Source organism: Camellia sinensis, chromosome 14 (genome assembly GCF_055761805.1).
Source record: "Camellia sinensis isolate YWXY chromosome 14, ASM5576180v1, whole genome shotgun sequence".
NCBI lineage: Eukaryota > Viridiplantae > Streptophyta > Magnoliopsida > Ericales > Theaceae > Camellia > Camellia sinensis.
In genome coordinates, this window is record NC_138974.1 from 67,754,028 (window position 1) to 67,875,923 (window position 121,896).

The following is a 121,896-nucleotide window of genomic DNA, read 5'->3' on the forward strand; positions in this document are numbered from 1 at the left end:
AAGTGACTGCGGCGCCAACCTCTCACTTACTGCCACTTGTTTTGACTCTGCCTTGCTCATCACCATTTGGGCATTTGGGCCCATGACTTCTTCTCCCTCCATCCTTGTTTCCCCCATCTCTACTTCTTGGGCTCCCTCCGCCCTCTCCTCTTTCGTCTTCTTTAAAACATGGCCACTCTTACTCCCTTTTGCCGCAGCTCTTTTTCTCTTCGTTTTCTTCAACACTGTCTCCACCTCCTATTTGCCCTTCTCCTTCAATGGATCCACTAGAGGCTGCAGCGGTGTAAAATCAGTCAGACCTTTCTCCCTCAACAGCTTGGGGCGCGGTCGGACTTGCTCTCTCATGACCAACTTAGGCGTAGGGCCTAACTGTGATTCTTTATACTTGTCCGCCTTGGCAAAAGTTTTCCGCTCTTCTGCGTCCTGTGCCTTTCTCAGAGCCTCTAACTCCTCCAGTGCAGGATCCTCCTCAGTCGGCTGCAGCCCAGATTTAAGGCAAACAAGGTCGACGGGTGGATGAGGTCATCCCATTTCACACCTTTCTTCTCCCTCCACTCTTTCACCCGCTTCATCTTATTCTCAGCCTCTACCTCCAGCCTTGGCTCCATCGACTTCGTGGGCACTTTCTACATTGTGCGCACACCACTCCCGCCATTCGCTAATACGTAGAACCATCTTGGTCTCTACTCCTTCACTGACGATGGCAAACCCTGCACTAACCCTCTGCCCGCCACCGCCTGCAAGGTCACCCATGTTTCTTGTTGACCGGAGGTCTTAGAACATGAAAAAAACTCCTCCACTGTCATTTCTGCCCCAGTCGCTCGTGGCCATGCGATTGCACAGGCTAGTAATATCTTTCATGCATTGGGCATCAACTGCCTTGGCACCACCTCCAAATGGTTTAGCATATCCACAACTATTTGTGGGAGTGGTAACCTCAAACCCCTTCGCAACGCTTCCTCGTACAACGTAAATTCCATCAGACGTGCATCCGATGCCTTCTCCTTAGACGTGGGCAATTTCAACTCTATCTTCGCCGGGATCTGGTACTTCCTACGTACCTCATCCAATTCCACTGCCGTAAACGTCGACTTATCGGCCTTGGTATTGTAGACGTCCTCGAACGTCCCGGGAGGGAATCCCGTTTTGTTCATTTGAGGCTCACTACAGTTTGGACTCAAAGTCACGGTCTTGTATCTAATCTCGCAGAGTGCAATACAAGACCGATGAATCATCAAAGAGTCCAAATCTAGCAAATCGTTTTGAAAAACAGATTTTTAGAAAGAAGTGCCAAACATGGACTGCTTTTCCAGATACAAAGTCGCCACCTAAATATTTTATTTTGGAGAATTTAGGAAACCCTGACTCGTTTGCCTAAGGCCACATGTCTGTCATCACCAAAGTTGCCTCGGTTCGGGAACTTGGGTACGATTGGAGAAGGTCAATTCGTGAGCACCCCCGCTCGCCCGGTCAAAGATCGGCCTCTACTAACCATAATATCAAGTTTTGAAAACATTATGTATTCTTATTCCGGTTATTAGCCTGGATTTATTACGTGATGCACACAGCATACAAGTATAGACTAGATCGCCTGAATTGGAACAACACATCTCATGTTTGTTTATTTTAAAAATGGTTTGATGGTGCTACCCGCAAGTAGGCTAAGACGTGGATTTTCCACCCTCAGGTGGGCTTAGAAAACATGATTTTGCCACTCTCAAGTGAGCTTAAAACTCGCAGTCGATGAGTTGTTCCAATCCAAATAACCCAACCTTCACCCATAGGCATTCAGGCAGTTATATCACATAAGCACATAGCCTCATGGTAAGAATGCTATCATGGCAGTCACTCACATGCATGCAAGGATGCTAAAGCATAAACACTTACCGAGTATTCCGAGCCAAAGAAAGAAGCTAATTAGAAAACATGCATGAATCCTAACTATGCTGAAACGCCTAATGCAACACATGCAAAAATGCAACTAGAAATAGGCTCGGCTATCCTAAGAATGGCATATGAGATGCTATAGCTAACACGTATTCAACTTGGAATTGAAATACAATGCAGTTAGTATGATGCGCCGAGCCCGATACATGCAGGACAAATGAATGAATACAAACATGCGAGCATAAGTATGCTAATTGAAACATGCCCTAATCTAACCATCATAAGCTGATAAATAAAAGGGAGAAAGACGTGGGGTTGGAAGACATACATCACACACACGCACACTTATTACAAAATTGCCCTTCTCGGAGGGTCCGAATAAATAATACAATCCGAATAAATAACAGGTACAGTTAATTATTACACAACATTAACTAATTAACAAACTAGCTAAGTAAGCATGTAAACTACGTGAATGTGACTGCCTTGGCTCTGTTTTGGGTGATGATGGATGCATGCATGCTCGAGTCGCCTCGTCAGGAAATTCCATCGCGATGCCTCGTCTCGCCTTTGTTTGCAATTGATCTCAGAAACTTGCACAAAGCTCCAGAAGGCTGAAACTCCACCTTGGGAAGGCTGCCGACCAGATATTGGCTTGGGAAACACCTGCCGACCACCCTTTGTGGTGGAAACCAAAAAAGGTGGTCGGCCTGCCAGGAAACCTGGTCGGCCGACCACTTTCTGCCCCTGGATTCTGGTTTTTCTGCAACAAAGGCAAGAGGGAGAGAAAGCAAGGTATTTTCAACATATGTGTGCAAGACCACTCTCCCCGTCCTTGCACAAGCTCAAGGGAGTGTAGACCTCGATCATTGTGCCACCAATCACGTATCTCGATGCATGATGGCCGAGAAGTTGAATTGCACGACTCAATGGGACATGAATGCACATATAAGCAAGTAAAGCCAACAACTCTATCATGGATAGTCAAGAGTGTCGGCGACTAGAAATTGAGGCACGTTTCGTCACTTTGAGTACGAAACGTCCCTCGTTTCCCATGTTTGGACTAACTCCTACTCCAAACACAATGTAATATGCATGACATGCACAAATGCAACTAGCATGCAATCCTAATGCAATGCGACCTAACCATGCAAACATGCAAGGATGAGATGCAAACATGCTACTAGCATACACAATGCTATAAACTGTATGGCATACACAATGCAACTAACAACCTAGCATACGCAATGCACACACGAAGATGGACATACACAGAGGCATAATCAAAGCATACACAATGCGATGGTCAAACATGCAACAATATGAACCAAATGGCATACACAATGTAAGGTGGACTTAAACCAATATGAGTGGACCTCAGCCACACTCAAATCAGTGGCCATGTGAGGAAAATGAGACAACCGAAATACATGCAAACATGCACGAATGCAATGGACCGAACCTAAGGCATCAAATGCCACTCTACCTGTCACGACCCAAACCCGGCCCTATGGGTTTAGCACCGTAACCGGCCAGTAATCCGAGATTACCGAAGGCCTGCCTAACAGTAAACCAGTAAAACAGAGTACAGGGCCTGGCGGAAGCCAATATAGTAAATGAACAATGTCCAATGAGCTGTGACAGTCTACACATACATGCACAATCATTCAGAACAGGGATCTAATCCCTATTAAACGGTACAGTAACAGTCTATACAGTCTATACAGTAAACAAAATAGTTACAGGGACGGACAGGGAATATTAAAACACCCCAAAGCCGAAGCTTGAACGGCTTGGAACCTCACAGTGAGGCACAGTGGTTGGCTGACAAAACAAAAGCTTGCCTGACGCTCCTAGCAGCGGTCCGGTGCCTGAACACCTACATATATATATGAGCAGTGAGCTAAAGCCCAGTGAATAACATAATACGTAAAGAGGTTTAGGATGAATGTCTTTTCAATATTTAAATAGTTCATTGATTCAGTATATCGGCCAGTCAGTTTATGGCTCATATTGATGCCGTAACAGTCATTTAGAAATCATAGTAATCGTACGTGGCACATCCGTTAGCAGTACTAGTAGCAGTGTCAGTACAGTAGCAGTAACGGTAACAATATAGTAACAGTACAGTAGCAGTACAGTAACATTACAGTAACAGTGACAGTAACAGTACAGTAGCCGTACAGTAGCAGTACAGTAACAGTAACAGTAGCAGTAACAGTAACAGTACAGTAGCAGTACAGTAGCAGTAACAGTAACAGTAACAGTAGCAGTAACAGTAACAGTACAGTTCTTATGGATTCAAGAGGTGTCTCGCACAGATTCTAGAGGTGGCTCACTTTGTAGCACTTAGTTCCGTGCAGCACTTTGCTCCAAGTTTCACAAATTATAACAGTCATATGTGGTACATCCAGTAGCTAAACAGTACAGTAGGTCTTAATAGACCGGGTCTTAATAGACCAAACAGTGAATGATGGCCATCATATCAGTAAACAGTAGTGGTTCCAACATGGGAACCGACAGAGATCTCTGTAACAGTAACAGTAACAGTAGGTGCTAAGGATGCCACAATACAGTTCAGAATATAGGACATACATTCATTCAGTAAACAGTATCAGTTCAGTAAACAGTTCAGTTCAGTATTCAGAAGATAATCATTTTGAACATATCTTTACACAAATGTTACTCACAGAGTTCTGGGCTATAGTAAGCTAGAGCGTCTCCTCGGAAGTCAACCCTACACAATCAACAGATCGAACACACACTAAGCTACACAGTTGGGAAAGATAATAACTTAACCCCTAATGCCTCGGTGTGTTCTACATCTATATCCTCATTAAGATGTCTTAAACTAGGCCTAAGAATGCCTAGAATGGGATGAGGATACAAAGATGCGCTCAAAAAACATTTTCAGAAAATTAGAGGTCCCGCTCGAGCGTGTGCTTCCCCGCTCGAGCGGACATGCTGACAAAGGTCTCCGCTCGAGCGTACATTACTCCGCTCGAGCGGACTGTAAAACGGTGCAAGATGCTGGGAGCTCGATTTTCCCGCTCGAGCGGCACTTCCCCCGCTCGAGCGGACGACTGAAATCTGGAAATCCCAGATTCGAGCTCCAGGTTCAAAACCAAGCTTAGATGCATAAACTTCGATCCTCTTGGGCCAATTTTTTTGGAAAACTCTTTTAAACACATAGAATGCGATGTTTCAAAACTCAATTTAGAAAATCAAAGCCCAAGGGTGTTTAATTCAAACCCAATTTCAAACCAATTTCAAGAACAACATTCAAACATGGCATGCATGATCTTAAATCATTTTCAAATCTTTAATGCTGTTTCAAAAGAGCTCAAACCTTCAAAAACAAGATGAACTCATGGAGTATGACCAAAAGATGGACATGCATGTGAGGTATTATGAACTACAACCTCAAAACTTCAATATATGTACATGCATGCAACAATCAAGCTTCAATTCAACATCTAATCCATGATTGGCTCTAAACTCCATCAACATGACATGAACCAAGCAAGAATCCACTCAAAACATGAATAAGAAGACAATGGAGCTACCTTAAGTCTTGTATTTAGGATAGGGAAGCTCAATTGTACAAAACTCCTTCAATTCTTCAAGATTCTCAAGCTAAATCAACAAGAACAATTCTCTCTCTCTCTAACTCTCTTCTTGGTCGGTTATGGCAAGGAGAAAGCTGATGAAATGTTCTTCCAGTGTGTACAAGGCTCACATATGCTATATTGAGTGGGCCACTAAGGGTGGCAAATTGGTAATTACGGCAAACTTTGCAATTAACTCGTTTTAATCTAATTTAATCATACCTAATCAGTTTTCAGATAAATATACCATAAAATCATATTAATTATGAGGGTCATAAAACACTAACCAATTCCCGATTCGGCCGCCGATAAGGCCTTCAATTAGCAGTTTAAACACATAAGCATGAACAGATAATCATACAGTCAAACAGATAGAATGCAATTTAACTAACATACACTCAATCAATTCGGTTTCCAATGTCAGTCAGTCGGTTCAGTACTTTTAATCAGTCCAATTATCAGTCATAATCAATTCAGTTTAACAGTAATCAGTCAGTCATTAGTCGATAAACAGTGTTTAGTCGGTAAACAGTGTGAGGGTTGTTACAGTCTCCCCTCCTTATAAAGAGTTTAGTCCTCTAAACTCGAGTTAACATACGGCAACAGAGATAACGCCTAACATAACAGTAGCTTTCACTCTTTAACAGGAGCATAATCATATTCATAACAGTTTCATGACCCAATCTCAATCTTAGCAGTGCATAGAAATAGAATCATAAATCGCATACAGAGATTAGGGTCCGAATTATAATGGAGTCTTAGACCTAGTCAGGTTTTAGAGTCAGGAACAGATTCGGATACAGAGCAGAAGCTGAGCCCTCGTAACGAGGCCTCCAGTACGGGTAACAGAGTGCAGACAAATATAAGTTCCATAAGGAACCTCCAATACCGGGCAGCTAACATATACCGCATAATATTAAGAGTCACGAATACATATCAGAGGTTGACCCCTTAATCAGTATACAACATATAGCATTACAGAAAATAAGACTTATTTCGTGACACAGAACATGAATACGGTTGCACACAACTTTACTGTAGTGGTAATCACACTACTTATATCAAGTACTTATCGGGGTTATAGATTGCATTGGCCTCATTTCATAAGTAGTTTCCCCCGTTAAGTTACAGAGATTCGATTCGTTCACTTCTGAGTCATTCATCTGGTCTTTGTTCAATTTGTCCTTAATTCGGTAATCCCTCACAGTCAGTCCAGTTCATTTGGGAGTTATTGGAAACATAAGGTGAATTTGTACATTACTCCCATTACAGTAGGCAGGGTTCTGAAGTAATCATTCACATACTATTCATCAGTTTCAGTTCTCACAGATTCGATCATACTATGTGTCAATACGGAAACAGTCATACTGATTTCATATACTTCCAGATAGTGAGGGTTTATAATCAAAACTAGTTTGCTGTCAACAAATCCCATCAGTTCTGAAGTACGGTAATCGCCAAAACAATCATTCCCTAATCAAACAAGTTCATAGTTATACGGTAATACCGGGTGATTAATCACATGGCATGCACCCAGTTTTCCCATATTGGAAGCAAATCAGGTAATAGCTCTCAATCAGAGTTTTCTCAAGTCGATGAAAGTTCGACTAGGTCATTTCAGATGCAAGTTCTGTCCAATCATAATAAGTAAGGCTTCGAAGCACAAGCATCAAACAGAAGTTCTATTAGTTACACAAAGGGTTTCATCAACCCACGGTTCTATCAGATCAGATCAGGTAGCAGTTCCATTCTTATCATTTCCAGATGAGGTACAGAAGTTCATACTCCAGTCATTTCAGTACATAGTCAGTAGTTTCGCAATTAGTCTGAGTCCATTTATTGTCAATCTTACATCAGGGTCTGGTATCATTATAATTCATATCGAAGCAGTACCAGTCATATACAACGTGTTCCTCCCATTAAGTTTACAGGCAATGCAGTTAGTCACATCGAGAGGCAAACATCACAGTCAGTATAGCAACTTCCAAATAAATCCTTCTTATAGGCATATGGCATACAGTAATACATTACGCGAGATTCTCGGACACATAATAGGGAGTTGCCCTACGAGGGTTCCAAATCAGTCATACAGTCACTAGAGCATAGGCTCGCAGGTCTATTCAAACAGTCATGTCAGTTTTCCACAATCACGATTCACAGTCAAGAGTTCATTAGTCGGGGTCTTTATTCAATCACACAATTCTGGAGTCATGGTCCCAACGGTTAAGTTATCAACAAATTATATACCAATCAGTCCGAGCAAAGGTACAGTCATATATGTGCACTCTCAGAGTCTACTAATATTCCCAATACGGATTCACAAGTTCAATGTACAATACAAAATAGTTTTTCCCCAGATACAATAGTTAAGGTAGCAAGTCATAAGTTTACCCAGTCTAGCAATATCCTTAAGCAAAGGTATGCGAACATGTACATGAGTCCAAACAGTTTTCATAGCATAGGTAATTGTTAACATAAGGCGTTACAGTGTTGTACATAGTCCGCATCAAATAGTAAATCTCGAAAGATTCATTAACCACTGTCCATACCTGACAGTCCTAATAGTATCACAAGCATGGGAACATGTGTATAGGTGTGAGTCTAAAATCAATTAGCATGTGAGCAATCGTTCGCAAATTCACACGCAGTAGTTCATCTTAACAAGCTAATATGGGTTCTTAATTTCAGAAGTCCCACACACAAACAGTTCACGTATATAATTCGAGTTCAAGGGTCTGATCATTTAATGATGTCTGTCAATATATAACAGTTCAGTCCGAATCATAGCTGTACAGATTTCTCGAATTACAGTCAGTCATAAGGTTTTCCCACGTTCAACAGTTCTAGCACAGTTCAAAAGATCATGCTTAATAGTTCACATTCAGTTATTGCCATATGATACAAGGACCTAACTCAGTAAACTCTCGTTGGTCACAAGTCCTGACAATTCTCATAGTATAGGGTTCATAATTTCAGTAATTCAGTTGGTTCAGTCAGTATGTTCACAGTCTTTATCGGATTAAGGAATGTACGATTCCCACACAAATGTTCGTATAGGCAATTACACATAATTAAGGTAATACCCGCGTCAGTCATTTCAGTGTTCCGAGCATTCTCTGGAACTAGGGTCTAGATTTAGACTCAATGTCGTTCGGTTGAGTTCGTGGGCAAGATTTAGGCAAGTGTCCTCCCTGTCCACGTCTAAAGCGAGTTTCAGACAGGCGGTGGCAACGCCCCAATGTTATTTCCCACAATCGGTACAGATAGGTATATCATTGGTCAGGGCTATTGCCCGAGGTTTTCCATTCACAGTGGTCATTTTCACTTTCTGTTACTTCCGTTTCATTCTTTCTGATTCGGTTGACGATGTTGATTTGGATATTTCAATGCTGCTACATTGTCTCAGGCATTAATACTCTATCTAGGACATCTACATGCTTTGTTGGGTTTTAGCACGTCAAGTCAGTCAAACACATCTAGGTCACGCCCACCTTCAATTCTTTTCTATTCTTTGGTAGACAGTATCTAACATGAGGGGTGCCTATCGAAGTAACGGGGTAAATTTTACCTCGTATTCGACCACAGTCTTATCACCTTACTCAAGTTGTTCAAACTCGGATACTTTCCTATCTTGGACGCATTGGGGGAAAGTATTTTTCGAAGAACACTTCACCTATTTTCTCAGTTTCTGAACTCAAGCCTCAGTTTTCAGTGGTTCGGTACTTCCCAGAAGTTTCGGTGGTTTCAGTTTGTTGGGTTTCTGTATCAGTGTCATCAGTTCATATTCAGTCGGTTTAGGCACGTATGTCTGCCTTTATTATCTCAGATTTTCGATTAAGGCTTCAATCATTCATTCTAGCCTATTAATCCTCAGATCAGAAGATTCAGTTTCGTTCACAATCCTCGCCCTTTCCCTTGTTTACACGCAACAGGGTGATTATCAATTCAGGAGAGGTTCTTACTGATTTCACGTTTTATTTCATATCAGACGCGTGTATGCTTTCAATTCAACTCAGGTACGGTCACATGACCCTTTACTACCACACGTCCATAATCACATAGACTCCATATTCGGCATTAGCATTCACATTACATGTTATACCACTTTACTTCTTTAAGTATGCATATAGGTTGCGTTCATTTCACCATAGACAATACGGTAATCATAAGCATAGACAGTTGCATACTTAAACACATTAACACATTTATTCAAATCATGGTCACACACACTTCTCATTTTCATGCAATGCCCTAATTACTTTTCTAGGACATCCTATAGCTCACTTGGACACGTGTGTGCAGTATAACTCGTGGTTAAATATCGCTCTGATACCACTCTGTCACGACCCAAACCCGGCCCTATGGGTTTAGCACCGTAACCGGCCAGTAATCCGAGATTACCGAAGGCCTGCCTAACAGTAAACCAGTAAAACAGAGTACAGGGCCTGGCGGAAGCCAATATAGTAAATGAACAATGTCCAATGAGCTGTGACAGTCTACACATACATGCACAATCATTCAGAACAGGGATCTAATCCCTATTAAACGGTACAGTAACAGTCTATACAGTCTATACAGTAAACAAAATAGTTACAGGGACGGACAGGGAATATTAAAACACCCCAAAGCCGAAGCTTGAACGGCTTGGAACCTCACAGTGAGGCACAGTGGTTGGCTGACAAAACAAAAGCTTGCCTGACGCTCCTAGCAGCGGTCCGGTGCCTGAACACCTACATATATATATGAGCAGTGAGCTAAAGCCCAGTGAATAACATAATACGTAAAGAGGTTTAGGATGAATGTCTTTTCAATATTTAAATAGTTCATTGATTCAGTATATCGGCCAGTCAGTTTATGGCTCATATTGATGCCGTAACAGTCATTTAGAAATCATAGTAATCGTACGTGGCACATCCGTTAGCAGTACTAGTAGCAGTGTCAGTACAGTAGCAGTAACGGTAACAATATAGTAACAGTACAGTAGCAGTACAGTAACATTACAGTAACAGTGACAGTAACAGTACAGTAGCCGTACAGTAGCAGTACAGTAACAGTAACAGTAGCAGTAACAGTAACAGTACAGTAGCAGTACAGTAGCAGTAACAGTAACAGTAACAGTAGCAGTAACAGTAACAGTACAGTTCTTATGGATTCAAGAGGTGTCTCGCACAGATTCTAGAGGTGGCTCACTTTGTAGCACTTAGTTCCGTGCAGCACTTTGCTCCAAGTTTCACAAATTATAACAGTCATATGTGGTACATCCAGTAGCTAAACAGTACAGTAGGTCTTAATAGACCGGGTCTTAATAGACCAAACAGTGAATGATGGCCATCATATCAGTAAACAGTAGTGGTTCCAACATGGGAACCGACAGAGATCTCTGTAACAGTAACAGTAACAGTAGGTGCTAAGGATGCCACAATACAGTTCAGAATATAGGACATACATTCATTCAGTAAACAGTATCAGTTCAGTAAACAGTTCAGTTCAGTATTCAGAAGATAATCATTTTGAACATATCTTTACACAAATGTTACTCACAGAGTTCTGGGCTATAGTAAGCTAGAGCGTCTCCTCGGAAGTCAACCCTACACAATCAACAGATCGAACACACACTAAGCTACACAGTTGGGAAAGATAATAACTTAACCCCTAATGCCTCGGTGTGTTCTACATCTATATCCTCATTAAGATGTCTTAAACTAGGCCTAAGAATGCCTAGAATGGGATGAGGATACAAAGATGCGCTCAAAAAACATTTTCAGAAAATTAGAGGTCCCGCTCGAGCGTGTGCTTCCCCGCTCGAGCGGACATGCTGACAAAGGTCTCCGCTCGAGCGTACATTACTCCGCTCGAGCGGACTGTAAAACGGTGCAAGATGCTGGGAGCTCTATTTTCCCGCTCGAGCGGCACTTCCCCCGCTCGAGCGGACGACTGAAATCTGGAAATCCCAGATTCGAGCTCCAGGTTCAAAACCAAGCTTAGATGCATAAACTTCGATCCTCTTGGGCCAATTTTTTTGGAAAACTCTTTTAAACACATAGAATGCGATGTTTCAAAACTCAATTTAGAAAATCAAAGCCCAAGGGTGTTTAATTCAAACCCAATTTCAAACCAATTTCAAGAACAACATTCAAACATGGCATGCATGATCTTAAATCATTTTCAAAGCTTTAATGCTGTTTCAAAAGAGCTCAAACCTTCAAAAACAAGATGAACTCATGGAGTATGACCAAAAGATGGACATGCATGTGAGGTATTATGAACTACAACCTCAAAACTTCAATATATGTACATGCATGCAACAATCAAGCTTCAATTCAACATCTAATCCATGATTGGCTCTAAACTCCATCAACATGACATGAACCAAGCAAGAATCCACTCAAAACATGAATAAGAAGACAATGGAGCTACCTTAAGTCTTGTATTTAGGATAGGGAAGCTCAATTGTACAAAACTCCTTCAATTCTTCAAGATTCTCAAGCTAAATCAACAAGAACAATTCTCTCTCTCTCTAACTCTCTTCTTGGTCGGTTATGGCAAGGAGAAAGCTGATGAAATGTTCTTCCAGTGTGTACAAGGCTCACATATGCTATATTGAGTGGGCCACTAAGGGTGGCAAATTGGTAATTACGGCAAACTTTGCAATTAACTCGTTTTAATCTAATTTAATCATACCTAATCAGTTTTCAGATAAATATACCATAAAATCATATTAATTATGAGGGTCATAAAACACTAACCAATTCCCGATTCGGCCGCCGATAAGGCCTTCAATTAGCAGTTTAAACACATAAGCATGAACAGATAATCATACAGTCAAACAGATAGAATGCAATTTAACTAACATACACTCAATCAATTCGGTTTCCAATGTCAGTCAGTCGGTTCAGTACTTTTAATCAGTCCAATTATCAGTCATAATCAATTCAGTTTAACAGTAATCAGTCAGTCATTAGTCGATAAACAGTGTTTAGTCGGTAAACAGTGTGAGGGTTGTTACAGTCTCCCCTCCTTATAAAGAGTTTAGTCCTCTAAACTCGAGTTAACATACGGCAACAGAGATAACGCCTAACATAACAGTAGCTTTCACTCTTTAACAGGAGCATAATCATATTCATAACAGTTTCATGACCCAATCTCAATCTTAGCAGTGCATAGAAATAGAATCATAAATCGCATACAGAGATTAGGGTCCGAATTATAATGGAGTCTTAGACCTAGTCAGGTTTTAGAGTCAGGAACAGATTCGGATACAGAGCAGAAGCTGAGCCCTCGTAACGAGGCCTCCAGTACGGGTAACAGAGTGCAGACAAATATAAGTTCCATAAGGAACCTCCAATACCGGGCAGCTAACATATACCGCATAATATTAAGAGTCACGAATACATATCAGAGGTTGACCCCTTAATCAGTATACAACATATAGCATTACAGAAAATAAGACTTATTTCGTGACACAGAACATGAATACGGTTGCACACAACTTTACTGTAGTGGTAATCACACTACTTATATCAAGTACTTATCGGGGTTATAGATTGCATTGGCCTCATTTCATAAGTAGTTTCCCCCGTTAAGTTACAGAGATTCGATTCGTTCACTTCTGAGTCATTCATCTGGTCTTTGTTCAATTTGTCCTTAATTCGGTAATCCCTCACAGTCAGTCCAGTTCATTTGGGAGTTATTGGAAACATAAGGTGAATTTGTACATTACTCCCATTACAGTAGGCAGGGTTCTGAAGTAATCATTCACATACTATTCATCAGTTTCAGTTCTCACAGATTCGATCATACTATGTGTCAATACGGAAACAGTCATACTGATTTCATATACTTCCAGATAGTGAGGGTTTATAATCAAAACTAGTTTGCTGTCAACAAATCCCATCAGTTCTGAAGTACGGTAATCGCCAAAACAATCATTCCCTAATCAAACAAGTTCATAGTTATACGGTAATACCGGGTGATTAATCACATGGCATGCACCCAGTTTTCCCATATTGGAAGCAAATCAGGTAATAGCTCTCAATCAGAGTTTTCTCAAGTCGATGAAAGTTCGACTAGGTCATTTCAGATGCAAGTTCTGTCCAATCATAATAAGTAAGGCTTCGAAGCACAAGCATCAAACAGAAGTTCTATTAGTTACACAAAGGGTTTCATCAACCCACGGTTCTATCAGATCAGATCAGGTAGCAGTTCCATTCTTATCATTTCCAGATGAGGTACAGAAGTTCATACTCCAGTCATTTCAGTACATAGTCAGTAGTTTCGCAATTAGTCTGAGTCCATTTATTGTCAATCTTACATCAGGGTCTGGTATCATTATAATTCATATCGAAGCAGTACCAGTCATATACAACGTGTTCCTCCCATTAAGTTTACAGGCAATGCAGTTAGTCACATCGAGAGGCAAACATCACAGTCAGTATAGCAACTTCCAAATAAATCCTTCTTATAGGCATATGGCATACAGTAATACATTACGCGAGATTCTCGGACACATAATAGGGAGTTGCCCTACGAGGGTTCCAAATCAGTCATACAGTCACTAGAGCATAGGCTCGCAGGTCTATTCAAACAGTCATGTCAGTTTTCCACAATCACGATTCACAGTCAAGAGTTCATTAGTCGGGGTCTTTATTCAATCACACAATTCTGGAGTCATGGTCCCAACGGTTAAGTTATCAACAAATTATATACCAATCAGTCCGAGCAAAGGTACAGTCATATATGTGCACTCTCAGAGTCTACTAATATTCCCAATACGGATTCACAAGTTCAATGTACAATACAAAATAGTTTTTCCCCAGATACAATAGTTAAGGTAGCAAGTCATAAGTTTACCCAGTCTAGCAATATCCTTAAGCAAAGGTATGCGAACATGTACATGAGTCCAAACAGTTTTCATAGCATAGGTAATTGTTAACATAAGGCGTTACAGTGTTGTACATAGTCCGCATCAAATAGTAAATCTCGAAAGATTCATTAACCACTGTCCATACCTGACAGTCCTAATAGTATCACAAGCATGGGAACATGTGTATAGGTGTGAGTCTAAAATCAATTAGCATGTGAGCAATCGTTCGCAAATTCACACGCAGTAGTTCATCTTAACAAGCTAATATGGGTTCTTAATTTCAGAAGTCCCACACACAAACAGTTCACGTATATAATTCGAGTTCAAGGGTCTGATCATTTAATGATGTCTGTCAATATATAACAGTTCAGTCCGAATCATAGCTGTACAGATTTCTCGAATTACAGTCAGTCATAAGGTTTTCCCACGTTCAACAGTTCTAGCACAGTTCAAAAGATCATGCTTAATAGTTCACATTCAGTTATTGCCATATGATACAAGGACCTAACTCAGTAAACTCTCGTTGGTCACAAGTCCTGACAATTCTCATAGTATAGGGTTCATAATTTCAGTAATTCAGTTGGTTCAGTCAGTATGTTCACAGTCTTTATCGGATTAAGGAATGTACGATTCCCACACAAATGTTCGTATAGGCAATTACACATAATTAAGGTAATACCCGCGTCAGTCATTTCAGTGTTCCGAGCATTCTCTGGAACTAGGGTCTAGATTTAGACTCAATGTCGTTCGGTTGAGTTCGTGGGCAAGATTTAGGCAAGTGTCCTCCCTGTCCACGTCTAAAGCGAGTTTCAGACAGGCGGTGGCAACGCCCCAATGTTATTTCCCACAATCGGTACAGATAGGTATATCATTGGTCAGGGCTATTGCCCGAGGTTTTCCATTCACAGTGGTCATTTTCACTTTCTGTTACTTCCGTTTCATTCTTTCTGATTCGGTTGACGATGTTGATTTGGATATTTCAATGCTGCTACATTGTCTCAGGCATTAATACTCTATCTAGGACATCTACATGCTTTGTTGGGTTTTAGCACGTCAAGTCAGTCAAACACATCTAGGTCACGCCCACCTTCAATTCTTTTCTATTCTTTGGTAGACAGTATCTAACATGAGGGGTGCCTATCGAAGTAACGGGGTAAATTTTACCTCGTATTCGACCACAGTCTTATCACCTTACTCAAGTTGTTCAAACTCGGATACTTTCCTATCTTGGACGCATTGGGGGAAAGTATTTTTCGAAGAACACTTCACCTATTTTCTCAGTTTCTGAACTCAAGCCTCAGTTTTCAGTGGTTCGGTACTTCCCAGAAGTTTCGGTGGTTTCAGTTTGTTGGGTTTCTGTATCAGTGTCATCAGTTCATATTCAGTCGGTTTAGGCACGTATGTCTGCCTTTATTATCTCAGATTTTCGATTAAGGCTTCAATCATTCATTCTAGCCTATTAATCCTCAGATCAGAAGATTCAGTTTCGTTCACAATCCTCGCCCTTTCCCTTGTTTACACGCAACAGGGTGATTATCAATTCAGGAGAGGTTCTTACTGATTTCACGTTTTATTTCATATCAGACGCGTGTATGCTTTCAATTCAACTCAGGTACGGTCACATGACCCTTTACTACCACACGTCCATAATCACATAGACTCCATATTCGGCATTAGCATTCACATTACATGTTATACCACTTTACTTCTTTAAGTATGCATATAGGTTGCGTTCATTTCACCATAGACAATACGGTAATCATAAGCATAGACAGTTGCATACTTAAACACATTAACACATTTATTCAAATCATGGTCACACACACTTCTCATTTTCATGCAATGCCCTAATTACTTTTCTAGGACATCCTATAGCTCACTTGGACACGTGTGTGCAGTATAACTCGTGGTTAAATATCGCTCTGATACCACTCTGTCACGACCCAAACCCGGCCCTATGGGTTTAGCACCGTAACCGGCCAGTAATCCGAGATTACCGAAGGCCTGCCTAACAGTAAACCAGTAAAACAGAGTACAGGGCCTGGCGGAAGCCAATATAGTAAATGAACAATGTCCAATGAGCTGTGACAGTCTACACATACATGCACAATCATTCAGAACAGGGATCTAATCCCTATTAAACGGTACAGTAACAGTCTATACAGTCTATACAGTAAACAAAATAGTTACAGGGACGGACAGGGAATATTAAAACACCCCAAAGCCGAAGCTTGAACGGCTTGGAACCTCACAGTGAGGCACAGTGGTTGGCTGACAAAACAAAAGCTTGCCTGACGCTCCTAGCAGCGGTCCGGTGCCTGAACACCTACATATATATATGAGCAGTGAGCTAAAGCCCAGTGAATAACATAATACGTAAAGAGGTTTAGGATGAATGTCTTTTCAATATTTAAATAGTTCATTGATTCAGTATATCGGCCAGTCAGTTTATGGCTCATATTGATGCCGTAACAGTCATTTAGAAATCATAGTAATCGTACGTGGCACATCCGTTAGCAGTACTAGTAGCAGTGTCAGTACAGTAGCAGTAACGGTAACAATATAGTAACAGTACAGTAGCAGTACAGTAACATTACAGTAACAGTGACAGTAACAGTACAGTAGCCGTACAGTAGCAGTACAGTAACAGTAACAGTAGCAGTAACAGTAACAGTACAGTAGCAGTACAGTAGCAGTAACAGTAACAGTAACAGTAGCAGTAACAGTAACAGTACAGTTCTTATGGATTCAAGAGGTGTCTCGCACAGATTCTAGAGGTGGCTCACTTTGTAGCACTTAGTTCCGTGCAGCACTTTGCTCCAAGTTTCACAAATTATAACAGTCATATGTGGTACATCCAGTAGCTAAACAGTACAGTAGGTCTTAATAGACCGGGTCTTAATAGACCAAACAGTGAATGATGGCCATCATATCAGTAAACAGTAGTGGTTCCAACATGGGAACCGACAGAGATCTCTGTAACAGTAACAGTAACAGTAGGTGCTAAGGATGCCACAATACAGTTCAGAATATAGGACATACATTCATTCAGTAAACAGTATCAGTTCAGTAAACAGTTCAGTTCAGTATTCAGAAGATAATCATTTTGAACATATCTTTACACAAATGTTACTCACAGAGTTCTGGGCTATAGTAAGCTAGAGCGTCTCCTCGGAAGTCAACCCTACACAATCAACAGATCGAACACACACTAAGCTACACAGTTGGGAAAGATAATAACTTAACCCCTAATGCCTCGGTGTGTTCTACATCTATATCCTCATTAAGATGTCTTAAACTAGGCCTAAGAATGCCTAGAATGGGATGAGGATACAAAGATGCGCTCAAAAAACATTTTCAGAAAATTAGAGGTCCCGCTCGAGCGTGTGCTTCCCCGCTCGAGCGGACATGCTGACAAAGGTCTCCGCTCGAGCGTACATTACTCCGCTCGAGCGGACTGTAAAACGGTGCAAGATGCTGGGAGCTCGATTTTCCCGCTCGAGCGGCACTTCCCCCGCTCGAGCGGACGACTGAAATCTGGAAATCCCAGATTCGAGCTCCAGGTTCAAAACCAAGCTTAGATGCATAAACTTCGATCCTCTTGGGCCAATTTTTTTGGAAAACTCTTTTAAACACATAGAATGCGATGTTTCAAAACTCAATTTAGAAAATCAAAGCCCAAGGGTGTTTAATTCAAACCCAATTTCAAACCAATTTCAAGAACAACATTCAAACATGGCATGCATGATCTTAAATCATTTTCAAATCTTTAATGCTGTTTCAAAAGAGCTCAAACCTTCAAAAACAAGATGAACTCATGGAGTATGACCAAAAGATGGACATGCATGTGAGGTATTATGAACTACAACCTCAAAACTTCAATATATGTACATGCATGCAACAATCAAGCTTCAATTCAACATCTAATCCATGATTGGCTCTAAACTCCATCAACATGACATGAACCAAGCAAGAATCCACTCAAAACATGAATAAGAAGACAATGGAGCTACCTTAAGTCTTGTATTTAGGATAGGGAAGCTCAATTGTACAAAACTCCTTCAATTCTTCAAGATTCTCAAGCTAAATCAACAAGAACAATTCTCTCTCTCTCTAACTCTCTTCTTGGTCGGTTATGGCAAGGAGAAAGCTGATGAAATGTTCTTCCAGTGTGTACAAGGCTCACATATGCTATATTGAGTGGGCCACTAAGGGTGGCAAATTGGTAATTACGGCAAACTTTGCAATTAACTCGTTTTAATCTAATTTAATCATACCTAATCAGTTTTCAGATAAATATACCATAAAATCATATTAATTATGAGGGTCATAAAACACTAACCAATTCCCGATTCGGCCGCCGATAAGGCCTTCAATTAGCAGTTTAAACACATAAGCATGAACAGATAATCATACAGTCAAACAGATAGAATGCAATTTAACTAACATACACTCAATCAATTCGGTTTCCAATGTCAGTCAGTCGGTTCAGTACTTTTAATCAGTCCAATTATCAGTCATAATCAATTCAGTTTAACAGTAATCAGTCAGTCATTAGTCGATAAACAGTGTTTAGTCGGTAAACAGTGTGAGGGTTGTTACACTACCAAAACATGGCAAGGGATGAAAGATGGCCTACAAACATGCAATTTCCAGCTCTGAAATATAATGTGCAATGGTTTCGAATCATGAAAATATGTCACACAATGCAAGCTAGATAGTCCGAATACCGAAACTAGTGAAGCGGATTACACTAGAGGTACATAAAGCAATGCATGAATGGAAAAACCAACCCCAAAAAGACCTTAGGCAGGTCTGAAACAGTGGGAAAATGACCTAAAATGATGGCTCGGAATGCAAAGAAATGGAGCTCATTCAACGGTCGGTAAATGAGGCATACAAGCCCGACTCTCAAACCTATTTAAAGAGTATGAAACATGGGAATATGGCATTCACATAAGCTCTGAAATATGATGTATAATGGCCCCAAAACAAGAAAATGCCTCAGCATATACATGTAATGGACCTCGAAACTCAAAGCTAGGCAAGTGTATTGAACTACAAGCATGCAAAACAAACATCATTCGATCATGAAACCCAAAAACAGAGCTAGGGCAGTCCAAAATATGCATAAAATCAGTTTAAGGCAAGGCCAAAAAGAGCTAAAATCAAGGGTCAACAAAGCATGCGAAGTAAGCTAGTGAACCATGATTTGCACTACAACTATATGAAGCACATGAGAGCTTATCAAACCAGCCAAAAATAGAAGTATGCCATGCCAAATAATGCCCAAAAACCCACTGAAACTCAGTCAATGCATGCAAGAATGATGTGCTCCTTTAGAAGGCCATGCAAGGGGTTGTTCCACACATATAAGATAGACATACAAAATGGCAAACCACCTCTAGAAAGAGGTTATGAGACCCTAAAACTCACCAAAAGGGTCCTGAAATTAGTCTAGGAAGCATGCAAGTAAAAGCCCCTTTGAAAGGCCTTGAATAGGATTGCTCTATACATGCATAATAGACACTTTATATGAAAAAATGGGCTCTGGACAGAGTTCATGCAGACCTTAAAACTCACCAAATAGGGCCTGAAACATGACTTCAAAACATGCAAAGTGGAGCTCCTTTGTAAGGCCAAAAGGGCTAACAAATAAGGCAAGGAGAGAGGGGGTCACCCCCCTCTGATTTTGGCTCTCAAAGTAGTATGCTAGCCACTGAAAATCCACTAGATTTCAGTGGCTAGAAGGCCAAACAAAGCACAAAACCAAAGCCTAGATGCAAGGCTCAAAATAAGATGCAAACAAGCATGCAAGGGGGTAGATGACCCCCAACAAAAAAATGACCTTAAACAATCTTCAAGAGGAGCTCAAAATAAGACTTTTTCAGTTTATGTCAAGGCTCAAAAATGCTTGCAAGTAAGGCTAAGATATGAAGTAAAATAAGCCTTAAAAGAGGGATGGAGCATGCAAAGGGGTAGATGACCTCTAGCAGAAAAATATCCTTAAACAAACTTTAAGAGGGACTCAAAATAAGACTCTTTTCAGTTTATGTCAAAGCTCAAAAATGCTTGCAAGTATAGCTAAAATATGGATCAAAATAATGCTCAAAAAGGTGAAAAATGGTTACCCTTGAAGACCAGCAGAAACCAGTAGCCTCTGGACCCAAAAAACCCAACCTTGAACCTCTGAAAATACCCTCCAAGGACCTTAGGTTGATGATGGAAGTGTTAGGCTATGAGAGGTGGTGCAAAGGGGCCAAGAACCAAGCAATTTAGAGCTCAAAAGAGAGAGATATAATGAGAGAGATATTGTTTAGCCCTAGCAATTTTCTGAACCCTTTCAAGTGAGGGATATGGTTTCTCTTATAGAACAAAAGGTCTAAAGCTTCTCAAAGAAGCTTCAAACCAAGGGCCAAGATCCTCTATACAGCCAATGCCTCCCAGCTGGCACAGCTGGAACACACTCACTGAGACAAACAGGATAGGAGCTGGCCGACTAGTTCAAGTGGTCGGCCGACCACTTGACCTGGTCGGCCGACCAGGTCAAAAGGGTCAAGGTGGTTTGCCATCCCTTAGGATGAAGCCCCAGAAGTTAGCTTTCCAATGGCGCAAACCTTGCATTAAAATTCCATCTGTGCAAAAAGTTATGCCTGTTTTGGTGAAGCCGCGCAGATTCGATTCAACCGGATTTATGCCCTACTTCAACCAACCATATCTCCCCCGTCCGGACTTGGTTTTAGGAGATTCTTGAGTGAAAAATGAAGCCCCGGAAGTCTTATTTCCAATGGTGGTGGCCTCATATCTTAAATCCAAGTGTATAGACAGATAAGCCTGATTTAGCGAGGACTGCTCGACTCTCTCTTAGCGATTCATGCCCATCCTCTTCCTCAACTAGGTTTTTTCTCTCCACTCTTCTTTTCTTCAACTCCAAACCCCCGAACAAGGTGTTTTGAAAGATTTTTCAAAGATCTCATCTCTCTTTCGTTCATTTCCACTTTGTCCTTGCTTGGTTTATCGAAAAGCGCGACATTTAACAAAATGCGAGCGTCGGAACATCGTAGAACTTTATTTTCAAAATGTTTTGAAAGAGAGGGTTTCAAGTCTAAAATCTTTTGATCAATATTGTTTTGGTCCAAAAAATGGGGTATGAAGTTGAGATTTGACTCTCTCCTTGTCGAAGAAACTGAACCTTTGCCCTGCACACCTTTCTCCATCAAGTAAATCATCAATAGTGCCCAAGTCTTAAGGGCGGTCAAAAATGGGGTGTCTACAGGTATGCCAATGGTCCGATTGCACTTCACTAATCAGCTTTGCAGCCACGATCATGGTAGACGGTCGAACTCGGACCGATTGCTCCCCCCCTCTTTTCCTCATGCCTCCGTCCTGTATTGCTCTGCCACCTTCACCGCATCGTTTTCACCCAATGCTTTTAGCCTCATGGCTGGCGTTTCACTTCGAGCCATCCCTTCTACGTTTCTGTGTACTGCTTCGGATGTTAGTGCAAGGAAGTTCACGAAATGTTGGAGGGGCGTGTCACACGAAACAAACAAGTTCAACTCTGAGACGTGTTGGTTTTTTGAAAAGAGATATGTAAACCGAATAACCCCAAATGCCCATGGTTTGCCTATATTCCAAGGATCGAAGTTAAATTTTGCCAGTTTGAAAATCTCAAAAGTTTCCAACCCTGCTTTATGCACTCCTGCCTTTTGCACGTCTCATCTTAGTTCTAACCCTTTACCTCCTGCTAACGCATCACTTCCCTCACCGCTAGATCATGCCACGTGTACAACCATGATTCACCATCCTTCCCCATCTATTCCATTTCACATTATCACGTGCTCCGTCACTCCTTGAGCCTCGCATGCCGTCACCACTTCTCGCTCGGCCCTCCTCGGGATCTCCTCTCAGTCGGTCATCTCACTCGATCCCCCCTTTACGGTCAGCTCTCTTCTTGGTCGGTCCTCTTGGTCGACCCCTCATTTGCGGTCGGCTCTCCTCTCTGTCGGTCCTCTCGCTCAACCCTCCCTTCACGGTCTGCTCTCCTCTCGGTCGATCCTCTCGCTTAGCCCCCCCTTTGCGATCAACTCTCCTCTCAGTCGGTCCTCTCTCTCGGTCCCCCTTAGCGGTTGGCTCTCCACCCAGTCGACTCTCCCATTCGGCCTTGCACCCTCCTCATCCTCCTTCTTATTCTCTTCGTTGGACTGAAGCTGTACTTAGGAATGGCGGACTACTGGCATCGGTTGGCCCACAAATGGTTTTGGTCCACCACTTAGAGCCCAATTCACAGCTCAAGCACTTAAAGCCCAATATCCTCAAGAACCCAGAGTTGAACTACCCACCAATGGAATCCAAACACGTGTCAAGCAAGGAACCAGCCACATAAGCAGACAAAGATCCTGCAGAATTGTTGCACCACACATTAATCATTAATGAGGCTCCTGCAGCATTAAATGCGATAAACCCTTCACGTCAGAACGGGCAGCCTCACCATGAGTAAGGCAAGCTAGATCATAGACTTTCGGACAACATGACAGGTTAGAATGGACAAGGAAATGATGAATAAAGGATATAAGGAGGCTTCCAAGACACACAAAAGGTTCGGTTCTCAATTTTTACTTTTCCTTTCTCTCTCTACACAACTTCACTCACTTCTAACTTGATCGTCGAAGGGTCCGCTGAGGGACTTCCGTTTCCCCGTTGGACACTTTTGCAGATGCCCAGTGAACTCCGTGACCGGTAATCGGTATAGGAAGCGTGGGTCAACTCGGCTCGCCCTCCAGGAATCTGTAATATCATCATATGTACTGTAAAGTGCCTCTCGATAAAAATAAAAAATGATTTTTGGGTCAAAAAATGAAGATTGACTTTTTCCAAAAATCCAATTAATTAAGCCAAAATGAAGTGGGTACTTTGTGTTTGACCTAAAATTATTGAAGTTAAGAATTGTAAATTATTATAGCATTTGATAAATTTACACATTGATGGGGCATGGTTAAGGTCCTGGTCAACAAAAAGCCAATCAAAACAATTTGTTTTTATTACTTTTTAAAAATTTTATGTGCTGAGATCATAGTGCATTTTGATCCCTTCAATTGTGACTAGTCCATACAATATGAGTGCAAGAGAATATTGACCCGGACAACCTTAGAATGTTTGTTGTTACGTAGAAATAGTGCACAACTTTCATTTCATTAAGTTAATTGGACGGTACATTTGGACTTATTTTAATAATTAGATTAATAATAAAAAATTAATAATTTATAAAATTAAGATATCATTGGTTATCTAGCTGGATTAGTGAGAGACATAATTTTCTCTTGTCCACACTTATTTTGTAATAGATATAAAAATATATAGTCCCAATTATATATATGTTTTGCATTATTAGTTATAAGATTAAAAAATTCGTCAATTTTATAAGATATAATGGACATTGAAATCTAATCTAAATAATAAAATTTGTAATCAAATAATGGAATATGAGTCCCATGGAATAATCTTAATTCTATGCTATAATATGCTCAATCAAACAAGCCCTTTGAATCTATAATTCATCATAAATCTTATTCTAATAATATGATTTGTTCATTTTATAAATTCTTACGTAAAGATTATTTGTTTAAAATATATTATATTGATTTAATTGCCGTAATTACATAATTTTGATACATTTGCCTTCAAAAACACATATAATAAGAATGATTTTGAAAAGATGTCGTTTATTTGTTTAAAGACAAATATAATAAAATTGTGTGATTATTATTATTGAATCAATTTAATTTTTTCAATAAATTATTTATAAAATCAACTGATCAAATCATCAAATACAAACTGCATCCCCTCCACACTTTCCATACCATCTTCTTTTCAAATCTCTATTTTATTTTTAAAAAATAGGAAAGACCTAACCAACAAAGACTTTTTGTTCACTAATAATGACTTACATAGTTTGCTCTTTTAAATTTGGATTTTGTTAATTGGCTAACTTATAATAATAAGTCTAAGCTTGATGCCACCTTTTAAATTTAAATTTGAGTTGATTAATTCCATTAATTTTATTCTTATTTCCCATCCAAACCAAACCAAACCAAACAAAAGCAGCAAATTAGTCTCCTTATCATTTTTCCCCCCTTCCTTTTATGCAACTAAAACTAGCCTCTCTCTCATTTTAATTTTCTTTTATCTACTTCTCTGTTAAAAAATCAATGCAGTTATTAAAAGACCTTTGCAGTTTAAAATCAATGCAGTTATAAAAAGATCTCTTTAAAGTACTTTTAAATTATAAAACAATGAAAAATTTAGCATAAAAAAGCATTATTTTTAAATATCCATTTTCCGTACCAAACAAATAATTTGGGATTAAGGAAGTACGTGGAAGAAGACAAAAAAGTCTATAAATGTTTTTTTTGAATTGGTGCTGTGATTTAGGCGCTGTTTGGGAAGAGCAATTGGAGGTTATTATAGCCTCAAATGAAAAATAAGTCAAAAAGTCCCACTATTCATCCATTTTTATTAAAAAAAATAATAATAATCTCAGCTGCTGTGACAGTGCAGGCACAGCCTACACTGTCAAAGTGTCAAATTGTTACATCACTTGAGAAATTACAATTTTGTCCCTTTACATCAATTTAAAAAATAATAATATTAAGGCCTCGTTTGGGAACAGGCTAATTTAGTAACTTTTTGGCTATTTGGCTAAAAAAATAGGTTAAAAAAGCTTATATGTTTGTGATGACTTTTTGGCTAATTACGAAAAAATGTGCAAAAAGTAGAGAGAAAAGAGAATCTTTGACTTTTTTGTATGAGTTGTTGGCTTTTTGGCTAATTTAGTAACTTTTTGACTAATTGGCTAAAAAAATAAGTCCCCAAACGGGGCCTAAGGACAAATTAATCATTTTAAATTCAAATATCATTTCAATACACTTTTCAATACAATAACTCAAATAAAAATCAATCTCATCTTCCCAAACACAAAAACTAAAATACCCTACTAAAATAGCTAAAAAATCAAAAAATTTCTAAAATAGCCACTTCCCAAACGAGACCTTAATCCAAAATCACCCGTGAATTCTTTACCTATATTTGAACCATAAAAAAAATAAAGCGATTCGGCCCTCAATGGTGAATGTGAATTTTGCCGAAAATTAATTGAGGGAAAAAAAATAGATCACTTCACTTATGTTTGGGAAGTTAGATTTGAGATTTTTTTTTGTTAAAATAATCACAAAAAATAAAATAAATTTTTTAACTCAATAAGACAAAACATTACATCTAATCCATAATCATTACGTTCTTTTTTCTAAAAAAAAAAAAGAGTTAAAAAGCTAAAAAAAAAGTCAAAAGCCCTTTCTAAATCAGACTTTTTAATCTCAGATTAAAATAGTTAAAAAAATTAAAAAGTCAAAAAATCAATCTACTTTCCAAACGAAGCCGATCCAAATCCAAACAAGAGGGGCTGTTAGGAAAGTGAGTTTTTTTTCCCAACTTTAGGCTAAAATCTTAAAAAAATAAAAAAATAAAATAAAATAAAATAAAATAAAATAAGCTAAAATAGTTAATGATCAGATATCACATTAAATCCATACTCATTTCACTTTTTCTCTCACAAACATTACATCCAACTACAAAAAAATTTAATCATCTTCGCAAATACAAAAATTTTAACCTACCAAAACAACCATAAACTAAAATAGCAACTTTCAAAACACCCACTAAAGCTTCGTTTGGTTTTATTAAAAAAGCACAAAAAGACAAAATTGGCTACATAAATCAATAAGACAATATCGCATCCAAATCATAATCATTACACTTTTTTTCTCACAAAAATTAAAAATTTAAAAAAAAAAACCAAAAATGTCATAAAAGCCAAACTAAACGGAGCTAAAAAAGCAAAATTAAAAAAATTTCAACACAAAAAAGTCAGCTAAAAAAATCAATACTAAACGAGGACTAAAAGATGGTTTGAAATGATCTAAATAAGTACACTTTTTAACTTTTTATGAAATATGAGTTGAGTATGGATTGGATTTGAAGCGATGTGATAGAAAGATAATGTGACTTAAATAAGATGATATGACTTGGCCCCGTTTGGAGGCTTACTTTTTTAGTCAATTAGTCAAAAAGTTACTTCAATTAGCTAAAAAGCCAACAACTCATATCAAAAAGTCAAAGATTCTCTTTTGTCTCTACTTTTTACACATCTTTTCGTAACTAGTTAAAAAATCATCCCAAGCATACAAGTTTTTTTTACCTACCTTTTTAACTAAATAGTCAAAAAAATTACTAAATTAACTTGTTTCCAAATGAGACCTTAAATAAGATAATGACTTTTTAACTTTTTAAAATTATAATAAACCAGATGTAAATGTAGTTAGGCTTAGACCTGAAGTATCCAAACTGTTAGCCTATACAGTTATTGTTTCGTCTTTTAATAATTTTTTGAGCGGTTGTCTTTTAGTAATTTGATATGACAAGTTAGGTTTGAGTGTTTTTTTTTTTTTTTTTTGTTAAAATTTATAAAAAAGATAAATATGTCAAAATAATTAATAAAATAAAATATCACATCAAATTTGTAATAATTTTATTTTTTCTCTCATAAATATCATATCTAATTATAAAAAAAATTTAATTATCATCTCAAACACAAAAATTTTAACTTAAATTTTAACTTAGCCTCCGTTTGGGAAGTGGGTTAGTTTTTTGACTTTTTGGTTATTTTAACCTGGGGCTAAAATGCCTGATTTGGAAAGAACTTTTTGACTTTTTTGTGAGAGAGAAGTGTAATGATTATAGATTAGATTTGATATTTTATTTTTTGTGATTAAAATAACTTATTTTATTTTTTGTGACTATTTTAACCCCTAACTCACCCAAACCAACTTTCCAAACTATGCCTTAATAACCTACTAAAGTAGCGAACCTCTCAAACACCCACATTATTGCCAGAGAAGACAAGGTGTTCCGTGTTCCAATAATAGACATGAGAGTGGGCATTATAATGAAAATCTCATTTCAGTAGCCAAAGAAAGAAGAAAGAAAGATCCCCACATCTAAATAGTAAAAAGCTCTTTGAAAAAAATGTTCTTTTCGTCAATCAACAGTGTTGAAGGACTAGAAAGTAAAATATTTGCTCCTGCCACGGTGAAGAAGGATCAGACTTTGAAACTAGGTAACAGTACAGAGCCATGTTCATATCTTCCTCCTAGGAAGTTTTTTTGACACAAACTTGAGTAATAATGTTATGATTGTTCCTGGAATAAACATCTAGCCATGTACAATGAATCAGAGATATTCTCTAATCTAAATTACAAAACAAAAATGGAAATGAATTTTTTATTATTTTTATTCTGGAATTGATATCAGAGTTTTGTGAAAATTTTTTGAAAATAAGATTAAGGCTTAGTTTGGGAAGACTAAATAAGTGCACTTTTTGACTTTTTTTGTATTATGTGTAGAAAAAGTAGAGAGGAGATGTTGATTGATGTGACCCAAAAAAGATAAAAAGATGAAATAAGTACACTTTTTTCTTTGTAGCCAAACTTGGCCTAAGTTATGTAAATATTTCTATCTATGTATAAATTTTTAATATATATATATATAAGTTTGTATGGTGTGTTTTATGTAAAAAAAATAAATAAAAAAAAATTATTTTAAAAATTCCGTCTAAGTTTTTTGTGTATTCTTTATATTTTATATCTTTATAATTATTTGTTTCATTTATAGTTGTTATAAAACCTATATACTTAGTGCATGTCAAAGCCCATGTACTCATTAAGATCTTTTGACTATTGGCCATAATTAAGTCTTTAAGATCATAAAGAGAGATTTTAGGCACCAGATAATACATTAGGAGGGTCTTAAGTACCAACAACAATCTAAAATGACAAATGACAATTAATTCTGATGATATACTATGCTTTGGAAATACAAAAAATAATATTAATAATAAATATGATCATAGTTTGCATATTACTAAAGAGTCTGCAAATATAAATAGTGTGTGTTCTAGTTTAAATAATATTACTGATATTATGTGTTCTTGGTTTTCCAAATTAAATAAAAATTAAAAAAATAAATCAAAATTATCTAGAGACTAAAGTTGAGTCTATAGAATCTAAATAGACAATTTGGGTTCTATAATAAATATTGACTTAAATAAAGAAGCAAAAAATCAAATAAACAATTTGGTGACAAAATTAGAAATTATATCCTTCATAAACAATGATGGAATGAATAATACAGGAGATAGTGACATCCCTAGGCTATTTTATGGTACAGAAGATATTATGGTACTTCAAATCAATACCTATAATATAACTGAATATGAAAATGTTGTTGAAATATTAGATTATTGGAGAAAATTATATAAAGACCCAGATTTAGGTATTGATGAAAGAAATAGGTTACTAGATCAGATAAGAAAAACTTATCTAGAAAATGAAACTCTTTTACAACACTTTAATTATGATATTAATATGTCAACTAATGATGATGACAGCCAATCATCCTCATCTGAAGAGACAATAGATCAAGATATTTCATCAGAAATAAATAAAGGGAAAAGAAAGGTAAAAGAGCCAATTGATCCCGAATTATTTGGCACATGGGGAGATGGAGAAAATTTTGACTTTATTCAAACAAATGAAGTTAAAAATGATACTAACATTGGAAGTACCTCCAATCCTATACCTGAGCCAGTAATATCTAGAAAAGATAATAATCATAAATATCCAATAGCTCAAAATGGTACTTATTTAGACTTGTCTCATGTTCCATTTAAGAATCAACCACAAGCAATAGATGATTGGGCACAATCATTGTCCATCATTATTACCAATTATAAAAATAGTTGGTCAAAGGAAAAATTTCTTGATTACATTGCAACAACTCTCCGGAGAGATGTGCTGCAATAGTTAAGACAGTGAGAAAAATTTTAAATTGGAAAAAGTCAAAAAACGGCTTTGTTAACAAATTTTCTCACACTTGACACAATTTTAGCTGAATTTGCAAAAATCATAAAAGAAAATTTATATGATTTTGCAGGAGATACTAATTTACAAGCAGATGCAAATTATATTTTGACTAAATTAGATTTATGTAATATTTGTCTTTTTGAAGACTATGTTCAAACTTTTAAAAAATATTATTATCTTATTGATCCATCAGCAAATCAACCTTGGTAAAATCAATTTTTTCATAAACTCCCTAATCCATGAGATGAGTTATGTGTTAAAACATATTCTGATTTTCTCAAAAAAATAGGGAAGGAAGAATATGATAATCTTGATTTTCGCATAAATTATGTTCTAAGACTGATAGCAGATCGGTGTCTAAAAGCAAAGGTGAAAAAACAAATAAAAAATCAAATTTCTAACTCACAATACGGTCAAAAATGTTGTGATCAAATTTTAAAAGAAAATTAGAAAATTGGTTGTAATACATTTCTTAAAAGAAAAGGATTTTCCAAAAAACATAGAAAATATAAATGGAAACCTTAGAAAAAGAACAAAACTTTTTCAAAAAAGAAAAAGTATATTCGAAAAAAGAAACCAACAAGTGTTTCAAAAAAAAAAACTTGTAAATGTTACATTTATAACGAAGAAAGTCACTATGCACCCGAATACCCAAAAAGGAAAAAAAGTGCAAAGAAAATGATCAAAACCCTTAAAGAACAAGATTTTGAAATAACATATGGAGAAGAAATTTCTGATGAAAAAGAAATCTTATATGAAATTTCTAGTGATAAAGAAAGTTCAGATGAAGAACTAATCTTTATGATGACTAATAATAGTCAAGAAATATCTCAAGAAGCAAATAGCATATCTCAAGAAGAATTACAGGCAATTCGACTTGGAGATGTAATCGGAGAAGAAAAAACTTTTACCGACGAAGAATTAGCAAAATTTGAAAAAATGCAAGAAGTTGCTATTCCAGAAATTTATAAACTTTCAAAATTTAACTTCTTTTTAACAAGAGTGTTTGAACAATACAGTGGTAACACTCAAGCAAAATAGTCAGAAGAAGGAAATATTGATATTCCTTTTTTTGATAAGAAAAATGTTGCAAGATGGAAAAAAAAAATCCTGAAATTCAATATATTCATATTGGATTAATTCAAATAACCATAATAACAGCCTTATTTCGCCATGGGATAGATACTCCTATTTTGGCAGTAATTTTTGACAAAAAATTTTCTGACTCAATGAAAGCAATCATTGGAGGAATTCAGTCTAATTTGACTAATGGAGTAGTTTGGTTTAATGTTAGACCAAATTTCTTTATTTCCATAAATGATCCTAATCTTAAAGATACAGTTAGAATAAGAATTAAAGCACAAGGATTAGGAATGCAAGCAAATTCTCATGATTTGGCTATTCGTTGGAAAACAATTCACGAATTAACCAAATTTCCTGAAACAAAAACAAAATCAAACGATAATAAAATCGTTGAAATCTTTGAACCAAGACTATTTGACACGGAAATACAACCTCATTTAATGAATTGGAGCGATTTAAAAGTCCTTCGACAATGGTTAATCCAAGACCTAGTGGGACAAGGAGAATCTTCTAAAACAAAAAAACCTGCACAATTACAAATGCAGGTATCAGGAAAAAATTTATATATTGAAAATACAGTTCCAAAAATTAAAAGATCAACTTCTGTATTTGAAAAGGATTTTCCTAACAAATAATTTTCAAAGTTAAGCATTGAAGAATCAAGTAATAATTCTAATCAAGAATCTATTACTTCAAACAATGTTCAAATTCCTATTTTTCCAAGAACAAGAAAACTTGAACATATTAAGTCTGCATATATGTATCATTTTCAAACAAAAAATGATGATATTATTTTTTCTCCTAACCAAGGAAAAAGAAGGTACACGTATGTATTGGGAACATTTAGGCCTTGTTTGGTTTGTATTTGAGAAACATGTTTTGAGATAAAAAGTACGAAAATTTATTTGGTTTAACTTTTTTTCAAAAGATGTTTTGAAAAATTGTTTTGAGATAGAGTTTTGAAAAAATTGATTGATTTGATGTGTATGAGAGAGATTTGTTTGGAAAATTTGTAAACCAAACAAGTTTTGGAAAAAAAATTTAGAAAAATTTGTTTGATTTGATTACTTTTGAAAACTTATTTGTAGAGAATTTTTTCCAAATTTTTTTAAGAAACACAAACCAAACAAGGCCTTAATTTTGCAGGTTATAAACCCTATACCCTCAGTGTTCTCATAGATACAGGAGCTACAGTCAGCTCATGTAAATGGAATGCTATACCAAAAGGAAAATGGTCACTAATGAAGCATCCAATTTTGGTTACTAGAATTGATGGCAACCATACTTCCATACAATTCAAGGCTAAAAATATAGCTATTTGGTTAAATGATAGCAAGTCCATTATACCAAAAATTTTATGTTTTCCGTATATGCATGGAGATTTCCTTCTTGGCAATAATTTTATATGTAAATATCTTCTAATACAAATACAGAAAAAAACTATTTCATTAAGTATAAATAACTTCATATTCCCTTGTTAATGTCAATGAACTCGGGCTGATTTGGTCGAAGAAGAGGTGAGAAAAGGATCAGCACCAAATTAAAAATAGAAACAACCAAATAGAAATAAGTAATAATGACTTCAGAAATGAGAAAAGCTCCACCAACCAAGAATCCATCCACATCTGGCTGTGCAGCAAGTTCCTTGCAATTTGCTCCATTCACGGAACCTGAACATTAACATGATTAACACGAGAGAGAGAGAGAGAGAGAGACCACTTTCTTCGTTTTTTGAATTGTGGAGGGCAGTGGAATTAGCCAACTTATTATTGCATACATACTGCCCGCTGAACCCTAATGTCTGGGATCCTTAATTTATGGATGGGAACTTCCATCACTTAGCTGACACCCAATAAACCAAACCCGATTCAACCTGGATGAGTACTGTTATCACAGGACCATAGTCCAGGCTTCAACTATCAATATCAAAAACCAACTAAACTCAACTCAATTTTAAGCATGTTCCAGAGTGAACCATCCTAACCCCAAGAATCAAACCATTGTTAGTGCACACACGAAAGGGTTTCTTTCAGGCTGAGCAACATGTTTATGAAGACTACACATTCGAAAAGCAAATCTAATCCTAATCAACTCAATTTACATTGACTAGATTTGTATTGGTTTCTTAGGACCATTAATTTAGCCATGAAAAAAAGAAGAAAAAAGAAGTGTGCCTTCATGAACAAGTTAAAGGAGTTGCACCCCACCAAATTAGTTTTCTGCATGTTTGACTCAATAACAAGAGCATAAACCCATATATAAACAACCACCCACTGAGGGATGGTTCCTCAAACAATATAAATGAATAAGGAAATAAATGAAAGACAATAAATTCCTCTGAATGTTTTTGCCACCTAGTAGAGCTGCAAATGAACCGAGTTGTTCATGAACAAGTTTGACTCGGCTCATTTAGTAAACGAGCCGAGCTCGAGCTCGAATAATCTCAACCCGTTTATCTTTATTTAAATTATATAATAAATATATTATTTATATATTAAATAAGATATAAATATATAAAAATAATATTTTTTATTTAAATAATATAAATAATGTTAAAAAAAATCTTATCGAGCAGAACAGAGCTCAACTCAAGTTTCATTAATATTAACGAGCCGAGCCAAGCCGAGCCGAGCTCGAGCCCAGTTACTTATCAACCCAACTCAAGCTCAATAAACAAGCTCGAGCTCAATAAAAATCGGCTCGACTCGGCTCGTTTGTAGCACTACCACCAAGGCAGGATGGTTTGGCTCTAAGTTGCATCATTATGGTAAAACAACAGTTACTACCAATTCATAAGGCAGTTATGAACTTCTACCATGAATCATGCCAACAGATGGAAGAGCATCTCCAACACTGCTAGCTACAAAAGTACACTATAAAATAGAGAGCCACTTTTTCATGTAGGGGTGAGCATGGTTCGGATTGGACCGGATTGGGGTAAAACCAGGACCATTCCGTTATCTACGGTTCCTGAAAAATTAGAACCAATCCAATCCGTTTAAATCATGGAACCAATCCGAACCAATCCATTAAATACGGATTGGATCGGTTTAGGACCACGGATTCACATAATTAAATAACAAAAATATATATATAATACTTTAATTTCATAAAAATATAAACATAGCGCTATATTAGTTCCACAATAGCAACATCTATTTCTATAATAGCGACATATTGTGCTAGAATTTAAACAACCATAAGAAAACTGGTTTCACCATAAGTATTTAGACCATTACAAATTAAAACTAAAAACTAACAAACAAAAGTAATAAAAGAAGATATTATACGGTTTTAGGTTTGAGTTTAGATTTTATATAGAATAAGAGAAGATACTATGGGGGAGGATGTATAATAAAAATATATACTATTTGTATACGGTCCGGATCGGTTCCAATCCGGAACCGTGAGGTTCAATCCGGAACCAATCCGTGTACTACGGATTTTTAATTTTTCAATCCGAAACCGAACCACGGATTCAAAAAACCAATCCAAACCTATCGGATTGGACTGGACTGGATCGGATTACGGATTTCACGGATTTCTTGCTCAGCCCTATTTTCATGTAGGTACTCCAACAGATCTCTAAGCTAGCTATTGGAACTAACAACTAGATTTTAAAAAAGATAAATGCTACTTGGCAAAAAATCAAAATTTGGTATTTGTGCACAAATTAACATGAATATTGATGTGTGTGGCGATGCCACACCAACATCCTGACATGGCATGCCATATCCTAAAAAAGTAGGTAAACTAATATGGCATGATGGTGTGGCGAAGTGATAGGAAACGAGAGTGGGATTTAGTGAGCAATAAAAGAATTCTTGAGAAGATAGTGGTGAAGCGCAAGTTTAATATTGCCATTGGCAAATTCTGTACATTTTAGAGAGCCTTAAAAAACCTTAGTAAATGTAGCGAGCGAGAATGGGGTGAGGTAAAATGGCTACCTTGATGGAAAGCTGAATCAGACGGAGGTTAGCCCAGCCTAGCTTAGCCTGTTGGAGGTGCTTTAACATATTTCCGTGATTGGTGGAAGACTTATGCAACCTTATTTCCTAACATCTTGATATTGAAAAAGGCCTTCCATTAGTAAATTAACTTGCTCCAAAATAGACGATATAAAATTGCTAGTTTACATTTAGTATATACTAGAAGTGCCCCCAGACACTAGTGTGTGCATTTTACTATAACTAAATTATCCCTATTCTCCCACTAACTCCCTCATTCTACAGTTATTCACTATTTAAATTCTTCTAAAACTAAAATGCTATACAATTTTACCAACAAAATAGAGAGAAAAAATGAGAGTTTCATAACCTAATCAATAGTTGTGTACTGTTCCGATTGTGTGTGAATTGGTTTTTTTCAAAAAGACATTTTACTGCTTTACATTTATCATAAAAAGAAGAGAAGGAACAACACGTTATTCCTGTGAGTAGTTTAGGCATGTAAAACATGTGACAAAGCTTAAAAAAAATGTTCACCCCTAATTGGGGTGTTGACATTATATAATAGCATAGATAAAAAAGCAAAAGAACAGAAACAAGCATTGGATAAACAAATTGATGGCAAAAATGGAGAAATACCCCCATAGATAATTCGGGTTGATGCAGCAACTTCAGCACCAACATTTTCTTGAAGCCAATTCCTCAATTCAAAATGGACCTGGCACAAACATACACCGTTTGCTATGAATAGATTATATCAAAGAATTACCTGATGCATCACAATACTAATAAAATGAACTAACAAGAATCCAATAACGGATAAATGAAACAGTATATATAAGTATTTAATATGGATGCAATAAAATAGGATTGCTTAGCAACAAGAATGGAGAAGTGGATGAGCACATTCAAGAGGGGATCACTTCCATTTGATGGAGGACATAAAGCTGCTATTAAGCTGTCAAAATGGTCAGGAAGGTTACCTCAGTACATTGGTAAACAGTATAGAGGAAGGTTCCTTGTTCCAAGCCTGAAGTTTTTTTACTTGTAGGTGTCAAATTGCACAAGCAAAGCTAGGTAATGGCCCATCTAGTAGCCTAGTTGACACTTGCCATGGTGAAACGTGATGTATAACAGATTCAGACACACATCTGTTGCTATGTACTCATTCGAAGCAAGTTGGTGATAGAACTCTTTCGCTATGGATAATAAATCAAAGAATCAATTTCAGTCCAGTCATAAATTGGTGGAAAACCCAAAAAAGAAGAAACAACTATAATCAACATATGACAAGAATAAATATCAAAAGCAACAAGTCCTTTTAACCATTTCTATCTGGAAGCCCAAAAATAATCTCAATTGACCTAAATCAAGTTATATCAATGTGCACATCGCCCACATTGTAATAGCAGCAGCCAATAACACTGATCCATCACAAATATTTACAGATAACTTCAAATTGATAAGATAGAAACCACTTCAAATTCAGGATTGAATTTTCACTTCACTGTTGAAGAAAAGGAGTTCCCTTAACCATAAAGCAAAAATTCTGACATTGTTACTGCTCTCTAAACTAACTCCAAAATGGCATCTCATGGTTTACTAAACGTGCTAAACTAGAAAGTGCTTGCTTTGCTTGTTTAAGGATCCCTGTTTATAAAACACTGAACTTGTGAAGGTGTATGGAGTTTTGTTTATTTTGTTTTTTGGTTCTCTTTCGTACACAGGTGGGTGACAGTCCCCTTAATAAAACATTGAACTCAACAACCACGACAAGAGGGAACTTAATTCCTGAGCCTGAGCAGGGGTTGCAACCTTTCCGGTTCCAATGGCCCAGACCGGTTCGTAAGCAATAACAACATTAGACCAGTGTGATGTTTATCTGCAAGAGAACAGTTGAAAACTATTAATACATTGTAAAATAATATAAAACTGCAATATCTTGAACCAGCATAACTAAAAAAACTTCTAGTTCTCAGTGTATAATGGTCAAATAATGGTTGTGATTGCTATAACGGCAACAGTGGCATTAATGCGGTCACAGAGTGTAACAAGTGTAGTGTAACGGTTGTAGCAATCAAAGCCGTGAAATTTTAAATTTTCCACACAACTTTGTCAAACATAACGATAGACATTTTTTTAAATTTCTAAATCACATTTGTTGTGGCTTAAAATGGTTTTTTTTTGGAGAATTTATTATAATTTTTTAAACATGATTCAATAGATGTACTAGATTTTAGATTCCTTTTAAGTCACAAAGAGAATTTGACATATTTTTATTTCAATATGTAATAATTTCATGTGTCATAACTTCATAATGCACCAATTTGCTGTCATTTATTTTGTTATTAATAATTATAGAAAATTTTGCAATAAATGGATTTGAGTATCATTGTTTTATTTTATTAAACAAATAATTTTTATCTTCAAGTTATACAAGAAACACAATTTACAAGTTACAACTACATATAAAAATTAGGTTCGATCTTCAATGTCAAGTGAATAAATAAAAACAGAAGCTCAAAGAGGAGAAAACAAGCAAAAAATTGACTTTTAAATGTAGCAGACATCATTGCCAGCCACTGTTACGTAACAGCCATAACAGTTTTGTAATGGCACATTAGGGGCATTATGTAACAGTGATGGCTGTTACATCTGTGAAATTCAATTCCATCACTATAGCAGCCGTCAGGTGGCATGGCAGTGACAACCCATACGGTTATGTAAAGGTTGTGGCACATTTTTACAACTATGATAATGGTATAGAATAGATAATGGCAGTGGTAGGAACAGCTCTAGAACCTAAATTAAGAAAGGCACCAGACTACTAGATAAATGTGCCATTTGCTTTCTGGACAATAGAGAACTAGAACTATGTACCTGCGATTGCATTTGTTTGCGCAGCAACTACAGACATTGTAGACCCTGATTCCCGCTGCTCAATGGTCTCCCCAACACAAGCAATTACTTTCAAGCCTTTTGAAAGTGCATATGCAACTTTATCTCCAACGAACTGCATTGAAATCCCCAAAGAACAGATTGTAAGAAATAGATGGTACATGACATGATATATATGTAAGCTATAGTCATGTGATAGTACACTTGGCTCTACAACAAAGGTTACCTCATTCGATTCATTTAATATAAGTCGTCTCTCAGAATGGCCAAGAATGACCCAAGGAATGCCCAAATTGACAAGCATATCAGCACTGCCCAACAAGAGAAATCAGATAAAACAAGGAAAAATAATTAAAACTGACGAACTTCCTATAGAAGAAAGCTTAAACTTCAACTCAAAATTAAAGGAAATACTGCTACATGAATCTTCTAGTAATTAACAAAGATGACAATGACCACATGGGCGGAATAAGAATGGTTCTCCTCAGTAACCATTTCAATATTTATCACAAAGAATATCAATCTATACAGTGGAAAAACAATGATTCCAATGAACTAGATAAAATGATCAGATCATAACATACCTAACCTCACCAGTAAAAGCACCCCCATTCTGAACCCAACAGTTTTGTGCGGCAATCAGGAAATCAGACCGCAATAAACTCTTTACAATAGGAAGAAACACAAATGGAGGGCTAATCACAACCTCTGCAAGCAAAGCACGTCCAAACCATATCAACATCTTGAAGATATATAACAACAAACTGCAATAAATATATAGCTACACGACGGATACAGTGTGCACAAGACCATTCCACTAGAACTTTAAAGAATTTTTTTCAGATAAATAACAAATCTTTAACGAATAAATGTTATCACTGAATCAATGCAAGCTTACAAAAGTACAAGGAAGCTCCCATTATTAAGTTTATACAATAATTAAGAGCTAATATAGAAGCATGCTACAGGAGATAAGATATGCAGGCATAGAAAACTTGCAATAAAGAGATCGCACCCCAGTTTATATCCATTGATTAGTTTATAGCCTTTATTGTATGTTTTATACATTCAAAATGAAGATTTAATATGAGTACACACTACACAATTACTAGTATGCATAAATGGGTGCTGGTTAGGTCAGGCTGCTGATGCCTCAAGGGAAACCAAAACCAACTTTTAGCTTTAGACAATGGTGGCAGAATTCATACCAAGTGCAACCATATTTTTAAAAACAATACAACAAGCTTAATCTGGTCAGGTTTGTTCCAGCTCAACCTCCAGAAATTTGACCCCAGATGAACTTTTAAGTTTACCATCAAGAACTACAATAAAAAATACAAAAACGCTTGCCCAGTATACAGAAATTGACATGATGAATTTAAGAATATTGTATATATTTCACGATACAATGCAATGCATGTATGCATGATCAACTGAACATGGCATTGTACAATGCACACATTATTCACATGCTCACTGGGATCACAAGAGGTTATTTGGTGGTCTTGGATCATTGCTCCACACCATTCATTGCATGACACTTGTCATGTTGTCTCCCAAACCCAAACACAAAAGTATTGGGTCCCACTGTTTTAACCAATAAAACTCAAGTTGGGGCACCATGTGGATTTTCCCCAAGACCACCATATAATTTTCCTTGGGATCACTGACACTCACGGAAGTTTTTCAGTACAAGAATTATTTCTACTACTTGTATGGGCTCAACTTTGTGTCTGATCCCACAATTTAAATTCAGAATTCTCTGGCTGGACTTGTAACTTAATAGGAGCAGTCCATTATAAACTTTCAAGGGAAGTTGGGGAACTCCATGCTGTCACCCTGTCGTTACTAAATTACAATCTTTCAAGATTAGATCTCCTTCTAAACTTTGAAAAATCCAGAGATTGCATATCTTACACCCGCCAATGATGAGCCACATAGGGTGCATGTGAAACTTCTATTAAAACAATTCCTTAAAAATTTATTTGGAAAGCTTCCATAATTTATGTTTTCTTATTTTCTTTTCTTTTTCTGATAAGTTAATCCATAATTTATGTATTCCAACCAGTTGTGATTGCTTTGTAAAATTCCCAAAATAAACTATAGTAAAGATAACAGCACAAGCAAGTTAAACACGTAGCTAAGTAGTTTCAGGAAAAAATAATGGGAGTGTTATTCACACTCCTCTTTTATCTTCCCTCACTCCATTTTTTGTTTTTATTATCCAAATTTCCAATTTTACCCTTCAATCATATCTTGTGCCAAGTCAAAATCGATAAAGAGGAGCGTGAAATGATTGAAGAGCAAAATTGTCCTTTTTTTTGTTTATTAATTTATAAAGAACGGAACTGCACTTAATATTGATTGCAAACTTACCCACAACATCTTCAGAAGGAACTTCAGCTTCATTTAAAATGGTAACAATCTTCTTCACTTCCTCAATCGTTCCATTCTACATCAATTGCAAACTGTAGGTGAATTTATACTATATGAAAAACTAAATAATTCAATTGTCTTGTAAATGAGCAATACCACCTAGTATAAAGCACGTATTAAGCTGTGCAAAATCCACACTAATGTGAACTTCTGAGTGTGCCCAATAAGTTCCATTTTTAAGATTGTATTGGGTGGTGAGACCCAGAAGGTCAGAACCACAATCTACTACATGCTAAAAAGGTTGTGGCTCTATTGTATTGTGTTGGGTTCTATTATTCAGTGTTGTATCCTACAAATTCAATCTAAGTCTTCATTGTCACCCCTTAGATAAATTAAGTCACCAACTCTTCTTTACATAGTAAACTGGCATTATTAATAAACCCAAAACTAAGTACATTAATCAGTGTTCAAGCCTCCAAATCCTTAAAAGTTAAAACATAAATGAATAAGAAAACCTAATCCAAAGTAACAATGGCAAAATCCAAAAAAATAATAATAATTATAAGAGATGAAATCAGAGGCATACGCATTTCCAGTTGCCGCCGACGAAGAACTTTCTACCCATTTTCGTTTGAATAATCAAAGCTACGAGAATAGATCGCCAACAAACACCAGTCTAAGATTGACTTCAAAAAGGGAACTTTCTAGCGCGAAAGAGAGAGAAAGCGAGGCGGCAACGGTTTCCGTATAAAATGTCCATATTACCCCTGTGTTCTTGCAAGACAAGAAAATAGTAGGGTAAATTACAAGCATCTCTCTCGGTTTAGTTAAAATATAAATCACCTCTTATTATTTGAAAAATTATAAATACTCTCTTGTCAGAACTTTTTATTTAATAGAATTAATTTTAATTATTCATATATACAATAATAAAACTATTTAAATTATTAATTGAAATAAAATTTCAATATTATTAAAAACTATTAATTAACTTGATAATTTATTAATAAAAAGACCTATTTGTTGTGAAATTATAAACTTTAAGGGACATAATATAATTTATAGAACCACATGAATAATTTGTAATTTAAATAAATCTCAAAGAATGTGTTTATAATTTATCCAAAATAGTAATAAGGCCAAGGTTGTCTTTTTATTTACTTACACTTTGTTGCTTTAAATAATGCTTGTTTCGCATATTACATTTGGATTAAAATAGACCAAAAAATTAATAAAATAAAATTCCACATCCAAATTATAATCATTTTATTTTTTCTCATACAAAAATTAAAAAAATCAAAAAGTCTATCTCAAACGAGGTCTTTTAGCCCCAAGTTAAAATAGCTAAAAAGTTAAAAAGTCAACCCATATCTCAAACGAACCCATAAGTAAATGGGGGTTTTTAGTAAGAAACCCTATGAGAGTTTTAATATCTCATACTAATTTTTTTAATTTTCTTAATTTTAAATAATTAAAAAATCTCTATTAGTTAGGTTAGATTTAACTTTTTTACAGTCTCACATTCAATAAATAAATAAATAAATTGTTTATATACTCTTATTTAACATTTTAAAAAATTAGTCTAAAGTCACAGTCTAATTTTTAGTAATAGAAAAAATCGACAATATTATTTTGTGATGTCTAAGGTCTCTTAACCCAACACCCATATATCACAGAGAAATTTGACATACCAGATAGCTGCTCTCCCCCCACGCCTCTTTTTTTTTTTCTCTCTCTCTCTCTCTCTCTCTACAACACTTTCTATCTCTCTACACAGACTATGTTGATCCTCTCTTCCTCGCCTCACACATATGTCTTCTCTACTACAACTAGCGTTTCTTCGTCATCTTCAATCTTCTCGTCTTCCAAGCTTAGCTTGATCTCTGCCTCTTCGATCGAGTGTTCACAAGGTTTCGTGCTTCATGCTTTGCTACTCTTCAAAGGCTAAAGGAATGGTGGAGATGGTGCATGACAAGGAATCTGCGGTGGCTATCGCCTCATCCAGCTCTGCGGCGGACCTCGACCAAAAATAATTGATAGGTATGTGAAGAATCGTTGTTAAAGTTGCACAGATTGTTACGGGTGAGTTTAAGATAGATTGTTATAAGTGAGTTTAATTGTTACATGTAAGATAGATTCGTAATGGGTAAAGAATAAATTGAGCTAAGAGGCTTGGAAAAGAAAACAAAAGGTATGATTGGACTTTTGAAGCTATAGACTCATCTTGACTACAGAAAAATAAAATTGTCTTCATTAGTTTTTTTGGATTTAATTATATGGATGATTCTTTGTTCTTTCATCTCACATTTCTCTATAATTAATTAGGTTCCTTTTATCCCTCTGTTTTTCCCCATCCAAACTATTATTTTGATTTTTCTTGTTCTTGGCAGAGAAATTTTCTGGTTTGAACCTAGAAAAATTCTTGCGAAAATCAAAGAAATTCTTCTTTCAGTGAGTCTCTCTCTCTCTCTCTCTCTATATATATATACACACATATATGTATATTGGTTGTTGTTGTTACTTATTTGGGTGATCGATTTGTGTATTGCAAATCGTGATTGGGAAGACAATTCAAAGAAAATCTCTAGACTATAATCCAAAGAATTTCTCTTGTCTTCTTAGAATTTCTCTGAAGAGAAATTTTCTGGACGATTCATAGAAATTCTCTAGATATATATTTATATTAGTTATTGTTGTTGCTTATTTGGGTGATCCATTTGTGTATTGTACATCGTGATTAGGAAGGTAAAGAAATTTTCTGGTTAAAACCCAGATAAATTCTTGCAAAAACCAAAGAAATTATTTGGAAATTCAAAGAAAATCTGTAGACTATAATCTAAAGAAATCAGAGAAAATTATGTACTAAATGAAGTACTTTTCTTTGGCTGGTGATGATAAGGTATTGGAATTCAAGATTGTGAAGAATTTTGAGAAAGAGGTGATTTTTTTGGGAATGAATTCTCTAGGAAGAAATTCCCAGAATTTCTCTAGAGAATGGGAAGTCCAGAGAAAATTTCTCTGAAGAGAATTTTTCTGGGAAGTTCAGAAAAATTCTCTAGATCAAATTTTTTCTGGATCGATATTGAGGGACCTTAGACATTATGAAAATATTGAGTGTCCTTTATGTTATAAAATCTTAACACTAAGGACCTTAAAAAAAAAATCTCCTTAATATTGTGCATATTTTAGTTCAAAACAGTTTAAATTTTAATAAAATAAAATTAAAAATTTTAATTAATTAATTTTTGTGTAAGTTAGTTGGTCTTTTGACCTAATTGATTAAGTTGAACCATTTTCAATTTGAATGATTCGTTGGTATAATTTTGATTTTAGCGTTTTATCGAAATATATTGGTTAGATTTGTTTGATTCAAAATAAATTGATCTAATTAAAGATTGAAAGGCTGAGATTGCTTGATTAGAAATTAACTTCTCGCCCAAGCAATTATTAACTTTTATTTTACAATCTCACATATGAAAAAGAAAAGAAATGTGAGTTGTTTCACTTATATGTGTAAATTAACAATCAGTGTAGAACATTACTTCAAAAATACCTAATAGTTTTTTCTTTAATATTTTTATCTGTAGTTGATTTTGTTTAAAAATATCAATTCAAAAAATATTTACATAAACAAATGTCTATTTAATTTTGTTTGAATTGATTTTTGTTTAAAAAATATTATAAAAATATCTACAGTTATAAAAAAATATTACATTTAATCTATCTTTTCAAAATTATTAAAAATGCATAAATATTTATATTTTATTATGAAAAAAAATTACTAATGATTATCAAAATATATTGGTTAGATTTGTTTGATTCAAAATAAACTTAAGATTAACCTAATTAAAAATTAAACGGTTAAGATTGCTTGATTTGAAATAAACTTCCCGCTCAAACAATTGTTAGCTTTTATTTTACATAATTAAACATCGGAAAAAGAAGGAAAAAGTGAGTTATTTCATTTATATAAAGTAAATCCTATGCTCATATTTAATATTATAACATTGTGCATGTTTCAGCTGAAGACAGTTTAAATTTTAAAATAAAATAAAATTTAAAAATTTTAATTAATTAATTTGTGTAAGTTGGTTGGCTTTTTGACCGATTTTAGCGTTTTATCAATATATATTGTTTTATTTCTAAAATGTATGTTTAAATTTTATAACAAACTTTAATATAGAATAAACAAAAACCAAAAAAATTATAAAACGAAATGTATGTTCATTTCATCCTAAATATAATTTTTTAAATTTATTCTATATATACATATTTATCTTTACCAATTAAATTATGATATCTATTTCTTATTGTGAACTTAGAATATACAATTAATGACATAACAACTGCAATATATATTCTAATAAAATGGTTAAAATTTAATTTATTTTAAATTATTTTCTATACTTTTTAAATAAATTTTATGTTGTTATTTGATTTTTTTTTTTTTTAGTTTGTTTAGCTTGTGCGTAGCATGGGTTCATATGCTAGTCCAAATAAATAAGAATAGGGACATTTATTCATAAAACTTTCTTCACTTATTTATATTTCACTTTAGTTTGGAAATTATTTCTTTATGTTCTAATAAGTCTTATAGGTGACATAGTTACTAAAATACCTTAATAATAATATTTACATTGACATTGTAAATGTTCACACTATTAATGTGAACATTCATACGTCAATATGAACATTCACACTATCAAATATGAATGTTTATATTACCAAATTGCTAAACATTCAAAAAATATTTACAAGGGTAAAACTATCCATAAAATACCTTAAATATGAGAATTAAGATTTGGTAGATCAAAAGTCTAAATAATAGGACTTATGGATTAATTGGGGTACAAATGCTTGAAAAAATGATTATTTAATAAAGAGACTTATGTGTAAAGCCCTAAGGCCCCGTTTGTTTGGGGTTATAGAGAGGGGATTGGGTTTGGTAGTGAGGAGGAGATTGAGAATAGGGTGTTTGTTTTAAAAGATAGGGAGGGGATTAGTAATCCCTTGATATTAGTAAGGAGGAGGAAGGGGGATTGGTAAGGAGGAGGTAGAGATGGTATTAGAAAAATAGTGAGGGGATTAGAAATTTTTTTATTTTTTATATATTGGGAATTTTTTTTTTAAATATAATGTTTAACTTTTTATATTTTTTTATTTGTTTTATTATTTTATATAAAAATAATTTAACAATTCTTCACTATTAATCCCCTCACTATCAATCTCCTCACTATTAATCCCCACACTAACAATCCCCTCACTATGAATCCCCTCCATTCTATCTCTGAAACCAAACCGGGCCAGAGCATCCCTATCAGTTCCCTTATAATAGCAAAAAGCTATTATAAGGGTTAATTATTCAGAAATTCTTTCCTAACAGATCCTTTATACCATCCCTTAAATTTAGGATTGCTACAGTGGCTCCTTATTTGTAGGGTGACACTGTAGCTCCTTTTATATCTGATAAATTCTTATTTTATTTCGTTGAAGGTGTGAAGGAGAAGTCCCCTAGATGTCCCCCTAGACGTCCCCTTGGACATCCGTGCCAGATGTCTGTGAGTGCCGTGTAGCTGAAGAAGAAAAAATGCTAAAAAATGATTGAACCGGTCGTCCACCCGAATGTCCGACCGGTCAACCTCCTAGACGTTCAGCCCCTGCCTTTGCTTTTGCTGCTTTCTTCTATAATTAATTGACTTCAAAGGCAGTGCTATAAAGCCTCCATTTTTGACTTCAAAGGATGTTGTTTAATTATTTTATTATTAAAAAATATTCAAATTTAAAAATAATTAAAATGATTATTTTAATAGAATAAAAAAAGAATAGGGAGTTTGTTGGAGAATGTAGATAAAAAAAGTAATTCCTATAATAGGGAATAAATTTTTTAATAATATTTTAGAGTAAAATTTAGGTAAGCTAATAGTGATGCTCTAATAGGTAGATTTATTGTCCAATAGGTCTTATGATAATTAATGGCGATTTTCATCAAACACTATTAAAAAAAATCACTAATTATTAATTTTCAGTGACAGTTTAAAAATTTTAATCTTAATAGTTGGATTTAATTCTCATTAAGTGCTATTGAAAACAACTCCTAGTAAAATCATTACTAACAATATTTTTTTGTGACGACTTTTTACATATGTTGTTAAAAATTGACAATTAGCAATTTTTTTATCACGATTTTTATAAATTGTCGTTAAAACTTACAATTAGTGACGTTTTTCTATGACAATTTTTTAATTTTCATTGAAAGTTAAAAATTAATGACGTTTCGTTGTAACATTTTTTTTTAAATTGCCGCTAAATTTTATAATTTGTGACATTTTTTGTGATAATTTTTAAACTGTCATTGAAAATTAACAACTAGTGACATTTTTTTAATGAACAATGCTAGGGACCCCAAATGTTTTATCAATATTTTTACCAAATGTTTCATATGGGTGTGGGACCTACATGGGATCCACATGGTGTGGGTTTCAGACTCATGTGGGACATTTGGTAAAAATGTCAGTAAAACATTTGGGGCCCCTGGTATTTTTCTTTTTTAATAGTGCTTGATGACAATTGCCATTAATTATCATAGGACCTATTAGATAATAAGTCTACCTATTAGGACTTACACGTATGTCTCCCAAATTTTTTATTCAAAATTGAATGAAAATTGGTTTTGAGGATAAATTGGACAATATTAGAGGACAAATTAGAACAAAAATACTTCAAGGTCTAAGTGAAACTTAAAGGAAAAAATTGTAACTATACGAGCGCAGAATAATCTTCTCATATAATCCTGTTGATCAAGTTTGAGCTCCTCTAAACGTCGTCTCTTTACTCCTTGAAAACACAAATGTGAGCTAGCCAGCGGGTGTGTGCTGGATACCTCTCCGATGCCTAAGTCAGCAGAATAGACAAAATGCTCTGTGTATTCAAGAATCAAAGTTGTGTTACATCTACATAGGTTATGTTATGAGTTTTTATAGTTTTTGCCTGGCACAATCCTAGTAGGACTCTTATCCCTCCATGTAGAGTCCTCCTAGGAATCACACTCCTGAAAGATATTGTTTATCCTTCAACACCTCCCTCACTGCTTAAACCAAGTGAGATGGTTTTACCTCGGTTGGATGACAGTATGACTGAGCTAACACTAGCCCTTTGTCATTCTTAATCTAGCGCCTTCATATGCAACACATAGCTCGGCTCTTTGTTCACTTGTATCTCGGTTTTGTCTGTTGAGACCGAGCTAACTACAGCAAGCTTTGACCAAGCTAACAAGAGCAAGGTTCACTATAAGAAGCCCCAATACCTCAGCTCCGAATACTATGACCGAGCTAATTATCACCACTCCGACTGTGGTGACTATAACCATATTTGGACCGAGCTAACGTTAAGGTTCACTCGCTAAGCCCTTTCTACTATGGCCTATAGAACAGCCTATTACTACGCCTGGGCCTAGCTCAACCCTAATGCTCATAAAAACTCCCTCTCAATTGCCCCTTAATTTCATTTGTGTAGTATGATTGGGATTACCTTTTTACCAGCTGAGCTAAAAGTTGGCCTTCACCGAGCTAAATTGATACCGGGCTACTAATTTGTCTGGTCAAAAAACGTCTTTTCAGTCGCTGCATAACTGAATCGCTTACGATTCTTTTGGACACGTGGCAAGCCCTTATTGGTCAAATACAGTTGCCATCGGCGCCTTCGTACCTCGCAAAATTTGAACAGTCCCGCCCAAATTCACGCTTTACACAAAAAACCCCACTCTTTGAACAAAACATACCACTATTCATCTTCTCTCTCTTTTCCCTCTGAGCCGCCATTTTCCAAAACACTACATCTGCAAAGCTTGTGCTCTTGCCTGGCATCTTCATCATTTGGAACTTCATCCTCTTCTTTTAGGACTGTAAGTGACTCAAATCCTCACTTTTTTCGTTTATTTCGTGAATATGTATAGTATAGATGTACATACTCTTATGTTTTACAAAACACACTCTGTAGTGTAGACGTTCCCGAACGCCCCGGGAGGACGAGTCCCGTGCTGTTCATATTGGGTTCACTACAGTTCGGACTCTCAAATTGTCACGGTCCTAAATCTGAACCAAAGAGTCCAAATCTGGCAAATCGTTTTGGAAAACAGATTTTTAGAAAAGAAGTGCCAAACATGGACTGCTTTGCCAGATACAGAGTCGCCACCAAAATATTTTTTATGGGGGAATTTAGGAAACCCTAACTCGGTGCCAAAGGCCACGTGTCCGTCATCACCAAAGTTGCCTTGGCTCGGGAGCTTGGGTACGATTGGGGAAGGTCAGCTATGAGCACCTTCTCTCGCCCGATCTAAAGATCGGCCTCTACTAACCGTGATATCCGTTTTTGAAAACGTTATGTGTTCTTATTCCGGTTATTAGCCTAGAATTACTATGTTATGCGCACAGCAAACAAGTATAGACCAAATTGGAACAAAACATTTCATGCTTGTTTTGAAAATGGTTTGCTACTCGCAAGTAGGCTAAAAATGTAGATTTCGCCACCCTCAAGTGGGCTTTAGAAAAGATGATTTTGCCACTATCTAGTGGGCTTAAAACTCACAGTTTTAATGCGATATCCCAATTTAGTTAATTTAACCTCCATCCACAGGCATTCAAGCAGTTATATCACATAAGCAAGTAGCCTCATGGTAAGCATGCTGTCATGGCAACACTCACACGCATGCAAGGACACTAAAACATAAATGCTCACCGAGTACTCCAAGCCAAAACAGAAATTAGTTAGTAATCATATGCATGATCCTAGTTCATGTTAAGATGGCTAATGCAACACATGCAAGATGCAGCTACAATAGGCTCGGCTAATCTATGGATGACATATGATAATGCTATAACTAACACGTATTCAACTTGGAATTGAAATACAATGCAGTTAGTATGATACACCGAGCCCGGTGCATGCAAGACAAATGTATGGATGCACGCATGCATAGCATAAGGTATGCTAAATCAAATATGACCTAATACTAACCATCAAAAGCAGATAAGTAAAAGAGAAAAAGAAGTGGGGGTTGGAAGACATGCACACGCGCACCCACACTTATTACAAGTTAGCCCTCACTTGGAGAGACCGAAAGAATAATACAATTTAACTAACAAACAAGCTAATTAAATATTACAGACCACCTAATTAATTAAGAAAATTAATTAATCTAATTTAAGCAATAAACAGCCTCGGGAAGAGGGTCCAATGCGATGTCTGCTCGATTCCGCTCGGATGTCACTGCCATGCACAAGCTGCCTCTGCTTTGACTGATTTGCTTCTCTGAAGACTGCACAAGTCCCAGGGTTGCTTCTCTGAGTGCTGTGGAGCACCACCGGCCGTGAGGAATAGTCACCGGCCATGGGGAATGGTCATCGACCATAAATCAATCCATCGGCCACTTATGGATGGCCGGTCGGCACTTAAGATGGCCGGCCGGCCAAATCTTCCTGCAAAAACTGGTTTGACAGCAGTAGAGGACAGAACTTGGCATGGCAATGCATTTCAAGCAATGTATGCACCAACCACACTCCTTATCATATTTATGACTCAAAGGAGGATGGGCCTCGATTCTCGGGCCACCAATCACGCATTTCTATGCATGATGGCCAAAGAATCAAGTGTGCATGTTGATATGGAATGCAATGCACATAATCAAGCAAATTGAACTCAACCTCTATCACAAGCAATTCAAGAGGCGAAGCATGCATGCCAATGCAATGCAATCCTAAGCATGTCGACTAGTATGTAACATGGACAATGCTAAGAAGCATACAAGGCATACAATGGTCATGCAAGACATAGGGCATGAGACAATGCAACTAACAAGTATGCAAGGCACAATGTGGGCGTTCGAGCATGCAAGCAAGCATGTGACTTCATTCAATCATGCAACTCCAATCATGCAACAACACATAAATATGCAACAACATACAAGGTGGGCATACAACAACATGCAAAGGGGTGGGCTTAAACTAACATGGGTAGCTTGCAAGCTTGCCAAAATCAGTGGCCAATACTATGGAAGTGAGGTCCAACACACACACACGCATGCATGCAAATATGGTCCAACACTTAAGCATATGAAGACAACTTGTAAGCACAAAAACATGGACTAATGACATGCAACATAAGCTCTGAAAATCATGTTAAAATGGTGCCAAACCAAGCCAACAAGACAAGCATAAGCATGCAATTAGAGGTCCAAAACTCAAGGCAAGCTAAGGAGGTATTGAACTACCCTTAGCAAAACCAAACATGGCATGAATTAAATGACCAAAAACAGAGTTTTAGCATATTAAAACAAAGCCTAAAGACCACTTAGATGGCATCTAAATGACTTAAATTCAAGGGCATGCACAATGACCAAACATGGAGCATAAGGCACAACCTCATAAGGCATCAAAGGCAAGCATGCAAGCATGTCATGAGGACTGAAATGATGCTATAAGTGGTGTCAAACCACTGAAATAAATCAAACAATGCATGCTCAACACTTCACACATTTAAAGCCTACAAGCTAAACAATGTAAAGGGGCTATGCAATGCATGCCATGGTCGACCAAAACAACTAAAGGCAGGCCTTAAGCATGGAAAAACAAGTACAAAAGCTTCACAAAGCAGGGCCTAAAACATGCTTGAACAAGGGTCAAAGCCTAGATGCATGTTAAGGCTAAATGATGGCATTACAAGACATGTATGCAAAGCATGCAAGGTGTGTCCAAACCAACTCAACACAATGCTATTTCATGGCAAAATAAGCATAAATATCAGTCAAGGCATGGTCAACATACACTTAAACTAGATGCTCCCTCAAGAGGCAAAAATAGCCCTTTTCAAGGACAACAAGGAGAGGGGGTGACCCTCTCCTTCCTAGGACCTCAAGGCACCATCCTCACCTCTAAAATCCCTCAAGACTTCAGTGGTGAGGAGGCCCAAACACAATGGTCCCGGAGCTCAACCAAAATGGCACAAAACAAAGGCCAAACAAGCCTTAAGAGGGGTCAAACAATCCCAAAGCTTAAAACACCCTTAAAAAACTATTTAGGGCAGATAAAAACAAGACTTTTCTATGTTATATGCAAAGTCTAAAACAGCAAGCAAGGTAGGCAAAAATCTAGTGCAAGATTGGGGAATCTAAAGTAAGAATATTACCCTTGAAGAACCCTTGAGGAACAGCAAGATCAGCCACCTTCCTATAATCAAAACCAGTCCAAAAACTCAAGAACAAACCCTCTAAGCCTCTCAAGGTCGAAGTGTGGTATAATGGTGTGTGTTTTAGTGCAAAACTAAGGTCAAAACACACTTTTAGGCCACAAAACACACACAAAAGAGGAGAGAGAGGGAAATATATAGAGAGAGAGATGTATATCAGAATATATGTATAAGCTCTGGTTTTTTTCGTTCAACCCCCAATAATAGAGGAGGGGGGCTCTATATATAGACAAAACAAAGGTTTGAAGCTTCTCAAAGAAGCTAAACAAAAAAAGGGGGCAAAGGGGGCAAGGCTTCTTGAGGAAGCTAGGACAGATGGCAAGCTTCTTGAGGAAGCTTTGACAAAGGGTCAAGCTTCCTCAAGAAGCTTTGACCAAAAGGGTGCAAAAAGGGCAAAACAACCACATGTATGCCCCGGGGCAGGTTTGGTGCATTCCAGCTGGCACAGTTGGCATGCACCATGCCTGAAAAAAGTAAAAAGGTGCTACCGGCCAGAAAAGGAGGTCACCGGCCAAACAGATGGCCGGCCAGCCAAACAGATGGCCGGCCAGCCAAACAGATGGCCGGCCGGCCATACTGAGTGCCGACCGGCCAATGGTATAATTCACCAATGGCCGGTAGCCTCAAAACATGGTCGGTGGCCTCAAACCATGGCCGGTAGGTGTCAGGGGTAGCTAACAAGCTACTTTCTACCCTCAGAAGCAAAAACACAAGTGTTTGGTGCAAAATCAATCACAGAACAGTCGAGTTGAGAGATCCTGAGGCAAGACGCGTAGCCGAGACCTCTGGGAACTCAAAACGAAACACAAACATGAGTAATCACCGAGTGTTCGAGCGGTGACGTCCAAGTCTTGAGGACGGTCAAAAATGGGGTGTCTACATGTAGTTTTGCTGAAATGGATTAGAACAGTTAGTACCTAAAACCAGACCCCCAAACCATAGGCTCGTGCTTAAGAACACACCGTCTGGATTCAGAAAACATGAAGTTGAATCTAGAATTGTGCTGTAACCGAGCTAAAAACCTGTTAAGACAACTCTAGGCTTAAACACAACCGAACTAAAGAACTCCACCCAATAACCGAGCTAAAATTTTTACACTTCGCCTTAAGTTATAGCCAGACTAAGAACCTTTCATTTTATTTAGCTGAGCTAAAGTTCTTCACTCCAACCGAACTAAGAACGGATAGTATCCCACGTAACTGAGCTAGGCTTACATTTATTTTTGCCTTTATACTTAGCACGGTCCAACGATCTGGGCTTAACACTTTTCATCTCCACTTTGCAGACTCTGACTAGGTTGGCCAGGCACTCCCTTGAACGCTCAACCGAGATACTCAACGTCATCTCCGCACCGAGCTAATACTCCGAGCTAATTTATACATAACTGAAGTCCACATGGGAAAATATTGATTCTTAGTAAACTCACCCGGGGCCATAGCTGAGTTCCAAAAGGATTACCAAATTCCAGATGACGTCCATCTTTCCCTAGTCGAACTAGATACCACACCCTGGGGAAAACAAGGTTTTGTTCCATTTACCGTGCTATCCATTGTTGAAGTCGGCCTCTGATTCCCAGTTCAACCACTCCTATGCGAATTCCTTAGGCAAACTAGAATATGCCCAACCCAACTTAGCACCAATTCATATAGAATAATAAACGGCATCGCTGAGCTAAATCACCGGCTTGGCCTCAACCTCGATTTAGCCGAGCTTTTTCACCAATATTCACTTAGCCAGAATGAAGATGGTTGGGTATACCATTTAAGAATAAGAAGACGCCGAGAGAAAATAATAAAAAATACACCGGACAAAGATGTAAATGACGATGACTTTTTCTGGGTCTCGGGCTACTTCGAAGACTAGGAAGCCCAGATACGGGGCGACCGAATTAACTGGAATAAGGGAGTAGTCGATATGAATACATCGGCTTAGCTTTGTGCGCTCTTTACTCTGTTTATAAGTTTTGCGCCGTACTAATCGTTGCCTTTTTCCTTTATGCAGACTTGAACTATCTAAAGTCACAGTACCAATACCCCAATATAGACACACTCTGCGCCGCGCTCTGATACCGTGATAGAGGTTGGGCTGAGCTACTCAATTTTGAACCGACATACAGATATAGCAGTAGGAGGAAGACCAGGGTAACAGACTTCCACCTGGAACTTTCCCCAGAACCTAATCCATCTTTTCCCCAAATCAACATTGTTCCTTTAACTGAAGAACAAGAAATGGCAAAGCGCCACACTGTCCGAGCTTTGATCACCGAAACAGCTACTCAGGCCGAGGTACCACAAGCCGGCCAAACAAATGAGGCAGTGGTGGCCCTTTCAATAGTCCGTGCCTCGTCATCTCGGTCGAGCAAGCGTGCTCGAACATCTGCAACCGAGCTACAACAACTTATTGGTGAAGATGGTATCGTGCTTCCTCAATCCACCTGACCGAGCCCAGAACCAGTGTGTTCTGACTAGGCTAGCCCTTCAAAATGGGTACCAAGAGATCGCATACAAGAACCGAGCTATTACCAACACTGACTCAGTGGTCGCAGAGAAAGACCATTCGCTGGCTTTTAACCTCGCCAAGAGCGTATGCCTGCCAGCCGATATGGAGCACCACGACCATTTCACCGAGATGAAGGCCATTCGCTTGGCAACAAAATCGATGGTGCTGGTAAGTTCTCTCTTTGCTTGTCTTTCTAATTTGTACATCTGTTTGCGCGGTTTTAACTATAATTGTTATCTCTCATTTTGCAGGCCATGCAGAAGAATCATGTCGCTCACAAGCGTGTGTTGGAACTACGTAAAACCACACGGCAGGCCGTGGTAAAGACCAATGCTAAGTCGGCCAAGCTAGAAGAGTCCAAGCAGAAAATGGCCGAGCTACATACCGAAATAGCCCGACTCACCGGACTAGTCAACTCGGCCGAAGCAGATAAGCAGAAGGCTTCGGCCGAGTTGAAAGATAAATATCTGCGCGAGCTGGCCAAGCTCGAGAAAAAGAAGGATGCAGAGATCGCCGGGCTGAAGAAGAGTGTGGAAAATGCTGAAGACCGGGTTATAAGGAATGGGAAGCCACCTACATCCTGCAGTGTAAAGCTTCCAATGATATATTTTTCAAATGTGGGTGGAAGGCAACTGTGGCGAAGCTCGGTCATGGCCAGGAGACCGAGGTTTTTCAGAACCCTTCTCCTCACTTTATCCCGAGCTACATGGCGGAGTACGCCAATGCTATTCAGCAAAAATTTCTTCAGGTTGAGGAAGAAGAAGAGGCATCCCCAGAGCCCAACAACACCCCGGCTGCTACCAATGATCCTGGTGTTCAAGTTGCTCAGTCAGCTCGGGTGGAGCCCCCGGTGCCCAGTATAGTTGGAGATGCGACCAACCTTCCTATTGAGACCAGGCTTCGGAGTGATGAAACTCGAGTTGACCTTGATGCAGACCTTGATGATCTTTTTGCTTGATTTTGTACTTTTTTCTTCTTTTGATATTAATAAAGTTTGTAACCGGGTTATAGCCCATCCTTTTGTAATGCACTTTGGAATGAAATCTTCAATTTGAAATGAAGTCTTCAATTTCTTCGTCTTTTTGTTCGGTTATGCTCTGTCTTGTAATTTGTTTTCTTTTTGTTGCCGAGATAACCATCTTCGTAAGAGTTTTGACAACTGTTTGCTGTGTTGGTTATACCTGCTTATTTTCTCCAGCCAACCACTCTTCCAGCTAGATCCTTACCTCGGCTGAAGAGTACCCAAAGTTGGTTATTTCAGCCAACCACTCTTCAGCCTAGATCCTTATCTTAGCCGAAGAGTACCCAAAGTTGGTTATTCCAGCCAACCACTCTTCAGCCAAGATCCTTATCTCGGCTGAAGAGTACCCAAAGTTGGTTATTCCTGCCAACCTCTCTTCAGCCTAGATCCTTATCCTAGTTGAAGAGTACTCAAGGTTGGTTATTCCAGCCAACCACTCTTCAGCCTAGATCCTCATCTCGGCTGAAGAGTACCCAAAGTTGGTTATTCCTGCCAACCTCTCTTCAGCCTAGATCCTTATCTCGACTGAAGAGAAATAAATGTTGGTTATTCCTGCCAACCTCTTCAGCCTATATCCTTGTCTCGGCTGAAGAGAAATAAATAGCCTAGATCCTTATCTTGGCTGAAAAGAGCTCAAAGTTGGTTATTCCTGCCAACCTAAAACCAAGTGTTTGGTTATTCCTGCCAAATTTTTTCAGCCTAGATCCTGATCTAGGTTGAAGAAAGCTCAAAGTTGGTTATTCCTGCCAACCTAAAGCGAAGTGTTAGTTATTCTGGCCAACCTCTTCAGCCTAGATCCTTATCTCGGCTAAAGAGAGCTCAAAGTTGGTTATTCCTATCAACTTAGAGCCAAGTGTTTGGTTATTCCTGCCAAACTTCTTCAGCCTAGATCCTGATCTCGGCTGAAGAGAGCTCAAAGTTGGTTATTTCTGCCAACTTAGAACGAAGTGTTGGTTATTCCGGCCAACTATGCTTTCATTGCCCCTAGCTCACTAACTTTTACAGTAGAAAAAAATTATGTTGAAAAGGGATCTACTTGTTTTATTGAAAAAAGAAAAATTACAAGTACTTTAATGAAAAGCTAAAAGTAAAATAGTTTGAGATTGACAGTGTTCTATGGCCTGGGAATGGCCTTGCTGTCTCCACCTTCTAAGTGATATGCCAATTTTCCTGCTAAGCCAACCACTTTGTATGGTCCTTTCCAATTAGGCCCTAACTTGCCATCTCCAGGTACCAGAGTGTTTCCCATTACTTTGCGCAGCACCCAATCTCCGATCTTGAATTGCCTTGGATGTACTGTCTTGTTATATTTTCTAGATAACTCTTGCTGGTATGAGGCGAAGTGAACCAGTGCTCTTTCTCTTCTTTTTTTTGCAAGGTCGAGTTCCAAGGCTATGGCTTCTCTATTCAAATCTGGGTCAAAATTTTCACTTTTAATAGTGGGGAGGCCTACTTCCAGTGGGATTACTACTTCCATACCATAGGCCAAGAAAAAAGGTGTTTCTCCAGTTGACCGCCAAGGTGTGGTACAGTAAGCCCATAAAACATGAGGAAGCTCCTTAGCCCACTTGCCTTTTACTTTTTCCAGCCTTTTCTTCAATCCATCTAAGACGACTTTGTTTGATGCTTCCGCCTGGCCATTTGCTTGGGGGTACGCTGGTGTAGAATTGTAGAATTCTATCTTGTACTCTTCACAAAAGCCTCTAAAAATTTTGCCATCGAACTAAGTGCCGTTGTCAGATATTAGAGCCTTGGGTATACCGAATTGAGTGATGATATTCTGCTCGACGAACTTCTTCACATCTTTCTCCTTTATTGATGCGAGTGCTTTTGCTTCCACCCACTTTGTGAAGTAGTCTGTTGTTGCAAGAAAGAACTTTCTATTGCCGGATGCTGTTGGAAGTGGTCCCACTATGTCCAATCCCCACATTGCAAAGGACCATGGGCTAGTTAATGGTAGAAGCTCTCTGACTAGTTGATGTATTTGGTGTGCGAACTTTTGGCATTTCTCGCACCTCTTGACATACTTTTCTGAATCTGCTTGCATGTATGGCCACCAATATCCTTGTGAAATTGCTCTATAGGCCAATGATCTTCCCCCTTGGTGGCTTCCTCATACGCCTTTGTGTATCTCAAACAAGAATGCCTCGACCTTGCTGGGATGAACACATTTTAGGTTAGGTCCTGTGAAAGATTTTTTGTACAAGGCCAGTAATGGAGAGAGCCAAAATCGCTGTGACTTTACTCTGATCTTGTTAGCCTCTTTCTTCTCTTCAGGTAAGACGCCGTCTTTTAAGAATACTATAATGGGATCCATCCATGAAGGGCCTAGTTCAGCACAACATACCTCAGCTACTTCGGGTTCTTCAATGCTTGGTCTTGGTAGGAAGTCGATCAGTAATGGATGTGGGATGGATGTATCTACCATCGAAACAATGCCTGCTAGTTTGTCTGCTCTACTGTTTTCTTCTCGGCTGATCTGCTCTATCCGCACTACGTCGAATTTCATGATTTCTTTTCTGACTAACTCTTGGTACTTAGCCATCCTCTCATCTTTTACCTCGTAGTCGCCTGAAATCTGGTTTACTACCAGCTGGGAGTCACTGTAAACCATTAGTTCGGTGGCCTTCATGAAGAGTGTTGATTTTAGGCCTGCTAAAAGCACTTCATACTCCGCTTCATTGTTTAATGCTGGGAAGCCAAGGTTGACTGCTTGTTCCACTATTAGGTCATCTGGTGAGATGAGGACTATGCCAAGTCATGCACCATGCCTGTTGGATGCTCCATCCACAAAGAGGTTCCACATCTCTCTAATGAATAGTTTCCAGCAAGTGGATGGGTCGGATGATGTCTTGGGGTCATGCGTGTTACTGATGTTTTCTTCCAAGTCCATGCCTGCTGTTGGGGTTTGCTCTTCACTATCTGACTACCCCAAGTTTTTACTTGTTGAGGAGTCCTCACTGGGAATGGCATGGTTTATTCCTTCATTCTGATCCTCAAGCCTGTGTGGCTTGCAATGTGGCTGGGTGTCTTGTATTAGGGGTTGCGCATTTCCTGCGGCACTTTCCGTCCCCATTTTGGTTGTACCAGTCAAGTCAATTGGGCAGATGTGATGACTTGCTAGTGTGAACTCTGCCACAAAGTCTGCCAAAGCTTGGGCTTTTATTGCAATTCTGGGTTGAAACTTGATATCAAACTGTCCCAATTCCACTGCCCACTTCAAGATTCGCCTAGAAAAGTCCACTCTCTCAAATAAGGCTTTTAAGGGTAAAGCTATCAGGATGATTATGGTGTGGGCGTGGAAGTAATGGGATAACTTCCTTCAGGCCATCATCAAAGCTAAGGCCAGCTTTTCCAATGGTAGGTACCTGGTCTCTACCCTTAGCAAGGTCTTACTAACATAAAAGATAGGCAGGTGTTGGATTTCTTCCGCTCTGACCAACACTGCGCTGATTGCATGCTGTGATACTGCCGAGTACAAAAATAGTTCCTCTCCAGGTACTGGGGTTATGTCACAACCCAAACCCGCCCCTATAGGTTTAGCACCATAACCGGCCAGTAATCCGTGGATTACCAAAGGCCTCTGAATAGATTATCAAGTAATAAGGGGCTGCGGAAGCAATAAAACAAAATAGACAAGGTCCAATGAGCTGTGATAACGTACATGGGATAGAACATTTTAAAACTTATTTATATAGACTTAAACATGCCAGTCAAGGACACTAATATTTACAAAATAATTACATCCCAAGACCTGTCCTTACAACACATACAGAGACTAGCATGAATACAAAACATCCATGGCATTAAACTTCGATCGGAACCTCCTCAGAGGCATAACAGTTGGCTGACAAAAACGGTACAGAAGGCCGTCAGCTCTGGCCCTGGTCAAGTGCTGGCTCACCTACATACATAATATAAACTGTGAGCGAAAGCCTAGTGAATAATAACAGAGTAAAGGGGTTATATGAATGATGTCCAGCACAAGTTAGAATCCATCATTTAAATTAGAACATAATCAGACTTCAAAACAAAAATAGATTCATATACATTTTCATATTCAGATTTTGCATAAGATCATACGTGGTACACCCATTAGCTATCAGATTAGATTGGTCCAGAGACCCACATATATAGTTGGTACCAACGACTACAAAGGTCCATATCTTGCGTTCAAGTAGCCATGGTATTGTTACCCCAAGGCAAGGGCCACGTGCAGATTGGCTACAGTATTGTTACCCCCGGGTGAGGGCCACATGCAGATTGGCCGCGGTATTGTTACCCCCGGGCGAGGGCCACGTGAACTAAGGGTGCCACAAATACTTTTTAGAAAATTGGGCATTCATTCATCATTCACAAGATAGCATTTCAGAAAACAAATTATACCATACCAGTCAGAAAATACATAGGTTAAACATAACTTTACAGAGTTATTACTCACAGTGGGCCTTGAGATAGACAGACGGAGTAAACTTGGTCAAACGGTACGTGGCACGTGACCTACATAACACATAACAGATGCACACTTGAAACACACGTTCTAATTGTACAAAACTTATTTCGTTGGCTCTTAGTGTGTTTCTAATCTCTTATCCTCGTTATGGGGTCTAAAACATGGCCTAGGAATGCCTAGGATGGAACGAAGATGCAAAGATGCCTTGGAAAACATTTTTCAAAACTTGCTGAAAACAGGGGTCTTGCTCGAGCGTGGCTTTCTTCGCTCGAGCGAGCTTGCCAAAACAAAGGGGTCGCTTGAGGGTAGACTCCTTCGCTCGAGCGGTCTGTAAAATGAAAAAGTACTGGTTGTTGAAATTTTACGCTCGATACCCGCTCGATGCTCCCTCAAGCGTGAGACACAGCTCTTTGCTCGAGCGTAGATCTCGTCGCTTGAGCGTGCGTCTGCGTGCACTAAAAACCCGAGAGCTTGAAATTTACGCTCGAGCCACCATTCCTTCGCTCGAGCGTAGCTCTGAACAAACGATGGTCACTCAAGCGTGGAATCCTTCGCTCGAGCCAGGAAGCCAAATTCTGGAATTTCCAGATTTGCCTCCCAAGCTCAAACCAAGTATTTAACACCTCAAAACTCGACCTCTTGGGCCCATTTTCTGCAAAACACTTGTAAACTCATAGTATAAGATGTTTCAAAGATCAATTTGTAAAATCAAAGCCCAAGGGTGAGTCAATTGAACACAATTTCAAATAAAATCTCAAGAACAAAACTAGAGCTTACATGCAAGTGTTCATTTTAAATCCAATGCTCTAAAACATGACCAAATGTAAGTTTGAACTCAAAATCATGATGAACTCATGGACTATAACTAGAATATGGTCTTGCATGCAAGAATTTCCATGAAAACACTTCAAAATGCTAAGACATGAACATGCATGCATGATACAAGCTTCAATTCAACATTTTCAACCAATTCTTGACTTCAACTACCAATTTCACCAAGAACCTAGCAAGAACAACCCCCATTCATAAATAAAAGGATGAATTCACTACCTTTAGGTCTTCAATTTCAAGTGTGGGAGCTTAAACATGCAATCCTCCTTCAATTCTCCTATGTTCCAAGCCCAATCTCTAGATGGATTCAAGTTTCTCTCACTCTCTCTCTATCCCACGGTTTGGACAAGAAAAATGGCTAAGGAGAGTTTAATGAAGTTGGTCTCAAATAAGTCACTAAGTGGCATTTGTGTAATAACTCAAACAAGTATACATTAACATGATTTAATCTAATTTAATTGCTCCGAATTGAATTTTAATTAAACTTACCATAAAATTCTATAAATCCTAACTAGCACATAAATCAAGTCAATTTCTGATTCAGACGCCGATAAGGCTTTCAATTCGCAATTTAAAGTCAAAGACATAAACAGATCATTTTATGGCAAACAGATAGAAACACATAAATAATGCAATACACATGCAAATAAATCCCAAATCCTTCCTAAATTACTGTTAAGCATAATTAATCATGAATTAGCATTAATCGGAGGTCGGGGTTATTACAGGTTACTAGCAATGGAGGATAAGTCATGTAGTCTTTCAGGCTCTCTAGGGCGCGATCGCATTCTTCATCCCACTCAAATTTGGCCTTCAATGCTTGGAAGAATGGTCGACATCTGTTTGATGATCGACTTATGAACCGGTTGAGCGTGGCTGCCAGGCCAGTGAGATGTTGTACCTTTTTGACTGTGTTAGGCCTCTTAAGTTCTTAGATTGCTTTGATCTGAGATGGGTCTGCTTCTATGCCTCGGTTGGTCACCAGGAAGCCTAGGAATTTGCCTGATCCTACGCCGAACGCACACTTAGATGCATTTAGACGAACCTTGTTCTTCTTTAGTATTTGGAACATTTCGTCTAGGTCCCTGAGATGGTCATTCTCATCCTTGCTTTTGACCACCATGTCGTCTATGTAAGCTTCCATTGTTCTTCCTACCAATGGTTCAAACATCTTGGTGATCATCCGTTGGAATGTAGCCCCTGCGTTCTTTAGGCTAAAGGGCATGACCTTGTAACAGTATAGTCCTCTCGGTGTCGTAAATGATGTGACCTCCTGGTCTGGTTCATACATAGCGATCTGATGGTAACCTCTATACGTATCAAGAAAGCTAAGTCGATTGTGTCCTGCCATCAGGTCTACCAGTTGGTCTATCCGTGGTAGGGGAAAGCTGTCCTTTGGGCATGCCTTGTTGACTGTTTTGTAGTCCACGCAGACACGCCATTTTATGTTCTTCTTTGGTACTACTACGGTATTGGAGATCCACCTGGGATAGTGCACTTCTCTGATAGCTCCTACCTCCAGCAAATTTCCCACTTCTTCCGCTACTATCCTGGCATGATGGAGTGCTGATCTGTGAGTGCGTTGTATAATTGGTCTGACAGTTGGGTGGACGTTCAGTTGGTGACAGATGAAGCTTGGATCAATGCTAGGCATGTCATACAGCGTCCAGGCAAACACTTCGATGCTAGAGGTTAAGAATTCCATGACCTCTATTCTGTCAGTGCTGGACAAAGACGAGCAGAGCAAAAAGAACTTTTCTGGGTTCTTTTCATCTATCCTTACTTGTACCAAGTCTTCCACTGCCTTCTGTTCAGCTGCTTTGCCAACATCTGCAAATAGTTCATTGTTCTCAGGCTCTTCTACCATCTGTACATACCCTTTTGCAGCGCGGCTGCCATTTACAGCGACGAAGCATTGTTTTGACATAATTTGGTCTCCAAAGACCTCTTCAATTACTCCGACTTCGTTGGGGAACCGCAATACTTTATGGTAGATTGACGCTATCGATCGCATGGCGTGTAACCATGTCCTCCCCAAGATTATGTTGTAAGTGGAAGGGACTTTCAATACCCATAATTCCACCTGTTTCGTCATGGTTCCTGCCTTGACTAGGAGGATTATCTTACCCACTGGCCACTTTGACATTGAGTTGAATCCGATTAGGGGAGATGTTGCAGGTGCCAGGTCTTTGTCCTCCAGTTTCAGTTGTTTGAAGGTTTTGTAATACATTATCTTACATAAGCTTCCTTGGTTAATCAAAATCCGCTTGATGTCGAAATTCTTGACGTGTAGAGTGACAACCAACGCATGATTGTGAGGGCAGTATATCCTTGCTAAATCTTTGTCTGAAAAAGATATGACATTTGTGGCCTCTGTTCTCCCCTTTTTGATGACAGGTTGTGCACTTAATACCTCCCTTAAGTGCTTAGCCTTTTTGATTATCCCCCTGAGCTCACATACCCACTCAGGTTTGAATATCCCATGTATCATGTTGATTACGCCTTGAGGTGAAGCGTCGACCGGTATCCCGTTTGGGTTGTTGTGGTTTTGGGAGGCTGGCTGTGTCCCTCCTTCTATGTGCTGGTCCAGGTGCCCAGCTGCCACTAACTCCTCCAAATGTTGCCTCAACGACGTGCAATTTTCAGTGCGGTGCCCCTTTTGTATCATGGAAGGTGCACCGGGACCTCTTGTCATAGTCTTTTTGTGCTTCTACCAACTTAGCTGGCCATTGGACGAAAGGTTCATTGCGTATCTCACTGAGAATTCAGTAGATTGGTTTTTTGAACACCGTGGTAATGGTAGTGCAAACTCTTAACCTTCTTTTGTCTGGGACCTCTCTGTTGGACCGCCTGCCTCGCCCATCCCTGTTTGGTTGTTCTACCGTGTTGACTTTTGCTGTATTCTTTTTATCTGGTATTGCCGTTGTGTCGGATTTTGCCTTAGCACGGGCGCTATCTTCTTGCACGCGAATATGTTGGTGCACTCTCTCCATTAAGGTCTCCATCGTAAGGGGTGACGTCATAGTAATTGAGTCCCTCAATTTGTTACTGACTGGCAGGCCTCGTTTGTATTGCGCGATGGCGAGATTTGTGGAGCAATCTCCTATCTGGTTGAAAGTCTCCTAATATCGACTATTGTAGGATCCCAACGTCTCATTGTCGCCTATGTCAACGGAGAGTAGCTGATCGATCTCCACTGGTGTCTTGGTGTTTGTTCGGAACCTAGTCATGAACGCCTCTGGCAATTGTGCCCATGAGGCGATGTTGTCTTCTGGTAGCCTTTCGAACCAGGTTAAACCTAGGTCGCCAAGGCTGGATGGGAACAAGATACACATCAAGGCCTTATTCTGCCGATACACTGCCATAACCTAGCTCAAGTGGCTCAAGTGCATGTAGGGGTCCGTCTTCCCCTCATAAGTAGTAAATTTGGGTTGGTAGAAGCCTGAAGGTAGTGATGCGTTCTCTATTTCCGGAATGAACGGCAAGCTCTGTAGCCTTGCTAATACCTTATTCGTTGGTTCGTAAGCAAGACGAGGTATTGGCATCCCTACTTCGACACTCCCATGTGTCTTGGGGGCCAGTCGCTGTAGTGCTGAAACTCTGCGTGGGTCGCGAGCCCTGGTGTCCTCCTTCCATCGGGCCCTTTCGTCAAGTACTGTCCGCAAGTCAGATAATCTAGGCAACTCCGTGTGCCTAGATGTCATCTGGTGCATGTGCGAGGGCCGATAGGTGTTTCCCTCAGTAACCGACCTCTCAGTTTTTGTTCTCTCAGACCTGGAGTGACGAGTCCTGGAGGTCCTCGACTAAGTGTTGCCTGTTCTAAGGCTTTTACTCTCTGCTTGGACTTGCTGCCTGTTACAATCCTCTAAGTGGCGAGATGGCGTGTTGCCTTTGCGCCCTTCTCCTGTCGCTACCCCTTTTCCTTTTATCTGGCGCTTCATTGACTCTATGTCCGCCACCATCCTCCTTATGAACTCGTCTTGTTCCCTAACGCGATCCTTCAGAACCTGGGGGTCCAACCTCCGCCTTTGTCTTTCAGGACTTTGAAAGCGACAGGGGCTGCTGCCCCGTCTTCCCCTTGCATCCCTCCGGGGGTTCTGTCGCTGGGGTTCTAAATCCGCCATGGGTGGGATAGAAGGTAAACCTTCGCGCCTCCCACCCCCCTTTGGGGTTTGTCCGTCGATAGCAGATTGCGACAAATTCTCATTATGCGCCATTGGTTTCAGCTGGAGAGGAAAACTTGATCAACAGGTTTTGTTCTTCCCTGTCTTTTTCATAGACGCGCCAATTGTACGAGCGCAGAATAATCTTCTCGTATAATCTTGTTGATCAAGTTTGAGCTCCTCCAAACGTCGTCGCTTTATTTCCTGAAAACACAAACGTGAGTTAGCCGGCGGGTGTGTGCCGGATACCTTTCCGATGCCTAAGTCAGCAGAATAGACAAAAAACTCTGTGTATTCAAAAATCAAAGTTGTGTTACCTCTACATAGGTTATGTTGTGAGCTTTTATAATTTTTGCTTGACACAATCCTAGTAGGACTCTTATCCCTCAATGTAGAGTCTTCCTAGGAATCACACTCTTGAAAGATAATATTTATCCTTCAACACCTCCTTCACTGCTTAAACCAAGTGAGATGGTTTTACCTCGGTTGGATGACAGTATGACCGAGCTAACACTAGCCCTTTGTCATACTTAATCCAGCACCTTCACATGCAACACATAGCTCGGCTCTTTGTTCACTTGTACCTTAGTTTTGTCTGTTGAGACCGAGCTAACTACAGCAAGCTTTGACCGAGCTAACAAGAGCAAGGTTCACCATAAGAAGCCCAAATACCTTGGCTTCGAATACTATGACCGAGCTAATTATCACCACTCCGATCGTGGTGACTGTAACCATATTTGGACCGAGCTAACACTAAGGTCCACTCGCTAAGCCCTTTCTACCATGGCCCATAGAACGGTCTATTACTACGCTTGGGCCTAGCTCGGCCCTAATGCTCATAAAAACTCCCTCTCAGTAATTTATATAAAATTTTAATTCAATATATATATTTTTTATATTTACGTGTTGCCAAAGTGACATTTTCAATTTTAAATTAGACGGAAATTCATTTTGAGAGTAAATTTGAAAAAATTATGATGTCAAGGACTAAAGTGTAAAAAAAATTCTTAATAGTAGGGTTGTCTGGTTCTTAAGCTGGATAAGTTTTTTTTTTTTTTTTTTTTTTTGTTAATTTTTGATTTTCTACCTGTGTTCTATCGATTTTGTAAAATTTCAAACTAAAATCCAATAAAAGAACTAAAAAATCCAATTTCAGTTTTAAAAAAAAAATCAGTATAATCAAACAGGACAAAAAAGAAAAGAAATTAAGTGATTTATCAAAAAAGGAAAATGAAATAAATAATAATATCCTATGGTTTACTAGTTAATGAAAGAAAAATTATTAAATCAACACATTTGACCTAGTGGTTGTGCAGCGTCATTTGTGGTGTGAGGTATCGAGTTCAAATTTTTTTGGTTAGAGAGGTAAGAAAAACCGATCAAATCGATTGAATTGGACCAAACCAACTATATTTGGTCTATTTTTTAATAAGAATCGGTCTATACGGTTTTTAAATTTAATTTTTTTTTGGTTTTCGATTTTCGGTTCAGTATCAGTTCAAGCCTCTTATGCATAGAACTAAACCGAAACTAACCACTTCAACATATATTGTATTTATCATATATTCTTGATTAATTAACCTTATCATCGTTACAATCTAAGTTTGTAAACTCTTATTATATATAATCTTAACTCTAACTCATTATTTTTAAAACTTTAGTATTTTTTAACATTTTTTATTTTTATTTTTAATTTCGTTCATCTAGAAATTGAAAAGTATTTATTAAGTAAATGAATTGAATATGTTTAAAATGATAGACAAATAATTAAATTAATATTTTTATATAGATTAGTGATTATATTTAAAAGTGACTTAAGTTTGAAAGGTCCTAAACTAATAAAATTGCATCGAACCAAACTGTTTCAATCGGTTCAGTTCAGTATAGTTTGATGGGAAAAGCTATTTGTATTAGTGTTCAAAATAATAAAATCAACATTATTGATTTGGTAAAATTTTTTACCTAAATACTGACCGTACCAAACGGATTACATCTCTATTTACGGTGATGTTTATTTCTTCCCCATTTTGAGGGTTATTTGTGATTAGTAGTTGTTAGATTTGGGCTTGGGCTTGGGCTTGGTGGACTTAGTTTATTGTTAACATAAACTAAATTAATCCTACTGATTAGAAATAATCAAGAATATGAAAAAAGTAAACAAGGACATCATTTATTTCGAAACCCTCATGAGCAAGATTGTGATTAATTTCTCAATATACATTTTTAATAGCTGTGAGGCTGAATTGGTTTAAGAGATAACTGTAATCACAAATGAGATTACTATGCAGTGCTGTAAAAGTAATCTAGTGAAACTGTTACGGTTACATATACTTAATAATAGATTTGGCCATGTAAATATAAACTTGGCCAGCCCCCAAGCACAAATTTAGTATCATAGGTTAATATACTTTAAATACTTGATCATACGTCAAAACAGACAAATGAGTGAAACCGTCATAGAGTGAAAATCTATCATTTGATCAGTGTCGATGAAGATATTTAGACCATAGTTCTACCAAAGGTCTGTGTCATAAACCTTCAATACTCTTCACAAGGGACATACAGACCACTTAAAAATAAGAAGCAAATATATGTATTAAAACCAGTTAAAAATCATTGTGTACATGCACAAAAATAGAATGGGTAATGAATGTGAACGAAATAATTTACTCGAGGTCTTAGACCTCAAGATAAGAAGGAAAGATATATAAAAACCACTTAAACTCCATTGTTCAAAGTACAAAAATAGATTTGGAAATGAAGGCTATAGTCATAATGCAAAGCACATGCAATCTCTAGACGGATATTGAATTGCAAGGAGACGACAAAAGGGGGGGGAAAAATAATTAGAGAGTTCCCCACAAAAATGCAACATTGCGCTTCGCCATTCCATGTTGAATATTTGAACTTCACCTCTCTAGATCAATCCTCCGAAGTGCTCACCTGGAGACAAATATTCAGAACACAAATCAGAAAAATACACAGCATGAACTACTAACAATTGTTGAATCCATGTATAGATTAGATTATATGGCATCTGAGCCGAACCTATGTGTATAATTAATTAGATGCTACAGTCTAGTAATGTGTCCCAGCATAAAAAGTACTTGCGATGTCATTTACAAGGAAGTAACATTAATACTTTGATGTTTCTTAGTATACAGCAACCAAGCTCAAATTGTTCTAGCTAGACAAGCTACAAATGAAGGTAACTTGAATTGCACCAGGTTGTGCATTACAACAGCTGCCACTACAAGAAATAGCATTTTTACACGACAGTTTTCGCAACTTTTTGGCTTTTGGCAATGATTTTTTCCTTCGCTAAAAGTGCAGTTTCTTGTAGTGTCTCACGTACTGTTTGTTATTATAATCCTATGAAGCACCGACACGTTCCCAGGCTCTGTGTACGAGTGTCAGACATGCGTTGGACACGGACACGCGGTAGACACGTGTCCGACACTCTCTCTAACGTGTCTCCTTTTTTTTTTTGAAATCTTCCAGTCGGACACGCCATGGACACGGCGGGACACTTTTCGGACACTCGTGAGGTGGATCGAAGAAGCCCTAACTGTTTTCCTTGATCGACAGAGAAAGAGAGAAAGGGATCAAGGGAGACAGAGAAAGAGAGAGATCAAAGGAGGAGAAAAGACAGAAAAAGAGAGAGAGAGAAAGAGATCGAGGGAGAGGAGAAGCCTAACCTGTTCAGATCAATCCAAGAAGCTGAAGCTGAGGTATTCTTCTTCTTCTTCTCTTCTTCTCCTTCTTCTCTTCGTTTTCGTCTTCTCTGTCTCCATCATCTCTGTTCTTCTTATCCTCTTCACATTCTTCCTTTCCTCCTCCCTTTCGTCTCTCCCTTTTCTGACTCTCTCTCCCTTTGTTTTTTGACTTCACTCTCTCTCCTCTATCGTTTCTTTTTTATATTTTTTTTCTTCTCTTTTTTCTTGATTCAATGTTTCTCTCTCCCCCTCTTTTTTTTTTCTTTTTTCTTTATCCTTATTTTTATGTTAAACTTAAAATTCATAAAATAAATTATTTTTATTTAAAAAAACTCATTTTTTATTAATTTTTTAAAAAATATATATTTATTAATTTTATTATTATTTTGATTATATAAGAATTAATGATTTTATTTTTATTTTAGATATATAATAAATAAATAAAATTATATATATTAAACGTGTCCCCAGTGTGTTGTGTCCCCTATTTTTTGAAAAATTGCGTTTTCACGTGTCCGTGTCGTGTCCCGTGTCCGTATCCGTGCTACATAGTTATAATCCCATTTACCAGCTTTGAATAAAGCATTCTTGAACTATGCTGCTAATCATCTGTTCAATTATTTAATATACTAATGGAAGTTCCATGTTCTATGTTACATCTATGTGTGTCTGAGCAAGATAAGTTGTCATGGAACTTAAACTTTTGCATACCTCGGCAGCTCTGTTCATTTGATTAATATATAGTAGGACTTCCTTCTTTGACCTACAGCATCGGTCTCCTGGTCCCAAATAATACTGCAAAACAAATTAAACAATTGGCAGAATAGCTGCTAAGTATTACTAGCCATAAACAATCCATATGGTATGAAAATTTAAATTCCAAGATAGAACTGATCAAAGAATTGAATAAATGACTAACAAAAAGTAACAGATATCCTTCGTGTATGGTAGTACCACTTGAAAGGAAGTCCTACTACCTTCCAAGGAGCATAAAGTTATATCGACTTTCAATATGACCATAAATTCTTATCCATGTAGAATTATATCAATAATAGTTAGAAATCTTTCAGAGTCTCTACAATAAAACTAGAGTTTAGTGTAATTTCGTGAGACATGCTTTACCATTCACAAATAAAAAGATTTTTTCTTCTTTCTCTGATTTCATTTGTTAGTTAATGAATTTCATGATAATTGGTTCAGTTTTTAGAAAATGAAAGTCATGATTAATGATAAACTACCAGTTGTGCTCTTGTGCGCATGGGTATATTCACTAACAAATGTAGCTTAATACATTTCACTAGGAAAAAAGGAGGTTAAGTACATTCAATTTTGTAGTCAAATTGGAATCCATTAGTGGCGAACGCCAATCCATTGGGAAAAAGTCACCTCCAAGTATGCTACGGTGCAAAGTTAATCACACCACCACCATTTTGCGGTAAAATTATATCTCACCCACATTATCAATACAAGCAAAGAGTAAACTGAGATTTAGGGTTATGACATTATGGCAGAAGCAGTCTCTCTAAATTTTTTTTTTAGGTCAAAGTCTCTCTAAGTCCATGTGGCTATTGCATACAACATATTGCAGATGCTTTCTACTAAGAGCAAAAGGACCGCAATCATTCACCAAACTCTAAATTAAGACAAAAAAGACATACAACTAAATGAAGACACCAGAAAAAATGAACTTACAGAACAGAGGAAAAGAACAAGAAAATAAGAACTTTTGAATCCCACCAGGGACACTATATGGACAGACGTTGCTTCTTTTACATAGCTGAAGTCTTTTCATAGATATACTTGTTGACATCAACAATCCAACACAAACTATTTCATTTTGTATTCATTAGCAGTCTTTGTTTTGATAGTATCTATTAATTAATTGGATTCTCTTGGGGTGTCAGTTAGCGTTAGGTTAATTTGTGTCAATTAGGGTTAGGTTAATTTGCAGGTTTCTTGGCGCCACGAGAGATGAGCATGATTGTCATAAGCCTACCCTGCCTGTTTACATGTATATAATTATAATTACATATCATAAAGACATTCTTTTACACTCAGTTTGGATGGAGAGATGAGAAAAGAAAAGAAATGATTGTAATTTCTCACTTAAGTGAGAAAATAAATGAAATGATTGTGGTTTCTCACTTTTTTGTTTGGATGAACAATGAATAAAAGAAGATACATGTATCTTTTTATTTTATTTGCTTTGTATTTAGAGGGGTAGTTTAGGTGTTATCATTTTTTTGTAAAGAGTAAACTTGGTTTTTCACCAAATCACACCACTTTTGGTGAGAAACAAAACGTAAGTTCTAAGGGGTTTGTCTTTCTCACCATTTTTCACCTCATTAATCATCCAAACAAGTGATGAGAAATCTCATTCTCTCTTTTTCTTTTATTTTCTCACCAAACCTCTCAATCCAAACAGAGTGTTAGATACCAGCTCTCCATCTCTAATTTATTTATTTATTTATTTATTTTCACACCCTTTCTTTCCGTTTTTGCTATAATCTATATAATCCAATGACAAAGGATTTCCAGAGAAGTCAGAAAGAAACTTCCATTCCCAATATATATAGTACTGCATAAGTAAACCTAGATCTACCTATACTCAAAAGAATTGGTAAAGTAGCTCACATCATTAACTTTTTATTCTGATTCCATTTTGGAACCTATTAACCTAAGAGCAGAATGTTTCAAGGAAATAGAAAATTTAAGAATAAACAGAAAATACTATTCAGGTATAACAGAACAGTAAATCAGTTTAAATACTTAAGAAATATTGCAAGGTCAAGTGAACCCTACCCTAACCACTAAAGGTACTGCAGGCAGAAGATGTGAAGATCATTGAAAAACAGAGACTTTAATAGAACAGATAAAATGAAATAGAATCACTTTTTCTTAAACAAAAGAATGGAAAGATTTTGTGGCTTTGCTTAAATTCATGTACATCCCATAAGCACTTAAAGATTAGGGTTACCTTATCTACATTTCCAGCGGATCTGCCATATTTCCGCACTTTTGTGATCATTTTCCAGCCATGTGGCAGCCAATCTTCGGCATCGATTCCCAGCTGCCTCCGGTGTCTCCCACATCGTGTTGGGCCTGAAGGTTCTTGGGCTGGCGATCTCGCAGTAGGTGTCTGGTCAGGCACTTGCAGATTTCCAGTACCTGAATTATCAACCTCATTGCTATCTTCAGGACCTAGATTCAGAGCAGATTGAGCCTCGTTAGGGTCATCTTGTGCTTCAGTTTGCTTTTCATTTTTTCCCTGCTTCAACTTAGCTCTCAAGGCTTCGAGCCTTGGGTCATCTGATATGTCAGGGCAAATAGGTGTGCAGACAATAAAATCAGATAGATTATATTCGTCAGCCATTGTTGGAGAGAGAGGGTGGGGTGCACACGTTTTCTCTGTCTTTATACAATCCATATTGAGAGACAAGTGATATATATAACTCAGGATAATCTAGCTGTTGGATTATGCTATCAAAGAGAAGGTTTAATTTTGATGTCCGAATTAGGAAAACCCTCTACAAACGGACATGATGTAAATATTTGAACAAGTTCCCTAAGAAAGATTTTATCATCACTGAATATTGCAAATGTAAATGACTTACCAATCATAACAAAGTAAAATTCAAAAAAGACTTAAAAATGCAGAGATAATCCTTGAAGCATGATTTTGTTTTTTAATGAAATTCAAATTGCAGGGCCACACAATGGGCCGGGTTCTAGGATTTACAGTATGTGGTATTCTTAGTTGTCATCATTTATTATATGTGCTAAGCTGTATTAATTGCACAACTAAATAATGTAGCATAGTTGTAACTCTTAAGAAAATTGCCGACGCATTTCACCGTAACGGCCAGCCATCACATTTCCAGCGTGAAGGCACTAATCAAAGAATGTGATGCTTTGGGGATTAGCTGGTATTCCTGGGCAAAGGAAGAAGTCACAAGAAGGATATATTTCATCTTTTTCAATGCAACTATGCATATATTAACCTCTACATGGAGAAATACATGTGTGTGTGCGTATATATATTCGGTGATTATAATTTGAATGTTTTAGTAGCTACAAGAAAGAAATATCGTTAAGGAATCCATGCTTTATCTTTTTGTATTCAAAATTGTAGTGTTAAGTTCTAGTTGTCATTACATGCACCGTCAAGTAAGAAACTTTAACTTGTCGGATTTTAGTCATTATTAATTTGTCTTGACTCGAATAATATTAAGAGATCGAGTTATTGAGTTCTCAAATTCAATATCCCAAGTTTAGTTATCTACTAATTTTAGCACCGACATAAATTCATCCATAAATTTTTAGTTATTCCAAACATCAATGTAGATATTAGTAAATGAGCTCTATTTGAGGTGGCGCTGTGATTTTAAAGGCTAGCAAAATTTTGAATCCCATAAGACCATAACAATTCGGCCATTTTAAGAAACAAAGTTACATTAGTATGAGTGTTAATTTCTTAAGTTCTTTACCCACACACATAGAATATATTCTAATTTTAAAGTGAAATATGTATTAAAAAATTTAGCCAAATAAACCATTTACATGCTAAGATGAGTTCATAATCTTCTTATCAGTGAAATAAAAATGTCACACCAAAAATAGAGTCCTAATTCCTAAAGCTTGTTCATGAATAAACAGAAACCATAGATTAGAGCTCATTAAAGCTCGATTCTTGTCCCCATCGTGCAATGTGAAATTCATGTTTGCTTTCTAAAATATTGTGTTTTTGTCATCACAATTATGTAAACCATCTCAACTGGAAAATTAATGTCCAGTTGTGCTAAGGTAAATATTGCCATGATCTTATCTTTAGATTTTAGAAAACCTTTAATATTTTAGCCAAATTTTTACTTTTGAGATGTACTTAATCTATATAGATCTAAAAAGAAAATTATATGCGAAGAAATCTCAAAAGAATCACAAAATCCAAAAAAATTTCAAAACAGTCAACACAGTCTCATGTTTTTCTCTTTAATGTACTTTTTTTTTCAGATTTTTCCCATATATTTTACTTTTCAAGTGTATTTAAAAAGTACAGAAAAATTGATTTAAAGAAAGACAACACAATGGGGGAAAAAAATAAAAAAAATGTTTTTAAAAACCAAACCAAACAAAGTGAGTGTTTTACAATTTTCAGTCACCATTTCAAGATTCCATTTTAAATTTGCTCTAAAATGTTTCTTTTAGTGCCATTTGCTAATCCTAATGAAAAGCACAAGTGAACATGACTTCTTCGAAATAAAGCTCTTAACAAGTATTTGGCAGTCAGCTTCATGTAAAAGGATAACACTGTTGACACTCCATTTTAGTTACTGGAATTTTTGAGAGCTCGAAAGTTTCAGCAAACAATGGAAGTCAGCAACACAAGTGTTAAAAGCCTATTGCTTTGTCTATTGAATTAAAGCCAGATCTAATTCAAAATTAGCACTAGATAGCATATCATATTTATCAAGACTCACATGGATTTTGCTTATTTATTGGATTTTCTTCATTTCCATAATGCAATGGGTCAGGCCCTACCAGGTCATGGATCTTTTGGGCTATTGGAATTATTGTGGCACTAGGAGATTTGAGCAAGCATGGACAATAGACCCTCTTAGCCCTACATAGTGTAAACTGAGGGAGAGAAATAGAACCTTTGAGAATGTTGAGTTGCAATACTACACGAGTCCCTCATGCTCAATTCCTTTTAATTTTGGTTGTTATGAAACACTCCTGGGTTGTTATTCTCTTTTGCAGATTTCATAGAAGATTAATCTTTGAGTAGCTCCTGCACATAACAAGTCCATATGTGTCATTTTTGAGGTTTAGATGTATATATATTTTCACCTCTTTCAAAAAATAAAAGAATCATATTAGTCAAATTCAAGATAGCAGCTATTAACATAATTTATTTTCAAGTAGACACATCTCTAGTAACTGCTGTTGGTACTTTGTTTATATTGTATAGAAAAGTAGCAAACTAAAAATAATGATTGAAGTTAACAAAGCAGTGCATGAGGGGTATCTATGAAGCATGGGTATGGGTATGATACGGGTATATTGATACGGTAAAATTCAAAAAAAATAGGGTATGGGTACGGCTTGGTACGTTTGTAAGGAAATTATTTTTAATTTGAAATAATGCAAAAATTGAATAAATTGTATAATTTGTTAAGATCCAATCTACAATTAACATTTAGTGCCAAAAGTAAAGGTATAAACTAAAATTAAATGTTATTATATTAAATAACTTACAAACTATAGCTTAATTTTAAAATCATGCTAAATATAAAACTAAAAATAAAAAAGAAAAAAGAAGTGTAGTGAAAAGATTTTTATCTTTGTAACAGAAGAAAATATTATTTCGACTAAGGTACGGTACGGCTTGAGTATATGCTAGGTACGTTTGGGTACCCCAAAAATTAAGAAGAAAATTTTTGAGTACGTGTTTCGTATACGCCAGTACGTATATAGAAGTACCATATGAAGTATCATACGCCAGTAAGTACCTGGTACGGGTACGACATGTTTTTCGAAATTCTCATGCTTCATAGAGGGGTACATAAAGCTTACTGAGAAATGGAGCAGTTCTAACCACTTTCAAGTGTATCCATGCTAAGACAGCCGCTAATATCATCTGTCTTGCTGATCAAAAAAAATATCATCTATGTCTCTAACTTTCTTCTGTGTTTCTTATATATACAATTCTACTTAAAAAGTGTTTCCAAAACATCTATTTATCAATAAATTTAGTTTTAGAAATCAGATTATAGATAGAATCTGATGGTTTTAAACCCGACTCTATCATATCATTTACAAGAATTTCAGCCTCTTTCCACTTCCCATCCTTGCAAAGAACTTTAGTCAAACTGTAGCTTGCTACATTTGGAACCATTCCATTCTCACCCATTTCTTTGAGCAGTCATAGGGCCCTATAGGAGTTACCCTCTTTGTAGTACCCATAAGTCATCATGTTGTATATTACATGGGTTTGGCTCTAAACGCATCTCACTCATTGATCTGAAAAGTCTTGACGCTTCTTTCATTTTACCTTTTCTACACCACCCACTTATCAAGACACCATAGGTGCAAACATTTGCCTCCAAACCAGCCTTCTGCATGGAGTGATATATTTCGAATGCCTTTTCCATGTCATCCCATCCAATAAAAGCATCAATTAGAATTGTACATGTTGTCTTTGTTGGAGAAATTCCTCTCCGCTCCATCTCCAAAATTAAGCTTGAAGCTCATGCTAGATTTCCCGCTCTAGAGAAACCTTCAATTAGAACATTATAGGTGGTCAAAGATGGTGACAAACCACTGGACTTCATTTCATTGAACAAATTTGCCGCCTTGTCTAGCTTGCCAACCTATGTTACTTGGAACGCAGATCATTCCGGTACGTGAAACGGGAACGGAAACGTGGTATGCCACATGCTCTAAAATGTGGTACAATAGGGGTAGCCTTGTATATATTATATTTGATTTTTTTTCCTCCTAAAGTAACATTTAAGGACATTTATTGAAAAAAACTTTTGGGATCGCTTTGGATCACTAAATTTACGGTTTTGGAATGGAAGTGTACCATGTTTCGGAACGTGCGCAATAATACGTAATTCATTAGGGTATTAGTGTTTTCTGGTAACATAGTTGCCAACACTACAAAACCCGTCTATTAGAGTGTTGTAAGTGATCACATTTGGACTCAAACCAGCCCTCTCCATCTGACCCACCAAATTCTCAGCCTCCAACACCATCTCTTGACACAACCCACCTACTAAAGTGTTACACTTCACTATATTACACACAATCCCTCTTTCTTTTAGGTACATTGGAAATTCAACGAACAACATAGGCCTAAGCCCTTTCCCTAGATCTGCTTATGATGTCTACTACAAGCAGACTCCTAATTTCCGCTAGTGTTCATTAACCACCAGGATATCCTCTGGTTGTTCAGCTCCAAGCTTTGCCAGTGCACCTGCACAAAGATTTCCTTCCTTCAAAACAAGTTGCACAGTGTATTCGCATCTTGGCATAATGATCTTGGCATCTTCTATTAGGCCTTTGTATGGTGAGTTTGTCTCTGTCTCCTCTTCCAAAAGCTTCACAGCTTGAATGGCATCAGTCTCGATGATTACTTTGTTCATACCCCTTTGTAGTAGCACGGTTAAACCTTGCATATTGCCCATAACTCATTTTCAAGGCTTGTTCCGTCCTGGAGTCTTCCATAATATCCAAACACCCATGCTCCAGCTACATCTACGAATAATCCACCAAATCCTCCTTCTCCTCCTAGCTTTCTGCAACCATCTGTATTCTGTAACGTCCCCAGCACCAAGTGATATTGTCTGCTTTAGGCCGGGTTATTGCTGAAGCATCACCTCGGCTCCTCACGGTTTTGTTTTCCCCTAGAAAAGGCCTCACTTGGGGGAGGGAGGTTCGTAGGCTTATAAGGCACTACCTCTCCTCCAACCTAATCGATGTGGGATTCGCCTTAAGGAGCAGTATGCCAGGGCGCACTCTCCCCCTTATGGACTCAGCGTCCTCGCTGAGGAACGCCGAGGTTTGCCCCTCCACCGACACTGGCTCTGATACCACTGTAACGTCCCCAGCACCAAGTGATATTGTCCGCTTTAGGCCAGGTTATTGCCGAAGCATCACCTCGGCTCCTCACGGTTTTGTTTTCCCCTGGAAAAGGCCTCACTTGGGGGAGGGAGGTTCGTAGGCTTATAAGGCACTACCTCTCCTCCAACCTAATCGATGTGGGATTCGCCTTAAGAAGCAGTACGCCAGGGCGCACTCTCCCCCTTATGGACTCAGTGTCCTTGCTGAGGAACGCCGAGGTTTGCCTCACCACCGACACTGGCTCTGATACCACTGTAACGTCCCCAACACCAAGTGATATTGTCCACTTTAGGCCGGGTTATTGCCGAAGCATCACCTCGGCTCCTCACGATTTTGTTTTCCCCTGGAAAAGGCCTCACTTGGGGGAAGGAGGTTCGTAGGCTTATAAGGCACTACCTCTCCTCCAACCTAATCGATGTGGGATTCGCCTTAAGGAGCAGTACGCCAGGGCACACCGAGGTGATGTTTCGGCAATAACCCGGCCTAAAGCGGACAATATCATTTGGTGCTGGGGACGTTACAGTGGTATCAGAGCCAGTGTCGGTGGTGGGGCAAACCTCGGCGTTCCTCAGCGAGGACGCTGAGTCCATAAGGGGGAGAGTGCGCCCTGGCGTACTGCTTCTTAAGGCGAATCCCACATCGATTAGGTTGGAGGAGAGGTAGTGCCTTATAAGCCTACGAACCTCCCTTCCCCAAGTGAGGCCTTTTCCAGGGGAAAACAAAACCGTGAGGAGCCGAGGTGATGCTTTGGCAATAACCCGACCTAAAGCGGACAATATCACTTGGTGCTGAGGACGTTACAGTGGTATCAGAGCCAGTGTCGGTGGTGGGGCAAACCTCGGCGTTCCTCAGCGAGGACGCTGAGTCCATAAGGGGGAGAGTGCGCCCTGGCGTACTGCTCCTTAAGGCGAATCCCACATCGATTAGGTTGGAGGAGAGGTAGTGCCTTATAAGCCTACGAACCTCCCTCCCCCAAGTGAGGCCTTTTCCAGGGGAAAACAAAACCGTGAGGAGCCGAGGTGATGCTTCGGCAATAACCTGGCCTAAAGCGGACAATATCACTTGGTGCTGGGGACGTTACATATTCAGTTTAATTCTACTTGCTGGAGGCAAAGACCACTTGATTAGTTTGAAAGTTGGTCTAGGATTGACAATGGTTATGTTAAAAGCTTGGTGAATCTCATTAGAATAATCTAGGATAAATTTCACACTATCATGGTTACTAGTCTGTTTATTCAAAAATCTTGGATTTTCTGTTTTTCCAAATTTTCAATAGGCACACAACAAAAACATTGTACCAAGTGAGATGTTCATTGAAATGTTTTTTCGTTTCTAGAATTAAAAGTAAGCTAATCCAGCCAAGATTTTTGTAACATTTCCAAATACCATTTTCTTCCAAAATAGCTAACCAAACAGCTTTGGCTTTGTAGCAGGTTCTAAAAGATGATTCATATCTTCCACCTCATTGCAGCTCAGGCACAAAGGGTCTGAGGTCAGACCCTTTTTTCCCTTGACTGGTTTGTTAAGAGTTTACCATGAAGGGCAGTCCACAGAAAACTTTTAAGTTTCTGAGGTAATCTGTAAAAATCAATGTATTATTGATTGATTTATTGATTGATTTTTATTGATATCTATTACAATGATTCATGATTCCTATATATAGAAGAGGGTGAGTGTGTAGTAGGTAAGGAGTAGGTGAAGTGGAGGTGGTAGTGGTGTAGTGGGTTAGGTTTAGTGGAGTAGGTGAGGTGGTAGTGGTGTAGTGGGTTAGGTTTAGTGGAGTAGGTTTAAGTGGGTGAAGTAGGTGGAGAGTAGGTGGATTTTAACAGCCCCCCGCAAACTCAAGGGGGATAGGAACTAACCAACTTGAGTTTGGAGAGAGTAACAAAACAAGAAAATACATAAAAATAAAAGAGGATAAGAGACACTGTATGGTCGTGTCAGACCATTGGTGAAGACACTGGATGGTGGTGTCATAACGTTGTAGAGGACACTGTATGGGGGTGTCATAACCATGTAGAGGACACTGTATGGTGGTGTCATAACGGTGTAGAGGACACTGGATGGCGGTGTCAGACCGATGTAGAAGACAGTTTATGGGGTCATGTCGGACCGTTGTAGCAGACACTGTGTGGTCGTGTCAGACCGATGTAGAAGACAGTTTATGGGGTCATGTCGGACCGATGTAGAAGACAGTTTACGGGGTCATGTCGGACCGTTGTAACAGACACTGTTGTGGCAGTTGTTGTGACAGTTTACGGAGTCTTGCTGGATCCTTGTAGAAACTAACTGGAATCAATGTCGGGACAGTTTACAGAGTCTTGTCGGACCCTTTGAAGGAGCGAACCGGAATCAATGTTGGGACAGTTTACTGAGTCTTGTCGGACCCTTGAAGGAGCTAACCGGAATCAATGTCGGGACACTTTACAGAGTCTTGTCGGACCCCTAAAAAGTCGCACCCTCAAAAGGTGTGCCCAATCGGTCAAAAAAGGCGTGCCATCAAAAGGCGTGCCCAATCCATAAAAAGGCGTGCCATCAAAAGGCGTGCCATCAAAAGACGGGCCATCAAAAGGCGCGCCCATGTTGTCGTCGAGCGCCGAGCGGCGCATGATGCGCGTGTCTGCCTCTTCGTCAGGGTCTTTATAAACTGAGGCGGAGGCTGTGCTTGAGACAGAAGCGAAGACAAAAAAACTTTGTGAAAAAACTTCTGAAAAAACTCTTCATTTTCTGAGAGAGATATTCGTTTTCTGAGAGATTGTCTCTAAGAGCTGCAAATCTTGAAACACTCTGTAATACTCGGTTGCCCAGAAAATGGCCTCTTCTTCCCGTTCAGCTACCCAGAATATGGCCTCTTCGTCCCGTGGTCTGCTCACTCTCTTTCCCGACCTCAACGAGTCAACAAGAGAGATAACTGGTGCGGTGGCACTGGAACCTCAACCAAGCGCCCCGGAGTTTGCTCCGTTGAACTTTCCTATGCGGTCTGTGGAGCAAAGAATGGCAGTGCAGTCGGATGTGGAGGCCAATCAGTATACATTGAAGTCATGTGTGGAAACCATGACTGCGGTCACAAACTTGTCGCATCGGCTGCAGAGCAGGACAAATGAGGTGCAGCAGTTAAATGCCCAACTGGCTCTGCTCCAGCGCATGTATAAGGATGCGCGAGCAGAGATAAGTGTGCTAAAGGCAGAAAACAAGGAGCTGAAGCGGAAGGCCACAGTGATGTTCCGATTTGGAGGGCCGCCATATGCTGCAGTGGAGGAGTATGGGGGAGTGAACGTGCTCGGCGGCGTGGGAAGCACAGAGGCAGCACCGTCAAGGGCCGCCCAGGACGGAGGCAAAAAGAAGAGACCAGCTGCAGAGTAGAGAAGAAAAATCCCACTGTGGGTGTGGTTGTTTTGTGTTGTTTTGTTTTGGTTTTTTTTTTTTTTTTTTTTTTTTTGGTGTAAAATGGTGATCGGGGTGAGCCCCGACATGAATAAAAGGTGTTTGGTGTGCAGTCCGTCTTCTTCCTTCTTTTTTTTTTTTTGTTTTGTTTTGTTTTGTTTTGTTTTTTTTTTTGTTTTTGCAAAGAAATAATAATGAAAAAAGGTTTCGTGGCCCACGGTTTTGTAAAAACCTGCAATGGGTTTGTTTGTTTGTTTTGTTTTGTTTTTTTTTTGTTTTTTTTTGTTTTTTTTGTTTTTTTTGTTTTTGTAAAGAATAATAATAATAATAATAATAATATAGTAATGGAAAGCATGTGCGCTGGTAGTGTGTGGTGGTGTAAAATGGATGAAAAGAAAAAATAAAGAAATAAAAGAAGAAAAGTAAAAGGGGTTTGAAAAAAACGAGAGAGAGAGATGTCTCTGTGTGTCTGGTTTGCTCAGATCAAAGGTTCCCCTGTTGTCTTTGTTTCACAAATTCCACTCGGGTGTTGATGAGCATTTTTAATCGAGGTTGAAGCCATTGAAATGGCGACTGTTCCAGGGCCTCTGATATGGGAGATCGTGAAGAGGAACAACTCCTTTCGATGGAGGAAGAGTAGATCCGAACATTTCGGAGGATCCGGCTTGATAGGATTTGATGTGGGATCGGCCGGTGGCGGAGATGTGGGAGCGAACGGCTTCGAGGAGGCGGAGGGCGCCGGTGGCGACGACGTCGGCGGTGTAATCGGGGATCTCGAAGGAGACGGCGACGTGGGCATCTTGTTGCTGCATATGGAGTATAGCCATGACCCCATAGCTCACAAGAGGAGAGAAAAAGAAAATAGCCAGAATACATGGATTTCCAAAACCAGCAAAGAATGCCCAGTTGGATTCAAAGAAATCAAGTCTTTTGTCCAAACTCAGTCCAGAGAAGTTCCATTTGTACTCAAAGCAGTAGTAAGCATACATCCAGGAAAGAAGTAAGAAATTCAGCATCTTCCCAATATAAGGTATGTATCCTGTAACAAAAAACTCTAGGAAGAATACATTCAAGAGGAGGACTGAATAGACCTGTTCAGCTATTCCAATCATGACTCCCCCAAGGTCAGTAGGTTTATCCGTCTGAGTTGCTTTCGGCGAGCTCGATAGCTCAGTAACAGTATTTCCAGATTTTGCATTCGCAAGAAAACCATACTTAGCAATGTCATTGTACCACATGCTGCTTATAATAAAGCTGAATATGTACAATGGATGTGGAGAGAGAGAGCTTCTGTGAAACCATGGAGCGAGAGTAGTGATGCCTGCTTTAGCTTTTTGAAGTTACTTTGAAGTTTGAGGATTCTTGCCAGATGCGCTAGCGAAAGGGTCGGGTGGCACTGCCTTGGCTTTTTGACCCTTTCCCGGTGCAGGGTTGGGAACGACAGGAATTGTTTGGGCATGACGGGGCCCATCTCGGTTTTCTGCCTGGCTTGAACCGCCTTTGATTGGAGTGGGGAAAGCATCATCCACGGCTTTGGTCATGATCGCAGATGTTTGTTGCTTGTTCATCCCTCTGACTTTCAGAGCCTCGACTTCCCATAGCAGTTGTTCAATAGGATCGGCATCTGCCTTCATTTTGTCTCTTCCTCCGGCCTCAGCCTGGTCAAGGGTTTGGGTTGCTACTTCAGAGCGAAGCCCAGTTGTTGCTGACATGTCGCGGCTGTAGCCGGAAGCCACCTCTGGCTGGCTGAGCTCTATCACAATCCGCCCCAGCAGCGGAGGCTCCTGTGGTACGAAATTCCCGGCATATGGATATAATTTTATACAAGAGAGGTCGGATTCTACCAACGATGATTTTGGATATAATTTTATAGGACACATTGCAAAGGCTAATGGGTCTGAACTGTTTGATGCTCTCAGGGTTTTCAATTTTAGGAATAAGGGCAACTAAAGTTCTATTGATTTCAGGTGGAAAGCAATTGTTAGCAAAACAGTTTTTAACAAACTCACAAACAGTAGTGCCAATAGTATTCCAATAAGTATGGTAAAACATAGCTTGAAATCCATCTCTTCCAGGGGCTTCATAGCCCTCCAGATTTTATCACTAGAAACCTCCTTGGTCAACTCAACATTATCCTCTTGGATAATCAAATTAGGAGTTAAATTATTCCAATGATCAAGAGATACCATAGGAGTGTAACTAAAAAGATTCACAAAATAATCAAGAATTAGAGATTTCAACTCTTCAGCATTATCAATCCACATACCACTATCATTCTTGAGGGTCTCAATTTTGCACTTCCTCTTTTTAGTCAAGGTAGATAGATGGAAGAATTTGGTATTTTTATCCCCCTGGGTAATCCAGTTAGATCTGGATTTTTGAAACTTCTGAAACCATAAAAGTTCTTGACAAAGAATTTTGTTGTATTGCTCAATAAGATTCATCTCAAGCAGATGGAGGTTGTGGGAATAATTGGAAATTTGGGATTTTTGGATTCCTTCGACCCTCCCAAGTAACCACCTCTTATTCCTGAAGATGTTCCCAAAAGTCTCTTTGTCCCACACACTAGCTTTAAAGGCTAGATTCTCAAGTTTATCCGCAAGAGAGGGAGGGGAATCCTCCCAATTCTTATCCACAACAGATTGGAACTCCTCATGAGAGATCCAAGCAGTAACAAATTTAAAAGATTTAGAACTAAGATTAGGAGGGGAGTTACCTTGGGTGAAAATCTTCATAGACGAATGATCTGAGTAAGTTCGAGGGAAATTTTGAACAAGACCTTTAGGGAAGTTGGTCCTCCATTCTGTGTTGCACATTGCTCTATCCAACCTTACCATAGTATTTTCCCAACCTTTTATGTTATTTGTCCAAGTCAGTCTGGGACCTATGTGTTGAATATAGAAATTAGAATATATAAAATCTTTTTATTTTTAATATCATGTATATAAAACTCACGTGTATTTCCCTCTTGATGCCATAACTGTGTTGATGTCAATCTTTAATGGAACTCCCAGGGCCTTAGCAATATGATAGAGTGCTTTCTCATTGTAGTACTCTATGGGTAGATTTGGAAATCGCACCCATAGAGCTGTGGTATCTTCTTCAGCGTCGTCTGATTTGAAATCTTGCTGCCATTTCCTCACCGTCACATAGTGATCCATGGCTATCCATGGTCCCCCAGTGAAGACTTTAGTATAATCTTGTATCATGTCAAATTTCACAATGAAAAATCCGTTGCCGATATCTAGGGCTTCAAAATTAGCTTGGAGGCCCTAAATTCGCGTCATTTTCATCATGAAGAGTTCACACCCTATATTTTTCCTCACTATTCTAACTATCAAACACTTCTTCCATGGTTCTTTGATTTTTTTCAACAGGGCTTGTGGAATCTTGGCTCTAGCGATGCCCCCATTGTCTTTTTCTATACCATCTTCGTTATCCTCTTGTTCTTTATTAGTTGCCAGATCTTTTTTGTAGCACCCCAATTTTCATGCCCAAATGATAATACATTTACTTCAAATCAAAATAACATAAACAAATAAATACCTCATGGGTTTACAAGTTTCCAAGGCTAAGGTCCGGTTACACAAATTGGTTATTCAAACCCACACAAATATAGCCCTTGGCTTACAAAACAGAGTCACGCAAAATGAGAGCATTGTACTCCCAACACACACACTTTCACGCCTTCAGTTAGGTAGAATCACCACTCCTTTTCCTGCACAAAAATCCCGTAGGGTGAGCATAAAGCCCAGTAGAGAATTCTTAACAAAGTATACACATTTTACACAAGTCTCAAGAGATGGAATGCTTATGCCATGCCAGGCCTTTTTGAAAGTAAAACACACCTTCATCTTTTGAAAACCAACATGCTCAATGATGTCATGCCATTTCAACTGCTCAACATTTATCAAATTTTATTTGAGGGGCGGTAAATATAACTCTGGTAATCCCTATGTCAGTGTCTGTAAGTAGACTATACAAATACTACCAATTTGTCATTTTTACCAGTGTCAACTGGAAGGCTCGACACCCATAATCTGTCATTTTTACCAGTATTGACAGGAAGGCTCGACACCTATTCTCTACACTACCTTTCAAGACTTACCACTGTATTTACCCCAAAACCATTTCATGAAAACTTGTTTCTCAACATTCATTTCTCAATGCAAGTTTTCAAATCAACTTTCAAAGTTCAATGTAATCAAATGAATTGATATACCAATGCAATGATTAATAATACAATGCAATATTTCTTCCACTTTCAATACTCCTACACAATATTCTCATTGTGATCAAAATTCTCATTTCTCACTTTAATGCAATTTCACAAGATAAATAAATACTTTTTATTACAATTCATCCAAGAGATAACAAAATTCCCGCATTTCAAACATTTCCCAAAACTTCAACAATTATCTTATTCCATGGAAAACCATCATTTATATGTAATAAATAAATAATTTTCAAACATCATTTATTTTGGCACACAAAATAAATATAACAACATATTCTAAAGATTTTTAACATCTTTCTTAAAAATTCCCAATTTTTAGGTTTTCTCACCAAAAACCATTCATCTTCAAATATTTGAGAAGATCCCATCAAAAACATCTTTCTTTCATCAATATAGCTCAAAAACCCTCAATTTCTATTTTTAAAGGGAAAAGAAAATAAACCCACTTTCAAAATCACTCATCTTCTTGAATCAACAATTAATTTTCAAAACTAATCAAAGGATGATTTCAAAAATCATCTAGATCTTGCAAAAACATATATATAACTCAAAGAAAATCCCTACCTCAAGCTTAGAAGAGAAGATGAGCAAAACAAGGTTGAAACTCCAAAGTTGTCGAAACCAACTTCTACTTCGATCAAAACGAAGCTCTTGATAAACTCTACACTTTATCTCAAAGGAGCAAGGCAAGGAGATGCTTCCAAGAGAGTAGATCTAAAGATCTTTGAGCAAAAAGTGATTTTGGAGAGGGAGAGAGTGCATCACGGCTTGGAGAAAGAAAAAGAGAAGAAAAGGTAAAGAAGATGTTAAGTGAAGGACTTATTTATAGTGCTAGGTCAAAGTAAAATGAAGTCTCAAAGTCAACCCAAAAGACCAAGTCAAAATCCCCAAAAAGTAGGCCCAAAACGAAGTAAAATCTAGAAAAAAAGGTCTGCAGGGGTCGACCCTTTCAACACAGGGCTCGACCCTATGAAGAACTTATGTTTGATAGCATGCAAGAGGGTCGACCCTCTCCCAAACTGGTGTCTACCCTATTTTCCAGCAACTAACACACAGGCATAAGAGGGTCGACCCTTTCCAGACTGGTGTCGATCCTATAGAAAACCAAAACAGGTACTAAGAATTCAAACAGGTATAACTCTCTCGTTCGGACTCCGTTTTAGGTCGTTCTTGTGTCCAAATCGAAGCCTCAGAAACAAGCTTTCCAATGGTTCTAGCCTCACATCCAAATTCAAAGTATGAAAAAAGAAAAGGACAAAAGAGTGAAGGCTGGTCAAAAACAAAAACTTAAATTTAAGGCTTTTGATCTAATCTTGCCTAAACACTTTGTTAAGGCTTCAATCAAGGTTCCAAACATCACCCAAGAATCCTCAATTATAAGATTTAAAGTTCACTTGCCAACCCATCAATACCAATCTGATATGAATCAGAATCCGAGTCATTACATTTTTCATCAGATGAAATTTTGCTCCACATCACAGTCGAAATTTTTCTCATTACCACTTTCGTTAAACCATGATCTGAGGAGAGCTTACTCGAATGATCTCGCTTTGTCTATTTTCACCTCATTAGTTTCCTTTTGAGTGTTTCTTGATTTTTTGTCTCCCATTTTTCAACCATTGGCTCATCAGTGGGAGGTGGGTTAATGGTATCAAATCCTTCCTGTCCATCCTCCGACTAATTTTCGGCTATGTTTTCATCTTTTTTGTCAGTTGTGCTTTTGATTTTTTTCGTGCTTCGGATCAAATGATCTTCTTCCTTAGTTGAGTAGCCATGTTCGAACCTTGCCTCTCCAGCACTTAGAGCTTCACTAATGGTCATATTCCAGAGAGAAAATTATTAGCAATTCTCACGCACTCCCTCTTTAAAGCATTTCATCAAACAGTTGAAATGCATCACTCACTTTGCCATCATTACAATACTCATTCATTATAGAATTGTAAGTATAAATGTTAGGAGAAACACCATAGAGCTTCATCTTCTCCCATAACTCAAACCCATCTTTTTTAAACCCTTTTTTGAAAAAACCATTGATCAAAACTGTACAAGTAAATTGATTAGCAACCAAACCCAACTCCCCCATTTCATTGAACAACTTCTTTGCTGTATTAATATCACCACTCTTACAACACCCATCAATCAAAGTAGTGTAGATCATAACGTTTTGACACAAACCCAGATCCTCCAATTGAGCTAGAATGTCAAAAGCTCGATTCAGGTCACCATTCTCATAACAACCCTTTATCATTATTCCAAAACGATCCACATCCATTGCAACCCTACCCCTCATATCCTTAAAAACCCGCCAAGCTTTTTCAAAATTGTTGGACCTAAGAAGACATGCTAAAAAACTGTTAAAACCTATCACCTACTTCACCCACTTAAACCTACTCCACTAAACCTAACCCACTACACCACTACCACCTCACCTACTTCACCCACTTAAACCTACTCCACTAAACCTAACCCACTACACCACTACCACCTCACCTACTCCACTAAACCTAACCCACTACACCACTACCACCTCCACTTCACCTACTCCTTACCTACTACACACTCACCCTCTTCTATATATAGGAATCATGAATCATTGTAATAAATATAACAAATCATCATCAATAACATTAGATCAATCAATAATACAATCATTTCTCTTTATACATTAAATTTCTACATGGTATCAGAGCAAGGTTAAGAGTTTAGTATTTTTGTTTGCGTCACCGGCGGGCGGCAACCTCGCCTTGGCCGCCCGCCGGACCTCAACCTAATCCGCCGGTCCTCAACCTATTCCGCTGTCATCTCTATCAATACATATAGCTTCCAGTTCGCCGCCACCAGAGGCGACTTCTCTACATACAAAGATCAACACAGTCATAACACCACCAGCGGTTTCCAAACCAAGGGAAAGTGGGGTAACATCCAACAACAAGAGGTCCTGAACCTTCTCATTACCCTCGCCACTCAAGATAGCAGCTTGGACAGAAGCACCATAAGCAACAGTCCTTCCCATTGAAGAAGTCCTGCAATAGCTGCTGGACCTTGGGAATCCTGGTAGATCCACCAACAAGAACAACATCGTGAACAGTCCTTCCCATTGAAGAAGTCCTGCAATAGCTGCTGGACCTTGGGAATCCTGGTAGATCCACCTGAAGCTTGGGTAACCAGCTTGGGGAATGATAGAATATCACCCCCTATTTATAGATTAAGATTAGGGTTTACAAGAAATGCAATTACAAGATGATCCCCCTGAGTGCTATCCCTGAGTGCATAAAATGATTACAGACAGACCCTAGTGTATCTTTCGGCTACCTTTCGGCTAATATAATATCACTTAATATAATATGCTAACACTCCCCCTCAAGCTGGTGCGAAGATATCTCTCATGCCCAGCTTGACTAATATGTCATGAAATGGTTTAGTGCCAATCCCCTTGGTGAGAATGTCAGCAAGTTGTTCACCAGACTGGACAAAGGGAGTACAAATGATACCACTAGTGAGTTTCTCCTTAATGAAGTGGCGATCAATCTCAACATGTTTTGTCCTGTCATGTTGAACTGGATTGTGAGCGATGTTGATGGCGGCCTTATTATCACAGTATAACCGCATGGAGTCCGTTTGATCAATACCTAGATCACGCAACAATAATTTGATCCATAAAAGTTCACACACACCTTGTGCCATAGCTCTAAACTCAGCTTCTGCGCTGGACCTGGCAACCACATTCTGTTTCTTACTCCTCCAAGTAACTAGGTTGCCGCCAACAAATGTGCAATACCCTGAAGTTGATCTCCTATCAGATACTGATCCAGCCCAGTCAGCATCTGTATAGGCTTCTACACGAAGATGATCATACTTTGAAAAATACAGACCCTTACCAGGAGCAGACTTCAAATACCTCAAGATTCTCATGACAGCCTCAAGGTGAATCTGATGAGGAGCATGCATAAACTGACTAACTATACTGACAGCAACAGCAATATCAGGACGGGAGTGAGATAGGTAAATGAGCTTACCCACTAGTCGTTGATAGCTCCCCCTATCCACAACTTCTCCTCCTTCATCATCCCCTAATTTCTGATTGGGTTCCAGGGGGGTGGCACATGCCTTGCAGCCAAGCATCCCAGTTTCCTTCAACAGGTCAAGCACATATTTTCTCTGTGAGATAAATATCCCATCCTTAGAGCGAGCAACTTCAATTCCCAGAAAATACTTCAAGCTGCCCAAGTCTTTGATTTCAAACTCTTTAGCTAAATATTTCTTCAACAGAGGTATTTCCCCACTATCATTGCCTGTAAGAACTATGTCATCTACATAAACAATAAGTGCTGTAGTCTTACCGTGTGAGGAATGTTTCACAAACAATGTGTGATCTGCTTGACTTTGTTTGAAGCCATATTTAAACATAGCCTGAGTAAATCTCTCAAACCAAGCCCTTGGAGACTGTTTGAGACCATATAATGACTTTCGAAGTTTGCATACTTTGCCTTCTGTTTGATGATCCTCAAAACCCGGAGGGATGTCCATATATACTTCTTCTTCGAGGTCACCATGAAGAAAAGCATTCTTGACATCAAACTGATAAAGCGGCCAATCCAGATTAGCTGCTAGAGAGAGAAGTATTCTGACTGAATTCATTTTAGCCACGGGTGCGAAGGTCTCCTGATAATCAATGCCATATGTCTGAGTAAACCCTTTTGCCACAAGTCTTGCCTTGTAACGCTCAATAGACCCATCTGCTTTGTGTTTCACAGTATATACCCATTTACATCCCACTGGTCGTTTGCCCGGAGGTAACTCAGTCAATTCCCAAGTGCCATTCTTCCTAAGTGCTTTCATTTCCTCAATCATGGCTAGTTTCCATTCAGAGGTAGCAAGAGCATCCTGAAAATGGTTAGGAATGCTAACAGAGGAAATATTGGACACAAACGCTCTGTATGAGGATGACAAATGAGAGTATGATACAAACTGTGAGATAGGATGTTGAGTACAAGATCTCACACCCTTCCTCTTGGCAATAGGAATATCAAGATCAATGGACTCGAGAGATTCAAAGTTACCTCGACTCTCATCAGAAGCAGGAGATGGCAGTGGGGTAGCAGAAACGGTCCCGTGTATCCAGTTAACTTGTTTTCTGTCTATGTCCCGGACATAAACATGCCCATCCGTATTCTTGGTGACAGTGGGTTCTAGAGTCCCAGTAGAAGAGGGTGGTGCAAGAACAACTGGTTCCTCCATAGGAAGCACAGTAGTAGCGGGTGGTGCAAGAACAACTGGTTCTTCCATAGGAGGCACAGGACTCACTTCACACCAAGGCTCCCCCGGAAATGAGGACGGTGACACCGGAGAGGACAAGAAATAGGACTGGGATTCAAAGAAAGTGACATCCATGGACACAAACCACTTACGAGAAGAAGGATGGTAACATTTATACCCCTTTTGAGTAGGAGAGTAACCAAGGAAAACACACTTGAGGGAGCGAGGGTCCAACTTACCACGAGAGGGAGAGTGATTATGGACAAAACAGACACAACCAAATATTTTGGGAGGAATAGAAAACAAGGACGAAGAACCAAGGAGGACATGAAGCGGAGCCTGTTTGTCCAAGACCTGGGTAGGGAGACGATTAATAAGATGGGCAGCGGTGAGAACAGCGTCACCCCAATAGGGCCGAGGGACATTCATAAAAAAACACATACACCGAGCCATGTCAAGAAGGTGCCGATTCTTGCGTTCGGCCACCCCATTTTGTTGAGGGGTATTGGTGCAAGAGGTCTGATGGATAATGCCATGAGTAGAGAAATATTGTCCTAACCCAGAATCTATGTATTCCCCGCCATTATCAGAACGAAATATTTTGATAGTGGCCCCAAACTGAGTACAAATCATCTTATGAAAAGTGCGAAACACAGAGAAAACCTCACTCTTATCTTTCATGAGATACACCCAAGTAGCACGAGAAAAATCATCAATAAATGTAACAAACCAGCGATGACCTTTCACAGACAGAACACGAGAGGGACCCCAAACATCAGAATGTATTAATGAAAAAGGAACGGAGCTTTTATTCAAACTGGGAGCAAAAGAAGCTCTATGTTGTTTTCCAAGTTGACAAGACTCACAAAGAAATTCAGACACATGATGTTTTGCAAAACTAGAAGGAAATAAATGCTTAAGTAAATGAAAGGAGGGATGCCCAAGACGCCGATGCCACAGCCATAAATCAGCGGGGGTAGTAGAAGACGTGGTGGAAGAATAAGCAAGTTTGTCCGGTTGATCTAGGAAGTAGAGACCATTTTCTGCACTACCACTGCCAATCGTCCTCCCCGTGACAAGGTCCTGAAAAAGACAATGATCATGAAAAAACGTCACGCTACAATTCAAATCTTGGGTAAGACGACTTAAAGATAACAGATTAACAGAAAACTTGGGAACATGGAGAACAGAAGATAGATGTATGGTAGGAGTGACTTGGACTAAACCTTTTCCAGAAATGGAAGAAACAGTACCATCGGCAATCCTAACTTTGTCCTGACCTGAAGAGGGCTTATAGACAGAGAAAAGATCAGAGGAGCCAGACATATGATCTGAGGCACCAGAATCAATAATCCAAGGCAATGATGTATGACACAGGAAAGCACAAGGAGAAGATGCTAAGTTACCTGAGCGGGCAAAGGACGAGGAAGCGGTACTGAGAGTAGTAGAAGATCGGCGGTCCAACAATTGGCGCAAAGCATCCTCTAGTTCAGTATCAGAAGTTGGGGTAACAGAAGTAGATTTAGACTCAAGGGTATCAACGGTACTTGACTGATGAGCCCGGGAATATGAACCACGTCCTCTAGATTGGCCTGACCGACCTCCTCGAGAACCAGACCGATCACCTCGACCCCCGGATGGAGTCCCATGAAGCTTCCAACACGTCTCACGAGTATGCCGCGGCTTCTTGCAATAATCACAGAATACAGACTCCTTATTAGCAGACGAAAGAGGCAGGCTGAGGCCATCTCGAGGAGTAGATAGTAATGCGGAACGGTCAGTAGAGACAGTGGACATCATGGCAGACCGGCGACTCTCCTCATTTTGTACATAGGCAAATGCCTCCTGAAGTGAAGGAAGAGTATCCATACTCAAAACTCGACCCCTAACTGGATCATATTCCACATTTAAGCCGGCCAAAAATTTAAAGACCCGTTCCCGGGCGATGAACTTTTTGTACCCAATAGAATCAGTAGGGCAAACGGGCTTATAGTCTTCCAGGTGGTCAAGGCGTTTCCAGCCGTTGGTAAGGAAAGTGAAGTATTGAAGAACAGTTTGCTCCCCCTGAAGTGAGCTCTCAATAGAGCAGCGCAACTCAAATGCCTGTGAAAAATTTCCTTTGCGGGAATAGGTAACAGCCACAGCCTCCCAAATGTCCTGGGCGGTTTCCATAGACAAGTAGCCCTCACCAAGTTCTGGAACCATCGAATGGATAAGCCAACTCATAATCAAAGAGTTGGTAATCTCCCATTGGTCATATCCTGAGTCAGTGGTACTAGGTGCCTGTATCCTGCCATCAATATACCCCATCTTTCCTCTGCTTTTCAAAAACAAAGTCAAACTTTGAGACCATGCTAGGTAGTTTTGACCATTAAATAGAGAGGTGGTGATTTTCAGACTAGGGTTGGGGTTCTCAGTCATGGTAGTAGGTAGAATGGGACTCTCACTCTTTGGTGTTTGAGAAGAAGGAGACACACTGGTGGAATCTGTCATGGATACAATACTACCGAACCCGCAACAAAACTAGTGATAATCACAAACCCGGAAGGTGGTAGTGAGATAACAGGCACAATGACTACTATAAAGACAAAACAAAAAAAAAAATTAAGAAACCATTCTTCTTCTTTTTTTTTTTTTCTTTTTTTTTTTCCTTTGTTTTTTTTTTGTTTGTTTTTTTTTTTTTTTTTTTGTTTGTTTTTTTTTTTTGGGTTATATATATATATATATTGATTTATTTATATAAACATGTATTTATATATATAAATATATATGATCAGGTTATATTAATATATATCAGCATATATATACATATATTTATATATATCAAGGGTGTGAGATACCAGAGTGACGAAGGCGAGGGAGATGAGGACGACGAGAGCGATGGCGGAAGGCGAGGGAGATGAGGACGACGAGCAGACGAGCAGACGAAGCAGACGAAGCAGACGAGCAGACGAGCAGACGAAGCAGAGACGAAGCAGACGAGCAGACGAAGATGAAGACGAAGCAGACGAGCGGAGGGACGAAGATGAAGCAGAGGACGGCTGAAGGAGATCAACCCAGTAGATGATCCAACTAGGTACGTTTTGAACCCTAACCCTAGAGGTGTAGCTCTGATACCATGAAGCTTGGGTAACCAGCTTGGGGAATGATAGAATATCACCCCCTATTTATAGATTAAGATTAGGGTTTACAAGAAATGCAATTACAAGATGATCCCCCTGAGTGCTATCCCTGAGTGCATAAAATGATTACAGACAGACCCTAGTGTATCTTTCGGCTACCTTTCGGCTAATATAATATCACTTAATATAATATGCTAACACCACCAACAAGAACAACATCGTGAACAGTGCTCTTGTCCATCTTAGCATCTCTCAAACACTTCTCAACTGGTTCCATACACTTTCTGAAGAGATCCATGTTGAGCTCCTCAAATCTGGCACGGGTAATGGGGGAGTAAAAGTCAACACCCTCATAAAGGGAATCGATTTCAATGGTGGTCTGGGCGGTGGATGAGAGAGTCCTCTTCGGGTGCATGGATTTAATTATGCTAATGCATATGCTCCACCCACTGATTTTATATTTTATTTTATCACATACCCATCATGTACCCCACTCTCTCTCTCATCTTTCCACTTTCAAACCCACAATCCTTGTTTTAATCAACCCACTCCCTCACTTTCTTTAAACCCCTCTTTCCCTCACATGGGCTTGTCCCCTCTCTCTCCTCCGTTTGATTTCAAACTCCATTATTTTTTATTTATTTTCTCCAAACCACTTTCCTTATTTCTCCCCATCTTTCATTTTGATTTCAAATATATTTTTATTATTTCTTTATTTATTTTTCTTTCACATTATTCTTAATCTTTTTCAAATTCCATTCATACCATATAGCTTTGCACACCAAACCATATTTTATTCATCTTAGGGATCAACCCCGATCACAATTTTACACCAAAAAAAAAAAAAAAAAAAAAAAAAAAAAAAAAGAGAAACCACACAAGATCACCATCACAACAACAACAGATTTGTTTTCTTTTCTGCAGACGGCCACCCACCGACCTACTCTGCAGCCGGTCTCTTCTTTTTGCCTCCGTCATGAGCGGTCCTTGACGATGCTGCCTCTGTGCTTCCTAATCCACCAAGCACATTTACTCCTCCCTGCTCCTCCACTACAGCATATGGTGGCCCTCCAAATCGGAACATCACGGTGGCCTTCCGCTTCAGCTCCTTGTTTTCTGACTTTAGCACACTTATCTCTGCTCGCGCATCCTTATACATGCGTTGGAGCAGAGCCAGCTGGGAGTTTAACTGTTGCACCTCATTTGTCCTGCTCTGCAGCCGGTGCGACAAATTTGTGACCGCAGTCATGGTTTCCACGCATGACTTCAGAGTATACTGATTGGCCTCAATATCAGTTTGCACCGCCATTTTTTGCTCCAACGACCGCATCGGAAAGTTCAACGGAGCAAAACCAGAGGTGTTTGGTTGAGGTTCACTGGCCACCACACCAGTTATTTCTCTTGTGGACTCATTCAGTTCTGGAAAGAGCGTAAGCAGCCCACGGGAAGAGGAGGCCATGTTCTGGTTAGCTGGACGGGAAGAAGAGGCCATGTTATGGGTTGCTGAGTTTTTCAGAGCAGGGTTGGTTACAGAGTGTCTCTCTCAGAAATCTCTCTCAGAATACAGCGTATTACAGAGTTTCTCTCTCAGCAGAGGAAGAATTTTTCAGAGGTTTCTCTCAGTTTTTCTGTCTCAGCTTCTGCCTCAGCCTCAGCCTCCGTCTTGGTTAAATAGCCGAGGCAGCCACGCGTATCGCGCGCCACTTGACGCCAGACGACAAACGGGCGCGCAAGCCAAGGCGCTCACGTGCCTCGCCATCATGTCCGGCACATCTTTTTATGACTTAACCTCGCCTTTTGATGGCACGCCTTTTTATGGATTGGGCACGCCTTTTGATGGTACGCCTTTTGAAAGATTGGGCACACCTTTTGAGGGTGCGATTTTTTAAGGGTCCGACAAGACTCTGTAAACTGTCCCGACATAGATTCCGGTTAGTTTCTCCAAGGGTCCGACAAGACTCTGTAAACTGTCCCGACATAGATTCCGGTTAGTTTCTACAAGGGTCCGACAAGACTCTGTAAACTGTCCCGACATTGATTCCGGTTAGTTTCTACAAGGGTCCGACAAGACTCTGTAAACTGTCCCGACATTGATTCCGGTTAGCTCTTTCATGGGTCCAACAAGAGTTTGTAAACTGTCCCGACATTGATTCCGGTTAGTTTCTACAAGGGTCCAGCAAGGCTCCGTAAACTGTCACAACAACTGTCACAACATTGTCTGCTACAACGGTCCGACATGACCCCATAAACTGTCTTCTACAACGGTCCGACATGACCCCATAAACTGTCTTCTACACCGTTATGACACCCCCATACAGTGTCCTCTATAACGTTATGACACCACCATCCAGTGTCCTCTACAACGTTATGACACCACCATACAGTGTCTTCACCATCGGTCTGACACGACCATACAGTGTCTCCTATCCTTTTTTATTTTTATGTATTTTCTTGTTTTGTAACTCTCTCCAAACTCAAGTTGGTTAGTTCCTATCCCCCTTGAGTTTGCGGGGGGCTGTTAAAACCTATCACCTACTTCACCCACTTAAACCTACTCCACTAAACCTAACCCACTACACCACTACCACCTCACCTACTCCACTAAACCTAACCCACTACACCACTACCACCTCCACTTCACCTACTCCTTACCTACTACACACTCACCCTCTTCTATATATAGGAATCATGAATCATTGTAATAAATATAACAAATCATCATCAATAACATTAGATCAATCAATAATACAATCATTTCTCTTTATACATTAAATTTCTACAAAAACCATTGAAAGAATTCGATGAGGGCACGAGGCCTTTTTCGATCATTTTAGTGAAATAAAAGAGGGATTGTTCCGGTAACTGAAGTTGAACATAGGTATTGACAATGGATTCGTAGAGAAGAACGTGGTGGGGCTTGAAATCCAAATGGGTTTGTGTTAAATGATTGAGCAGAGATGAAATAGTGAAGGAAGAGGAGGAGATTCGACCAGAGAGAAGTCGGAGGAGGAGAGATTGGGAATGTGAGAGCATTTCGAAGGAGAGAAAGAGGTGGAGGACGAAGGATATGGATTGATGGGTGTGATCGAAGCCATGCAGTGTTGAGGAGTTAAAGAGTAAGAGAGCTTTGATCGCTGGAATTTTCACTAAATTGGGGATGAGGCTCATGAGAGTGAAAGCTTGGTAACTTTGTGACATTTTTGAAGGCAGAAAAGAGAATGAGAGCAAGCAAATGAATCTTTTGATTGAAGAAGAAAATGGATATTTGGTGGAAAGTTTCACAACCTTTGGATTTTCTTTTTGGGAACTTGCCCTGTTTTCCTTGAACATGAAATCAGTTTATTTTGGTGGGAAAAAGAGTGTGATTTAGCATTTGGATGAGAAAAAAAAAAATTCATTTTGTTTGTTTGGTTTTTAAGTTCATAATTCTTTTTCAGATTTTTGTCTTTCATTTTTGGAGAAATAACATATCAGTGGTCTTTTCAAAAAATATTTACATATTCATGAATAAGTACATAATTAATAGGGTGCTCTGTCCATAAATCCAATTTTGGATTTCTTCCGTGTAAAAGTCCACACGCTAAACTACTAAGTCCATAAGGACAGGCGTATGTCCATAAGGACATGCTTATTATCTGTACCAAATTGACGCATCGCCTCTCGCTCTCTCTTTCTTCATAGCACAGTCTCGCAGCCATGGACGGCCTTCCATTGGAGAAGACACAAATCTCGGGACCCACCTTAGCCTCTCTCCTCCAATGCTTCTCTCTCTCCCAACGATGTCGATGGCCTCCTCTTCAGCCGCACCACCCACATCGCCCCCTCCACCTTCTCCGACGACCTCTCCACCACCACCACCACTTCCTCCGACTTCTCTACCCTCATCGCCACCATCAACTCCTTCTTCACTGAAATCCGAGAGATCCACCCCTCCTAGCCTATTTGGACAGAAAATTGAATTTTAGGTTCGTTCACAGTTTAACCTTTGTCCCTGCATGGACTTGAGGGAAAGTGGAAATTTAGCACGTGGTTAATCCACTATTTTGTACACAGATTTATTGGCTTAATCAATAATCAGGTATCTAAGAGTATGAATTCAACTTAGTATAATTCTTAATTCCAGTGCAGAGGCCCAACTGCATAGGCCAAAAACTGAGCTTCCAGAAGTTCAGGGAAGTAAAATCAACATAATACAAGGCAAACATGAGAAGTTTTGTTAATTATCATTACATATAAAGTGTATCTGCCCTTACTTTGATAGGATAATGCATGATTCAATAATAAACAAAAATGAATTCTCAGTGTTGCCCACAAACAGTTTTGCAACTCCAAAGTCAAATATCACAATAGAAACTCAGAATTTTAACGATAGGCAAAAGCTAATGACCATTCTTACTGTGACAAGGATAATAATATTGCATTTCAATGGTTCCCTTGCGCAAGCATAAATTTTGGCATACATGTATATTATTATAACAAGCAAGCCATCGTTGTGGACAAACAATAAGAGTTAATAACCTAAATTTCTTCATTTATGGAAAAAGGGTGTCAATGATTTACACTGCCAAACTCGTCTACTACTTGAAACAAAATTTAAACATTCTGTTTACAGATGCAGATAAGTAATGGAGTAGGAAAAAGTGTTAGAATTTCCCATCTTTACCTTCACCTACTCCACTACACACTCCACTTCACCTACCTCCACTTCACCACACACTCCACTTCACCTAACCCACTATCACCTCCACTACACCTACTACCACATTCTCTTCTATATATAGATTGTATAGGAATTGTAATTTATAAATCTTGTAACACATCAATCTTGTAATCAATCAGATATCAATCAATAATACATATATTTTTTACATGGTATCAGAGCTATAGGTTAGCTCTTGGTGAGCTTCACCTTCCGGCGGGCGGCAACCTTGCCTTCACCGCCTGCCGGACCCTAACCTGTTACATAATCAAATCTCAAACAGACCTGATTCACAGCCTCGTACCTGCCATGCGCCGTCCCTGCCTTCTTTCCTCCTCTGCTTTCAGCTGTTGTAGTTGTGCAAGTAACAGCACCCCGTACAGAAGGTGGTTCCTTGAAGTTTTGACTCCACTGGAAATCTGCAACAGATGCAGTCAAGGCTCCATAATCACTTGCAGCCTTCATTAGTAACTCTGAAAATTGTTTCTGAAACTCTGCTTCCACGGGGATGCAATCTAGTGAATATGGTTATTGAAGACGAGCTATAATGCGGTCCTTGTTCTGAATGACATCCTTCAATATAGTCGTAATTCTTGCCAAAGTCTCAATCTTCTTTTCCATTTCACTCACATGTGTCAAATGTGCTACATTCTTATCCTCCTTGTGACCTTGAAGTTCCACTTGCAAATCTGCTATTTTTCTTTGTACAGTGGTAAGTTCTCTTAAACAGAGGGTTTCACTCTTCCTCTCTATCACCGACGTGAACCCCTATGTCTCTCCTCACCACTTCTCCAGATTTATTTATATTTGTGGACCCAAGCTTTAAACCCTCTTTTTTTTTTTTGCCTTTCTTTTTCTTTTCCTATTTACATCCCCTTTTGTCCCCCACTTTCTCTCTCTTATTTTTTTTATCCACCCACTCACCTTTATTTTATTTTATTTTATTTTTATTATTCTACCACACCCCCACACCAAACTCACACCATCCACGCCTTTCTTTTTTTTATTCCATGGACTGCTCATTGCTTATGTTGACACCATCCCACCACTCATTCTCTCTCTCCTTTTCTACTTTCCAACCCACTACTTGTTTTTTTTTTTTTTTTTTTTAATATTTCACCCCACTTGGGCTTCTCTCTTCCCGAACACATACAAACATATATTTATATTCTTTCCTATTATTATTCTTCTCCTCTTCTTATTCTTATTCACCCAAAAATGGCAAAACAAAAAAAAAAAAAATACAAAAAAAAAAAAAAATACAAAAAAAAATAAATAAATAAAAAATAAAAGAACACAAACAAAACCATAACACAAAAACACCACTCCTTTTATTCATGTCGGGGCTCATCCCGTTCACCATTTTACATCCAACACAAAAAAAAAAAAAAAAAAATACAAAAAAATACAAAAAAAAAAAACAAAAAAAAAAAAAAATGAGACACACCCACAAAACAACCACACCCCCAGTGGGATTTTTTCTTTTCCCTTCTCTACTCTACTGCAGGTCTCTTCTTCTTGCCTCCGTCTTGGACGGCCCTTGACGGTGCTGCCTCCGTGTTTCCTTGTCCACCGAGCACATTTACTCCCTGCTCCTCCACTGCCGCATATGGCGGCCCTCCAAATCGGAACATCACGGTGGCCTTCCGCTTCAGCTCCTTGTTTTCTGCCCTTAGCACGCTTATCTCTGCTCGCGCATCCTTATACATGCGTTGGAGCAGAGCCAGCTGGGAGTTTAAATGCTGCACCTCATTTGTCCTACTCTGCAGCCGGTTCGACAAATTTGTGACCGCCGTCATGCTTTCCACACATGCCTTCAGAGTATACTGATTGGCCTCCACATCCGACTGCACTGCCATTCTTTGCTCCACAGACCGCATAGGAAAGTTCAACGGAGCAAACCCTGGGGCGCTTGGTTGAGGTTCCAGTGCCACCGCACCAGTTGTCTCTCTTGTTGACTCATTGAGGTCGGGAAAGAGAGTGAGCAGCCTCCGGGAAGATGAAGCCATTTTCTGGGCCACAGAGTATTACAGAGTATCTCTCTCAGAAATCTCTCTCAGACAACAGAGTGTTACGGACTTTCTCTCTCAGCAAAACGAAGAAGAGTTTTTGTTTTTTCCGAGGTTTTTCGCAGCTTTTCTCTGCCTCAGCCTCAGCCTCTGTCTTATAGCCGAGGCAGCCACGCGCATCGCGCGCCTCTTATCACCAGCCGACAAACGGGCACGCAAGCCAAGGCGCCCACGTGCCTCGCCATCATGTCCGGCACACCTTTTGATGAAGTGGGCGCGCCTTTTGAGGGCGCGACTTTTGAGGGCTCACTCTATATATCCATATATCTATATATTTGGGCAGCCTATATACACCATCATACAGTGTATTTTTTAGGGGTCCGACAAGACTCTGTAAACTGTCCCGACATTGATTCCGGTTAGCTCCTTTATGGGTCCGACAAGACTCTGTAAACTGTCCCGACATAGATTCCGGTTAGTTTCTACAAGGGTCCGACAAGACTCTGTAAACTGTCCCGACATTGATTCCGGTTAGTTTCTACAAGGGTCCAGCAAGACTCCGTAAACTGTCACAACATTGTCTTCTACAACGGTCCGACATGACCCCATAAACTGTCTTCTACATCGGTCTGACACCACCATACAGTGTCCTCTACAACGTTATGACACCCCATACAGTGTCTTCACCAACGGTCTGACACGACCATACAGTGTCTCCTATCCTTTTTTATTTTTATGTATTTTCTTGTTTTGTTACTCTCTCCAAACTCAAGTTGGTTAGTTTCTCTCCTCCTTGAGTTTGCGGGGGGCTGTTAGAATTTCCCATCTTTACCTTCACCTACTCCACTACACACTCCACTTCACCTACCTCCACTTCACCACACACTCCACTTCACCTAACCCACTATCACCTCCACTACACCTACTACCACATTCTCTTCTATATATAGATTGTATAGGAATTGTAATTTATAAATCTTGTAACACATCAATCTTGTAATCAATCAGATATCAATCAATAATACATATATTTTTTACAAAAAGAAAGGGAAAAAATGTGGAAAAACAAACATTTATAGCATGTGGCACATAGTATTAAAAAAGCAAACTAGTTCATGTAATTACTTTTGGATCAATATGTCGAACTCTGTGCATAGTGCAAAAATTAATTTCCAGGATCAGAATTCAGAATAGTAAAGATTCGTTAATACCTTGAAACATTTTCTCTGGAAGTGTAAATAATGTGTATGCAATCTATTGCAAATAACAACCTACTCCCTTTTTTTTTCTATTGAATAAATGACGTGAACAACTATAATATTGAATCCTTTTTTCCCCCCTTCTTTGTTAAGGAATAAAAAAAGGACCAGGGACCGAATATTTTCAACAATTTGAACTCTACCAACTCATCCAATACTTCAAATAACTTCCATTTTAAGATTCATGAGTGCTAAAATCCAGTGGGAGAAAAGAATAATAAAGCAAGGGAGTGCAGGTGCACAACATGTGGCACATGTAAAGCAAGCATGAAAAAGGGAAGCATCGAGACAATCCCTATGATAACAGATACCAATGCAAAAAGAAATCACCATTTATGGTCCCAACCTACATTGAGCTCAATCAATGTGGATTTCCAATTTGGAGAATTGATAAAAATAGAAGAATTTTTTTGCTATGTTTTTTTCCTTTTGGGCCAGACAAGAAGACAATAAAGGGAAATAACCCCCTGATATCAAGGTTGTGAGCAAAGTGGTAAAAAAAAATATTAAAAATTTGAAAAGAATTAATATTTTGATTGAGCCCTCATTAAGGACAATATCCTCTCTATACGCTCTATTACTTTCACCAAGTAAATTTGCTATCTTTCTACAATTTTGAACTTCCCTTGCTATCTGCTTTGGATTTCATTTCCATTTCTTTTGTTCCCTCATGATCTCAATGTTTTCAAACTTCCTTTATTAGTGTCATTCTTCCTTTACTTTTTCCGTTCGTCTTTTTTCCCTCCTGCTCTTTTTCTCTTTTTTCTCTAATAGAGAAGATTGTTATATCCACGAGATACAAATCTGTTGGCATATTATAATCACCGAAAGTCACTTAGTATTTTATTAGCCGAAAGGCACTAGGGTCTGTAATCATTGTTATGCCCTTAGGGATCATCTTGTAATTATCTTGTTTGTAAACCCTAATCTTCATCTATAAATAAGGGGTGATATCTCATCATACCCTAAGCTGATTATTCAAGCTTCATGGTATCAGAGCTTAATCTATAGGGTTTCGGCTCACCCTCGTTGGTAGACCTTTTCACCAACAACACTCTAGGGTTCGAAGCTTACCTGGGTGGATCTTTCTCAGCCGTCTTCCTCAATCAATCTTCCTCAGTCAATCTTCCTCAGCCGTCTTCCTCAGTCGATCTCCTCATCCCCTCAGCTCGTCTTCCTCAGCCGTCTTCCTCGTCGACCTCCTCTGTCGACAGCACCGCAGCTCGGCCGACAGCACCGCAGCTCGTCTTCTTCGTCAGCTCAGTCGATCTCCTCATCTCCTCAGCTCGTCTTCCTCGTCACTCGGCCGACAGCACCGCAGCTCGGCGACCTCCTCCAGCCACTTCGTCGCTCGTCTCCTTCGTCGTCCTCTGATTTCCTCAGCCTCTGATCTCACTGTGGTATATAAATATATATATATACCTATATATCCTGATATATATATATATATATATATAAATAGAGCCGGATATATATATATATATATAGTTATATATAAAAGACATGTATAAATAAATCAATTTAAAAAAAAAATAATAATAATAATAAAAAAATAAAAAAAATAAAAATAAAAAATAAAAAAAAATAAAAAAAATAAAAAAATATAAATAAATAAATAAATAAAATGAAATAAAAAAATATATATATATATATATATTCAAAAAAAAAAAAAAAAAAAATCATTTCTTAATTTTTGTTATGTCTTTATAGTGGTCATTGTGCCTGTTATCTCACTACCACCTTCCGGGTTTGTGATTTCTACTAGTTTGTTGTGGGTTTGGTAGTATTGTATCCATGACAGATTCCACTAGTGTGTCCTCTTCGTCTCAAACACCAAAGAGTGAGAGTCTCATTCTATCTACTACCATGACTGAGAATCCCAACCCTAGTCTGAAAATCACCACCTCTCTATTTAATGGTCAGAACTACCTAGCATGGTCTCAAAGTTTGACTTTGTTTTTGAAAAGCAGAGGAAAGATGGGGTATGTTGATGGCAGGATACAGGCACCTAGTACCACTGACTCAGGTTATGACCAATGGGAGATTACCAACTCTTTGATTATGAGTTGGCTTATCCATTCGATGGTTCCAGAACTTGGTGAGGGCTACTTGTCTATGGAGACTGCCCAGGACATTTGGGAGGCTGTGGCTGTTACCTATTCCCGCAAAGGAAATTTTTCACAGGCATTTGAGTTGTGTCGCTCTATTGAGGGCACACTTCAGGGGGAGCAGACTGTTCTTCAGTACTTCACTTTCCTCACCAACGGCTGGAAACGCCTTGACCACCTGGAAGACTATAAGCCCGTTTGCCCTACTGATTCTGTCGGGTACAAGAAGTTCATTGCTCGGGAACGGGTCTTTAAATTTTTGGCCGGCCTAAATATGGAGTATGATCCAGTTAGGGGTCGAGTTCTGAGTATGGACACCCTTCCTTCACTCCAGGAGGCATTTGCCTATGTACAAAATGAGGAGAGTCGTCGGTCAGCTATGATGTCCCCTGTCTCTACTGACCGTTCCGCATTACTGTCTACTCCTCGAGATGGCCTTAGCCTGCCTCCTCCGTCTGCTGCTAAGGAATCTGTATTCTGTGATTATTGCAAGAAGCCGCGGCATACTCGTGAGACATGTTGGAAGCTTCATGGGACTCCATCTGGGGGTCGGGGTGATCGGTCAGGTTCTCGAGGAGGTCGGTCAGGCCACTCTCGAGGACGTGGTTCCTATTCCCGGGCTCATCAGTCTAGTACCGTTGATACCCTTGATTCTAATTCTACTTCTGTTACCCAAGCTTCTGATACTGAGCTGGAGGATGCTTTGCGCCAATTGTTGGACCGCCGATCTCCTACTGCTCTCAGTACCGCTTCCTCGTCCTTTGCCCGCTCAGGTAACTCAGCATCTGTTCCTTGTGCTTTCCTGTGTCATACATCTTTGCCTTGGATTATTGATTCTAGTGCCTCAGATCATATGTCTGGCTCCTTTGATCTTTTCTCTGCCTATAAGCCCTCTTCAGGTCAGGACAAAGTTAGGATTGCCGATGGAACTGTTTCTTCCATTTCTGGAAAAGGTTTAGTCCAAGTCACTCCTACCATGCATCTATCTTCTGTTCTCCATGTTCCCAAGTTTTCTGTTAATCTGTTATCCTTAAGTCGTCTTACCCAGGATTTGAATTGTTGTGTGACGTTTTTTCCTGATCATTGTCTTTTTCAGGACCTTGTCACGGGGAGGACGATTGGCAGTGGTAGTGCAGAAAATGGTCTCTACTTCCTAGATCAACCGGACAAACTTGCTTACTCTTCCACCACGTCTTCTACTACTCCCGCTGATGTATGGTTGTGGCATCGGCGTCTTGGGCATCCCTCATTTCATTTACTTAAGCATTTATTTCCTTCTAGTTTCGCAAATCATCATGTGTCTGACTTTCTTTGTGAGTCTTGTCAACTTGGAAAACAACATAGAGCTTCTTTTGCTCCCAGTTTGAATAAAAGCTTAGTTCCTTTTTCATTAATACATTCTGATGTTTGGGGGCCCTCTCGTGTTCTGTCTGTGAAAGGTCATCGCTGGTTTGTTACATTTATTGATGATTTTTCTCGTGCTACTTGGGTGTATCTCATGAAAGATAAGAGTGAAGTTTTCTCTGTGTTTCGCACTTTTCATAAGATGATTTGTACTCAGTTTGGGGCCACTATCAAAATATTTCGTTCTGATAATGGCGGGGAATACATAGATTCTGGGTTAGAACAATATTTCTCTACTCATGGCATTATCCATCAGACCTCTTGCACCAATACCCCTCAACAAAATGGGGTGGCCGAACGCAAGAATCGGCATCTTCTTGACATGGCTCGGTGCATGTGTTTTTTTATGAACGTGCCTCAACCCTATTGGGGCGACGCTGTTCTCACCGCTGCCCATCTTATTAATCGTCTCCCTACCCAGGTCTTGGACAAAAAGGCTCCGCTTCACGTCCTCCTCGGTTCTCAGTCCTTGTTTTCTATTCCTCCCAAAATATTTGGTTGTGTCTGTTTTGTCCATAATCACTCTCCCTCTCGTGGTAAGTTGGACCCTCGCTCCCTCAAGTGTGTTTTCCTTGGTTATTCTCCTACTCAAAAGGGGTATAAATGTTACCACCCTTCTTCTCGTAAGTGGTTTGTGTCCATGGATGTCACTTTCTTTGAGTCCCAGTCCTATTTCTTGTCCTCTCCTGTGTCACCGTCCTCATTTCCGGGGGAGCCTTGGTGTGAAGTGAGTCCTGTGTCTCCTATGGTAGAAGTGAGTCCTGTGCCTCCTATGGTAGAACCAGTTGTTCTTGCACCCCCCTCTTCTACTGGAACTATAGAACCCACTGTCACCAAGAATAAGGATGGGCATGTTTATATCCGGGACATCGACAGAAAACAAGTTAACTGGATACAAGGGACCGTTTCTGCTACTCCACTGCCATCTCCTGCTTCTGATGAGAGTCTAGGTAACTTTGAATCTCGTGAGTCCATTGATCTTGATGTTCCTATTGCCAAAAGGAAGGGTGTGAGATCTTGTACTCAACATCCTATCTCACAGTTTGTATCATACTCTCATTTGTCATCCTCATATAGAGCGTTTGTGTCCAATATTTCCTCTGTTAGCATTCCTAACCATTTTCAGGATGCTCTTGCTATCTCTGAGTGGAAACTAGCCATGATTGAGGAAATGAAAGCACTTAAGAAGAATGGCACTTGGGAATTGACTGAGTTACCTACGGGCAAACAACCTGTGGGCTGTAAATGGGTATATACTGTGAAACACAAAACAGATGGGTCTATTGAGCGTTACAAGGCAAGACTTGTGGCAAAAGGGTTTACTCAGACATATGGCATTGATTATCAGGAGACCTTCGCACCCGTGGCTAAAATGAATTCAGTCAGAGTACTTCTCTCTCTAGCAGCTAATCTAGATTGGCCGCTTTATCAGTTTGATGTCAAGAATGCTTTTCTCCATGGTGACCTCGAAGAAGAAGTATATATGGACATTCCTCCGGGTTTTGAGGATCATCAAACAGAAGGGAAAGTATGCAAACTTCGGAAGTCGTTATATGGTCTCAAACAGTCTCCAAGGGCTTGGTTTGAAAGATTCACTCAGGCTATGTTTAAATATGGTTTCAAACAAAGTCAGGCAGATCACACATTGTTTGTGAAACATTCCTCATGCAGTAAGACTACAGCACTTATTGTTTATGTAGATGACATAGTTCTTACAGGCAATGATAGTGGAGAAATACCTCTGTTGAAAAAATACTTAGCCAAAGAGTTTGAAATCAAAGACTTGGGAAGCTTGAAGTATTTTCTGGGAATTGAAGTTGCTCGCTCTAAGGATGGGATATTTATCTCACAGAGAAAATATGTGCTTGACCTGTTGAAGGAAACTGGGATGCTTGGCTGCAAGGCATGTGCCACCCCACTGGAACCCAATCAAAAATTGGGAGATGATGAAGGAGGTGAAGTTGTGGATAAGGGGAGCTATCAACGATTAGTGGGTAAGCTCATTTACCTATCTCACTCCCGTCCTGATATTGCTGTTGCTGTCAGTATAGTTAGTCAGTTTATGCATGCTCCTCGTCAGATTCACCTTGAGGCTGTCATGAGAATCTTGAAGTATTTAAAGTCTGCTCCTGGTAAGGGTCTGTATTTTTCAAAGTATGATCATCTTCGTGTAGAAGCCTATACAGATGCTGACTGGGCTGGGTCAGTAACTGATAGGAGATCAACTTCAGGGTATTGCACATTTGTCGGCGGCAACCTAGTTACTTGGAGGAGTAAGAAACAAAATGTGGTTGCCAGGTCAAGTGCAGAAGCTGAGTTTAGAGCTATGGCACAAGGTGTGTGTGAACTTTTATGGATCAAATTATTGTTGAGTGATCTCGGTATTGCTCAGACGGACTCCATGCGGTTATATTGTGATAATAAGGCCGCCATCAACATTGCTCACAATCCAGTTCAACATGACAGGACGAAACATGTTGAGATTGATCGCCACTTCATTAAGGAGAAACTCACTAGTGGTACCATTTGTACTCCTTTTGTTCAGTCTGGTGACCAACTTGCTGACATTCTCACCAAGGGACTTGGGAATAAACCGTTTCATGACATATTAGGCAAGCTGGGCATGAGAGATATCTTCGCACCAGCTTGAGGGGGAGTGTTGGCATATTATAATCACCGAAAGTCACTTAGTATTTTATTAGCCGAAAGGCACTAGGGTCTGTAATCATTGTTATGCCCTTAGGGATCATCTTGTAATTATCTTGTTTGTAAACCCTAATCTTCATCTATAAATAAGGGGTGATATCTCATCATACCCTAAGCTGATTATTCAAGCTTCAAAATCAACTGATCATATATTAAGTGCTTGAGTAGCATTTCGAGTGGGGTGAAAATAAATTCTGTTAAGGAAACTCATATCATTAAACAACAAAGATCCACAATTTTTTGTTTGATTGAAAATAACTTATCTTACCTCTGGGCTAAGAGTCACAAAGTTGTTCTTTTGCTAGAAATAAATGAAAAGCATCCTTTTTGCCTTTTGAATAGAGTTATTAGTTATAATAAATTTTTGGGATAAAAATCATGCCTAATTGTGAGAGAGAAAGATATGCCACAGTAAAATATTCACAGAAACTTCCTCACGTATCAGTTTTTTTTAGCCAAGGTCTTATGGTCATGTTTGATTCACAAGACTAATTGTAAAGTATTAAAAATCCTATTAAATTAGTGTAGTATTTACTATCCAATTGGATTAATATCCATTGGATTAATGATCCCACCCCTACCCCATTACTAATAATCTTAAACCCAAATGTTAAAACAAACATAGGATAATTGGGCCCACGGATTAATAATCCCAATCCCATGCTCTAATCCACCCAATCAAACATGTCCTATGTGTACTAACAAAATCGAAAGGTCAAACACACGAGGCATGCCATTTCAAATTGCAAAGCATCACGTCTCACCTGACAACTCGACAATCATCACTGAAATGCTATGAACAACGACCTCATCCTCTTCTTCATAAGATTTCTCATCACTTGTGAACATTTGAAGGCAAATAAACTATAGGTGCAAAGATAAAGAAAAGTATAAGAAAAGAAAAAACAGGGTTCATTTGTCTTTTGAGCCAATACTAAGAACATATGCATAGTAATACAAATATACAAAATAATTAAAGAAAGGGAGAGACATTTTTTATCTACTGAGGAAGCTCTAGAAGCCATTCACTTTACAACAAGATAAGAATCAGGTAAGAATGTACCTCGGTAAAAAAAAACCGCTGATGTGCTACCTCCAAGAGTACAAACATCCTTGATCATCTCACTACGTATGAACCTCTGAAATAACAAACGTTATTGTTAAGAACACTGAAAGGGATATAAAAACAGAATTGTTATACTTCCACGTATATTCTTCCATAGACAGAAAGCCATAATCTATAGAAACTAATATACCAGTCAGAAACAACAATTATGATAATGATGGGAACAACAACAATAGTGATAACACTAGCAAACTAACATGAAAATAGTGGCTTGTAACAACTAATCAAAAATTATTGAAAATTCATTATTTTGTTAACAGTAAAATTTTACACTATACGTGAAAGTAAAATTTTATTGATGAAAGTAAAATTTTACTGTTTGAATTTAGCACGTTTAAACATTAAATTTTCACCATCATCATTACTAACCACCACACTTACTATGATTTTATCATTATTAGTAGAAATATTAAACAAAAAAATTATCAAAACATTGAATATTCCGCTACTAAACAATTAAATAGTAAATTAAAACACTAAAACAACTTATTTGTTTCAAATTTCAACCTCAATATTCAAATTGATCTGAATAAAAGTAAATAAATCTTTGGGTACCAAGAGAAATGAGAGAGAAACCGGAGAGAGACAAAGTGGTGATCACCAATAGTAAATCTGAAACTATGGCAATGGTGTTGGAGAGAGAGGATGGATAGAGATGAGGCAAGTTTGGTGGCCTTTTTCTCACAGATCTGAGGTTTCCGATCTTCAATATGAGGTCGCTGGTCACAGATCTGAGTTTGGTGCTGTTTGGTGTAGCTGTTAAAACAGATTATAGATTATAGCTTAACAGATTATAGATTATGACTTTAATCAGAAGCTGTTAATCTGTTTGGTATAGCTGTTGGATTATAGATTTAAGTTGCTGAGTAATGTTTGTTAAATAAGCTGTGAAGTAGCTTTTTCAATTAATTTTTATTTTTTATTATTCACTATTTATTTACATTTCTCATAAAAAATAATAATAATATTTTATAGTCTATTTGGGTCTTTTTCTATATTTAAAAAAATATATAAAAAAAAATTTAAGAGTAAAACGTGAATTAATATGTCCACAGCAGAAGCTGATAATCAGAAACATGGGATGAGTAGCTTCTCAGAATCAACTTTTTTGACTTAAAATAAGTTGTTAGAATCAGAAGCTGTTTGAAATAAGTTTAACCAAACAGTCCAAAATAACTTTTTAAAAGCCAGAAGTCATAAGTTGGCTAAAAAAAGCCCCACCAAACACCTCCTTTATCAGTAGCAGATCTGAGATGGCTATGGTTAACGATGAAGGCAGTGGTCAATGATGTTAGATCTAAGACCGGCGGATGGTGGAAATGATCAAACACTAAGTTGTGTCTGAGAGAGAGAGAAAGAGAGAGAGAGAGAGAGAGAGAGAGAGGAGACGATGAGCGACAAGAGACAAAGTGGTGGTCGCCGACAGTAGATTTGAAATGATGGCAATGGTGTTGGAGAAAGACGGGGCAACTTTGGTGGCCTTCTTCTCACAGATCTGAGGTTTTCAATCTCCGATCTGAGGTCGTTGGTATCAAATCTGAGTTCGGTGATAATGGATATGAGATAGCGGTGGTTAACGGTGAAGGCAATGGTCACTGATGTTAGATCTGAGATCGGCGGCTGGTGGAAATGATCAAACACTAGATTGTGTCACACACACACACACACACAGAGTAAGCGATGGAGACGATCAAACACTAAATTTTGCGTCAGAGAGAGAGAGAGCAAGAAATAAATAACTGAAGGATTGTACAACCAGAAGGGAAAAATTTGTCATTAAAATTTACTTCCCCAAACAATTCCTTCAAACACCATTAAACCTAAAATGAGGGATCTCATGCATTAAAATTTATTTGGGTGGACTCGAATTTACTTCCCCAAGGATTTTTCACTATTTTTTCAATTCCCCAAGGATTTTTCACTATTTTTTCCAATGATAAAACAAAAATTATGTAAAATTACCAATATTATCCTCCTTTAGACTTTAAAAATTAGGGTGATGATTGAGACCCCCTCTAATCGCCACCCCCACCACCCCTCACAAACACGTGGCGGATGGTGATTGGAGGAGAAGGAATAAAAAAAAAAGTAGCCAATCAAGTGAAGAGGGGGTCAAGGGGGTGGGAAAAAAAGGGGGTCCAAGTCATTATTGTAAAAATTATTATCTTTGACTCAAATATATACATAACATATAATAATTATTTATCCTTACATATGACATATTAAATAAATATAAAATTATATACTTTGCACGTGTCCTGCACATGTCATGTCCTACATATTTTGAAAATTTTCTATGTCAAGGTGTCCATGTTTCTTAGGGTCTACTTGTAAACTCATCCCTAAAGATCATGGAATAAGGTTGTGGTTCGAGGAATAACCAAAAGGAGAAAGGGTTACACACCCAACTTGTCCAAATTCTTGCTCTCTATCTTAGAATTTCCAAGTAATTATTTTTATCAATAACTAAGGAATGACCGCGCGCGGGGGAGGGGAGAGGGATAGGGGGAAGGAAGAGAGCAAATGAAGTCAGAAAAGATACAAGCAAATCACACCATATAACAATGGTATAATAACAAGGCACAATAAAATATAATTACTTGAATGTAGAAGGATAAAATTAAATGATATAGATGTAAAAATGGCCACATCTCTTATGAGTAAAGGAGAGTCGCAAAGATTAGATGAATTGTGTGGATCAATCCCAACCTTTGTGTAACACATTAATAAACACTATCAACAACTAAATCTGCAACCAAAGATATGTTTTTATTTTTTTTTTAATTAGTACCAAAGATATGTTTCCATAACCCCGATAAGAGGTCCTCCAGACTCATGGATTGACTTGAAGGGAAAGCATATAGATAAATCCTCTTCCTCGTGATTTGGAGCGAAGAGAGCAACAAAAAAGCAAGGTTGCTAATTCCATGAATTAAAGTAGAAGCAAGAAATGATATAATCAAATTGAATATAAAATTACTGATTAGATGGTAGAGCTAATCACATGAAGCAATGAAAATGCAAGTTAACTTAGCATACCCCTAGGAAGATTAGAACAAGATTTGATGCCACAACTTAGTTTGAAAATCCACTAGAGCTTCAGAGATGATTAAGGTCAAAACCTCTGATTTCTTGCTTGCTAGAATGCATAAATAGAGATTCAGGGCATCAAACCTTTCTCAAGGTCGTTCTGTGACCATGATTTTTCATGTCACCAAGCCATAGAGGTCACGGCATTATATAGTCTTAGATTAGGGTTGGGGTTTGGATGAGGTTTTTGTTTTTGGGTAGGTAAATCATAAGCCAACACATCCTATGAAGAGGGTAATACATGTCTAGCTTCTACACAAAACATAATCTATCGAGTAGATCTAAAAAAATTCAGAACGAGGCCAAGCATAGGAAAAACAACTAGGGCCAGTAAATTAATGATATACAAAAATCAGCCCCCTAAAACCCCCCAATCTCAAAGAATCCAGCCCATGGTTTTGGCCAAACTAGCACGTGGTTTTGGCAAAACAGCCCATAGTTTTGAGGGGAAACCAGCCCATGGTTTTGGGGCTCATAGCGTAGCACATCATTGGAGATGACAGCTCCTCCCAGCGCACATAAAAAATAGCCTCAATTTTATCCGATGGTTACGGAACAATGTCCTAGAATGCTCTTTCATTATTGTTGGGCAACTCAAGCCACAACTAGGTTAAAATACGTTTTTAGAATGTGCTTTTATTATTGTTGGGCAACTTGGGCCACAACTAGGTTGAAAGATCTAGTCCAAATTAGAAATAAAACTTTTTTAAGTAGTCCAGAATAGTGACTTCTACCCATCAGGTGCTCGTCTTATCCTTGCATTTGGGCCAAGAAGCATGAACACGTATGGACACGACACAGACACATTGACATGAAAATTTTCAAACAATGATAGACACGACACGTGGGGGACGTATGCAAAATATAGGATTTTACATATTTATTATAAATCATATATAAAAATAAATAAATACTATATGTCATAAACATGAATATTTAAATAAAAGATAATAACTTTTAAAGTCTAAATGATAAGAACAGGTATAAATTTACATTGTTTTTACTTTATGATTGAGTTCCAAGTTATTTATTCAAAAGTGTACGTGTTTTTCATGTGTGGCCCAAATGTTAGGAAGCATCCAACGATTGTCATGTCATTTCGTATCAATGTCGGACACAACATGTTAACGTCTTATAAGTGTCTGTGCTTCTTTTAGGTTTAGAGAAGAGAAAGAGTTAGGGAATGAATTAGAATTCATTCCCTTTTATATTGATAATACTGAGTAATTACAGAAGTGCCAAAAGGCATAATATAAGGAAACACAATCACACATTTCCTATTCTAACTTAATTCCTATTCTAACACTCCCCTCAAGCTGGTGCGAAAATATCGCTCATACCCAGCTTGTTGAGAATGCCATGAAATGGTTTGCTCCCAAGCCCCTTGGTGAGAACATTGGCTAGTTGGTCTCCAGTCTTCACAAATAGAATACATATAATACAACTACTGAGTTTTTCCTTGATGAAGTGCTTATCAATCTTCACATGCTTAGTCCTATCATGTTGAACTGGATTATGTGCTATGTTGATTGTGGCCTTGTTGTCACAGTATAGTTACATGGAGTCATTCTGATGAATTCCCAAGTCTCCCAACAATAGTTTAATCGACAATAACTCACATACTCCCTGAGCCATAGTCCTGAATTCTGCCTCAGCACTAGATCTAGCAACCACATTCTGTTTCTTATTTCACTATGTGACTAGGTTGCCACCAACAAATGTGCAATATCCGGAAGTTGATCGTCTGTCAGTGACGGATCCAGCCCAATCTGCATCAATAAATGCCTCCACACTGAGATGGCCATGTTTTGAGAAATAGAGACCATTTCCAGGAGAAGATTTCAAGTATCTCAGAATTCTCATAACTGCCTCTAAGTGGGAAGTTCTTGGAGCATGCATAAACTGACTCACCATACTCACTGCAATAGCAATGTCTGAACGTGAGTGGGATAAGTATATAAGCTTTTCCACTAGTCTCTGGTATCTCCCCCTATCCACTGGATCTCCCTCTTGATCCCCACTCAGTTTCTGGCTCGATTCTAGAGGTGTCTCACATGGTCTACCTCCAAGCATTCCAGTTTCCTTTAGCAAGTCAAGTACATACTTCTTCTGACATATGAAGATGCCATCCTTGGACCAAACTACTTCAATGCCCAAAAAATATTTCAAATAGCCTAAGTCTTTGATCTCAAACTCCTTGGCTAAGTATTTTTTCAAACGAGGAATCTCCTCAACATCATCTCTTGTCAGAACAATATCATCAACATAGACAATAAGAGTTGTGGTCTTACCATGTGAGGAGTGTTTCACAAACAAGGTGTGACCAACTTGACTTTGATTGGACCCATATTTCAGCATAGCTTGAACAAACCTTTCGAACTAAGCCCTCAGAGACTGGTTTAGCCCATAAAGTGACTTTCGGAGCCTGCAGACTTTACCGTTGGACTTAGCACCCGCAAAACCAGGAGGAATATCCATATAGACCTCTTTTGCTAGATCTCCATAAAAGAAGGCATTCTTCACATCAAACTGATGAAGTGGCCAATCCAAATTTGTAGCAAGAGAGAGTAAGATTCTCACAGAATTCATCTTAGAATTCATCTTAGCAACCGATGCGAATGTCTCCTGGTAATCCACCCTATAAGTTTGAGTGAAGCCCTTAGCAACTAGTCTTGCTTTGTACCGTTCTATGGAACCATCTGCTTTGTGTTTTACCATGTACACCCACTTACACCCAACAGGATTTTTGCCTCTAGGTAACTCCACTAACTCCCAAGTGTCACTCTTGCTGAGAGCTCTCATCTCTTCCATCATGGCATGCTTCCATTCAGGAATAGAGAGAGCATCCTAAAAATTGGTAAGTAGAGACACAGAAGACACTTTAGACAGAAAAGCTTTATATGACGAAGACAAATTAGAATAAGAGACATGATTAGTAATAGGATGCTGAGTACATGACCGAACCCCCTTCCTATTAGCAATGGGAATATCAAGATCTGAAAAATCAGGAATAGGAACACTAGAATCAGAATTACCTGGACTCTCAGGAGAAAGGGTTGACTCTGGACACTCATCCGGAGAAGAAGTTGGCAATAGAGGAAGGAAAGTAGTCTCTTGCATCTAGGTGACTTGCTATCTGTCCTTGTCCCTAATATAAACTTTGCCTGCTTCCTTTTCCTCAACAACTGCTAGCTCATCATCCTCTATCTGTTCAACCACGAGCAGAAGTGGAACAGAAATCCCTTCACACCAAGGTTCCCCCTGAAGGGATGACTGTGATACCATAGAGGTCGGAAAGTAAGGCTGAGACTCAAAGAAAGTGGCATCCATGGAGACAAACCAATTGCGAATGGAAGGATGAAAACACTTATAACCCTTTTTGGTGGCAGAATAACCTAGAAAAACGCACGTAAAGGACCAAGGATCTAATTTACCACAAGCGGGTGAATAATTATGGACAAAGCAAACACAACCAAAAGTCTTAAGAGAAATGGAGAACCCGAAAGAGGTAGACTCGAATAAAACTTGAAGAAGTGTTTGTTTTTGAAGGACTTGGGTAGGAAGACGACTAATCAAATAAACGGCAGTGAGAACCGCTTCCCCCCAATACGATTGAGGAACCAGAATCTAAAAGGATAGACAACAAGCGACATCAAGGACATGGCAATTTTTTCATTCTGCAACATCATATTGTTGAGGGGTATTAGTGCATGAAGTTTGGTGAAGAATGCCATGAGTGGCAAAGTAAGTGGCAAGACCAGAGTCAATACATTCCCCCCCATTATCAGAACGGAGAATTTTGGCAACTGTCCCAAACTGAGTACAAACCATTTTATGGAAGTTTTGAAACACAAAAAATACCTCATTTTTATCTTTCATCAAATAGACCCAAGTGGCCCGGGAACAATGATCTATGAAGGTAACAAACATCGGTTAAAGACACGAAACGAGATGGACCCCATACATCAGAATGAATCAAAGAAAATGGAACGAAGCTTTTATTAATAGAAGGAGCAAAAGAGGCTCTGTGTTGTTTTTCAAGTTGACAAGACTCACATTGAAAATTTGACACATTATTTTTCTCAAAAACAGAAGGAAATAAATGCTTAAGTAATAAAAAAGAGAGATGTCCTTAGCAACGGTGCCACAGCCAAATATCTTCCTTGATGGATGGTAACTGAATAGAAGAATGAGCCAGCTTGTCTGTCTGATCCAGAATGTAGAGCCTATGTTCCTCTCTACCACTGCCAATCCTCTTCCCCGTGATAAGGTCCTAAAAAAGACAATGATCAGGAAAAAAAAGTCACGCTACAATTTAAGTCATGGGTAATACGACTCAAAGATAAAAGATTAATACTGAAATTGGGAACATGGAGGACAGAAGACAAAGGAAGGGAAGGGGTGGCATGAATTAAACCTTTCCTTAAAATAGACGAAATGGTACCATCAACAATACGCACTTTTTCCTGACCTGAGGAAGGGTTATACTCTGAAAATAAATTAGAGGAGCCAGACATATGGTCGGAAACACCAGAATCAATAATCCATAGTACAGACGTATGAGATAGCAATGCACATGGAGATGAAGCCAAGTTATCTGAATTGGCAAAGGAAGAAGAGGGTGCACCTGGAGCAGACGGGAAGGCTCGGCGGTCTAGCAAGTGGCGAAAAGCAATCTCAAAATCCGAGGCCAATAACCCCGAAACATCAGCAGCCAAGGAAACAACGGGAGATGAAGGTGGTGGCTCAACCGTGTCGGAAAGATGCGCCTGTGCATTGGCCCCTCGGCCTCTCGACTGACCCCCTCGAGTACTAGGGCGGTCTCCTTGGCCACCAGAAGGGGTTCCATGCAGCTTCTAACAAGTTTCTCTAGTGTGGCAAGGTCTACAGCAGTAGTCACAGTAAAGCTGATCCTTCTCAGAGGAGGGACAAAAACCACGAGGCACACTATCTCGAGGAGGGGCAGAAACTAAGGCAGAGCAATCACTAGTGACAGGAGGAAACATAGCAGAGCGACGACTTTCCTCATTTTGCACAAAAGCAAAGCCTTTCTGAAGAGAGGGAAGCACATCTATGCCAAGTACTCGGCTTCGAACAGGATCATACTCTACATTGAGCCCTTCCAAGAACTTGAAAACCCATTCTTGCACCACAAACTTCCGATAACTAGCAGAATCAATGGGACAGACAAGCTTGTAATCCTGAAGGTGATCAACCCACTTCCACCCATTGCTAAGGAAGGTAAAATACTGGAGAATAGTCATCTTACCTTGTACCAACCTTTCAATGGAGCAACGTAACTCGAAGGCCTGTGAAAAATTCCCCTTTCGGGAGTAAGTAGTAGCAATCGCCTCCCAAATATCCTAGGCACTGTCCACAAACAAGTAGCCCTCTCCAATCTCAGGTACCATAGAATGTATCAATCAACCCATGATCAGGGAGTTAGTAATCTCCCACTGGTCATAACTCGAATCCGTGGTATTGGGTGCCTGTATTCTTCCATCAACATAACCCACCTTCCCTCTGCTCTTCAAAAAAATAGTCAGGGTCTGCGACCAGGCGCGATAATTCTGATCATTGAATAGAGAGGTTGCGATCTTAAGACCAGGGTTGAGGTTATCAGTCATAGTAGAAGGTATAATGGAATTCTCGTTCTTAGGTGGCTGAGAAGTAGTGGATTCACTAAGGGAATCTGCCATGGATACTCTACTTTTTAACTCTCAAACACAATGCCAATCACAAACTTAGAAGATAACAGTGGAAGAAAAGACCCAACTACCACTATGCAAGCATAAAGGATTAAGAACTCAAAGGATTCTGTAAATTTTTTTTTATTTTTTATCTTTTACTGCATTTTTATTTTACTGTTTTTTTATTATTTATATATATATATATTTTATTTTTATGTATTAAGAAAGAAACAGAGAAGACGACAAGTTCAGGCCATGTATTAGACCCCAGTCAACACACCAGTAAACCAAGACGACCAGACGAGTGCGACTGAGGCAAGGGTTGACCAGACGAGTGCGACGGAAGTAGGAGTAGACCAGACGAGGACTACAAAGCCTCCAGGAATGTCGACAAAAGCAGAGGTGAACCAGACGAAGTCTACAAGGACTCTAGGAGTGCCGACAGACCTATATGGATGAGCTAGGGCTGCTGACAAGCCTAGAGGAGGGCAGAGGCTGCTTCGGCTGCCCTGGAGAGAGCCGACTGTCCTTCGGCTTAGTTGGGTGAAGGCCGAATGGCCAAGGGCTGCCTTCGGGTGGCCTAGGCAGTCCTACAGTGTTGTTTGAATGGTGTTAGGTTCCTCCTATTGAGGATCCGATACCATATAAGTTTAAAGAAGAGAAAGAATTAAGGAATGAGTTAGAATTCATTCCCTTTTATATTGATAATACTGAGTAATTACAGGAGTGCCATAAGGCATAATAGAAGGAAACACAATCACACAATAACACATTTCCTATTTTAACTTAATTCCTATTCTAACACTTCTTACAAATGGGGTAATCTTTCAAAATTTATATTTATTTGTATGTTTAATGAATTAAATTATTTTTATAGAAAAAATATATCAATTAATGTGATGATTTAGAGAAGAGTACAGTTCACAATGCTTTGGTTTACATGTGATCGAAGCTAAACATTGCAGGGGAATTTACTTCCCATGCTTCAAGCAGTAGTGCACGTGTGGTAATTAAATCCAACACCCCCTTTCAACTATTTGCAAATACCATATTGACCCCTTCAACTATGAAAATGTATACTTTCAAAAGGGGTGTATTTGTATGATTTTCAAAGTTGAGGGGGTCCATATGTACTGGTTGATAGATGAGGAAGTAAATTGATATGTGCTAATAGTTGAGGGGGTGTTGGTGGAATTAACCCTAATGAAATTCATGGTGGGCCTTAGTACTCTTGCAACATGCATTAACAAGATTTGTTTGGCTAGTCTTCATCAAAATAAACATTTTAACAATTATTTGACAGTCAGCTTCATGTACAAGGATAACATTGTTGACACTCCATTTTAGTTAGCTAAATTCAATTTGAGAGCATGAAAGTTTCAGAAAACAATGGAAGTCAGCAACACAAGTGTTAAAGGCCTATTACTTTGTCTATTGAATTAAAGCAAGATCTAATTCAAAATTAGCACAAGATAGCATATGTCCAGAATCACAAGGATTTAGCTCATTTATTGGGATTTCTCATTTTCATAATGCAATGGGCCAGGCCCTACCAGGTCATATGAATCTTTTGGGCTATTGGAATCATTGTTGCACTAGGAGATATAAGCAAGCTTGGCAACGAGACCCTCTTAGCCTTACGTAGTGTAAATTGAGGGAGAGAAATGGAACCTTTGAGAATGTTGAGTTGCAATCACCTTATTTGGTTTTAATTTTCTAGATTCACTTTTCAAAAAATTGATTTTTTTTTTTGTTTTCTGTGTTTTTTTTTCACTGAATTTTTTAAATATTTTAAGCAATTTTTTAATTTTTAGATACACCTGACATAAATATACTTAAAAAGTATAATATTTGAGAAAAAAATCTTTAAAAAATTCACTAAATAACCAAAAAAAAAAAAAAAAAAGAAAGAAAGAAAGGCCAGTACATTTTCATATTCTTATGTATTTATCGATTTTTTAAAATATTTTTTTACAAATATTATATTTTTTAGATACATCTAGGTAAGGTGTATCTAACGTAAAAAAAAAATTGCTTAAAATTTTAAAAATATTCACTAAAGAAAAAAAAAAAAAAAGAAAAAAAAAAAAAAAACTCAATTTTCAAAAGATTGAATCTAGAAAATTGAAACCAAACAAGATGAATACTACACGAGTCCCTTGTGCTCAAATCCTTTCAATTTTGGTTCTCAAGAAACACACCTGGGTTGTTATTCTCTTTTGCGGATTTCATAGAAGATTAGTCTTTGAGTAGCTCCTACACATAACAAGTCCACATGTGTTGCACCATTTTTGAGGTTTCAGTGTATATATATATTTTCACCTCTTCCAAAAACTAAAAGAATCATATTAGCCAAATTCAAGATAGCTGCTATTAACATAATCTATTTTCTAGTAAAAATTAAAAAGCCCAGCTCATACTTTTCCTTAAAACCCAAGTATTAAGGAGAGGGAAACTAAAGCCTTATAACTAGCACAAATGAGGCAACTCCAGGCGATATGAGACATATTCCAACACACCCTCCTGGACTAGAACATACAATAGCCAGACAAAACGGCACATCAGTCACAGGCCCAACCAAACTCTGATACCAAATTGAAAAACCCAATCCACACTTCTCCTTAAAACCTAGGTATTAAGGAGAGCGAAACTAAAACCTTATAACCAACACAGATGGGACAACTCTAGGCGATGTGGGACACATTCCAACAGTAGATGCATCCCTAGTAACTAAGCTGTAGATACTTTGTTTATATTGTATAGCAAAGTACCAAACTAAAAATAATAATTGAAGTTAACAAAGTAGTGCATGAGGGGTACATAAAGCTTACCGAGAAATGGAGCAGTTCTAACAACTTTCAAGAGTATCCATGCTAAGACAGCCACTAATATCATCCGTGTCTCGCTGATCAAAAAAATATCATCTGTGTCTCTTACTTTCTTCTGTGTTTCTTATATATACAATTCTACTTAAAAGTGTTTCCAAAACATCTACTTATCAATAAATTTAGTTTTAGAAATCAGATTATAGATAGACACCGACGGTTTTAAACCCGACTCTATCATATCATTTACAAAAATTTCAGCCTCTTTCCGCTTTCCATCCTTGCAAAGAACTTCTGTAGTCAAACTGTAGCTTGCCACATTTGGAACCATTCCATTCTCACCCATTTCTTTAAGCAGTCTTAGGGCCCTATAGGAGTTACCCTCTTTGCAGTATCCATCCATAAATCATCATGTTGTATATTACATGGTTTGGCTCCAAACGCACCTCACTCATTGATCTAAAAAGTCTTGATGCTTCTTTCATATTACCTTTTCTACACCACCCACTTGTCAAGACACCATAGGTGCAAACATCTGCCTCCAAACCAGCCTTCTGCATGGAGTGATACAATTCAAACACCTTTTCCATGTTATTCCATCGAATAAAAGCATCAATTAGAATTGTATATGTTGTCTTTGTTGGAGAACTGCCTCTCTCCTCCATCTCCAAAATTAAGCTTGAAGCTTGTGCTGGATTTCCCACTCTAGAGAAACCTTCAATTAGAACATTATAGGTAATCAAAGATGGTGACAAACCATTGGGCTTCATTTCATTGAACAAATTTCCAGCCTTCTCTAGCTTCCCAACACTACAAAACCCGTCTAGTAGAGTGCTGTAAGTGATTATATTTGGACTCAAACCAGCCCTCTCCATCCGACCCACCAACTTCTCAGCCTCCAACACCTTCATCTCTCGACACAACCCACCAACTAAAGTGTTATATGTCACAACATTACACAGCCCTCTTTCAAGCATTTCATCAAACAGTTGAAATGCATCACTCACTTTGCCATCGTTACAATACTCACTCATTATAGAATTGTAAGTATAAATGTTAGGAGAAACACCATCGAGCTTCATCTTCTCCCACAGCTCAAACCCATCTTTTTTAGACCCTTTCTTGAAAAACCCATTGATCAAAACTGTATAAGTAAATTGATTAGCAACCAAACCCAACTCCCCCATTTCATTAAACAACTTCTTTGCTCTATTAATGTCACCGCTCTTACAACACCCATCAATCAAAGTAGCGTAGATCACAACGTTTGGACACAAACCCAGATCCTCCAATTGAGCTAGAACCTCAAAAGCTCTATTTAGATCACCATTCTCGCAACAACCCTTTATCATTATTCCAAAACTATACACATCCATTCCAACCCTACCCCTCATATCCTTAAAAACCCGCCAAGCTTTTTGAAAACTGTTGGACCTAAGAAGACAAGCTAAAAACCCATTGAAAGAATTCGATGAGGGCACGAGGCCTTTTTCGATCATTTCAGTGAAATAAAAGAGGGATTGTTCGAGTAACTGAAGCTGAACATGGGTATTGACGATGGATTCTTAGAGAAGAACATGGAGGGGCTTGAAATCCAAATGGGTTTGTGTTAAATGGTTGAGAAGAGATGAAATAGTGAAGAATGAGGAAGAAATTCGACCGGAGAGAAGTCGAAGGAGGAGAGATTGGGCATGTGAGAGCATTCCGGACGAGAGGAAGAGGTGGAGAACAAAGGATATGGATTGGTGGGTGTGATCGAAGCCATGGAGTGTTGAGGAGTTGAAGAGTGAAAGCTTGGTGGTTTTGCGACATTGATTTTGTTTTTGGAACTTGCTCTGTTTTCCTAAGAGCATGAAATCAGTTTATTTTGGTGGGAATAAGAGAAAGAAGGATTGTGATTTAGCATTGGGTGAGAAATCTATATCTATAGTATTATTAAAAGCCAACGGGAAGTTTGGAGTCCTGAAGCCTTGCTTAGAAAATTTTTCTTCTTTTTCCTAAGATGATCATAACTTCTTAAATAATTATATTATTTTCACACTTACATCAATTTGTAATTAAGGGTAACATAATAAATTCAAACCAATCAATTTCACTATCCCACGTTTCCAAACTGCACGGCCGTTAATTTTCGGTACAATCTCTCTCACATTTCCAAACTGCACAGCAGTTAATTTCCTGTACAATCTCTCTCTCTCTCTCTCTCTGTTTCTATGTCTACAAGTTTGGCATAAGGCTCTCTTTTATCCATGGCTTCATCTTCTGATTTCGAAACCTCCTCAAACAACATTTCATACCAGGGTATGTCAAATTCTTTACAAACCCATTTTTCTATGTCATGTTCATACACAAACATATATATATATACATATATAGACTCTTTTTTTTTTTTGGGTCTATCTTTCTGTAGATTCGTGCGTTCATTCTTGACAAACAGATCTGCAAAGAAGCAAGCTTTGTTTTGGTGAAATCGGATGGGCAATGCAAACGGAAGAGAAGATTTAGCCAATGGCGATCCCGACGATCCCTCCACAGGATCCAACGGTGAATTGCGATTCCGCTCCAATTACCTGCCAAACTCCATTCCTCCTCCTGCACGTCTGCCTTCTCCTGATTTGATGGCCAATTCCCCTCCGGCGAGCCCCGCTCGCTTTCGATCCCCGCTCATGTTCGCTCCTCAGGTTTCTTCTCTTCACTTCACTCCACTTCAATTGATAGATTATGTGAATCATTCGAAGATCAAAATTGAATTTTTTATTAGTTTTTGTTTATTTTCTAATTTGTTAGATCCTTTATTT

At 38.7% G+C, this 121,896-nt stretch overlaps 4 protein-coding genes and 2 pseudogenes across 15 annotated transcripts; all 6 read right to left on the minus strand.

Annotated features, from left to right (window-relative positions):
* Positions 1–30,611: 30,611 nt before the first annotated feature.
* LOC114290849 (triosephosphate isomerase, cytosolic) lies at positions 30,612–40,397 on the minus strand. 12 transcript variants are annotated; one of them, XR_003639163.2, is made up of 12 exons: positions 40,224–40,397; positions 39,638–39,713; positions 37,846–37,969; positions 37,488–37,572; positions 37,244–37,376; positions 36,179–36,245; positions 35,347–35,562; positions 35,003–35,081; positions 34,364–34,478; positions 32,025–32,086; positions 31,880–31,913; positions 30,612–30,941 (listed from the first exon to the last, which is right to left on the minus strand). XR_003639163.2 is itself a non-coding variant. In XM_082904174.1 (7 exons), exons 1-7 carry the CDS (start codon positions 40,260–40,262, stop codon positions 35,066–35,068), a joined length of 540 nt encoding a protein of 179 aa, XP_082760300.1. In that variant the 5' UTR covers positions 40,263–40,397; the 3' UTR covers positions 34,856–35,065. The 12 variants fall into 12 exon arrangements, 2 of the variants coding, with proteins under 2 accessions (XP_082760300.1, XP_082760299.1); XR_014350042.1 differs by lacking the exon at positions 35,347–35,562; XR_014350039.1 differs by lacking the exon at positions 34,364–34,478.
* A 26,015-nt stretch (positions 40,398–66,412) lies between these two features.
* LOC114290835 (uncharacterized) lies at positions 66,413–121,023 on the minus strand. The gene is given in 8 exon segments (XM_028234839.2): positions 66,413–66,785; positions 68,270–68,353; positions 70,536–70,759; positions 73,213–73,346; positions 107,132–107,231; positions 107,431–107,506; positions 119,105–119,498; positions 119,500–121,023. Coding segments are annotated over 2 exon segments (1,686 nt in total). The 5' UTR covers positions 120,952–121,023; the 3' UTR covers positions 66,413–66,785; positions 68,270–68,353; positions 70,536–70,759; positions 73,213–73,346; positions 107,132–107,231; positions 107,431–107,506; positions 119,105–119,264.
* LOC145807054 (uncharacterized) lies at positions 74,165–75,315 on the minus strand (annotated as a pseudogene).
* Positions 79,991–80,866, minus strand: LOC145806670 (protein EI24 homolog pseudogene; annotated as a pseudogene).
* On the minus strand, positions 81,514–82,404 carry LOC145807055 (uncharacterized). The gene has a single exon (XM_082904969.1). It carries the CDS (start codon positions 82,402–82,404, stop codon positions 81,514–81,516), a length of 891 nt encoding a protein of 296 aa, XP_082761095.1.
* LOC145807056 (uncharacterized) lies at positions 85,425–86,883 on the minus strand. The gene is made up of 2 exons (XM_082904970.1): positions 86,592–86,883; positions 85,425–86,165 (listed from the first exon to the last, which is right to left on the minus strand). The coding sequence occupies exons 1-2, from the start codon at positions 86,881–86,883 to the stop codon at positions 85,669–85,671; spliced, it is 789 nt and encodes a 262-aa protein (XP_082761096.1). The 3' UTR covers positions 85,425–85,668.
* Positions 121,024–121,896: the final 873 nt, after the last annotated feature.

What these genes read in the sequence shown, in the direction of transcription:
- LOC145807055 (XM_082904969.1), bottom strand. Translation starts at nt 82,404, where the DNA reads ATGGTAAGGTTGGATAGAGCAATGTGCAACACAGAATGGAGGACCAAC.
- LOC114290849 (XM_082904173.1), bottom strand. Translation starts at nt 40,262, where the DNA reads ATGGGTAGAAAGTTCTTCGTCGGCGGCAACTGGAAATGC. An exon ending in TCGGCGGCAACTGGAAATGC is followed by an intron (nt 39,714 to 40,223) that starts GTATGCCTCTGA and finishes CAATTGATGTAG; the next exon opens with AATGGAACGATTGAGGAAGT. An exon ending in GCAAACAAATGCAATCGCAG is followed by an intron (nt 36,246 to 37,243) that starts GTACATAGTTCT and finishes GTTCTCTTGCAG; the next exon opens with ATAAACATCACACTGGTCTA.
- LOC145807056 (XM_082904970.1), bottom strand. Translation starts at nt 86,883, where the DNA reads ATGTTGTTCTTGTTGGTGGATCTACCAGGATTCCCAAGGTCCAGCAGC. An exon ending in TAGAGATGACAGCGGAATAG is followed by an intron (nt 86,166 to 86,591) that starts GTTGAGGACCGG and finishes AGTAGGTGATAG; the next exon opens with GTTTTAACAGTTTTTTAGCA.